The sequence below is a fragment of the Elgaria multicarinata genome, chromosome 3 (genome assembly GCF_023053635.1).
Source record: "Elgaria multicarinata webbii isolate HBS135686 ecotype San Diego chromosome 3, rElgMul1.1.pri, whole genome shotgun sequence".
NCBI classification, from domain to species: domain Eukaryota; kingdom Metazoa; phylum Chordata; class Lepidosauria; order Squamata; family Anguidae; genus Elgaria; species Elgaria multicarinata.
The window spans coordinates 5,995,891-6,098,598 of record NC_086173.1 but is presented as its reverse complement, the minus strand read 5'-3'; the positions used below and the strand labels follow the sequence as shown (position 1 = coordinate 6,098,598).

Here is a 102,708-nt window from a genome sequence, read left to right as displayed (position 1 = left end):
CAAGGGCAACGTTTATCCTGGAAGATGGTTGTAGTCCTGTCTGCTCTGTCTTTCATTTGGGGGAATCAAAGGCAGTCATCGACACCCTAGATAGTGGTAGGGGCCTTGAAGCCAGCTGCTTCAGCTAAGAGCACACCATATTCCACACTTCTCCTCTGGCAAATTCCACTCCACATTAGAAGAAAGAATCAACATCAGCTGCTGTACTCACTCCATTGTGTGAACACCAGAAGAAGGACTTTCAGACCAGGGGAGTCTAGGGGTGTGTGGGGAGCTCTGAAAACTCTCTACCGGAGATATTTCAAGAGGCAACAATAGGAAGTCATCAGCACAAACCCCCAAAAGTAAGAATAACCATGTTATAGATTTTGGAATCGGCATGTAGCTTTCACAATGGAAAAAAAAAATCACAATATATATGCTGTCCAGTACACCACCACAAGTTTAATCAACAAACTTTAAATATCCCACACAAGTCATTGGCTCTTCCATAGCAACCAAACTTTTGGGAAAGGGTATTCGGCGCTTACAGCATGATTTGTTCCTCACAAGGTATGGCTTTCTGAATACCCAGCCTGCGCTCAGGCAGGCCCAAACTCATGGGAGAGAAGAGACTGCAGAGTACAGGGTGGGGTGGGGGAGGGACACCACATTGCACTTAATTATCCTTCTATGGGAGGCATGAGTTGCAGGATTCTAAAGTATGGAGCAATGTTGCGAAGTTGCCTGTGCAGGACAGAAAGAAACACATCTCTATAAAAGCTTATAGCAAAGGTGGGCAGAAAGTACATCTCCACATGTTTCAGACTTCAACTCCCAGCATTCCTGACCATTGGCTATGCTGGCAGGGGCTTCTGGGAGCTGAAGTCCAAAACAACTGGAGATTTACCTTCTGCTCACACTTGGTTTATGGCTCTGTTTACATTAAATAGCCTGAGAACACAGAGCCATGGGACACTGATTATTTCACCCACTGATGAGGGCAATTATTCCCATATAGCCCACTTTTCTCCATTGACACTGCCCTCTTTCCCATTCCCACCCCCCCCAATATAGAACTAGTGATCTTAAGAGGATCCCAGAAGCACACACACCCCTTTTCTCAGAAATCATATCCCCACTTCTGAGCCCTGACTTTGGCAGAAGGCAGCTAAGCATCTACACAATATTACCTGGACTATCCTGCACTTGCAAGGGTTCTCATCCAAGGAAGTGATACTCTTTTTGAGTGAAATATGCCTATAATTTTAAAATCCACCGGTTATCAAGAGTTTAAGGAACACTGGGAATAGGGGGATTTAGCAAATTATTCAGGCCCAGGACTGGCTTGGGGAAAATTTGACCTCTTAGGAACCTGCCAGTAAATGCAAGTTTCCATCATAGTCGTAGGGAATGAAACTTTACTTTTGCTTTGATACTAAGGGATTTCTTGCGCCTGGGGTGGGTGGGACACATCTTGCCACTTTCACAGGCCTTTTCAATTCACATTGCTTACTGGAAGTATAAAATTACCACCACCTCTACACACGTGCACACTACTCTTGAAACTTCAGGGGGAAAAGACAGCTATTAGGAAACTGAATGGCGGGGATGCAAATCAAGATTTGGCTGAACATGCTATGAACCACTGTTGCTAGGAGCCCAACCAACAGCACTCTCAAACTGCAAGATATATTAAAGAATACGCTTAGTAAACTTTCAAGCCATTAATAAAATACATAAGATACACAGTGAAGACAGGGAACTAACTTCCTGATCCTTATACATGATACAAAAATCAATACATGTACTTGGATCTGTCTCACTACTAGACTTTATTTTAAAAAGAGATAAAAGAAGGGAGGGAAATATACTATGACACACATGTCTCCAGACACAGCAATACTAACTGGGCTTCCTTTCTATTGGCTTTGCTGGGCTCCTCTCCTTGTAGATAAAGGCTGGATCTATGCATGTGGCAGAATGAGGTGGTGCCATGATGTACCCCTTCAGACTACAGGTTCCTGCCTGCACATTCCAGAATTGGTTTATTACATAAAGAGGGGAATTAGCACAGCAAAGAAATAGCGGCTTCAGAACTTCTCCCCAAGGTGTTTAATTTTCTACTCCGACCATTCTCCACCTGGTAGGAAGTGACGCTGTCCACCACCAGCTCAGGAATCTACCACTTTGTTCTGTGGCAGGTGCAGACCTGGCCCAAGCAACAAGGGCGACCCAGCCTTTTTGAGAGAATTCTTCTCCTGCTACTTTGGCACCTCTGGTTGGGTGGTCAGGAGAAAGATGGAGAAGCGCCCTCGAATCCCTCCAGGAGCGGATTAGCTCAACAGGCTTGTTTGTTCAAATCCATCGTTTAAGCCCCTGAAAAGAATGGCTTACTTCCCAATAGAAAATGAAATGGCAGGACAGGCCTGGTGACTCAAGAGTGTAAAGCTAGAAGGAGAAACGGTGGGTCACTAAAATGCTTTGCTACGTATAATGAAACTAAATCAGCTGTTGTCCTCCCCACCCCCACCCCAAGCCTGTAAAGCAGCTCCAAATATCTGCTGCTGAAGGAGGAGGAGGAGGAGAGCAGGGCTGTCCCTTGAAGCCTCTCAGCCATCACAGATCATAGCCAAGATCTTCCAACCACCGCCATTGAAGAAAGGAAAGAAGGTAATTGCAGCAGACGGAGAATCTAAGGGAAACAACTGGCCAATGCCGGAGCAAGGAGGAGCCCATTGCCTGGGCGGTTACAGACAGACCTGCGAAATTGATTTCGGATCGCTGCTACGGTTAGTGCGAAGTGTCAGGGACAGAGCTGCACAGGAATCAGCCCGCCTGCACTATTAACAGAATCCTACAAAGCGTTCGCTGTCACTTGAGCAACACGTACTCTTTCAGAGACTCTGGCAAAGGCAGCTCCTTCACCGCATCGGGCAGGAACTGCACGCCCAGGCTGCGGCGCACGGCATAGCGCGACAGTGTCTTTAAGGTGCCGGGGGCAGAGCACAGCGTGGTCAGCTTTCCGCAGAGCTGCTGATCCCGCAGGACCTCGCGAGGCATGGCGCCGTTCTTCCGCAATTCAAAGTGTCCAACAGCTCTGTGGAGGAGATCAAAGCAGGCGTCTTCCCTCTCAGTGCCGAGTCCTCTGACCAGCAGAGCAACCAGCCTTGAGATTGGGGTCTGTCCTTTCAGGTTGACCACCCGGACCTCAGCCCCGTACTCCAGAAGGATGCTCACGCTCTCTAGGTTCCCCTTCATCGCCGCCCAGCTCAGAGGGGTGTCGTTGTTGTAATCCAGAGCGTTGACAAAGGCTCCGCTTTCCAAGAGCGTTCGGACGCATTCAGCATTGTTCTTAAAGGCGGCCCAGTGCAGGGGAGTGTCCTTGTTACCATCCAGCGCATTTGGATTTGCCCCGTATTCTAAGAGGATCTCCACGCAGGTCTCATCCTTTTCTGCTGCATAGTGAAGCGCTGTGCGGTTGTACCCGTCAAGGGCGTTGACCTGCAGAAACACAGAAGGGGCTCTGCTGTTTAAAAGGATCGGTCAAAGAAAACTGACCTGAAAGTTCAGCTGAAGAGGACTGGATGGTGGAATCCTTCCATCTCAAGCCTCTATCCGGACTCAGGGCAAAGCCCTTGTCTCAGGTGAATGGGATGAGGAGGATGAGGTTCACAGAATAATTTACTCTGGAACAGATCACAACAATCCTTAAAGAGAGCATGCTGCTGTCTTGCCTCCACATTTTTTTTATTTTTTTTATTTTATTTATTATTGCATTAATATCCCACCTTTTTTCCTCTTAAGGAACCCAAGGCAGCGTACATAATCCTCCTCCTCTCCATTTTATCCTCACAACAACCCTGTGAGGTAGGTTGGGCTGAGACTCTTGTGACTGGCCCAGTGGGTTTCCATGGCCGACTGGGGACTAGAACCCGGATCTCCCGACTCCCAGTCCAGCACTCTAGCTACTACACCACATGATTACAAGCAGAGTACCTCTAGCAGGGGCAAACAACAGGGGGTGGCCGCCTCCGTCTTGCTCTGGCCTGTGACCTTCCCGGAAGCAAGTGATGAACCATTGTTAAAGTTAGACTGGTAGAGCAGATGAATTCTTTTTAAAATCCAGCATAGTTAATTCTTACACTCTATGGGCCCCTACCTCTATAAGGGGACGGAAAACTGTGTGGTTTGACAGTCCCTTGAGAGGCTAAAACTTTAGTATCAGATCATTTCATTTTACAGGAAGCTCTGCCTTGCAGGAAGTCACCGTCTACGTGTGGAGGGCAGCAAAAAAAGTGACGGAAGGCGTGGGATGAGGGCATGTATTCCCAACTCCTCCTCCTCCATTTTACCTTGCAAGATTTAGTACACCTGAATGGGTCTTCAGAAAAATGTAGAATTTGAGCCATAGAGCAAAGTTCTTATCATCTAACCGTAACAATGGCCAGGATCCAGAGAATAGTGCAAGTTCGTCCACCATGCCCAAAGGGACTTGAGGTTCTTGAAACACCACACCTTCCCATTCCACCTCATCCCCTACAAAGGAAAGCCACTTTCGAAACTGAGGGGACTTTCAGAGCAAAACTACACATCATGAAAAGGTGTTTTTTCTCCCCAGATTTTCCATCTATGAGAATATGCCTCTACATAATAATGTAACTTTAATATGGCAATATGTAGTCAACTTTACTGTAGGAATTGTTTCTGTTAGTTTAGTTTATTATAAATTCCCGCTTTGTTCCATTTAAGTTTATTATGCAAGGAACGTCAAAAGTTATAAACAAAGATTTAAACACACGCAGGGTGCATAACTTTCGATGTTCCTTGCATAATAACGTCAAGTTTCCACTTCCCCCTTGATGACATGTAGTTCAAATTACTTTGTAAACTGATGCTCTTATGACAAGCCTTTCTCCTTTTCTGCAAACATGGAGCAGGAACAGTGTAAGGATGTGATGTCATGCAATGACATCAGAATGTAATGACATCAAGACGCAAGATAAAGTTGCACTACACATTATGGAGGTGGAAAAGGGAGATTGAAAGCAGGCTGCTTTCTTCAGCACGAGTGTGTTGTTATGTGTACAGTTCCACCCTCAAAAGCAATTTGTAACATATAATGGGGGCCTGCTGCCCCAAAGGAAAAGATAAACAAGAAACCCTACAGCAAAAGCTTTGGGCACATTTAAAGTAGTCCTTTGGATCTCTGCCATGATACAGAATTATGCCTCACTACAAACTCAAATTAAACACTGGAGACAAATTGGTTTTTTGGTGGTAGAATGGCTAAGGGGTTAGAGCTCTGAATGGCTTTCCTAAAGGCTGTGGGTGTGGGCCACACTTCGGATTATAATTTCCAGGCTCCCCGGATAAAGGTGCACCTGATCCAATGGAGAAGGGGAAGGCATATTCAGTCTGAGATGAAGGGTAGTTACCACTTTGGTACCTCAGCTATACAAAACTCCCAGGTGGGCAACTTGTGGCCGTCCAGATGCTTTGGCCTACAACTCCCATGAACGCTATCCAGCATAGTTAATGGTGAAGGCTGATGGGAGTTGTAGGCCAGAACATCTGGAGACACGTTGCCCGCCTCTGCACTAAGACAAGGAAACTAGATAACTTGAAACAGACACAATTTTTACAAGACAACCTTTCACACTGCAAAAAACAAAGTTCTTTCAGCCTTTGCCAGAGAGCTCACACAGCAGCTATGACAGCCTTCTCCAGCCTGGTTCCCTGCTAGATGTTGGAATATCATCTCCAACATCTAGCATATGTCCTCATCTCCATTGGCCATGCTGGCTGGGTGATGATGGGGGGGTATAGTCTAACAGAGGGAGCTAGAGTGGGGAAAGCTTGGCTGTGAGATAGAGCTGTGAACCCAGATCTCACCTCTGGCAAGAAAAGACTTGATGGCTTCTGAGAAGTCATTCACCCTCAGCCCACCTGCAATATGGGGTGGGGTGGGGATACCGTCCGGCCGTCCTGGGCTGTCGCAAGGATAATGAACATTCGAAGGTGGTCTACAAACCCTGTTGTGATTGCACACGTTGCATTTGGGCAAGTTACCTGGATCAGTTCTTAAATCGCATTCAAGCCCTTCTTACCTCAGCTCCTTTTTCCAACAGGAGCTCAATGCAATCGGCGTCGGCTACCATGCAGGCACAGTGCAGCGGCTTCAGGGTACCATGCATGCAGTTGACATCAGCACCCTGGAAGAACATAGAGGGAAATGAAGGAGATTCATCTATTCCTGACCATCACCAAATAAAACTGCTGTGCAACATACACCTGTCATTTTATAGCAAGAGACGTCAAATCAGGCTGCTCTTTATGATAAACTAAGGGAGACTTAAATGGCATTTTGAAAAGCTAGTTCCTCTCTGTCTCTTCATGTTTATGGCTCTTTATTTAGTCTCTTAACATTCCAGAAGTGGTTCAAAGAAAACAGTAGAGACAACTTGCATCCCATGAGATCTGCCCAGTTTAAGAAAGCTGGGAAAGGAAAGAACTGTTTGTCTTTAAACACTTCTGTGGAGCCCCCAGACAATAGACTTGAACAGAGATTTACGCATTAGGTCTGGGTTTTGGGGGGGGGGGGAAGTACTTCTACTAGCAAGCAGGAATGTTGTATAAGTGCCACTGAACATATGCAGAATGCATTTCCTGTTCCACCAAGCAAGTGCAGCCTCCCTCACCAGCAGAATTAAGGAGAAGGGCTAACATCATACCCTATTAACCTGAGTCCTTGCAGGTCTCTTTCTGAAAAATACACTTTTTTCCTCACTTCCTTCGGCAGGGGCTCACAGAGAAGGACCCCTGTGGATTATCTTAAAGTCCAGGCAGGCACATATGGGAGGAGGCGTTTCTTCAAATAACCTGGCCCCAAACCATTTAGGGCTTTAAATGTTAATACCAGCACTTTGAATCGGGCCTGGACCTGGACTGGCAGCCAATGAAGTTGTAGAAGGACTGGCGTGATATGATCTTAACGTCTTAAGCTCGTAAGAGATGCTCACACGTTATCTTGAAATGTCCTTGGTACCACTCCCATCAGTCCCAGCCAGCATAGCAATTGTTGGGGATTATGGGAGTTGTAGTCCCAAACCAACAGTGGGCATCACACATTGCCTAACCATGCCTCAGAGAGCCATTGGCAGTTGTAGAATAGATAATACCAGGTTAGATGGGGTAAATAGTCTTAAGCTGATACAAGGCAGCTTTTATTACTTGGCCGCCATGTGCGTTGCTTCCTTGTTCCCAGGTGTGCTTTGCGCCTGTAGCCCCTCCCCTATTGGTGATGTGGCTAGGGGGCAGTCCTAAGGACTTGGCTGAGTTTAACTGGTCAGTGTCATTTGAAACTGACCTGGTGTTAAGTTCACTTAAGGATGTTTACCTGAAGTTAGGTGGCGCTGAAGCTATGGGAGGGAAAACAGAGTGTGGAGCGGACAGGGGAGGAAATGGACACCCCAGATGAATTTACACAACACTTTGAGTCAACACATCTTGGGAAGCTCTGATCAGTTGGCTCTAGCTTTTGCCGGAGCTTTCCCCCCTCCCTCAAAGAGAAGTCTTCTGTACATTAAAATGCCTACTTTTTTCAAGACGACTTCCCTCCTCTTTTGCCTCTCCTTCCCTTATATTTCTAGTCTATTAGAGTGTAACAGTCACAGGCCCTATCCTCAGACTGTTAAGATGAAATGCACAGCACTGTGTCCTTGTAAGAACTCCAGGAAGACTATTACCATCTTATAAGATTTGAAAGTAGGGACAAGATGGAAAGTATAATGGATAACACCAAAGACTGTATCAGCTTTCATGGGTCGTTTGGCCACCAGAAGGATTTATCGTATATTTAATGGGTTCTGGCAGACCAAATACCTGGCAATTAATATAGCAAAGCAGCTGGCAGAATCAATCATGCCTAACGTGGAACCCCGTGTCTGTTAAAGAGCTGAGTAATTGGCAACTGAAGCAGTGGTAGCTTTGCCCTTTGCAGCTCAGGAACAGTATTCAAGAAACGTTGGGACTGCCTCCTCTGTAACTGGACTCAACTGCGCAGACTTCAGGCTTCTGGGATCTGCTTGGTTTGTTATTACCCTTCCCCATATAAACATCTCTAAAAATGGGGTGCGTCTTAGGGTTTTCGCCTCTGTTGGTGGCACTGAAATTAGTGTGTGTCTTACAATCGATAGCATCTTACAATCGAAGAAATATGGTAGAACCCAGAGTGCCGTTAACCAGAGCCAAGTGCAAAGCAATGGTGTGGGCAGCTATATGGTAAAAATTAAGCAACAGGGTGCTACTGGGGACATGCTCAGTCCAAGAATTTGTGATCACTACCAGAACCAAGCTCACAAGTCCTCTTACTTAAAAACACACACCCTGGTTTCCCCCAATCATTGTTTTTAAACAACCACATTTGGGGGGTGGGGGGTGGAGGGAACTTTTTCAGTTGTTGCTATTGTTAAGACAATTGGGAATCAAAAAACCTTGCCGATCTACTGCAAATCACACAGAGATCTACCAGTAGATCCTGATCTATCTCCTGCCCACTTCTAAACAACCTTCCTTTATCTCCTTTTTTGATATAGCCAAAATTCACACAGACCTGCTCTCTAAGCCAAATATCTTGTTAGAGAAAGTGGCTGGGGAAATGGTTTCAACGCTCCTCTCAACTTGCCTTTCTGACAAAACTGCTTTCTCCATGGTAAGCTGTCCTTGTTGCACCAACACTCTAGAACAGGGATGGGGAACGTGTGGCTCTCCGAGGTCATGGAGGCTAGGGTGGATGCGAGTTGGTCCAACAACATTTGGAGAGCCACATATTTTCCACACCTGCTCTAGAACCATGCAATTACTTAGATTTATGATTTGGAAGCATCAAGATAGACCAGCAGAGACACTCTGCAGCAAGACAGGAAAATCCCTAATACCCCCAAAATCTGGAGGGTGTATCCCTACATCCAGAATGGGATTACTGTAGAGACTAATACAGAGAAGTAAGGTCAGGGATATGTATGTATCATGCACACCACAGAGCAAAACCATGTTTATTTCATTTCTTACTACTGGTATCAGTATAGTCAGTACATCACATTTGTTTTGGCACGCTTGAGAAAAAACAACAATATACAAGTCAGTTACAAAGTCTCAGTTCAGGAGTTCACCCCTAAAGGCAGCCTAAAAATAAATTTAAATAAAAATAAATAAAATTATAGATGTTGCCTTCTCTCTCTGTGACTCAGAGCAAAACGGATCTAGAAGTGATTCCTTGATTCTCTCCTTTCTCCTCTGAAGGAGCACCAGGAACTATTTCCCAGGTCTGCCATTCCCAAGCACCACCGCGGTGCACTGACAACAGCAGGAGATGGCAATTGGGTGGGGCCGGGCGGGGGCAATGGGAGGAGAGTTAAGGAGAGGGACCGACCTCTGTGACAATTTTGCCTGCAGAAACTGCAGTGTCTTCCAGTTCTCAGCCAATCTTCCCCAGGAAAGCATCAAAACCTAGACCTCTTACATTACACAGCATGCAGAACCGATAGTACTGAGATTATTATCCCATCATATCCTGAAGGCTCAGGCAAGATTGCAATATAGACAAAGCCATTGCTAAATTACCCAGCAATTAAAAAACAAAACAAGATAATAATATCAGGTAAAGCCAGCCAGTTTTCAAAAACTACCTGTGACAGGCTTTACCTGATGCTGTCTCTCTCATCTAGTTGGTTCACACTCCCTATATAATATTCAATTCCACACGACCTATGCTTGCACCCCATTCTCTCACAATTATTATTATTATTATTATTATTTATTTATATAGCACCATCAATGTACATGGTGCTGTACAGAGTAAAACAATAAATAGCAAGACCCTGCCGCATAGGCTTACATTCTAATAAAATCATAATAAAACAATAAGGAGGGGAAGAGAATGCACCAAACAGGCAGTATAGTTGAGAGAACAAATGAACAATATAAAATACTGTAAAAATAAAATACACTTAAAATCTGCCATTTTCTCCTAGCTGATCATTTAACTGGGAACTGTAAAGTGGGAATTCAACCCTAATGGTTATTTTCAATGTCTAGTTATATCTTAAAATGAAAAGCAAGCTGTCCAGAGCTGTCTTCTGAAAAGGCTGAACTCTCCTCTCCTCCATGGAGACCATTAAGATAATATCTGTAACATCTTCAATATTACGCAGATGCAATTATAGCAGCAAAGTAAGATGGGTTGGCAGCCATCTCTGCCACAGAGCAAGTCCATCAATGGGCTTTTCTCAATGTTTGTCAGGTCTTCAGAGTCAATGACATTTGTATTCTGCACTGACACAAAGAAAGAAGAGCTGAAATTCCACCTTCCAGGATCTGGCAAGAAGGCAGAGAGGGAGCCTTACCCAGAGGAATCCCATTCCTTACCCAGAGAGGCCAGGATCCCACGATGCTCCTCCATGACTTCTTTGTGCAGAGTCCTCTGGCACAAGAGGATTATGCCCATGATTCACTTCCCCAATCTCTCCCACCATCAGCACAGGCCACATTAAATCATAGAATCATAGAACAGTAGAGTTGGAAGAGGCCTATAAGGCCATCGAGTCCAACCTCTTGCTCAATGCAGGAATCCACCTTAAAGTATACTTGACAGATGGCTGTCCAGCTGCCTCTTGAATGTCTCATCTACCAGCACACCCACCTTCAAAACCAAATCTAACATAGGCAACTGCAGACTTTGAATAGCAGTGGTGACCACCAAATTGCGTCTGCCTGATTGCTTATATTCTGAAAGATGCAAACATTTAAAGGTTTCTTCTCATTAGCATTAAATGCATTTAGTGGTGGAGGCAAAAGGTAGTCTCTGTGATTGCCTTGTACCAAGTCAAACTGATAGCAGCTCTCCTGGGGTGTTAGGCAGAGGTCTTTTCCTGTTATCCAAGATCTTAACTAGAGATATCCAGGACAGGACTGAACTCATGCAGAGCATGAGCTTCACTACTGAGCAATTGCCTCTTTGAGTTTTACCCTTCAGTTAAGCTGCTCTTGCTTTATAGCAGTCATGAGGATCTAATATGCTTGGTACAGATTAATGCTGGCAACATCAACATATACACAAATTACATCCAATTTCAGAGAGTTTTAACCGCTGGTGCACCCATTTGTGAGGGAGCACAAAATTCACAGAGATGTGAATTAAAAATCCCTAGTTTCCTGAAAGATACAAATTTCCTACGATCCTGGGGGATGAGAAGCAAGTCCACTCATATCACTTAAACTATATTAAAAGTGTCAGGTTAACATATTCTCAGCCTCATTTACCTGTATAAAAAGCCAATCCCAAACATTCTGTCACACTCTAGTAAGACCAAGAAGAGAACCCCCTGCTGCTTAGGGTTGCAGAAAATGCACATCACTCACAGAGCTCTATGAAATTCCAAAAGATAATTTTTCAGAACAAAGCTAAGATTTTTCTACTATCTTCTCACATACCCTCCTGATAAGGTCTTCAACATTGTCATGTGGGAAGGATCGGATGGCTGCTATAGTCCGGATCAGACGCTCCGACAAAGAATATTTACTCTGAATGCTCTGCATGATGTACCACATACTGGAACTCAGTTTCCTTGGGTTGATTCACATGCTCCACGTTGCCTGTAAAACACACACACAAGACTTAAAAGGTTTTAAAATTACAGATTCCCTCCCATAAAGTCCCAACAAGGTACACATAATTACAATTGTAAATAAAGAGACTTGGCAGTATGTTACATTTCACCAACACTAAGACAGAAAAGATGACTAGAAATAATTCAAGAAGGATATGATGAAATTTAAGGGCTGCCTCACCTATCACTGTAATATTGCAGCATCAAGTAATGACTCAAGAGAACCACCACAGATCAAACTCTCCTATCACTCCAAATACAATGCTTTCCAAATGAGCCTGTTCACATATTCAGCTGGGAGCCATCAAGTAATGATGAACCTGCTCCAAGCCTCATATGGAATGGTATTCAAATTAGCAAAAAGAAAAAAGTGCCATAAAAAGTTTATTCTGAGTAAATGACCTGGAACTGCCTTATATGTCTACTCTGGCTGGCAGCAGCTCTCAGGGAGAAGTTATTTCTCCAGGCCACTTACCAGAGACCCTTTTCTTGGAGATGCTGGAGACTGGACCTGAGATCTTCTGCCTGCGCTCCATGTGTTCCAGCACTGTGCTGTAGCCCCTCCCCAATGTAATGCCCAAGGCCTTTCAAGCTATCGCTATTCTTTAGGGGCAACATCTGATCTGATTCTTAGGCAGTTCTAAATTGTTCAGTACATTTTTAACCTATGTTCTTTCTTCTTGTTCTGTTCTTTTAGATTATTCCTGTGGACAGGGTCCTGCAGCTGCTCTCCTAGAGTGGCACTCGATCCTCTTGCCAGTCTTGCCAGGGAACTCTATAGCCAGTGGAAAAAGTCAACTCAATGCAACAGAAAACTCCACAGAGCCCTCCACACAACACGCAACAAGAACTCTCCTCTGCACACAACATGTTCTAACTCCACTGTTGTGTGACTGTGGGCTACTGTGAAGTTGAATAAAATCCATTGTGATGTTTGTTTGACAGTTCCTCTGCCCTCTCTCCTCCCCCAGTCCTCCCGATGGTATCTCAGCTGGTAGCAAACTCTTGTTGCAAGGAGCAACAAGAAAAAAGGGGGAAAGGAGAGAAAAATAAAAATAAATGGGTGTGTGTGTGTTAACAAGAGGAACACAACAGGAAAAAGACAAGGAAAGAAAAAGAAGATCCAGGTACAAAGCTATCTATGATAGAAAGGTCAGGGCTGTACCTTAAAGAGTACAGGCTGGAATTTAGGTAGTATTGATGAGAATTTGCACCGTCCCCAAAATATGGCAGTGAAGCTAACTCAAATAGTGACTTCTGGTCAGTTTCCATAACTATTTTTCTGATGCAAGAAAACCTTTAGCCAGTCGCATCACAACAGAGATCTGTTCAGAACTTATTCTAAGCTATAAGTTCGCGGAGCGCTTAATAGGTTGTCAATAAGGTCCAAATACAATGCTTTAAAAAAAAAGGCACACAAGTCATAAGGTAGCAGAGTATATTTTATATGGAGAACCCACTTGCATTACTGGTCCTTCAGAAGATAAAAACTGAGATCCAATTGCAGGATAAATCTATTTGCCCACAGTTAGTCTTTTATCACCACTTTTAAAAAGATATTTTGCTTCCCTTTCTATCATCCTTCTCTTAATCTCATTCTTATTTTTAAAAGCTTCCAAATTCTAAAATAAAACACCCACAATACCCTGCAAATTTTGAAACTAGAATGAAGTATGCAATTATGCAAGTTATGTAAGTCACCCTGATTTCAATTACCTGCTCCATTTGTGGGGGAGCGGTTATTACTAAATTAGGGTTTACAAATTGCCAGTTTACAAATGGCCCTTAAGGCTACAAAATTATAGTACCTGTGATGCAAGCATTATTTCATTTACACTCACAAAGGGCCTGCAGCAAGGTGACAGAAAGCAGACTTTTTGCAACCCAATGACATGTACAAAACTGTCGGAAGCATTTCTTCCTTTTTGCTCCAACAGGTCAAGTGTAGAATAGAACTACGAAGGATTATATACATAAGAAGGAGGAAACTCATTCAGATTCCTGGAAAGAAATGGCAGGGGAAAGAGTGAGTGAGTACAGTTATTATTACCACCGCCTTCTAATTAGAATGAGATGGAAAAAACTGATAACAGGCTAGTAATTTCCAAATTGTATGCTGTAAGAACTGCAAACAAGCCATTAAAAATTAATTAACAATAAATATGACAAAGTTAGCAGTCTAGTTCCAAAAGAGCTGAATTTCCTACATCTATTTACGTAGGGGCTCCAAAACATATTCCAAGTGAAGGGCACACACAATGCAAGATTGCTTCCCTTTTCTGTCACACATACAAGCACAATATGCATCACTAGTCATTTCATATTGAGGAAAAGAAGGAAAGGGTGTATTCCTCACTACAAGTCATCATTTTGAGTTTGTACTACACAAAATGAGTCTGAATAACCTTATCATAAGCAGACAGGTAGGTCTGTTGATACATCGGAATGTTGTTGTTTTAAAAGTAGGGAAATACTTTTTATTAAAGCTATCTAGAATACCAAAGAGTAATGAGCAAGCATTCAAGTTTTGCAGAATGTTTCTTCAGATTTAACATTCCAGCCTGAAGAACAGTTCTGAGGAATCTGAATGTTCATACTACTCTTTAATGCTTTAATAACATGTTTTTATCCCACTACATGAATGCCAGGATGTTTAAGTTACTAACACTGCTTTGTGAATGGTCACTGACTTACTTTACATACTTTTAAGCACTACTAACCCAGTTGTCACAGGTGACAAGGAATTCCAGGAAAGGAATTCCATAAAAGGGAGCAGACTGGTGGACAAGGATAGAACTCTCCATCCCTCTGCCAGCAGGCTAATAATGCTTTGCATGTGAGTCACTTCTGTGGGCTTATTTGCAAAGTTGCGTTTAAGCTTTAGCATAAAGGTCAGAGTTTTATTTTTATTTTGCATTTTGTTTCCTTCTGACCTCATTGCTTGCATTTCTCTTTCTCTCCAGTGTATAATATACCTGACCACTGAGGATTACACTTCAAGCATCATTAGTTGACGAAAGCTCAATTATGGTATAATTATGTTAGCTTTTAAGGTGCAGCAAGACTCTTGTTTTTAATAAGTGTTGCTCTTCTGTTATTTTTGGATTTTAACATAAACTTCAGGCTTGCTACACACATCCTCAAAGAAACCGATGTTCTACATAACTTTATATACGGGAACATACATTTGTATATCTATAAGCAACAACCTCTCTCTCTCAATAAAACAAAAAAGGATCTTAATGACAAACCAATTTATTCTGGCCTAAGTTTTCACAAACATGATCTGTTTCCTCATTTCTTATGATGTATGCACGTGATGCATCTGTTGAAGCAGACAGTGCCCACAAAAGCTAATGCCTGAATAAACTAGCTAGTCTTTTAAGTTGCCACGTTGTTTTTGCTGCAATAGACTAACACTACCAGCCCCTCTGGAAATCAACACAACAAGACCACAACAAGGCCAGGATTCGACCATTTTTGTCTGTCTCTTCTGCCAAGACTCTCGTTCACGCACTGGTTATCTCTCGGTTGGACTACTGCAACCTCCTTCTCTCTCGCCTCCCCTCATCTCACATCAGTCCGCTGGTCTCTGTCCACCACTCTGCCGCTAAGATCATCTTCCTGGCCCGCCGCTCTGACCATGTCACTCCGCTTCTGAAATCTCTTCATTGGCTTCCAATTCACTCCAGAATCCAATATAAACTTCTCCTGCTGACCTTCAAAGCTCTTCACGGTCTAGCTCCTGCCTATCTCTCCTCTCTCATCTCACACTATTGCCCCGCTCGTGCTCTCCGCTCCTCTGATGCCATGCTTCTCGCCTGCCCAAGGACCTCCACTTCCCTCACTCGGCTTCGTCCTTTTTCCTCTGCTGCCCCTCATGCCTGGAACGCTCTTCCAGAACACTTCAGAACTACCAACTCAATCACAGCTTTTAAAACTCAGCTAAAAACTTTTCTTTTCCCTATAGCTTTTAAACTTTTGAGTTTGTTCTGACTCTATACTGTTTAGCTTCACCCTACCCGGTGCCTGTTTACACTTCCCTGTGCCTGTTTGCATTCTCTTTCCCTCCTTATTGTTTACTACAACTTTATTAGATTGTAAGCCTATGCGGCAGGGTCTTGCTATTTACTGTGTGGTCTGTGCAGCACCATGTACATCGATGGTGCTATATAAATAAATAATAAAATAATAATAAGACTGTGGACGGCAGTTGTGTTGCAGCAAGCGCAAGTTTCGTGCATATGTTAATAAGCATGTCGTGGAAGAGAAAGTTAATCCAGGGACACCGACAAGAGGCGGCATCGCTAGCAGAGGTCATGAAGCAGAGCCTGAGCCAAGCGGGCTACCAAGAAGAAGGTGCCACCTTCGCCCTGTGACCTACGCATGCGCGCCCCCTCCCCAGCGACGCTGCCGCCGCCAGTGTGACAGGTTAGGGCGACCCCGCACTGACAGAGGTCACGGCCTGGCCCTTTACGTCACCACCCCGCTGCACTCACCGACCCAGCGCCCATACGACCCGCGAACCCTCCACCACCAGCGCCACCCGGAAGCTCAACCTCCGCCGGCCGGAAGCGAATGTACAGTCACGGAAGGCTAGAGCGGCCGGCTTCAACAAACAAAAACCAGACATGCGCGCGAAGCTTTCAGCTTCCCACCGCCCCTCCTCCTTCAGCTCACTAGGCCCCGCCCTTTTCACGAGTCTCCTCCAACCATTTCAGAAAATCATAGATAAAGCCCGCCCCTCACGCCTCCGCCTTCCAATCCTGTCGCAGCTCTACAAATAGGCCTGTTCCCCAAACACCTCCTTGGAGCCAAGAGGCTGCCCTATAGATCGGGTCTCTGTCAAAGTCTGGAATCTTAAACATCAGGGGGTGGGCAACTTGTATACCTCCGGGTGTTTTGGCCTACAACTCCCATCAGCCCTAGCCAGCATAGTCAATTATGAGGGATCATGGGAGTTGTAGGCCGAAATATTCTAGAAGGCGACAAGTTGCCCATCCCTGGTAAACATATTTACCAGGAAGAAACCCCCCAGTGGGATTCATTTCCGAGTTAACATTTTTAGGAATAGGAAGTCCAATCAGTCGTAATCTTACTCTTCCTGCGGAGTTCAGGATTGTTAAGAAGTGCATCTAGGGTGACCATATGGAAAGGAGGACAGGGCTCCTGTATCTTTAACAGTTGCAAAGAAAAGGGAATTTTAGCAGATGTTATTTGTATATATGGAGAACCTGGTGAAATTCCCTCTTCATTACAACAGTTAAAGTGCAGGAGCTATACTAGCGTGACCAGATTTAAAAGAGGGCAGGGCACCTGCGGCTTTAACAGTTGTGATGAAGAGCAAATTTCACCAGATTCCCCATATATACAAATGATACCTGCTGAAATTCTCTTTTCTATGCAACTGTTAAAGATACAGGAGCCCTGTCCTCCTTTTCATATGGTCACCCTAAGTGCATCCAGTTAGATGTCATGTAGCTCCTTAAGAGATCTATAAAACAGACATTTGTGTAGCACAATCTTAATTACGTTTATTTAGAAGTCAGACCCAGTGAGTTTATTGGGGCTTACTGTCTAATTAGGATTGCAGCCACAATCTCTAACAAATAATCACAACAAATACACTGGTGGGAACGTGTCATTTTCCTGGTCCTACACAGTCTTATTTTTTTATTTTATTTATTTATTTAAGTATTTTTATGCCGCCATTCAGCCAAAAAAGGCTCTCACGGCTGCTTACAAAAGTATTTCTTGACAGTCCCTGCCCACAGGCTTACAATCTAAAAGACATGACACAAAAGGAAAGGGGATTGGGAGGGAGGAGGAGGAGGGGGAAAAGGAAAGCAAACTCAGGCACTACAATCTTAGTTGCAAAGTTCAGCAGTTACAGGTGACAGCAGAAGGGAGGGGGCTCTCAGCTGGAGCTGGACCCAGGCACGGTGGAGAGGTGCCTGGCTGCTGCTTCCTCCCTCATGGTGGCCTCTGCAGTGACAGTTGGTAGCAGGAGGGAGGGGGCTCTCAGCTGGAGCTGGACCCAGGCACGGTGGAGAGGTGCCTGGCTGCTGCTTCCTCCCTCATGGTGGCCTCTGCAGTGACAGTTGGTAGCAGGAGGGAGGGGGCTCTCAGCTGGAGCTGGACCCAGGCACGGTGGAGAGGTGCCTGGCTGCTGCTTCCACCCTCACTGGTGGCCTCTGCAGAGACAGTTGGTAGCAGGAGGGAGGGGGCTCTCAGCTGGAGCTGGACCCAGGCACGGTGGAGAGGTGCCTGGCTTCTGCTTCCTCCCTCACTGGTGGCCTCTCCAGAGACAGTTGGTAGCAGGAGGGAGGGGGCTCTCAGCTGGAGCTGGACCCAGGCACGGTGGAGAGGTGCCTGGCTGCTGCTTCCTCCCTCACTGGTGGCCTCTGCAGAGACAGTTGGTAGCAGGAGGGAGGGGGCTCTCAGCTGGAGCTGGACCCAGGCACGGTGGAGAGGTGCCTGGCTTCTGCTTCCTCCCTCACTGGTGGCCTCTGCAGAGACAGTTGGTAGCAGGAGGGAGGGGGCTCTCAGCTGGAGCTGGACCCAGGCATGGTGGAGAGGTGCCTGGCTGCTGCTTCCTCCCTCACTGGTGGCCTCTGCAGAGCTTAGCCTCCATGCAGATGTATTTACATGCATGTACACTACTGTTAAATTCCATCCATTCTTTACTCAGAGATTTAACTTGGAGAGATTGGAGGGACACCAGCTCTCATGCAAATGTGTACAGTCTAACAATATTTTTAAAAGGCATAACCCAAAGGCAAAATCTGAGTGGTGATAGAACAGCAACATCTAGTAGAAATTGGGGCTGTTCTTAGATGGGCACGAGGTGAGACCTTTGGTTTTTAACTCACCCCCTGTGTTTATTTGTAACATGATTGATAATTCCCATGGAGATGGAGATGAAAGCTGGCATGCACATTCTGGACAGAATTCTATATGTTTCAAACCTGAACACCAAAGGACTACTCAGAAGTTATTTTGAATGCACATAGAGTGGAGAACAGGATTACATGCATTCAACATAAAGTCTGAGGGCTGCTTCTGAAGCAGCCTTCACACATACAAACTGTACGTACATGTATGCGGAATCAGGGCCACTGCCTACTCAAGGTACCCAGTTGTGTGAATAGAACCACAGCAGGTAGAGCAGGGTTAGAGGGTGGGATCTGCTCCCCTCTCCTGTTACATGTCTGCTTCCCTCTCCCCCTACATCTCAAACCCCATAGAATCATAGAATCATAGAATAGCAGAGTTGGAAGGGGCCTACAAGGCCATCGAGTCCAACCCCCTGCTCAATGCAGGAATCCACCCTAAAGCATCCCTGACAGATGGTTGTCCAGCTGCCTCTTGAATGCCTCTAGTGTGGGAGAGCCCACAACCTCCCTAGGTAGCTGATTCCACTGTCGCACTTCTCTAACAGTCAGGAAGTTTTTCCTGATGTCCAGCCGGAATCTGGCTTCCTTTAACTTGAGCCCGTTATTCCGTGTCCTGCACTCTGGGAGAATCGAGAAGAGATCCTGGCCCTCCTCTGTGTGACAACCTTTTAAGTATTTGAAGAGTGCTATCATGTCGCCCCTCAATCTTCTCTTCTCCAGGCTAAACATGCCCAGTTCTTTCAGTCTCTCTTCATAGGGCTTTGTTTCCAGACCCCTGATCATCCTGGTTGCCTCCTCTAAACACACTCCAGCTTGTCTGCGTCCTTCTTGAATTGTGGAGCCCAGAACTGGACGCAATACTCTAGATGAGGCCTAACCAGGGCCGAATAGAGAGGAACCAGTACCTCACGTGATTTGGAAGCTATACTTCCAAACTATACTTCTATTAATGCAGCCCAAAATAGCATTTGCCTTTCTTGCAGCCATGCCCAGTTTGAATCTCCTTTGAGTATTGAGTGGTCACAATGAAACTTGATATGTACTTTTATGGACCCATTCTCTATTTGAAGTTCAAACTTTAGCTCAATCCCCCTCAACACTTTTTCATGGTGGGGTGGGATTGGAAGGAGAAAAAAGGATGTATATTATAATACAATATCTGAGGCAAGGCAGCTTGCTTTCTAGTAAGAACATAAGGGCCCCTTTAGCCAGTGTCGTGTTTCCCACAGTGGCCAACCAGATGCCTTCCAGGAGGTCCAGAAGCAGGGCTTGAAGGCAATAGTGTTCTCCTGCTGCTGTTGTTTCCCCCCAAGAAATTTTATTTTGAAACAAAGCTTAAAAAAAAAGTCATAAAAAAAGAACATACCTCTAACAAGATCACAAAGAAATAAAGAAACTCATTAATTACAATTTTTACTCTTATCACAATACGCTTGTGAAACAGCTACAATAAAATAGACTAAGTAGATGTCCATTAATGAAAGAATGAAAGCGCAAGTTCCATTTAGCGGTCATAGTAAACTGGCACCATTGGAGCGGACAGAACAATGGGAGCAAGGCTCCACTAGGAAGATAAATCTTTATGCCTGGATGAGGGATACCTTGTGGAGCGGCATGTAAACAAAGCAAGCGCATCACAGAGGAAGATGTCACTGGCTGATTCCGATCTCTGAACAAAGGACAACCTTTCCCTTCAACCCGGGCCCGCTTCTCAAAACCAACTGGCGGTGAGCGGAGCCAGCCGCTCCAAAGGGTAGCGACAGGATGAAAGGAGCCGCGGACGCAGCCAGAGCCGTCGCCTCGTAGAGATTCCCAAACAATACAGCTGGGCTTGGGGTGGGATTGGACAGGAAAGGGGCCTTCCTGTTCCCGGCACCCCCTTAACGTTGGTGGCGCCGCTAAGCGAAACCTGGCTTTAGATTTCACCACCACCACCCCGCAATAGAGACACTCATCTCCCGGTGCAAGCAGCGCGCACATGAGATCCTGGCAGCCAAGCAGCGGTGAGTAGTGCAAGATGGGGAGGCGTGGAGTAGGAGGATTTGCTAGGGGGGAAGAGGACAAAAAGCAGATGAAAAGAAGCCCCCCCCCCCAGGTTCCGGACTTTGCCTGCTGCTAAAGAGGGATCCATCCTGGGCTTCATCACACCAGGGTTATACTGTGAAATCACTGCGAAGTGCGTGCAAAGGACTCCGAAGTTTTCCATTTTATTATCTGCTTTGACTGTGAAGTACTCCCATGCATCCTGCTTTTATTGTGATATAAAGCCAAAAGACCCTCCTATTTTGATACCCCTTTAAGAGCGTATCTCTCCGGTGCCACCACATCAAATCAACCAGGGATTCCTCTCCCGCTACTTCACGGTCCCGAAGAAGGATGACGGTCTTCGACCTATCATGGATCTAAGAAATCTAAACAACTATATCAGCCCCAAGAAATTCCGTATGACAACGGTTTCCTCGGTACTCCAACTCCTTTACGAAGGTCTTTGGTTCGCGGTGGTAGATTTGAGGGATGCTTACTTCCATATAGCGATCAGGAAGTCACACCAAACTTACCTACGATTTGCCATTGGAACTCAACAATTCCAATTCACCGTCCTGCCTTTCGGACTCTCGACGGCGCCGAGGGTCTTCACGAAGACGATGGCAGTCGTCTGCGCCCACCTACGACAAAGACAAATCTTCATCTACCCGTATCTAGACGACTGGCTGCTGGTAGCGGAGAGCAGTCCCACGTTACAAGACAACATATCCACGACCCTCAATTTATTGAGCTCGTTAGGCCTCTGGGTCAACAAGGAAAAATCCATCCTAACCCCCCCAAAGGAAAATAGACTTTATAGGGGTGACCTTATCGTCCCTGGATGGCAAAGCTTTCCTTCCCGTGGCCAGAGCAAAGACGCTTCACGACCTCATCGTCGATATCGAGAAGCGAGTAAGACACTCAGCCTGGACAATTCAAAGGCTACTGGGCTTGATGGCAGCCACTACGGCGGTCATCACGTTTGCGAGGCTTCGCATGAGAGTTTTACAAGGATGGTTCCTGAGAACGTTCGACCTTCGCCGCAACGCTCACAGAACCTTTCTTTCCATCCCGAGACAAGTACGAGCATCTCTGAAATGGTGGCGCTCGATGGGAAACTTGTTACAAGGCGTCCCATTTCAACGGCCGTCGCCCTCGGTAACGATCGCTACCGATGCCTCCATGGATGGGTGGGGAGCCCATTGCAACAACCTTACTGCACAAGGGCGATGGCCCCCCTCGTTGAAGGAAGAGCATATCAACCATCTGGAACTGTTGGCAGTGGAGAATGCGATAAAGGCTTTTGCCCAGATCATCGAGGGCCGAAATGTCCTAATTGCCACGGACAACACCACGGTAGTCTGTTACATCAACAGACAGGGTGGAACCAGGTCGTACCCGTTGACTCGATCTGCAACCAGAATATGGAATTGGTGTATAAAGAGGGATACTTACCTTGTGGCGGTTCATGTCGCAGGAAAGGACAATGTCATCGCAGACTCACTCAGCAGGTCCTTCCACACCGACCACGAGTGGGAGCTCGATGTCGATACCAGAGAACACCTCTTTCGATCCTGGGGATTTCCAGCCGTCGATGTCTTCGCCACCGAGGGAAACGCAGTCTGCTCCAGGTTCTGCAGCAGAGCTGGAAAAGGAGAAAACTCACTAGGAGACGCTTTCACAAGAACGTGGAAAGGAGATCCCCTATACATCTTTCCTCCATTCCCTCTCTTAACAAGAGTCCTAGCAAAGATCAGGATGGACAATTCAGACTGCATCCTGATAACGCCATGGTGGCCAAGACAGGACTGGTTTCCACATGCTCTTCAACTATCGGGACACAACTATGTCAGGCTTCCGTCGATACCGAAACTCTTGTCTCGACACCAGGGCAAGGTTCGGCATCCAGACTTATCGACACTGAAAATGACGGCGTGGAGGATAATTCCAACGCCTCCCTCGGTACCGTAAATATAACAGTTGATCCAATACTGTTGGCATCGAGGAAGCCATCGACAAGGAAATCTTATGCTAGGAAGTGGCAAAGATTCCTGACATTTGCTTCACAGAACAATCAAACAGCAAACTCATGCCCTATTTCTACAATACTGGAATACTTATTGTCACTTTACCGACAAGGTCTAAGACTGTCTTCGATCAGGGTTCACCTAGCTTCAATAGCAGCGTTTCATGACGGTGTCGAGGGATACTCGCCCTTCTCACACACCCTCTCGAAAACATTCTTAAAGGGGTTGAAGAATACGATACCGACCGTTAAAAACGTTGTACCATCATGGAGCTTATCTGTGGTCTTACAGTCTCTGACTGCTAAACCCTTTGAACCTATGGCTACAACTGACCTGAGGCAACTGACCTGTCTTTCAAGACAGTTTTCTTGATAGCCATCACTTCGGCGAGACGTGCAAGCGAGCTTAGAGCTCTCAGAATTGATCCACCTTTTACAGAGCTTCATAGGGACAAAGTCGTTTTGCGCACTGACCCTTCATTTCTACCTAAGGTGGTATCGAATTTTCATGTCTCCCAGGACATTATTCTCCCAGCGTTCTTCCCGAACCCAACGACGGCAATCGAGGCATTGCTTCATACACTCGATGTAAGGAGGGCTCTCGCCTTTTACAAAGCTAGGACTGAAAGTTTTAGGAAAACTAAGCAGTTATTTGTTTGCTACGGAGAGCCATCTAAAGGTTTGTCTGTCTCATGCCAGAGACTATCAAAGTGGATTGTAGAGACAATTAATCTTGCCTACTCCCTATCGAAATTAGAACGGCAACAGTCAGTTAAAGCTCACTCCACTAGAGCTGTAGCGACGTCTGTTGCATTCAGCAGAGGAGTCTCTCTGACAGATGTCTGCAAGGCCGCAACATGGTCTACTCCGTCCACGTTTATCAGGCACTACAGTGTGGACACTCGAAACCGTCAGGACTGCACCTTCGGGAGAGCTGTGCTCTCGGAAGTCCTGAGATGACAACTAACCTAAGGAGCTCTGAGGCGGGGACGTGATGCACCAACCCACCTCCAAGGTATGACAGCTTGCTACTCGCCCATATGTGTGATGCATAGAGACCACGATGAAGAAATGCAGGTTGCTTACCTGTAACTGTAGTTCTTCGAGTGGTCATCTATGCATTCACACAACCCACCCACCAACCCCGCTTGGTGGCATATGTTATTCTTTATTAAGAGCACTGTATATATGTGTTTGATTTATTACATTCATGTTTATGGGAGCACGATGTCGGACTCCTATGAACTGAGGTAAGGGCGGGAACCCACGGTACATGCGCAGTGGCGTGGGGGAGGGGTTCCCGCCCAAAGGCGTTTCGCTTAGCTATTGGAGGTTCCGATCTAGGTCTCAGCGCAGGCGCAGAGCCCATATGTGTGAATGCATAGATGACCACTCGAAGAACTACAGTTACAGGGTTTCAATCTCGTGTGCTTCTTCTTGCTGTTGCAGTTCCACCGTTCGGTCTAAGAACTCCTCGTCTTCTCTTATTCTTTGGAGGGTGGACACTCGCCGCTCAAGTCCTCTCACTTTTTCTTCCAAAAGTGCCACCAGCTTGCACTTGTTGCAGGCATACGCCGTGTTGAGCTCAGGCAGAAACACGAACATTGCACACCCTTTGCAGGTCACCACCTCTAGGGACTCCTTTCCATCCATATTGTCTATTTCTGCTTTGTTTTTTCCTTTCTAATTATAGTGGAATTGCCTTTGCTTTGTCCTCTCCTCTCTGAAGGTACACAACTATATGAGTATGTCTTAAGGGAAAATAAGATTTTTTGGGTGGGTTTGTGTGTGTGTGTGTGTGTGTGTGTGTGTGGTTTTGTGGGGGGGGGTTCTCTTTATGTTTTTCTTTTTCCCCCTTCTTTTTTTTCTTAGAGGCAGGGGAGGTCACCCCCTTGATCTCCCCTGCCGAACTCCCCGTCAAACTCCTGTTTGCTCTTCTTGTTCGCTCGCTCTCTGGGAACTGGCTAACTTTCCTAGCTTCTACTTGAGCTGGGCCAGCTGCTTTTCCCCGCTTCTGCTCAGCTCCAAGTCAGGAAACAGAATGTTTCTGTCTAAACATGCGTAGGATTGCACCCTTTCTATGTTTATGCTTGATTAGGGTTTATATTTTTTGAAAATGTTTGTAAATCACTTTGGTTGGCTTCAGAAAGGCAGTATAGGTATGCAATCAATGAATTAGTATAAAACTAATGCAAAGATGTACTTACTTATATTCTGCTTAGGGCCTTTTTGAATCAGTTTATATTGCAACAATTATTACTCATTTAATGTAGGGGCCTATTAAACTATCCTACAGCCTCTCAGATGCTGTCTAGGGGTAATAGGATCATGAGTGAATGAAAATTAATAGGCCATGAGTGAATGAAAAATAATTAAAGTGGAAAGTCTGAAAACCTTCGGAATGGTCTTCTGCTGTCTCATGAAAGCCCAAGCCCTCTTCTGTAGCCCCTTAGGAATAAGGGCAAATCCCAACAGAGCTACTCTTTCCATCCATAACAATGTTGGACACTTTCCTTTCTATTTCCTTGTCTTGCTCATAGCTAGACATTTCGTTGTAGGGCAGATGGTTACACTGGGCATGTGTGCGTATCACAAGTCAGTGTAAGACAGGTAAATAATCCACCCCCAAAACCTCTAAATACAAACAGTTGAACAGATTTCTATGAAAGCTATTTATTTATTAAATGACTTTACTAAAATAAGATGGCATTATGAAAAATACAAATACTGGAAGACAGGAGCAAGGTTGCTTATGGGTCACTCTGCTTATTGTCTGCATGTTTACCTGCACATCTCTGTAAGTAAAGCTGGGATGTCGGGAACATGTTGTTAGAAATATTGATGCTGCGTTATGCATAGTCTGATTCTAGATAGAGCAACATTCTACCAGTACGAAGTGAGAGGGGGATTTTTGCTCTATTCCATTGCGGTTGTAAAAAGGCAGTTAACTGAGCTTCTCTCTGTCATCTGTATTAAGAAAAGGACAGGCTGGTTTTTGTAGTCTCTCTTGTTATTTGGTGATGTATTCTTTACTACTTTCTTCAAGTTCATCATAAAGAAATAGTTTAATATACAACATCTGGTCAAGCATTCTGTTGCTACTAGCTTTCTCTCTACTAAATAAAAGTGATAAATCTCCCACAAAACGTGAAGAGATATGTCACATATAACTCCTAACAGAACTATTGTTTTTAAATGGATACTGCTGTTTTTATGTTTCTGATGGTTTTTAAATTTTGTATACTTTTTAACGTTTACTGTTTTTAATTTTTGTAAACCGCCCAGAGAGCTTTGGCTATGGGCGGTATATAAATGTGTGTGTGAGAGAGAGAGTGTTTCCAATAGTTGTGGCCCTCCAGATGTTGCACTGCAACTCCCATCATACCTCACCATTGGCTAGTTACAGTCCCTGGGCTAAAAGCTTATACTTTGTTAAAAAAATCCCCTTAAAAGAAAACCTGAAAATTCAAGGAGCCTGTGATACTTTGGGGATGCTAGGCCCTCAAAAGACTACCTGCCACATGGCTCCTGGCCTACAGCTTTTCCTTCTTCTTTCCTTCTCTGCCAGTGTACCATGTGTTTCTCACACCCAGTTTGGAATCTCCCCTTGCATTTTATAAATGTCAACTCCTTTGCCAGCGAGGTGCAAGGCAATGTCCCCTGCAGTCATGCAGCAAGCTACCCCACCCCACTGAGTTTTGGACATGCTGAATAAGTTCCGCATGACGGTACTAAGAGAGTCGTGGCTGGAAAAGATCACACCCAGTGCACTTAATTCTTTTTAAACAGTTCTCAAACTGCCTTAAGAGGAAGTTGGAAATCATATCCTGATGGGCTGCAGTGTGCGGCTCAAGGAATTTAACACTTTTTCCTGGCACTGGATTGATGCATGATGTGAGAGGCAAGATGAGGGTCTTGCAAGCAAGCGAGCAAAACAGAGAAGCTTGGAGCTAGGACTTGGAGGTCCTCTTTCTGGCTTTGGGAAGGAAGTGGGTTCAGGCGGGTTGACTGGAGGAAGCGACTGGACCCTTGTGTTCTGTCTGGAAGCTGGAGAGGCAAGAAGCAGCCAGGTAAGACCAGTAATATCTTTGATTGCATTGAGAAGATGCACATTTCCAAGCTACACAAAAGTCTTTATCAAGCAGTTTGGAATTCTCATATATGTATATTAAAGTTACTTACGAATGCAGATATTTTTATTCCACTTTCCTTCTGGTCAGCTGCAGCTTTTGTGTGCGAGACAGTGAGAGACAGACAGAGAGTGAGTGTATGTTAGGAATCCTGGATTCTATTCATACCTCTTGTGTGTTGGGGTGGGATGGGGGAGGAGTGGTACTCATAAATAATCACAAAGATGCAAGGGATTCAAAATATGTATTGATTTGTTGCATGTGTATCCCTCATATCTTTCCTTCAGGGAGCTCAAAGTCGTCTTTTTAGCTTTGCAACAGCCCTATGAAGTAGGTTAGGCTGAAAAAGTAAAACTGGACCAGTCTGCCTCATAGGGAAAGCCATGCAAACTGCTCAAATAATAGTGGCAGATGTATGTCCAACCTTTTACTAATTTCTGAGCTGTATCCGTTGCTCAGAAACTGGGATTCAGTGGATCCGAAGTAGAAAGTTCTCTTGTGGTTAAGCGAAAATAGATACCATTAGGAACCTAGGAAGCTGCCTTATACTGAGCCAGACCATGAGCCCATTTAGCCCAGTGTGCTTGACACTGACTGGTAGCAACTCTCCAGGGTTTCAAGCGGAATTCCTACCTGGAGATGCCAGCGATTGAACCTGGGACCTTTTCAATGCAAAACAGATGCTCTACCACTGAGCTACAGCCCCCTCCAGGGTTATAAAAAGTTATGAGGGTCAGCCTTCTTTGGTTATGTCTACGGTTGTTAATCAGTCAGTTTAGTTATATAATTGCATCAAAGGGAGCCGTTTGATGTATTTTCTGCTTTGTATATTATCTTGTCTAGGATGGTGTTTTGATCCACTTATTCTGGCTTTAAAAAAAAACAGAAGGTGGTTCACTTCTCAGAGGAACGCACTCTCCATATGGTCAGTGGCACTATAATGTGATCTTTATAATAAAAAAAGCTCTGTACATGCTCAGAAGTACTTTGAACAGGGTTCAAAATGTCTAAAAGCAAAAGTTGGCAATCTTATGGTGCAATCCTATGCATGTTTTCTCAGAAATAAATCCCATCAACCTGGTTCAGAAGACATGACAAGCTCACTTAATTTACCTGCGAGGAGCTGCCGTGTGTACCAGCTGCCATTATGAATATGCAAGCCCAGATTCTCCAGGAAAGAACAAGATATGACAAGAGAAGTTAACCAAAGATTGTTTGTCTTTTCTGAGTCAACCGTCTTCTTCACTGGATTCGGTGGTTGGCATATAATTTAGATGTTGATAATTTCAGTCTTCTAGTCACTGTCTCTTGTGGCTATGAGTTTGGAAGTCTGCAGGCAGCAATGGCAAAAGCCCTTGCTTTAAGGCTGGACAATATATTGACGTCTTTGTTCATAGAATCATAGAATAGTAGAATTGGAAGGGGCCTACAAGGCCATCGAGTCCAACCCCCTGCTCAGTGCAGGAATCCACCTTAAAGCATAACTGATAGATGGTTGTCCAGCTGCCTCTTGAATGCCTCTTGTGTTGGAGAGCCCTCTTGCTGTCCTCTTTGATTTGTAAACTATTATCTCAAGACTAAACTACATGAAGTTAAATGTGCCGTGCAAGAAGGGCTTTCTTTCTTTATGCTGATTGCATCAGTTGTGGGGGCTGGTAATTATTGGAATCAAAGAATGCAGGAATGGTGGTGAAATGTGATGTTTTTCCTCCTATACTGCAGTCCTGAGGAAAAAATCTCCCCCTGGTACTGAAATTGGGAAGAAATTCATCCAGCAATGGTAGATTTCTCATCAATGCAAATAACAGCTCAAAGCAAGGATTTTCCTCAGGACCAAAGCAAGGGAGGAAAGTATTAAATTCCCTCTCCATACCTTCTGCAATCCTGATCCTAATAATTAGTGGTCCTGTCCCCTCTAGCAGATGCTATGTGTATTTTTAAAAACTCTGGACCTTAAATCAAAAAGCATGTTTAACCACATGCCTACTTTGGCTCTTACAGTGCAATCCTGTATATGTTTACTCAGGCCTTAACTAGACCAGGTTTTATCACGGGACGAACCCTGGGATTGTCCCTGTGTGTCCACATGATGCACAGGGGATCCCGGGATCAGGGAGGGATGATCCCTCCCTTGCCCCGGGATAGAGCCCTCCACTTTGGGCCCGTTTTTTCCATGGTCTCGGGCTGAGCCTGAGACCGCAGAATGTGTGGCCCATTGCCGCGGTTTGACCCAGCTCTGCGCAATTACTCGTGCGAAGCCCATTGGGGGTAGGGTGGAGGGAGTGGGGAAATTAAGTTAATTTTTTTTAAAAAACACCCTACCTTCAGTGCACAAGCGTTCGTGCGCTCCGTCCTCTTTAAAAATAAAAAAATGGCGGGCGCGACACCTCTCTTCCTGAGGTTGTCGCGCCTCACGTGTAAACGGAGGAGGGATCTCGCGTTAATCGCAAAGTGAGATCTTCCCTACTCCGTCCTGGATTATCAGGTAGGTCTAGCTAAGGCCTCAGTAAGTCAATGTGGCTCATTCTCAGGTCAATGTGTATAGGATTGCGGTCGGTCCTAATGGCCTTGCAGCTGACATCTTGCAAGAATAATCTTGGAAAGAAGCTATGATCTTGCTATTCAGTTATCTTGGAAAATAAAAGGTTTATACTGGTTCTGGTAATGAGCCCCAATCCTTCTGTGATCTACAGAACAAGTTATATTTATACCTAAATGCTCAAGTTTCACTAAGTTTATGTTTGTTTGTTTATTTATTTATTTATTGCACTTCTTTACCGCCCAATAGCCGAAGCTCTCTGGGCGGTTTACAAATGTAAGACAATTCAAAACAAAACAATAGTATAAAACCATAATATAAAATACAATATAAAAGCACAACCAAGATAAAAACAGCAGCAATGCAAAAATACAAATTTAAAATACAAATTTAAAACAACAAAGTTAAAATTAATTTATAGACTGTTAAAATATTGGGAGAATAAAAAGGTCTTCACCTGGCGTCTAAAAGAATATAATGTAGGTGCCAAGCGAACCTCCCTAGGGAGCTCATTCCACAGCGGGGGTGCCACAGCAGAGAAGGCCCTCCTCCTGGTAGCCACCTGCCTTACTTCCTTTGGTAATTGTTGCAGGGGCAGCACCTGTTATTCAGAGGAATTTTGAGGTATCTTCCAACAAATAAATTAGAGGAGAGGACACTGAACCTTTTAAAAAGAGAATGCCATTCTGTATTTAGGAATATTAAGCCACCTCAGATAGGGCGTTCCACCTTTACATGGGAGGCCTGAAAGACCCAGTGCTTGAGGGGAACAAGATCCCGTAGCAGCTCCCTGGAGCTCCTGTATGTCTCGTAACTTCTGTTGACAATTCATTTCACATTTCCTAATTCCAAGGATAACAGAAATGATGGTGACAGACCTACAGAAGTAACTTTCTGTACCATGGCCTTCATTCATGGAGATTCAAAGCAGTCTGACATCATCTTGGGAACTAAAGATTTAGTAGTCGTCATAAAGCTGCAGCGAAGAAGGTCCAAGCCTGACAATTAAAGTTCAGGCCTAAGTTTATGTTAATTCATTTGCAGGGGATCTTAGGTCTTTCAAAGTGTTGGTTTTGAATTATCAGCTTTGGCTTTGTAAAGCTTATTTTTTAATAAGTACCAAGGATCCATTTGACTTGCAAAGCAATTTTTTTTTAATTCAGCAGGGAAGGGCCATAGCTTTGCATGCAGGTCTTAGGGTGATCCCCCATGTCCTCAGGCAGGGCTGGAAAAACTCATGCCTGAAACCCTGGAGAGCTGCTGCCAGCGGCTGTCTATACAGTTTAAAGCACTGTAGTGGCTGCGTGGTGGCACTGCGTTGATTATACAACATAGCAGCCACCTCACAGCCACTGTGGGGCTTTCCCACAAAGCTGATCCTTGGAAAAGTTGGGGACTTACTCTGACATTTTGTGCTGGAGCAAGGTCACTATGGATCTTCTTCCGTCTGGTGTTGCGCCATGGGCATTCCCGGATGGAAGGCAACCCCTGATTGGTTGCCAGAAGCTGGGCGAGGGGCAGAAGATGGGCGCAGCAAGCTGAATGGCCGCTGGAAAACCTGTGCTGCCTCCTCCAATGAGGATTACTCACTGCCACCCCACAGCAGCAATACCATGGGGTTTGGTGACAGCAGTGCCAACGCTCAGCCGTGAAGGCAGGTTTCCAGTCAGCGTTGACAATACTGGGCTAGAGGGACAAGGGCCATAGCCTGACAGGGTGATATCCCGGGGTGATATCCCGGGGCGATATCACATGACGCGCAGGGGATCCCGGGAGCATGGAGGAATCATCCCTCCCTTTCCCCGGGATATCACCCTACCCTTTCAGCCCACTTTTTCCACAGTCTCGGGATAATCACGAGACTGCAGAACATGTGGGTGGGCATCGCAGTTTGTCCCGGCTCCTCGCGGTTACTTGCGAGGAGCTGGGAACCGTGCATGAGGCGGGTGGGGAGAGCAGGGTTTTGTTTTGTTTTTAAAAAAAAGACATCTACCTTTTAGCGCACGAGCGCTCATGCGCTGCTTCTGTTTTCTTTTTTTAAAAAATTTAAAAATAAAATGGCGGGCATGACATCCTCTCCCTCCGAGGTCATTGCACGCTGCGTGTAAACAGAGGGGGGAGATCTCACGATAACAATATCGCGAGATCCGCACCTCTCCATCGCGCTAGGCCCAGTAGGTCTAGCTGAGGGCAAGGAGTATGACTTAGTAAAAGGCACGTTCCAGTGTTCCAATGATACTTCTGAGTAATCATGTAAAGCATTCAGTTAGCCTTGCTAGCGAGATAATTTCCCATCCTTCCTTGAACCAACTTGACTGAAAGAGACCATGTCTAAAGGAAGGAATTATTTTCATAATAGAGGCTCATCGCTGCCCTTTGCATTTGACTATTTTTATCTCCCTCACTCCTCCTGAGAACTGGCGTGAGAACAGGGTCAGAGGCTATGGGGGTTTAAAGGAGCAGCGATAAGCCCCATATGGTGCTGCGCAAGGGGCCTGGGAACGGATGCTGTGTTTATACAGGAACTAGGAGCCATCTGTACCATTTGCTCTCCTCAGTCCCCCTCCTCCAACAAGTCCCTGAAATACCCCCCTCAGTGTTTACTGAATTTGTCTTTTCTCACTCACGGAGCTCTTCATGGCACAGGCAGGAAGTGAGCGATGTCAGGGAAGTTTAGCATTTTCACATGTGAGGCTTATATCAGCTTTGTTTTCAGTCACTTCAAACACAAATGTATAACCTACACTGGCTGTAGCGTATGATCGATTTGTCTTCTGAATTCGCTCACGCATTAATGGCATTCATGCACGACCCTCTTACAAAAGCGCAAGGGAAGCCCAAAAGCAGTTGTTTGGGTTATTTGTGAAAACCTGGGCCTTTTAGAGGAAAACGTGTCATTGTACAGGGAACACTTAGCCATGTCTCAGGGTGAAGACAGAGGTAACATGTTAGAATGCTTCTGTTTGAACAATAGGTGTGGGAGACACCTATTGGCTAGTGTCCATGTTATCACCAATTCCCCCTCCTTCTATGGAGCAACGTTGCACCTGTTTATGTACATAATAATGCAAAAATACAATCATATATCCATCTCAATCTATAGATGCCCTTTTAATATTTATTTAAATAAGCCAATGGCTCATCTGAAACATGAGGGGAGGTGCATGAGTTGGATGGCTGAACCAACATTCATCATGCTTGCAAGGTATGTCTATGAGACAAGTTGTGAAGTCAGAATCACATCACATATGAAGGACACTGTCAAAATGTTGCATCTGGTGGATCCGTTGTGCCTCCCCACCCAATCCCTGCAGCTTGTGCATTGCTGGAGTTGTGAGAGGGAGGTTCAAGGTAGACTCGAATGTGTCAGAATTGAGTGAGTGTCAGTGAGAGAATCATCAGTGGAGCACAGTCTTTTCACTCTGGACAACTGAAGTGGTTAGGATTTCTGATTTCACATGGTGATTGTGGATTGACCCTTAGGAGGCTCTAGATACATAGAGAATTATATCCTGCAGAGTGGGGACTAGGGCATGGGGCAAGGATGTTGCTAGGGCCCATAGCACTAATCTGCGTAAATGTGCATGTGCTATTTGTATGTATATATGCAAATATAGAAATAATTCTGTGATTTGTTTTAATTTCACAGAAGGCAAAGCCAGACTATTACTTTGACATCCAAAGAATGTCAAAATAAATTCCTCAGTTATTTTGGGCCCTGCCTCAGATCATCCCAAACCAACGGAAAATGTTTTTCGCTAAGCTTCATTAACATGCAGGGAGAGATTGGGTGTGGGGGGAGGCATGCCAGCATGTGGGAAAGGGAGAGTTAACCCATCCCTCCCCAGCTGCAACCCCCTTGAGAATCACCCTGTGCAGGACTCAGGGCCCCAAGAAATACACCTAGAAGCCTAGGAAATAGATTGGGGGCCAGGACTCCATGGAACCAAGTCTAGATATGTCCCTGCCGTGGGGTATAGAAGAGGATCCCAGATGACATTCTGTGAATGCAAAGGATGAAGGGTAATTGAACCAACACAGCACCTATGGGTGCCATGATGCCCACATGCACCTCCAATGGCACCTGCACAGGTTTTCACTTCCTGCCCCCTTCCAAAAAATAAAAAACAAAAATAATGCATTTTTTAAAAAATGTTACACACCATGTTCTCTTTCCTGTTCCTGAACCTACTGCTGCTCCCAGGCCTAATCTACACTAAGCAGGATATTTCACTATGAAAGCGGTATATAAAAGGCAGGAGCCACACCAAGCAGGATGTAGCGGTATGAAAGCGGCATATGGTGTCAACGGGCCCCAACGGTTGTCAGTGCACTTCAATACCGCTATAAAGCAGTCGTGTGGCTCCTGCCTATTATAGACCGCTTCCATACCACTTTTATAGTGAAATATCCTGCTTGGTGTAGATTAGGCCTGGGAGTGGACAAAGAGAGAGCAAAGGGGAGAAAGGTCTGTGTGGGCAGAAGAAGACTGGTCCGGCCAGAATGCAACTCTTTCCATTTCTGCCTCCCTTCCAGCCTTGCTATTTCTCTCCCCTTCCTCACACCACCTCTTCACCAGCTAGGCCCCCACGGCAACTGTAATCTGGCTAGCTACATCCTTCATGGGAGCCATTATTATTATTATTATTATTATTATTATTATTATTATTATTATTATTATTTATTTATTTATATAGCACCATCAATGTACATGGTGCTGTACAGATAACACAGTAAATAGCAAGACCCTGCCACATAGGCTTACACAGCAGCTTGTCAAATTCCCAAACTTGCCCACGGGTCCAAAAAGGTTGGAAACCCTGTGCTCTTGGGAATAGGTAATAAATAACCACAAGGAAGGGAGGAGTCCTCTCAGGGTCATGAAAGGTAAAGCATTAAGGAGCTGAGAAGAGGGATTAGCCAAGTTCCCCAACCTGGTGCCCCCCGAATGTGTTGGACTCCAACTCTCCTCTTCCATGGGTATGACGGGAGTTGTAGTCAAACACATATGGAGGGTGGAAGGCTGGATTGCTGTGAGAAGTTAGACTTTCAACTCTCTCTTTTAAAACGGCCATCTGTCTCCTGCTGCAGTGTCTTGTGCTATAAATAATCGTAATAAAGAAATAAAGAAATAAAATATATCCAATCCCTGCTTTGGAATCCCAGCTCCATTAATGGGAACTGCAAGGCAGCAGCCCAGAAGCTGGGAGGATATAACCGTCTGTCTCAGTGGTGGGGACTTTAACGGTCTTTCATGAGCCAAATTGGATCCATTACCCAGCGCATATTGGCAGGAGCTGTTGGCACTTATGAGGCCTTCAAAGCCAGGCCTGTAAAGCTATAGCAACAACCCAGCCCATACATATTGAAACTCTGGATCTACTTCCTCGCCTGTATTTTTAGGTTGGGTGAGGGGAGGGTGACTGGGTGAAAATCTTGGCTTTCTCTTCCACATCACAGCTGGCAGTTTCCCTGCAACCCAAGAAGACCAACTCCCTTTTAAACATTTTGTTTTCTCCTCCGCTTCCCACTTTGCTATTTAGCTTGCCCCAGCCAGAGGGAAGAAGGTGGCAGCTGGCCTAGTTTTCACCCAGACACAATACTCTTGTGAAAAACAAGAAGTGGGGAGTAGGTGGTGACTCTAGGCCTGTGGTGCCATTCATTCCCCTCCTTGTTTACACAAGAATATTGTGTCTAGGACAAAGGAAGGCCTGCCATCTTCTTCCCTGTGGTTGGAGTAAGCTAAGCAGCAAACTGGGAGGAGATGGAGGAGAAAATGAAATGGTTTAGAGGGCCTTGGATTTTAGTGCAACCACCAGCTGGGATAGGGAAGGAAAGAGCCAGATTTCCTTGGGGGGGGGGGGCTTCCCAATTTTAATCCAGCTGGCCCTGCATTTAGGTAGAGTGAGTAGGGTGACCATATGAAAAGGAGGACAGGGCTCTTGTATCTTTAACAGTAATGTAGAAAAGGGAATTTCAGCAGGGGTCAATTGAAGAGGGTGAAATTCCCTCTTCATCACAACAGTTAAAGCTGCAGAAGCCCTGTCCTCTTTTGTATCTGGCCACTCTACTATAGCTAGTGTAGCTTTAACTGTTGTGATGAAGAGGGAATTTCACTCTCTTCAATTGACACCTGCTGAAATTCCCTTTTCTACATTACTGTTAAAGATACAGGAGCCCTGTCCTCCTTTTCATATGGTCACCCTAAGAGTGAGGTAACCAACATAGGCCACTGATTTTTGTGTATCATAGGGTGACCATATTTGGGAAACCAAAAAAGAGGACACCGTGTGTGTGAGTGGGGAAGCAGCTTTCTGAGTCCTGCAGAAAGTACGTTATTCCCCCGCCACCTTAAAGAACCCGATTGGAGTGGAGGAGGGGAAAGGATTTCATTCTGCACCACCACCATCCACTCCAATTGGGGCCTTTTCTATAATGTCCACGAATGACCCACTTTCCCTTTTAAGACCTCAATTGGAGCTCGGGGTGGGGGAATGATGTGCCTCAAGAAAGCATGTCACTCCCTCCTGCCATGCTAATGGCAGCCTTAAAGAGGAAGGTGTGTCATTCCAGGACATTATTGAAAATTATAGAAAATCCCCCCTGACACCATGGAAAGAACAAAAACCAGGACAAATCCGGGGAAATCCTGACAGTTGGTCACCCTAGTGTATCACAAAAGGGCAGCAAATTCGTTGTTTGTTTTTTATTATTGTAAAAAAAAATTACTGCAAGAGCTATACTAGAGTAACCAGATTTAAAAGAGGGCAGGGCACCTGCAGCTTTAACTGGTGTGATGAAGAGGAAATTGCACCAGGTTCTCCATATATACAAATGACACCTCCTGAAATTCCCTTTTCTATGCAACTGTTAAAGATACAGGAGCCCTGTCCTCCTTTTCATAGGGTCACCCTACCACCCGAGCCTGGGACAGTGAAGAACCACATTAATGTACACATTTTGGCAGACACAAAAACCAACATTGAATTAAAGCAAAACCCAGGTCAGACCTCTTGTCCTTCACATCCACAGTATCCATTTGCAGCTGGTGTAATACATTGGCCAGCCTTGGGTACTATACGCCTTGACTTGTAGGGGGAGATGCAATTCACAGTTCCATTTCAGACAGTAAAATGTCTTTGGCCAGCCCTGCTTAGGTTTGGAAAAGAAAAGTTAATAGATCCAGTTCATTCCACCAGGGCTTTGCGTAGGAGAACTTCCCAGTGGGTCGTGTCTCTGAGTGCTTCTATTCTGTCACCTCAGAACTTTACCACTTCATTCTGTTGCATGGGCAGAAAGTCCATGTTCCTTGTCAGATATCTCTTGCTGCCGCCTTCCTCAATCTCGATAATCTCCAGGTGTTCTGGACTGCAACTCCCAGCGCTCCTGACCATTGACCATGCAGACTGGGGCCAATGGGAATTTATTTATTTATTTGATCTCATTTAAAATATTTCTTGGCGGCCTTTCAGGGCAGAAGCCCTCCCAACATACAATCATAAGACACATAATAAAACTGATGTGGTATTAAAATTGGCAAAAACACAACAAAACTGTAAAAACACAATAAAAACAGCAGCAGCAGCAAACATTAAAAAAAGAAAGAAAAAAGGCAAACCACAGCATAAAATAAAGCTTACATCAGACAACTGCAGCCATAACCCCGTCTGATAAAACATAATCAGGGAAGGCCAGAGTTAAGTAGAATGTTTTCAAGACATGCTATACATGCTCTATTAACCCCATAGTGCTTATACAGTGGTGCTGCGTTTTTTATATGACGCAGCTGCCAACTTGTTGCCACATTGGGATTTCTCCCCTGAAACTGCGCATTTTCAAAGTGCTGATTTAGGGCAAACTTTGCTCTGGGTTATCCGAAAAAGCTCCAACAGGCGAGAAGCTGTCTTTTGCTGTTGTTGATGGGAAAGTGCAGGAACGCAGGGCCGGGGACAGGCTTTTCCACGTTCCCTCCTGCCCTTTTTAGCTTTATCGGTTTAGCATCGCATTAGCAATGCTGCGCCCTTCCAAGGCATCATAGAATCATAGAATCATAGAACAGCAGAGTTGGAAGGGGCCTACAAGGCCATCGAGTCCAACCCCCTGCTCAATGCAGGAATCCACCCTAAAGCATCCCTGACAGATGGTTGTCCAGCTGCCTCTTGAAGGCCTCTAGTGTGGGAGAGCCCACAACCTCCCTAGGTAACTGATTCCATTGTCGTACTGCTCTAACAGTCAGGAAGTTATCACTGTATGGATACCCCGCCCCCAAACACCTTTAGGGTACCAATTTGAGGGAGACTGTCGTGCCACGTAGCTAGGCTTATTCTCAGTAGGGTAAGCTTGGAGCTGAGCAGTGAAGATCATTAGCATATTTATTATAAGACCACATCTTTGACTTTTCTGGTGCTAAGGCAATGTTAGGGCTGAAGCTAATGTACTTCGTTGGTCCTCCAGGGAGAGATACAAGAGTCATTGTTTCTCACTCCTTCTCCCAATAGTATGGAGCCGCAGTACTTGGTGATGGCACTGCTGCTGAGCCATGCAAGGCCAGTGCTGCTGGGTCCTGAACCACTCACGGGGCCAAGATGCACCTATACCTTCATCCTGCCGCAACAGAAGTTCACGGGCGCTGTGTGCTGGAGCAGCGTGCGACCTCCCCCAGAGCCTCCGGGCCTCAATCGCAGCGAGGTGGAGGAGCTCCGCCACCAGCTGGGGCAGCAACAGGCCCAAATGGACGAGCTACGTCGACTGGTGGAGGTCGACGGGGCAGTGGTGAGCGAGGTCAAGGCACTGCGCAAGGAAAGCCGCAACGTCAACGCCCGCGTCACCCAGCTCTATACTCAGCTGCTTCACGAGATCCTCCAGCGACGAGAGTGGCCAGTACAGACCTCCCAGCTTGAAGGGCGCGTGGCCAACGCCTCTGCCGAGGCCTTGCGTGTGGCTGCCAGTTATCGCCAACTGGAGGGCAAGTACCTCGCCCTGGCTGCCCTGGTCAACAACCAGAGTGCCCTCATCAGCCGGCTAGAGAGGGAGTGCCAGCAAGGAACAAATGGCAAGATGCGCCCACAGGTACTGGTCAGAAGGGATCAGGGATGCTTTCGGAGGAGGGTTTTATCATGCAATTGCCCCCTGCCTCGTTTAGAGAATTCGACTGGCAGGGTGGGAGAGGGTGCCATCGCCTTAAATTTGTAAACCCCTCCTGTGTTTTCTCCCATCTTTTTGCTTTCCATCAAGAAAATTCCTTAAGGAAAGAAAGACAGAACAGCCATCTGCTTGGAAGCACTCGTGGCACATCTACACCAAGCAGGGGGGATTCCACACGTCGTACTGAGGGCGCTTCCATGCGTCCCCAGTGCGCACCCAAAGCTATCGTGTAGCTTGCCTGGAAGAGACGAGGAAGAGGCGTCCTTGCCACCGCCGCCGCCACCCACCTACTTCCTCGCCGGCCGGGTCGGAGAGCTCGGCGGAAGAAGGCGGGGTGGAGAGCACCGCCTTCTTCGGCCGAGCTCTCCGACCCGGCCGGCGAGGAGGTAGGTGGGTGGCAGCGGCAAGGACGCCTCTTCCTCGTCTCTTCGAACAGGCAAGCTACACGATCGCTTTGGGGGCGCACTGGGGGCGCATGGAAGCGTCCTCAGTACGACGTGTGGAATCCCGCCAGGATATAACACTATGAAAGTGGTATGAAAGCGGCATATGCTCTGTGTCAACGGGCCCCAGCAGTTGTCAGTGCACTTCAGTACCGCTATAAAGCAGTCGTGTGGCTCCTGCCTTTTGTATACCGCTTCCATACCACTTTCATAGTGCAATATCCTGCTTGGTGTAGATGAACCTACGGACTGGATAGGAGAAGAATAGGGTAGAAAAGGTCCGAGGAAAGGAATGTGGCTAGAGCAGCCTTCTCCAACCTGCTGCCCTCCAGATGTGTTAGATTACAACACCTAACCGGTTGGGGATGCTGGGAGCTGTAATCCAGCACATCTGAAAGGCACAAGGAGTTGGGGAAGGCTGGGCTACAGGGTTGTCAGGAGACGATGGTTGATTTGTTTAAAACCAAAGCTGGGGCTCAAGCCTTTCTGGGACAGCTATTCCCCCCTCCCTGCCCAAGAATAAAAAGGCCTCAAGAGGCCAAAAGGACATCCTCTAATTCTGGTGTTCCCCTTTCCCCTTGCGCTAAAGGGTGCAGACATATGAACCACCGCAGGTGGTGGTGGTGGTGGTGGTGTGAGATGGCTCTCCTCTCTCCACAGCCGCCTCTGGTGCCGGTAGTACCTCACAACCCGGCAAGTATCGCCAACGAGAGCAGGGCCCATTTCGATGCCATCAATGACATCCAGCGAGACCAGACTGCCCCTGCCCAGGACTGGCCACACAAGGCTTCCGATCCACCGGAAGGCACGATTCAGCCCCCTGCTGTTGTGCCCACCAAATCCACAGGTGAGAGAGGGTGTGGCTGCAAAGAAGCCACGCCCCAAAGAGGGCAGAGATTGAGTGGGACAATCTGCTACCACAACTGGATGTGGCTGGGGCTTAGTTAAACACGAAAACAAGTGTTGGGATAAAAACGGCGCCTGAAAATGCTGGATTAATGTTCTTTTGTATAAAAAGCTCCCAGAACATTCCTCTCTCTCTCTCTGGGGCTGTTCACATATCACATTAAGCCATGGTGGCTTTTAAGTGATGCACAGTTGCTTGTTTTGTAAATAGCCTACTATGCGCCCCTATTATCAGACAAATAAGCTAGGCAGCGTAGTTTATTCTAGGGATGTGCTCCGCTTCTCGAACCGGAGAAGCAGGAGCGGAGCGGGGAGCTTCGCCTACCCTTAAGGCAGAGGCGAAGAGGATTGGGGGGCCGGCGGAGCATTGCGAAGAGGATCGAGGTGAAGGCGGATCCTTCGCCTCGATCCGGAGCTCCGCCAGAAAGGTAAGTGGGGTATACCGGGCCCTGCCACTGTCGCTGTCGCCCATGCGGCGACAGCGGCAGGGCCCGGTAAACCCCCCCTCCCTCCTCTCCCTTACCTGCGTCCATCCGCGGTCCCTCGGCTTCTTCAATTGAGCCCGCGGCTCAACCAGGAAGTCTAGGCCGCACTTGCAGCCCAGACTTCCTGGTTGAGCTACGGGCTCAATTGAAGAAGCCGAGGGACCGGGGACGGACACAGGTAAGGCCCCCCTCCCCCTTGGTCTCTGCAAGTAAGGGAGAGGAGGGAGGGGGCCTTACCTGGCGCCACTCCTCTCCACTGCGGAGCTCTGATTCGGAGCCGGAGCTCCGCGGCGAAGAGGAGCGGACTATGGGCAGAGTGGCGCGGAGCGGAGAGGGCTGATCCGAAATTTTTGGATCGGCCCGCGGGGCGGATTGGGGGTCCGTGCACACCCCTAGTTTGTTCCACACACACCCACACACATACCTTGCCTCTCCTCTCTCTGTAGTCCTCCGTCTCGGACAGGCAAGTATCCCAGCATCCTTTGTGGATTTTCAGGTCTTTGCCAGGTCTTCTTTCTCTGCCTGTGAGCAACAAAAAGGGAGTCTCTAACTCATTGAAAGTTTCCAGAAATTGCACAAAATTGAATATACAGGTTACCCTTATGGGGAGTCACCCCATGCGCTACTGGATAAATGCGGGACTTTGGATTTTCATGGGAAAGTGAGGATTTATCCACATGTGAAACAGTTTGGGAACCCTGCAGGAGGGAACTTATTTGGAATAGGAGACATAGCCGAATGTGGCAGGAAAACAAGTTTGCTCAGAGATCACTCGAGCCGAGCAAAGTGCTGGCAATGCTTTTGACCGCTCTTACTGAGTGGCTCTGTAGCTGTTCTTTGTAAGCCATGCTGGGGTCTGCTCGGCTCGAGCGAGAGATGACACACTAACCATAGGTAAAATAACCCTTGCTGTAGACCATGGGTTCCCAGGATGGCTTATGTGGGGAAATGACCCACTGTGGGTGGGGAAATTGCTCACAGATGACACACTAAGTCATCATGGGTAAAATTAACTATTGTGGTTTATTTAACCCATCATGGGTTAATGTGTTGTCTGAACCCAATCTCTCTCTCTCTCTCCCCCCCCAAAATGTAAACTGCAAATGTTTCAAACTGCTTATTTATTTTATTTTATTTATTACATTTTTATACCGCCCAATAGCCGAAGCTCTCTGGGCGGTTCACAAAAATTAAAACCATCATAAAACAACCAACTGGTTAAAAACACAAACACAAAGTACAGTATTAAAAGCACAACCAGGATAAAACCACGCAGCAAAATTGATATAAGATTAAAATACAGAGTTAGAACTGTAAAATTTAAATTAAGTGTTAAAATAGAGAATAAAAAGGTCTTCAGCTGGCGACGAAAGGAGTACAGTGTAGGCACCAGGCGGACCTCTCTGGGGAGCTCATTCCATAGCCGGGGTGCCACAGCAGAGAAAGCCCTCCTCCTGGTAGCCACCTGCCTCACTTCCTTTGGCAGGGGCTCGCGGAGAAGGACCCCTGTAGATGATCTTAAGGTCCAGGCAGGTACATATGGGAGGAGGCGTTCCTTCAAATAAACTGGCCCCAAACTGTTTAGGGCTATGAATGTCAATACCAGCACTTTGAATCGGGCCCGGACCTGGACTGGCAGCCAATTAAGTTGTAAAAGGACTGGCGTGATGTGATCTCGCCGGCCAGCCCCTATTAGTAAACGGGCTGCCCTGTTTTGTACCAGCCGAAGTTTCCGGACCGTTTTCAAAGGCAGCCCCACGTATAATGCATTGCAGTAATCCAAATGAGAGGTTATCAGAGCATGGATCACTGTAGCTAGGCTATCTCTGTCCAGATAAGGGCGCAGTTGGTATATCAGCTTAGGCTGATAAAAGGTGCTCTTTGCCACTGAGTTCACCTGTGCCTCAAGTGACAGTTCTGGATCCAAGAGCACCCCCAAACTATGGACCCGATCCTTTAGGGAGAGTGCAACCCCGTCCAGGACAGGCCAAACATCACCTCGCCGGACAGATGAACCACCCGCTAACAGTACCTCTGTCTTGTCTGGATTGAGTCTCAGTTGATTAGCCCTCATCCAGTCCATTACCGTGCCCAGGCACTGGTTCAGAACAGCCACTGCCTCACCTGGGTTTGATGAAAAGGAAAGGTAGAGCTGGGTATCATCTGCATATTGATGACACCTTATCTGACCCTGACCCCACCAGCTGGTAGAGGTTACCAAACTCTGCCAACATTATACTCCAAAAGGTGAAGTGAGATTGCTCGCTACCAACACTACCTCCTTATCATTTTCTCTCACTGATTGAAGTGTAATTGATCATCCTAGACTGTTTGCTAGCTATCAGTTTAACTGTAAGCTATTAATGGATATTAGAAGGTTTTAAATCGCTGACAATACAAAACCAATGTACCTATTTTCCTTTGGCAAATGTGTGAGAGTAGACATACTTCCTACAATACAATGACCTTGTTATAATGTATCTTCCCTCTCCCCTGCTCTGATGTTCATCCATATTTGCCTTGGGGCCTCCTGCTTCTTCCCTGAAGCATCTGTAGCCCAGAGTCAAATAAAACTAGTACAGTCTATTCCACGCAAACAAAAGCAACCCGTCCCCCCGCTTCATTCTGTAGCAAGCAATCCCCACCTTCACCCCAACCTGGAGCTGAAGCTTGGCTGAACATCAAATAACAGTTGCTGGAGGAAAGCCAGTGATTTACTGACAGTCTTTTGTAGCTGACAAGTACCGTAAAGGAAAAATGCGGCCCTTCTCAAAATATGGGAGGCTCCTGGTGTGGAGGAGATGGTTCAGTCCCCCTTTCCTGAATTCCTCCCCTCCACGGAGGTAGCTGTGGGCTGAGCTCAGAGGCATCTCCATCAGGATGCAAAATACTACGCCAGGTGGTAATGGCCCCCCGAGCGGAGATGTTGTTTTCGAAAAAGAGCCCACTGTGCCCGTTCACCCCTAATGGCTCGCTTTTCTCTCCTTGGCACAGGGCCTTGGCATGACTGTAAAGCAGCTCAACAGGATGGGCAGACCAGTGGCATCACCATGCTGCAACCCACCGGGGCTCGGGGCATCTTCCAGGCCTGGTGTGATCAGGAGTATGACGGGGGCGGTTGGACCGTCATCCAGCGGCGGCAGGATGGCTCGGTCAACTTCTTTGTCACGTGGCAGCACTACAAGGTGCGAGCAGGTGACTGCGGTGGGTCATGCGAAGGGAAGAGCTATGAGGTGAAGGGGACTCAGTCTTGTGCGGGGGGAGGAAAAGCTATTTGGACTTCAGAGTCAGAGAGCTGAAGTCCTATGGTTGGGCTGGGAACCACCAGGCAAAGAATCACGTGTGGTGGTGCTAGAAGCCAGGACCAGAGAGACAACACTTCCATGGGAGTGCAGCCTTCAGTCCAGTTGTCACAAGTTGCAAAAGCAGCAAGAACAGGTGGCATGGCCCCAGGATGGGAACACCTTATCCAGGGAGCTGTCTTCACGGCACTGGGTTGGCACCACCTCCCTCCTCAACCCCACACTCTCCCTCTCCCAGGGCAGCATCGGGTAATCCCAATGCTGAAGAGGGGGCAGAGGGTTTCTGGGTGGCAATCTGGGTCCCCGGAGCTGCCAGCCCCCTCTTCCTGGTGGAAGGCGACCAATCGCTGGTCACCTTCCACCTGGCTTCGCCCCTGGGTTGGCCCCAGATCGGCTGCGGAGTGATGTTGCGTGCCAGAAGTGCCGTGTTGACGTCGCTCCCTTTGAAAACGTCAGGGTGAATCCCTGATTTTTTTTCATATCCCAGCATCTCAGGGAAGCCCCGTGGTGGCTGCGAACATGCACCTGCGTTGTCTAACTGACGGGGCACAGATCCACAGCCACCACGGGGCTTTCCCTGCGTGTAGACAGCTCCCAGGTATGCTGAGGCAAAGGTTTGTGGGTCTGGAAGCTGGAAGGACAGAAAGCTGGTTTTAAGGGTATGTCAAGGAGCAGTCTGTGAAACAAGAGTTATTCAGTGAAGGGTGTCACAAACTTGGAGCTTATTCCAGAGATATGGGTGGAATCTGGCTGTGAGAGAAAGAGATTACGTCGAGCCTGTGTGGCTGCTGATGTTGTGGTGTTGTGCATCTGTGTATGTTCTACTGAGTTCCCCTTGCAAAAGGGTTCCATAGATCTCTGCACTAACTTTCCTATACCCTGATTGCACACTCTTCTCCCCTATTTCTGTTCCCTTAGAGCAGGGTTGAGGAAGGTGTAGCCCTCCAGACATTGTTGAACCTCAACTCCTATCAGCCCCCAGCCAGCATGGCCAATAATCAGGAATGATGGGAGTTATAGGGTGCTTCCAGACAGAAGGTCCCCAGTGCCAAAAATCAAAGGCATTCTGCCGCTGCTCCACCTTTTCCCTCCTAATGGATTTTCTGCGTTAAAAAAAGAAAAGAAAAGCCGGAAGAAGCAGTAAGAAAACTCAGGAGGGTCACAAGTGGAAGATGACACAGTCTAACCCACCCAATAACAGGCTCAAGTTAAAGGAAGCCAGCTGGACATCAGGAAAAACTTCCTGACTGTTAGAGCAGTATGACAATGGAACCAGTTGCCTAGGGCGGTTGTGGGCTCTCCCACACTAGAGGCCTTCAAGAGGCAGCTGGACAACCATCTGTCAGGGATGCTTTAGGGTGGATTCCTGCATGGAGCAGGGGGTTGGACTCGATGGCCTTGTAGGCCCCTTCCAGCTCTGCTGTTCTATGATTCTATGATGAAGGCAAGGCGATGGCGCCATAAAAGCCTTATCTGGAAGCACCCCTAGTCCGACAACATCCGGAGAACCCCAGGTTGCCCACCCCTGCCTGAGAGCGGATGCCAGCCCTGCTAACATCTTGCCTGCGGTGTCTTCCTAGAATGGCTTTGGGAACCTGGAAGGTGAGCACTGGCTGGGCCTAGAGTCCGTCCACTGGCTGACCCGCCAGGGCTCGTACTCGCTGCGAGTGTGGATGGAAGACTGGAGCGGGCGGCAGGCTCATGCGGAATATGACACCTTTGCCCTGGAGCCTGAGAGCGATTCCTACCGGTTGCGGCTGGGGCGCTATCAAGGCAGTGCTGGTGACTCACTCTCCTGGCACAACGGCCGACAGTTCAGCACACTCGACCGGGATCACGATGCTTACTCAGGTAAGAGGGCATAAGGGTTGGAACTAGAGTGACGGCTACAAGAGAATACCCAGAGGAAGGGGCAGAAGGTGTTATTAGTTCTTGATAATCATTTGCTTCATCCAAGGAGCTGAAGTTGGTGCATGTGGTTCTTCCCCCATCTCCTCCCAAAACCATGGGAGGGAGGTCAAGTCATATAACAATTGGCTCAACGTCAACCAATGAGATTTGTGGTTAACGTGGGATGTTAATCCAGGTCTCTTGGACACTAGGTTCGCCATTCTACCACACTGGTATATGGAACATTCCACTGGGGGCTTTTCTATATGAGGCATTTGTCATGGGCTTGTTTATGGGTTTTTTAGACAATGTCTAGACAGTTTCACTTCTGTGAGTAGCCACCACTTTTGGCGAGTATTTTTAGAGCAGGGAAAATGTGGTATTTAAATGTGAAAGCAAAAGAAAGCATGATTTCCACTAGTGTGGTGATGCTATTCGCTATACCATAGTGCCACGTAGTGGTTTTGTAGCAGGAAGGGAAACACTCTTAACAGCCTTGTGTAGACTTGGCTCAGCAATACTACAAACGAGAAGGATCTTGGAATTGTTGTAGATCACAAGCTGATTATGAGCCAACAGTGCGATACGGCTGCAAGAAAGGCAAATGCTATTTTGGGCTGCATTAATAGAAGTATAGCTTCCAAATCACGTGAGGTACTGGTTCCTCTCTATTCGGCCCTGGTTAGGCCTCATCTAGAGTATTGTGTGGAGTTCTGGGCTCCACAATTCAAGAAGGATGCAGACAAGCTGGAGCGTGTTCAGAGGAGGGCAACCAGGATGATCAGGGGTCTGGAAACAAAGCCCTATGAAGAGAGACTGAAAGAACTGGACATGTTTAGCCTGGAGAAGAGAAGATTGAGGGGAGACATGAGAGCACTCTTCAAATACTTAAAAGGTTGTCACACAGAGGAGGGCCAGGATCTCTTCTCGGTCATCCCAGAGTGCAGGACACAGAATAACGGGCTCAAGTTACAGGAAGTCAGATTCTGTATGGACATCAGGGAAAACTTCCTGAGTGTTAGAGCAGTACGACAATGGAATCCGTTACCTAGGGAGGTTGTGGGCTCTCCCACACTAGAGGCCTTCAAGAGGCAGCTGGACAAGCATCTGTCGGGGATGTTTTAGGGTGGATTCCTGCATTGAGCAGGGGGTTGGACTCGATGGCCTTGTAGACCCCTTCCAACTCTGCTATTCTATGATAAGCTGTGGGTTGCTTTTACTCTACAATGAGAGACTGTGGGGATGGAATTTGGAGGCAGGAAGTCATACTCTTGGTTTTCCAGTCAAATCATGGACACGCAAGTAGTATCAACATTTATTTATTTATTTATTTAGAATATTTATATACCGCTCCCCATTGAAAAATTTCGGAGCGGTGTACAAGATAAAAATGAAAATAAAAACAGAATAAAACAGTTAAAACAAAATTTAAAAAGAAGCAAAAAACAACAACACAGAAATCCAAGGCTGCATGTTAAAGAAAGGCTTCTTGGAATAAAGATGTTTTCAGGAGGCGCCGAAAGGAGTACAAGGTTGGCGCCTGCCTGACCTCCAGAGGCAGGGAGTTCCACAGGAGGGGGGCCACCACGCTGAAGGCTCTTCCGCTGGTGGATTCCAATTGGAGGATGGATCTAGGTGGAACCACCAGGACCAGGCCCTCGGATGACCTCAGTGACCGGGCAGGTTGGTAGGGGAGAAGGCGCTCTCTCAGGTATCCTGGTCCCAAGTTGTTTAGGGCTTTGAACACAAGTACAAGAACCTTAAACCTGGCCCGGTAGCGAATAGGCAGCCAGTGCAGTTCCCTCAGCAGAGGAGTTACATGCTGGAAAGGGGCAGCTCCAGACAACAGCCAAGCTGCAGCATATACATGTCGTGGGTACTGAGGATTGGAGAATGGGGGTGGATATATGAGAAGAATGATAAAAAGTCTAAATTCTTGTTTTGCAAATGGCACAAACATTTATTTATTTATTTATTTATTTACATTTACCGTGTCTGTAGTTCAAATGTAAAACCAAAGTTGGGTAGTATACATGTTTGCTTTAAAAATGCCAAAATCTGTATTAGGGCAATACTTTCTCTGGCCATATCAACAGTCACAAACTAGTGTGCAAGTCTTTAAAACCTCTTTATCAGCCCAGACCTTTATCTCTCCCCACCCACCCCACCGAAGCTGACATGATGTTGAAGCTTTCTGTCCTTCATTAACAACATTCATAAGTGACATTTAGGTCCCCGACTAAACAAATTATCTTTTAAAAGTGTCTTCCAAAAGCAAATTATTTGAAGGGCTGAGAGAACAGGGTATGTTTTAAGTTTGGAGCGGGTCAGAAGCAAGTATGGTTCCTGGACAGTTATGAGGCCCTTCTAAAAGGGCTCCCAAAAGAAATGGAACTGTCCCAGAGACCACATCTGTGCTACACATTTCAGCCAATTGAAAAGGTTTTGACCTTAAAAAAAAGCCATATATAATGCTTGCGTACCACAAGGAGGCTTCTGCTTTCCACATGACCTGGGGATATTTGCTGCCTCAGCCAAAGCCTCCTTGCTTTTAAAAGATAATGCTAAACCTTTCTGTTTTGGAAAGCGAATGAAGAGTACTCAGAGTAAGAAAAAAAGATGGAAGAAGTGATAGTAAAGCACAGGAGGGTTAGAAAATGGAATACACTGTTGTCTGGACCCCCATAAAAAATCCACGAATGAGGCAGGGCAATTACTAAAAGCCTCATCTGGAAATGCCTTCAGAGACTAGAATATTGTTTTATGATTTAGTAGTTGATTTTTACTCTGGTATGTTTCATGTGGGTTGTTTCAGTGTTATTCATCGGTTTTATTTCTGACTTTTAAGATATTTTAGTGTCACTTGTTCCCCTTTTTCCTGAGCTGTAAGAAGGCCTGGAATACAATGTGTTTATTTTCAAAACACTCAAGAAGAGAAACTAATATTCTTACAGCAGGCTCCAATGCTGCATTAGAGAGCCCCTGCACCCAATAGGTTTCACTGGGGTGACCATATGAAAATGAGGACAGGGCTCCTGTATCTTTAACAGTTGCATAGAATTCCTCCCACATTAGAGGCCTTCAAGAGGCAGCTGGACAACCATCTGTCATAGAATCATAGAACAGCAGAGTTGGAAGGGGCCTACAAGGCCATCGAGTCCAACCCCCTGCTCAATGCAGGAATCCACCCTAAAGCATCCCTGACTGATGCTTGTCCAGCTGCCTCTTGAAGGCCTCTAGTGTGGGAGAGCCCACAACCTCCCTAGGGAACTGATTCCATTGTCGTACTGCTCTAACAGTCAGGAAATTTTTCCTGATGTCCAGCTGGAATCTGGCTTCCTTTAACTTGAGCCCGTTATTCCATGTCCTGCACTCTGGGAGGATCGAGAAGAGATCCTGGCCCTCCTCTGTGTGGCAACCTTTTAAGTATTTGAAGAGTGCTCTCACGTCTCCTCTCAATCTTCTCTTCTCCAGGCTAAACATGCCCAATTCTTTCAGTCTCTCTTCATAGGGCTTTGTTTCCAGACCCCTGATCATCCTGGTTGCCCTCCTCTGAACACGCTCCAGTTATGCTTTAGGGTGGATTCCTGCATTGAACCGGGGGTTGGACACAATGGCCTTATAGGCCCCTTCCAAACCTAGTATTCTATGATTCTATGAAAAGGGAATTTCAGCAGGTGTCATTTGTATATATGGAGAACCTGCTGAAATTCCCTTTTCATCACAACAGTTAAAGCTGAAGGAGCTATACTAGAGTGACCAGATTTAAAAGAGGGCAGGGCTCCTGCAACTTTAACTGTTGTGATGAAGAGGAAATTTCACCAGGTTCCCCATATATACAAATGACACCTGCTGAAATTCCCTTTTCAATACAACTGTTAAAGATACAGGAGCCCTGTCCTCCTTTTCATATGGTCACTTTAGTTTCACTTTCCACTAACTTGCTGGCTCCAAACTGTTTCTGTCCCCCCTCATACTATCTGGAGAGTGTCCCCTTCCCAAACTCAGATGGATTCTGCATTGCAAGGCTGAAGAGATTTCCAGGTATCAGGAGAACTTCTCCAGTCATTAGCTCCTATGTATTGATTAGGGTGACCATATGAAAAGGAGGACAGGGCTCCTGTATCTTTAACAGTTGCATAGGAAAGGGAATTTCAGCAGGTGTCATTTGTATATATGGAGAAATTCCCTCTTCATCACAACAGTTAAAGCTGCAGGCCTGTTGGCATTTTCTTCCCCTCCTTATTGTTTTACTATGATTTTATTAGATTGTAAGCCTATGCGGCAGGGCCTTGCTATTTACTGTTTTACTCTGTACAGCACCATGTACATTGATGGTGCTATATAAATAAATAAATAATAATAATAATAATAATAATAATAATAATAATAATAATAATAATGTGACCAGATTTAAAAGAGGGCAGGGCACCTGCAGCTTTAACTGTTGTGATGAAGAGGAAATTTCACCAGGTTCCCCATATATCGAAATGACACCTGCAGAAATTTCCTTTTCAATACAACTGTTAAAGATACAGGAGCCCTGTCCTCCTTTTCATAGGGTCACCCTAGGCATTGATGAAACATCAACTGATCATTCTGAAGTAATATTGCAGATGGCTGGCTAACAAAGGATGGTCATCCATAGCATTATTGCATGGAGTTTTTTAAGGTCTGTAACGCACCTTAAGCATTGTTGATTAGGCAGGACACACAGATAAATACATAAATGTTTTCGTTTCCTCCCAAGGAAACATTGGAAACAGGGGGTGTGAGGGTGATGAGGATCCTCTGTTCAAAATTCGCAGACATCCAATTCCAAAGGTTCCCTGGGAGTCTGTGGCAGACATACCCTAGGAGTGCTACTAAAAACAAACACTACCAAAGAGAAGTGTAGCTTGTCACCGCAGTTGCAGCCTTTGAATGTCCCTGTGATATCAAGCTTGAGTCTAATGGCATCTAATATCAGCGTTTGGTGATCAATTCTCTGGTCTACTCCCCTCTTCTTTGCCTTCAGGGAATTGTGCCCACTACCAGAAAGGCGGTTGGTGGTATAATATGTGTGCTCACTCTAATCTCAACGGCGTCTGGTACAAGGGAGGACACTATCGGAACCGCTACCAGGATGGCGTCTACTGGGCAGAGTTTCGTGGTGGTGCCTACTCGCTCCGTAAGGTGGCAGTGATGATCCGGCCCACAAAGAGCACCTAATTTCCACTCTTGGGGGTAAGAAAGGACATACATCAAGGGAGAGTCCAGACATATTTAAAAACTGGAGTCACTGAGCTGTGGAAACACACTTAACATGTTTTTGTCAGATGTGTTGCCTTCTCTCAAGGACTGACCTCAGGGGAAACTCCTTCTGCCAGTAATCAGCAGAAACTGCACTGTGCTGAATGGCTGGGGGGCCTGTGACATCACAAACATACTTACCCCCTTCCACCGTTCCTAGAGCAGTTTTTTAGCTTTAAAAATTGATTGTTTTTTATTAAAAATGTATTTAAGTACAAGCAGCACCTTAAACAATTACAAACAGGTATATAGCATGGGGAAGGAGTAAAACTAAACAGGACAGTGTGTCGTTTGCAGTGTGAAAGCTGGGCAGGGAAGAAGTGGATTCTCAATCACATTGGCTTGTGTTTTAAGTTACATGTTCACCCTTCACAATGTAGGCCCAGTTTAGATGCAACAAACCATGGTTTGTTGTGACGTGCATGATCCGGCACAAGCCTTGGGCATGTATGCTCCCCATCCCATTCACACATGAAGGAAAGAAATGTAATACTTACGTTCCTCATGAGGAACAAATCATGGTTTGTCCAAATTTTGCAAACCATGGTTTGTTCAAACCATGGTTTAACAAACCGGGATGGTCATGGTTTGCTGTTATATCTGAACCAGGCCATGTTCACACATACATATTATGTATGTGGATACTCCTGATGAGATTGAGACAGAGACACCCTCTGGACGGAGACACTTTGCAGCAGCTAACCAGACCGCAGTGATTCAAGGATCTTCACTTTAAGGATACCAGAAAATGCATCGTTAAGCACTGTTCTGGCACTGTAAGGAGGGGAATTCACTTCTTGAGCAGAACTGTGCTCCAGTTCACAGAGCACTGAGAGCAGCCTGTGACAAATTATTACTAGTGCTGAAATCATACAGGTGAAAGATTTGGAACCTGTTCCATGTATACTCTACAGACACACAGTTCCTGAAAAGGAATTCTAGTCTGAACTGGCGTAAGGAAAGGACCTCCCCTGCCCCACTTTTCGCAGAATGAAATCCAAGGCACAGCAGAGCAAAGCAGGTCTTTCTTTCGACGTTGGTCTTGGAAACAACTCCTATAACCAAGCAACCAAATGGAGGCTGTTTGGTGTGTGATCTGCCATAGTCACCTGTTGCCTTCTTTGTAAATACATTGCACCACCAAACACATGTTTAAGGTTGACTTTTGAGAGGGTGCTCATGTTAACAGGTATATACTCTGCTAGACCTCTGTAGTGGCTGAGGAGATTCACGTTCTGTATCTTCTCCTTTCCAAATAGAAATTCTGCTCCAAAGAAAATAAAACCCTGAACCCCAAATATACAAATCCCATAAATGAAGACAATTGTATTTATTTTGCATGAGCCTGTTTTGTTTGCTTGTTGTTCATGTTGTATGTTTTTTTCAATCACCAAGCAAGGAAACCCACATTCTGTTCTCAAAATAAAGTATGCAAATCTGTAAATCATCCGAATTTCCTCAGTATGCTTTTTCAAATTCTGAATTCCAGCAGAGTTCATCCCAATTCTGGATATCCTTTGACAAAGCACCCAAACCCTGCCTCCGGAATACCCTTCACCATTTAGATTTTCACCCACCCAGGGAAGGGCTGCTGTGTGAATCCTGGCAGCTGCAGTGTATCTCTTAAGGGCATGAGGGACCCATGTGCACAAACTGGGACTATGGACACGGTTCCTCCCCTGAGCCTGCTGCTGGTGTTACGCATATATAGCCCCAGCAGAGAACACCACTCGCAAAGTGTTGTGAATTCACTAGGTGACCTTGGGAGGTAAGCCATCCACTCAGCTCCCACCACCCAAGAACAAAATACCTACCTTACAATGTTCTATATGCTATATAAATGTTAAGTACTATTTAATCCAAGGGGGGGGGGAACTGGATTGGTCCCAGAGAATGGATTGCCTGCCTAACCCCCTTTGTGTTATGCCAGAGTTGGTTGATGGCTATGATAGATACTTTCTCATTTATACCTCCACAATGATGGAACATCATGGCCTCATTCCAGGTCAGACTATTTCTTCATCTAGCCTAGTGCTGTTTATTCTGCTCCTTCAGACGACGGGAGGAAATCGTGTTTCCTTACCATGGCTCTGCTTCCTGCTTCCCTTCCGCATTTGCAACGTGCTGAAATTACACGAGGAAGAAAGCAGTGGCCATGTGGCTTGTACAGGTCAATGCAGTCCAATGGGAACAGCACCCTCTAGTGGGCATTTTATAGCACAACTTCACCTGCACATGGCAGGAAATCCTGACAAATACCAATATATCTCAGAAGAGTCAGGTTTTCTGAGGTTTATTTTTTATTGCTACAACCGGGAAATGGAGCAGGAGACATGCAGGAGGCTGACGGCATCGTCAGAACAACTCACAAACATCTGTGAGTGGCCAGTCACAAGCGTGCTATAAAATGCTCATTTAAAGATACTCTTGAAAGTTGCTCTCCATTGCCTCCAGTTGAAGACTTCTCCATCTACTGTTGGCTGATTGTTCTCATTGCAAATGCCATGGATTGTACCTTTGAAGCGCAAAGCAGGTGCTCTGTTACTGACCTATGGCTCCCACCCCTAAAGAAGCAATAGCTGCTGCTACTACTGATTATATTTTCAGTTTAGAGGCTCAGGCAAGACCATGGGTGCTTCTAGACACCCTCCCAACTGTTTCTCCCCAGACAGATAAGTCGTTGGGTCAATTTGATACAGACTGCGGCTGGCCATTTGACCTGTAGAAACGAGACCACATTTCAATGGGAAAACCCATCATTTTAATTTGCATCTGTTTATTTTTTAATGCACCAGGGCAAGAAAGAACACCCTGTAATTCATCTTATCCATTCACACCTGGTAGAAAACACATCTCTACAAACAAGAAAGACAGAGCAACATAAATCTGAAAGTTTTCAACCTGAAGATCAGGGATTTAAGACATCACAGATGCTCACAAATGAATATATCATGGGCACTGATATGACTTCTCAATAGCAATGCTAGTATCACACAAAGCTTGCACGGGGTATTTTCTTGTTCATTTATATTAAAAAAAAACACTATACTGCCTTTCAGCTTTAAATCCCCAAAATGGTTTCCAGCAATAAAAATCTCACAACAATTTAAAATAAAACTGCCTTTCCTGCATGCTCATATGGAAGAAAGCTGGATTTTGCCTTTTAACAGAGCACTGGTAGTCATAACTCCCCTATCTGTGATTTTTGGGCCCAAGAGGCAAACGTGGAGGCTTGTAAGCCGAATACAGTGGTTGGATCCAGAATCCGCCTTCCATTAAAGGAAGGCACTTCCTGCAAGACAAACGGCTCTGCTCACTTAAGGGCCCTCTGCCTAATTTGGGAGGGGGGAATCCCCCCTTCTCCACATCATAGCACAACCCATTCAGCAGGGTGTCCTGACTTTCTGTGTAGCATTTTTGAGTGGCTGGAGAGGCTGGGAAGGAGGGGGCGGGGAAGTCCAGTTCCAGCAGCGCAGTTGGTCCAGCATAAACCTGGATCCAACCCAGTCTCTGTGGAAGACTCCCAATTGCTGCATCACTCCACCCCAGTGGTATGCTTTTCCTGTTGTCTAAAAGGAACCTTTTATGTCGAGCCAAACTAGCTTTAAGAGGGACAAGATGTTGCTAAAAACGTGCTAGCTGTACTGTTCACATTCTTCCTGCAAGTTCTCCAAGGAAAGGCGTCAGGCTAGTCTATGGCTTCCAGTCCCTAAAGCAGCAGCAACAACAAGTTAATAATGAAGGCCGGGGGGTGGGGGGAGCATCTTGGCTCCTCACCTTGTTGTCTTGCCAGCTTGCCTGGTTTTCAATGAGCTGAAATCACATACATCTTTCTTAACTGCGAGTCCATCTCGTGTGAACGTACAGTGTGCACCAGCCCAGCAGAAATTCGCCCTGGAGCACACGGTCCTCTCTTTCCAGCTGCATACAAACCTTCAGGGAGTCGCTAGAAGATCGTGATGAACAGCACGTAAACGTATCAGCTTTTTAAAGCCTTTTAATTCTTTTAAGGTGGATTTGACCACAAGTTAAGGCAATGTCAAGTTCCACAGTCAACTGGCCCCAGTAGGAAGGGTCAAGGCCTTGGCTGGACAGTAGGAGCAAAATTACACTACTAGCTTACGCTGGTTTTACATCAGTTAACTTCACCCAAAGGATCCTGGGAATTTTGTTGAGGGTGCTCAGAATTCTTCATGCAAAGAGTACTAGGCCTCCGACACCACACTGGCCATTTTTATTGTTCTCTCAGGAGAGAGAACGACTATTAAAACCAGTTTAAACCTGTTGTTTAGTTATGTCTGGAAGATGCACTCTCCAAAGCAGAAATCGATAGTAGGCAACAAAACCAAGGCCACACTTGAGAAGAAAAAGACAGAAAGAGGGCTAGAAACTATTATTACGTGGGCCCTGGCATGAGGAACTGTCATTCATGTACATTAGTACAATTGGCAGGCTTAGACCTTAGGAAATATGAAGGAGACTTGTAACCCGTCACCTGTCTCCTATGGGCTACTTGAGGCGTCCTGGGCTTAATTATTGCTCTCGGCATCTTCCTCTTCGTCTTGTTCCTTCAGATCCTCCAGGATGAGCTCATCGATGTCGCAGTCTGCCAAGCTGCCTTGGCTTAAGCAGGTGGCCACTGTGGAGCCGGTGCTGTCATGCTCTTCGCTGGGGTTGATCACTTTGGGCAAGTGGTTACGGACCCGGCTTCGTGGATGCACACAGTGGGTTCCTGGCACGTGACGCTCTGTAGGAGACAGCAGGACACAAGGCGATACTAGCAAACAGACGCATCATCCACAGAGCTGGGATGGAAGCGTTTTGTTCTAACAGCCCCATCCATCCATCAGCGCACTTTCCTACACCCCCTGCTTCCACTTTCTTTAGCTGGCAGTGTGGATGCCCTCCCACCCCACCCCACCCCACCCTTGGCAGTAATTCCTGCCCTCTTATCAAGTTACTGATGCTGGATCAGGGTTAGTGCCATGGCAGCAGTAAAGAGAAAAGTCCCGTTACGCTAGAGAAATAATAATCTGCACATCATCCTCGTTCTCTTCAACATGAAGTGCATTTCGTAAAGAGCCATTAGAACAGCCTTCCTCAACCTGGGGCGCTCCAGATGTGTTGGACTACAACTCCCAGAATGCCCCAGTATTTGAGGCAAATACACCGGAAGGTGCTTCTTACCCCAGCTGAAGAATGGGACAGGGCTTTTGCTACCATTTTTTTTAAAAAAAAACACACCACTCTACTCTCCTTTCTGCCAACAGTACTTGAGTGTCACACAGCATGGCGCCCAAAAAGACTGCACACATGCACACACAGCACACATGGAATCAGTTGCCTGGTGAGGTTGTGGGCTCTCCCACACTAGAGGCCTTCAAGAGGCAGCTGGACAACCATCTGTCAGGGATGCTGTAGGGTGGATTCCTGCATTGAGCAGGGGGTTGGACTAGATGGCCTTGTAGGCCCCTTCCAACTCTGCTATTCTGTGATTCTATGCATGGAGGGGACCCATGGGGATGCAGGTCCCATTCACGGCACCTTCCATCTTACCTCTTCGGTTGTAGCAGTCCTCTGCAAAGCAGGAATGCTGCTGTCGGGTTCGTGGGCCTGAGGTCTTGCATGGAGGTAAGATAGAGCTGGGAAAGGCTGGGCAATGGCAATTGTAGCAGGGAGATGGGGTCCCCATCTGGCCATATCCCCTGCGGAGAGCAGATGGAGGAGTTGCTTTATTTATATGTTTATTGGTTATTTTTTCTTCCACATTCTGATCTCCTATATTTAAATTTTTTATTACGTTTTTTTTTTACAGTTCTCTCAGGAAGAGCATTACAGTATAGACTAAATCACACAAAACAACTAGGAATCAATCTAGTTTATAATATCAATTACGCACTCCCCACTTCCTCTATCTGTGAGAAATTCCAGATCTGTGCTATTAGGTTTAGTTTCCTTTGGGTGAGAAAACACAAGAATGTATGGTGTCTTTGTAATATATTGTCTATTGACAAATATTCAGAGCCTACCTGAAGGGAGCAGACTCCCAAAATGGGCAAATTGTACAACACCTCCCACAAGGCTGTATCTCAGTTTCTACCTAACTCGAGCTAAAATCTCTCAGTGAACAGTCTTTCCAAACAGCAAACTACATTTTTTGCTCCCCTCATCTGGAAGGATGTTGGCTCTCCCACACTAGAGGCATTCAAGAGGCAGCTGGACAACCATCTGTCAGGAATGCTTTAGGGTGGATTCCTGCATTGAGCAAGGGGTTGGACTCGATGGCCTTGAAGGCCCCTTCCAACTCTGCTATTCTATGATTCCCCAAACTCTAATGGGTATCTCATTCCAAATACTCAAGAGAGATTCCCAGCTATCAGGAAACCATCTTCTGTCATTTGCTCCCATTGATGAAATAATAAATTATCCTGGGCTCTTTGCCATCAGACAGACTAACAAACATATGATCAGCCGTAACACCCTGTAAAATACATAGCAAGAAACTTCGATTCCGTAGATTTATCAAATACAATAATACCAGATTTTCAAGGCCCAGTTCCATGTGCTTTGGGATAAATGTAGGCACTAATGGCAACCTTTCCAGACACACGTTGTTCTTGCCTCTCACCTGAAGTTGCGTCCACACTCAGTACACTTGAACTCTGCTAGGCCCCACATTTTGTTGCAAGGCACTGAGTCATAGCGGGTCCCACACAGGCGGCAACGGGACACCTGCGGAGGCCATTGAAGGAGAAAATGAGCAGGCACCAAAACACAGTGGGGGCTGGGGGCTCCGATGTCAGTGGGGCAGTGAATCCACTCTGGGTTTCAGTCAGAACCAGTCAGAACTCGAAAGGAGCTATCCAAGGTGCAAAGGTACGACTGGTTCTGACTGAAACCTAGAGCAGATTCACTGCCCCACTGACGTTGGAGCCACCAGCTTCCACTGCCAAAGCCCTGGCAATGACCCACCCCACCTGGGCACAGTAACCACATGCAACAACCTGGGTCCTGCGGAACCTCTACAGCACGTTGTTGTTATGGAGTGCAGCCCTGAGATTCTTCTACTGACAGCAACATCACATCTACTTTTTTTTCCTGGTATGCACCCACAATTTTGACCTCCATTTCTTTAGCGCGGCAAGTGCTGGTCCCTTTCATGATCATTGCTATACTGGGGGACTCTCTTTTCACTTATTTGCTCTCCTGTTATTGTGCCCGCCCCACCCTGCCCCTTCTCCTTCCACCTCCAGTTCAATGGTTCTTGTCGGATGATGGACATGTGAGCCTCCCCCTCTCGCTCTGGCTTTGTTGTCTAGCATTTTACCAATTCAACGTTTAATCGGCTGGGCACCATTTCTGCAGGCAAGGAGGGTTGGAGCAGCAAAAGCCCTGTCGTTTGACACAGTGTGCTGGAGGAGGAGAACCGCCCCGCTCTCCTCTTTTGTCAGCAAGCACATGTTCAAAGCACACGTCCCCTCAAAAAGGACATAGCATGAGGACGTCAATACACTGGGGCGGAAGGGCGCTTTAATCCCGTATGGAGGAAATAAACCAGACTTTCCCCATTTTAGGAAAACATGAAAAATGGAGGGAAAGAGGTGGGGTAACTGCAAGGCAGGCACGACATCATGTGAGTACCGTGCTGCAAAACAGCAAACCAGGCATACTACGAGTATGATAAAACACTGGTGTGATGGACCTCTCAGAGAAAATATGGCTGGTTGGTGTGGTTATGAGATGAAGAGCGAAAAGCAGGGAGAGGGTTCACACAAACCCATGGCAGATTTTCATTCTTCCCCACCACACACACAAATACACACACGCACAAAATCCCCTCTGCTCTTTAGATGGTGTTGATAGCAGGCACTATTTTAACACAGGCCAGCTGCTATCACGTGTACTTGGTCCTAAGTGGGGGACAGGTAGCCCTCCAGGTGTTTTTTGACTGCAAGTCCCAGCAACCCTAGCCTGCATAGCCTATGGTGAGGAATTGTTGGGAAAGAGTTGCTACGGTAGTTGCTAACGAAATGTTGCAAAGTCGGAATATCTGGGCTGGAGCATTCCTAGATAACCAAAAATCAAGTTAATGTTCTCTTAAGGAACAGTGAGTACCTATCTCTTTGTGTTGATGCTTGCCAAAAGAACATGCCATGTATTCTCTTTTCCAGCTAGAAATCTCCTGTTAGATGGTGTCTACGTATGCAGCACCAAAGAAGATAGTGTATAAAACCTAGCTACCTCCCTTGCAGGGTAGGCACATGCTTCGCAGCAATTAGCTCCTTGTGTCTCTTATTCTGCAGAATAAACATTGCTAGACCCATACTTCATCTCCTCTCCTCCTTGTGTGCTGTTTTGGACTTAGTACACCAGGGAATGAGCTATTTTTGCAACAGAATGATAGGAGTTGCTGTCCATCAACACATGGAGGGCCACACACTCCCTGCTCCTGGCCTTGAGTTTTTCTTTTAGATTTAGACATGAGTGGGGAGAGAATGGAAGGAGGGAGGCAAATGGGAGAATCAAGAGGTAATATCCAGACGAGGCACCCCTCATTCTCAAAGCATCCCTCTCAAAGGGCCAACCTGTGATGTCATTCAACCCCTACTTTCCATTCATTGTTTTATTTCATTTATTATGTTTCTATACCGCCCCATAGCCAAAGTTCTCTGGGAGGTTCACATGAAAAACCATTAAAATACATTAAGCAAAGTACAAAAATCATGTACATATATAGACATACTAGTGAAAAAGCCTGACATACGACAGGTGTATTTATTTCGTTAGGACTTCTTTGAATGCAATGTTTTTGGTATACACGTTTCTAAGATTTTGAACCAATTATAACTGGTGAAGAGGTTAGCCTTCTGTCAAATTTACTCTCATGAGACAAATTAGTTACTGAGAGTGGGTTTTGGCCCATCTGCTAGGCCGGAAGGGCCCAGCAGTTATTTTTCTGGAACTTCCCTAGAAGGCCTCAGCTCTGAGAAACGTTGCTAGATGGCGCCAAAGGGCAAAACTATAACTACTGAGAAGGAGCAGTCTAGCATTTTATATAGGATAGAACGCACACATGTGCGCGCGCACACACAGACAGCGTATATGTCATGCCCTGCATAGAGATGGAGTCAGGAGATGAGGAGGAGGTGGCAGAGGCTGGACCTAGTACCGAGAAGCCCAGCTCAGGTAGTGAGGAGGCTGGACTGGCAGAGACTGTGGCAGAGCCTCAGGGAGAAGAGCCAAGGCCAGCTGGGACCTCTGCTAGCTCTGAGGGCCTGATGCCAGCAAAGACTACGGAGGAGCCGCAGAGGTCTGAGGAGGAGGCGGAGAAGCCTGGTTTCAGCCAGTTGCGGGCGGAGAAGGCAACCAGACGCTGGTCTCGCCGCCTCCACCAGAAACGCCAGGCAATTAGGGATCAGCTGAGAGACCATGACTCAGCACTCTGACTGAGCATAAAAGCGCAGCTGTGAGCCATGCAAAGTGGTCAGAGATTATCTGAGCATTCTGGCGGAAGCCTTTGCTCTTGGATCTTGTGACCTCGTGCCTTGTTCCTGAACGCCTGGATTCTGATTCCTGTCTTGATTCCCGGACCCCGTGACCACGTCTGCCTACTCTGGATTCCAACGTCTTGCCTGTTGTTGCCCCTGACTCTGGACTGTGTTACTGGTTTGTTGCTGACTGTTGGCTGTGTTTGAACTTGGACTGCATTATCGAATCTCCCCTTTGCCACGCTCCCTTGACTTTGGACTGGACATTGACTACTCTACAAGCCTGCTCCTTGAACTGTTCCTGTTCCTTGACTTTTGCAGTCAAACCCCCGTTTTCCCCTCCTTTCCCTGCACTGTTTAGCTTCTGTAAATAAACACCTTCGTTGCCTAGCTACCGGCTGGTCTTATCCTTCTTTGTCAAGCCATTTGGCGGCTTTCCCGGACAGTATATCTAACGTATTTTAGACATGCTCAGCGGTGAGCCTGTGCACATACCTACCTTTTTTCTCTCTGGGACTCGTCGCCACCACATACTGTCACAGGGCTGGCAGGCAAACTGTCTGTCAACAGGGGGGATGCAGTTGTTTTGGGCATTATTGAACATGCGAAGGTTCTTCTCTGTCAGACTCAAGCCCTTTAGCTGCCAAGCAACCTCCTGGGGGGGGGGGGAAACAGGACATGTGCAGATGTAATCTCAAGGGCTCCCTGTGTTTGTTTTAGGGTGACCATGTGGAGAAGAGGACAGGGCTCCTGTATCTTTAACAGTGGCACAGAAAAGGGAATTTCAGCAGGTGTCACTCGTATGCATGCAGCACCTGGTGAAATTCCCTCTTCATCACAACAGTTAAAGCTCTTCTGTATCTGGTCAAGAGGGCAGGGCTCCTGCAGCTTTAACTGTTGTGATGAAGAGGGAATTTCACCAGGTGCTGCATGCATACAAGCGATACCTGCTGAAATTCCCTTTTCTGTGCCACTGTTAAAGATACAGGAGCCCTGTCCTCCTTTCCATATGGTCACCCTACTCAGTTTCCCTCCAAAAGATGAAAAGGCGAGGAACTCCCTTCCACCGCCAGATTAAAATAATTTCCCTCGTGCCTTTCCAAGTTCTGCAAGTGGTAAATGAAGGGCGGGAGAATGAAAGAGCACAGCTTCTGTTACCGCATTCCTCCTGAACATGTACGATGGGCGTTGGCCCTTTTGCAGGGGAAACGAAGGTGGTTTGGGACTCACCACTGGAACTGCTCACGGGTGAGTAGGCACAACCATGAGGCTTGGGAGGTAAAATGAATCCTTTCCTAGAACTAATACCTTTGACCTGGATGCTCTGATGCTGGGTACTGCCATCTGAAATGGGTACTGTCTACCAGTTAATATGCCAGGAGGGCTCCCAATAACTGCAGCCGTGGCATAAGCAACGCTTTGTTTACTTAATACTGTTTCACTCCCACCCCTTGCACTTCACTTTTCTTAAACTCAATTAAATCTCCCTTTGTTTGACCACTAATTGTCTAGACACATTATGATCAAAGGGGGAGGGAATGGATGCCCTGCCCTGCACGCTTTGGTGTCAGTATTCCAATTTTAATTCTCAGGCACTCTAAAGGGCTCTTGGTTTGAGGAAGATGGTGCTCTGGTGCTCCATTTCTGCAGAGAGTAAAGGCTAGGCAGACAGAGGCCTACTGGAGCCGACTTGTGCCTCAGAGCAGCTGGGTGACAGTAGTTTGTAGCTCTCTTGTGGCGATCTGTGAAGCCACAAGGCTCATTTGGACTCAAGCAGCCAAAGGTGGATGTGACAGTTTGACTGGGTTCACACAACACGCTAACCCACGCTCAGTGGTGGTTGTTGAAATGTGGGTTGTTTGGTGAACTGCGTCTGAACCCAGGACGTTTTCTGCAGGGTGGCTTGTTAACCATTCAATGTGGCTTATTTTTCTCAAACAGGCCACCTCAAGGCCACATGGTTTGTTGTCTGGTTGTTCAGAATGATTAACAAGCCACCCTGCAGAAAATGCCCTGGGTTCAGACAACACACTAAGCCATGGTTCAACAGACCACCCATAGTTCAGCAACAACTCATACTCAACCACTGAGTGTGGGTTAGCATGTTGTGTGAACCCAGCCAGTGTCTGTACAAAACCAGCAGTAGGCCATAGGATCTGTTTCCAAAGCTGAAGAAAGCAAGCAAGAGTCTTCTGGCACCTTGAAGACAAACAGATCTATTATGGCATAGGCTTTCGCAGACTAGGGTCCGCTATATTAGATGTATGCAGTGTTATCTTAAGTTGGCAGGTCTATCTTTTATATATGGGTATATAAATGGGAAAAAAATATAAACAGCGAAATCAGAAGGTAATGAAGTGCCAAAAATACGGTATGTGACAATTACGTTAGCGCAGTAACCATTCACAAGACCAGTAACTGATGATAACAGAAACATCCTAGTGTTGCTAAGTCAATTGACATCTGTAGGTCACCAAAAATTTGTTATCTCAATTGATATATACCTGCCAATGTCATATGTATCATGAAGCTGACTCTAGTCCACAAAAGCTTATACCATAATACAGGCATTAATCTTGAACGAGCCACAAGGCTCCCTTGTTTTTTGCTGCAACAGATTAACACAGCAACCTCTCTAAAAATGCCCCTTCCAACTCTACTAGTCTATGAAATTACCGCATTTCCTCGATTGTAAGACGCACATTAATTTCAGTACCACCAACAGAAAAAAAAAGCTTTGATTCTAAGAATAATAATCGCACCCGTGATTCTAAGATGCACCCCGTTTTTAGAGATGTTTATATGGGGGGAAAAGTGCGTCTTAGAATCGAAGAAACACAGTATTCCAAAACTGGTTCAGCCACACATACTGCTTCTCATTTCCCAGAGAATTTAATTCAGTTCAGTTATCCCTTATCACTACCCAGTCATTCAGCCAAGGGAGCTAACATATGGCTGAAGTGTGTATCCATATCAGGGGTTGTGATTTCCTGTTCACATCCTTTCTGCTGGCCAGATGGGATATTGAATGTGATAGTGCCATGAGGAGACCAGGAGGCATTACTTCAGATTAATTAACATGGATTACAATATGGCGTAAACTTGTCAATACGGTGGCTTTTCATTTTCTCTCCCCCTTGTTCTCCCCCAACCCCATGGTGATGTCACAACCACAACTGCCCACCTATCTCACCTTGATTTTGTCATCATTCTTGTCCCTTGGGTTCTGCAAAGAGAAGAAATAAAGTTCAACTTCACCAGTGGGTGTTGCCGGGGCATGAAAGACTGTCTGAGCATATCTGCTCCAAATTCTCTGTTTATAACTCCTCAAAACTTTCATAGAATCATAGAAAAGTAGAGTTGGAAGGGGCCTACAAGGCCATCGAGTCCAACCCCCTGCTCAATGCAGGAATTCACCCTAAAGCATCTCTGACAGATGGTTGTCCAGCTGCCCTTGAAGGCCTCTAGTGTGGGAGAGCCCACAACCTCCCTAGGGAACTGATTCCATTGTCATACTGCTCTAACAGTCAGGAAGTGTTTCCTGATGTCCAGCTGGAATCTGGCTTCCTTTAACTTGAGCCCGTTATTCCGTGTCCTGCACTCTGAGATCCTAGCCCTCCTCTGTGTGACAACCTTTTCAGTATTTTAAGAGTGACTTCCCCCAAGTCATCCTATAGAACATCTTTTCCTAACCTGGTGCCCTCCAGATCTTTTGGACTACAACCCCCAGCATCCCTGACCACAGGCCTATGCTGGGTGGGGCTGATGGGAGTTGATGTCTAAAACCTCTGGAAGGCACCAATTTGGGGAAGAGTCAAGAGCAGAGCCAAGAACAGATTTTTAAAAGCACAAACATAAGGCTTATGCTGAAATTTTCTGCATGCACATAAACAACAACACACAAATATCTAAGCAAGTGACATCTACTGAAATTTTAAGCGGTTTATTCCTCCTTTGCATCTAGTCCACTTTCCCACCCATAACTCTCTTTTTCATCTCTCTTGTCTTCCTCCTTTAAAAAGATTTTTTTAAAAGAGTAAGAAAAGGGAAGTTGTGTTACTGGCATGAACCACCTTAGGTAGAGTCCACTTGGGGGTCCTGACCTAAAAACTGAATACCAATATAATATGGAATAAAGTCGTCATTGCTTTCTGTTTTAGGCATTTTGGATCTTCAGAGTGGTGACTGGTGAACAAAATGGGAATGTCTGAATGGCCCTATCTTGGCTTGATAAGCCAAGATGTGAATGAAGGAGCCTTTTGCCTCTGCTGTAGCCCTTCCACTTCTTCCTGCATGCAAACAAACCAGGAAGGCTTCAATTGACTCTAATTTCCCATTTGTCCACAGAGGGAAACGATGTTTAATGGCCTCAAAACAAGCCAGGATATTAAAAGAACTACAAATGGTTTTAATAGCCTGGCTTGTGCCAAAATTGTCAATCAGATCAAAGCTGAGATATGACCATCCAAATATGGTCAATATGGGACTGAGCTCCTGCTGTCATGGTCAAGTGCAGGACATGATGGTGCTTGAGGTGGAAAATTCAAATGGTGTCTTTCACTTCCCTGATTATTTATTTTATTTATTTATTTTATTACATTTATATACCGCCCCATAGCCGAAGCTCTCTGGGCGGTTCACAACAATTAAAAATAGTAAACATTAAAAGTATACAAAAATTTAAAAAAACATAAAAACAGTATAAAAACAACAGTATCCATTTAAAAAACAATTCTGGGGTCCATTAAAAACAAACCGTTGTTAAATGCTGTTAAAATGCCTGGGAGAAGAGAAAAGTCTTGACCTGGCGCCGAAAAGATAACAACGTTGGCGCCAGGCGAGCTTCATCGGGGAGATCATTTCAGTCGGGGGGCCACCACCGAAAAGGCCCTCTCCCTTGTTGCCATCCTCCGAGCTTCCCTCGGAGTAGGCACTCGGAGGAGGACCTTAGATGTTGAGCGCAGTGTACGGGTAGGTTCATGTTGGGAGAGGCGTTCCATCAGGTATTGCGGTCCCAAGCCGTGCAAGGCTTTATAGGTTAAGACCAGCACCTTGAATTGGGCTCGGAAACATATAGGCAGCCAATGCAAGCGGGCCAGAATCGGTGTTATATGCTCAAATCTCCCTTTTCCAGCTATCAATCTGGCCGCCGCATTTTGCACAAGCTGCAGTTTCCGGACCGTCTTCAAAGGCTGCCCCATGTAGAGGGCATTGCAGTAATTATCACGGGGCACAATCCTCCAAGAAGTTAGGTCTCCTGTACATGTCCCATTCATTTCAGTGGCACTTGCACAGAAAATGTCCTGATGGGATTGTGTCCCCAAGGTCAGATTTACCTGCCTCCCACATACTACATTTCATGGCAATTAGGGTGACCATATGGGAAGGAGGACAGGGCTCCTGTATCTTTAAAGGCTGTATTAAAAAGGGGCATTTCAGCAGGTGTCATTTGTATGCATGCAGCACCTGGTGAAATTTCCTCTTCATCAGCTTTTATATTGTATTTTATATTATGGTTTCATACTGTTGTTTTATACTTTGAATGGTTTTAATTTTTGTGAACCGCCCAGAGAGCTCCGGCTATTGGGCGGTATAGAAATGCAATAAATAAATAAATAAATAAATAAATCACAACTGTTAAAGCTGCAGGAGCTATACTAGAGTGACCAGATTTAAAAGAGGGCAGGGCTTCTGCAGCTTTAACTGTTGTGATGAAGAGGGAATTTCTGCAGGTGCTGCATGTGTACAAAGGACACCTGCTGAAATCCCCTTTTCTATGCAAGTGTTAGAGATACAGGAGCCCTGTCCTCCTTTCCATATGGTCACCCTATCTTACCACCATCCCCATCCCCATCCCCTCCCCTCACGTGGCTCTGGGGATAAGAAGCACTTTGGAGTTGCCTAGCAAACTACCTGACAACCTCTTCAAGGCAAAATGTTTGGAATGCAGCTACTGGTAATTAAGCAATTACTTTCCTGTTTCCCACCTAGAAGTGGCAAAGAGGTCATTTTAGGCTTGACCTATTTTGTTTTATTCAAAGTTAAAAAGCATTATTATTGACAAGTGCGACCAATCACAGTGGGTGATCTTAAAAACAAACATGAATGATTTGTCAGGAAATTAAGATCTACAAAGTGACCGTGCCCTGCACAATACTCACCTCCTCCCAATATCTGCCTCCTCCCCCAGTCACCTTTTTCTTCTGCTCTTCTTCTTGCTTTAGTTTATCTATCACTTTCTAAAAGAAGAGGAAAAGGGTTGGAAGTGGTTAGCGAACAGCAGAAGGATAGACAGTTGTAGCCATATTACAGCCATAGCAGTGGAGGCAGGTGGCTCTGATTTTGGTGGGGCTGTAAATCCATTCCGGTTTCAGCCAGAACCAGCCCGAATTCTAAAGGAGCTGTCCTGGGTTCAGCGCTTTGGATAGTACTTTTAGAGTTCCAGCTGGTTCTGATTGAAACCAAGAATGGATGCACAGCCCCGCTGAAATCAGAGCCACCAGCCTCCACTGATCCCTAGAATAAGATACACAATATAGATAAGGCGACATCTTTTACTGGATTAAATCCATATGAGAACACAGAGATAGATAGAGAGAGACTTTTGAGTTACAAAGAACTCTTCATAGGGAACACTGGAAAGGCAGCTAATATTTCAGTAACAAAACAATTCAATAACAAACAGACAGCATTTCTCAATGATGGGGACCTGAGCACCCCAGTGAGATGGGATCTTGTTCTTGTTTGCTTCTCAATTTCTTTACCCCCACTACCTTCCTTTGTGAGGTGCCAGGTCCCAAATTTATATGGCAGTTAAAGTCCTCAGCAAAGACGCCTACCAATGCTCTGGCTGAGTTTTGGGACACATCTAGTCTGGCCCGAAGTGGAAACAAGAATTTGGTCTTGAGAGCACAGAATTGATCCGAACACTACATGAGAAGCATTTCCATTCCTGGTACATAACCTCTAGGTGGCACTGTGGTATGGTGGAATACCATGAATACACAAGAGGAAACTGTGCTTTCTTTCACTTTCACAATTAAATGCCACATTTTCCCTGTTCTAAAAAAAAACTTGCTGAAAGTGTTGGTTAGACACAGACGTGAAACTGGAGGATCACGTTGTCATCTACAGAGTAGGGAATGCTGAGCAAACAATAAATGCCCTAAAAGTAGAAAAGCCCTAAAAGTCCAAGATATTGGGTCATGTAAGCTTACTCATAACATTATTCAACTAGGGAGACTCAGCAGGTGAGTTTTGTTTAATAAAGCTTTAGGGGGTTATTTGTTTATATTATAGCTTGCCTCATCCAGAATAATTAGGACAATATCAGTAACAATATCTTTTTTAAAAAACAAGCAGCAAAATAGATTAAAATGTAGATGAAATATCTGGTACCAGTAGCAACTGAATGCCTGCAATTTTGCACCACTGCTACAATTTATATCGTGCCATTATGTTATCTGATACAGTGAATGCCTGAAATTCAATAAAATGTCAACAAAATCCCAGACCACTCTCAAATTAAAAATTAACAGATGCATTGTGAAATTGCTGAACTGGACTATCAGTAAATATGATTCTATTTACTTAAGTCACAGGGGGACCACAGCTTTTTTCTTGTGTTGCAATTGTTAAATCAGCACAGCAAAGCTAAGGCAATTGTGCGGTCATGAATTACTACTGTTGTGAATGGTCATTATACTTATCTTGTATGGGTTTGAGCTTTACATAGAAACATTACTTTGTTGCTTGCATTTCATGTTTATTTATTTTATTTATTAATTAATTACATTTCTATACCGCCCAATAGCTGGAGCTCTCTGGGCAGTTCACAAAAATTAAAATCATTCAAAGTATAAAACAACAGTATAAAACCATAATATAAAATACAGTATAAAAGCTCAACCAGATAAAAACAGCAGCCATGCAAAATTACAAATTTAAAACACCAAGTTAAAATTTATTTATAGACTGTTAAAATGCTGGGAGAATAAAAAGGTCTTCACCTGGCGTCTAAAAGCATATAAAGTAGGTGCCAAGCAAACTTCCTTAGGGAGCTCGTTCCACAGCTGGGGTGCCACAGCAGAGAAGGCCCTGCTCCTGGTAGTCACCTGCCCCACTTCCTTTGCCTTTGTTCTTTTGGCCTCACTGTTTTAGTATTTGTGTTTCTCCAGACCCGTGTGTGTGTGTGTGTGTGTGTGTGTATAATATATGCCAAGTGAGGATAACACTTCATGTATCTGGTGATGTGGGTTCCAGTCCATGAAAGTTTCTGCCACAATTTAGACAGGAAAAAAACTCTTATAACTCCCAGCGTTCCCCAACCAGTAGTAAGGGTATAATCCTATATGTCTTTAGTCAGAAAAAAGTCCCATAACTCTCTGGGGGCATGCTAGTTGTAGGTTTTTTTTCTGTCTAAACATGCTTAGGATCGAGCCCTTAATCTTAAAGGTGCCACAAGACTTTTACCCCTCTAAAACCAGACTAACTTAGTAAACGTCCAAACATTCACAGGTTCACTGGCAAATGCTGACAATCATGAAATCATCGTAATTTACATTATGATTTTAATGCAATGTTGTTGTTGTTATTTATTTATTTATTTATTGCATTTTTATACCGCCCAATAGCCGAAGCTCCCTAGGCAGTCAACATGCCTATATTGAATGTTAACTCTGCTGTTCCTCTCTATATAAAACACTTCCGCAGAGATAACACTCAGCGTGAAATCAAGTAGTTCTTAAGATCTTGAATGAGGTCACCTAGAAATTATTATACAGAAACGGTCGTTTGTGACTGCATATTTCTCCTACCATGACCAGTGTGGCTTTCCCTCTCAGTCCTTGCCCTAACAGGAAAACTGTACAATACTATTCCTGTTCATAACCTTGCTGATTTTTTTAAAAGGTGGGGGGGGCTGGGATTTTAAAACTGACCACCACCTCTGGAGTTCAGCACAAGACTTTTTGCATGCTTTTGGCTGTGGATAATTCAATCGTTCATGTATGATGCAAACCTGCACTCCCGATCCACCAGCTGAGGCAGCAACAGGATTCAGTGGGAGGCTCGCTCTGCTACCGTAGCAGAACACCAGATACATTTCTGCCACAACGGAGAAGCTGGTGGAACACCTCAGGTACGCTAGCGGAACACACAAGCACGGGGAAGGTACAGCAACAAAATGGCTGAATGGCTCAGAATAGTGGGTTGGACATGGACAACAAGAGAAGCACATGTATGCCTTTTCCTAGCAGGGCTGAATCTCTTTCAGCTGAAGCCGAACTGCATTTCAGAGACACTGTAGGAGGGCTGTGGCTCAGTGTGGTACAGCGCCTGCTTTGCATGCAGATGGTCCCAGGTTTGATCCCCGACTTCTCCATGTAGGACTAAGAGAGAATCCTGCTTCAAACCCTGGAGAGCCAAATGGGCCCCAGAAGGGTCACTAAGTGGGCCTGTTCAGACAACGCACTTAAGCCACGGTTAAGCCACTAACGCTTTTGCAGCAAATGGTTAGTGAGCGTGTTTAAAATATGACTCTGTAGCCACCATGGTTAGGAATGGTTCACACGACACACTAAGTCATGGTTCACATGACACGTTAAGCCATAATGTTTAGTTCAAAATGCTTAACCACCGTGGCTTAGCGTGTCATCAGAACAGGGTCAGTATTGACAGTACTGAGCTTGAATGACCAATGGTGTGACTCAGTAAAAGGTAGCTACCAAGGTTCCTAAGCTCTCGGGGGGGGGGGACATCCCAGTGGTGGGCGTGGTGAAAAATGTCAGCCTATTTATCTTAAGATTCTTACTGCCAGTAACTGAGCCTCTGGAGAAGCATTTCAGCCTTTTAGAATGAGGAAAGACTGCATAAAGCTAGGAAATCACCAAACGATCTGAGATCAGGGGAAAAGGTTGTGGACATCTGGGGAACCCTGCAGAGTCAGATGGGCCCCAGTTGGGCCATATTTGGTCCCCAGGCCTGAGGTTCTGCACCCCTGCCTTATACAAAACCTTCTTCTCTCTGGCCTTCCTTCGTCTCACATCAGTCCGCTGGTCTCTGTCCACCACTCTGCCGCTAAGATCATCTTCTTGGCCCGCCGCTCTGACCATGTCACTCCACTTCTGAAATCTCTTCATTGGCTTCCAATTCACTCCAGAATCCAATATAAACTTCTCCTGCTGACCTTCAAAGCTCTTCACGGTCTAGCCCCTGCCTATCTCTCCTCTCTCATCTCACACTATCGCCCCGCTCGTGCTCTCCACTCCTCTGATGCCATGCTTCTCGCCTGCCCAAGGACCTCCACTTCCCTTACTCGGCTTCGTCCTTTTTCTTCTGCTGCCCCTTACGCCTGGAACGCTCTTCCAGAACACTTGAGAACTACAAACTCAATCACTGCTTTTAAAACTCAGCTAAAAACTTTTCTTTTCCCTACAGCCTTCAAATATTGAGTTTGTTCTGACTCTATACTGTTAGCTTCACCCTACACGGTGCCTCTTTACACTCCCTGTGCCTGTTTGCATTCTCCTTCCCTCTTTATTGTTTACTACAACTTATTAGATTGTAAGCCTATGCGGCAGGGTCTTGCTATTTACTGTGTTATCTGTACAGCACCATGTACATTGATGGTGCTATATAAATATATAATAATAATAATAATAATAATAATAATAATAATAATAATAATAATAATAATACATGGCACCACTTTACACTAGCTCCAGACCACGTGCAAATAATTTCCCTTTTTAAAAAATGTAAATTTTAAATTTTAAAATAGCCACCCCCACAATGACTGCCTCACCCCCATTGTCATATCAGCATCCAATCAGGGCACACCGCTACCAGCACATAAACCCACAGATATGTCTGTATCACAACTGATAATGCCCAGCTCTTGACAATGCCAGGACCTTGGACAGCATACCGCAGGAGATACTGGCTGGAGCACTCCAGTAAAAGGAGAGCTGTTGTCCCAGCAAAGGACTGCAGACAATTGAGGCATTAGGTAGAATGGCAGGGACAGGGCTGCTGAAGGCCACACTCCTAATGGATCCAGGTCTTTAAGAGTTCATGGTTTTATCTGTGGCCTCATGTTCCTGGTGGTGGTGGGGACTGAAGCACAAGTGAAGCTGAGGGGGAGTCATCCTCAGAGTCTGAGTTTCAGACAAGGCGTACATCCTCAGGACAGGAAGCCGGATAATGGGATACCAAGGGTTCTCCCCAAAATAGCATGATCAAGAGCTTGGAGCCCCTTGGGTGATGCTGAGTCTCCAAGCCTGGGGACAGGACATAAACCCCATGTAGGGGGGGATCAAACCTTAGATGAGAGGGCTGCTTGGGCCCTGTCCTTCCTGCTCCTGCCTTGAGAAAATCAGTTCCCAAGCTGCTTTTCCCCCACAGTGAGAAAAGCAACTTGAAGAGGGGGGTTTGACAGGGAAAAGAATCTCCTCAGTTGCCTCCAGTCCCTTGCAGGGACAATTGTTTAGGTATATGTGTGTCTCTATGTGTGGTGTCTGCTTATGTGTTTGTATTAGATTGTAAGCCTATGCGGCAGAGTCTTGCTATTTACTGTTTTACTCTGTACAGCACCATGTACATTGATGGTGCTATATAAATAAATAATAATAATAATAATAATAATAATAATAATAATATGTAAATTGTTTCTTATACTATGTATAATATATTTGTAAGTTTTAAAGCTTTGTAAATCACCCAGAGTGCTTCAGCTATTGGGTGATATAGAAATGTAATGAATGAATGAAAATGGGCAGTGGGGAAAGGATTTAGGGCCTCCTCCCTCCTAATTGCAGCATCCAATGGCTGTTTTTCTTTAAAATACAACAATAACAGCCTCTGCCTAAGACAAACAGAGAGAGCATTACCAAAGCCACGGGGTCATCATTGAGGTTAACTTGATCTTCTGGGTCCATATCTAAAGAACAACACATGGTTAGAACAGGTTGAAAGCGCATTATCAAAACGAAGAAGGTCTTCAATATTAAAACCGAGAATCTAAATTTAGCGACCAGGAAATGAAAACAACCTGTGACTGAGTGTGTGTGTGTGGCGGGATGCCGTCTGGGGAGTATGTCCAAAACAACACAGTCTAATGTGTTGTTCTGTCGCACAGTCTAAACAGTGCGATACAGCTGCAAGAAAGGCCAATGCTATTTTGGGCTGCATTAATAGAAGTATAGCTTCCAAATCACGTGAGGTACTGGTTCCTCTCTATTCAGCCCTGGTTAGGCCTCATCTAGAGTATTGCGTCCAGTTCTGGGCTCCACAATTCAAGAAGGACGCAGACAAGCTGGAGCGTGTTCAGAAGAGGGCAACCAGGATGATCAGAGGTGTAGAAACAAAGCCCTATGAAGAGAGACTGAAAGAACTGGGCATGTTTAGCCTGGAGAAGAGAAGATTGAGGGGAGACATGATAGCACTCTTCAAATACTTAAAAGGTTGTCACACAGAGGAGGGCCAGGATCTCTTCTCGATCCTCCCAGAGTGCAGGACACGGAATAACGGGCTCAAGTTAAAGGAAGCCAGATTCCGGCTGGACATCAGGAAGAACTTCCTGACTGTTAGAGCAGTACGACAATGGAATCAGTTACCTAGGGAGGTTGTGGGCTCTCCCACCCTAGAAGCCTTCAAGAGGCAGCTGGACAACCATCTGTCAGGGCTGCTTTAGGGTGGATTCCTGCATTGAGCAGGGGGTTGGACTCGATGGCCTTGTTTGAATCTTCTAAAGATTGAATCTTCTAAAGCACAGCAACGCCAAGTTTGAATCTTCTAAAGCAGGGGTTGGCAATGTGCAGCCCAGGGGTCACATGTGCCCTCCCACCGCCTCCCAGTGCACCCTTCCCACTACCCCCACAATTAAAAAAAAATACCTAAAAACCAAAGGCATTCATAGCGGCTACACAGCACCCAAAGGACCAAATTTAGCTTCTTTGCAACCTGCATTTGGCCCTTTTGGTGCCCTGTAGCTGCTACAATGTGTCCAAAAGGTTTCATTTAGCTTGGAAATAAGTTACATTTAACCTCTGTAGCACTCTGTAGCACTAGTCGACGCAGAATTTTGGTGGCAAACCTGCAATTTCAGCCCTTTTGGGGAGGGCCCCCTGCAAACTGGCTGACGGAGGGGGCAAAAATGGCCCTGTACCTCTGAAAGTTGCTTGCCCCTGCTCTGAAGTGACACGTACATTCTTGAGCTTCTTGTTTCTGTTTGCAGCCATCTGCATCACCTACCTCTTCACCGTCTTGTGGCCCTGGCTGTCTACTCACAGAGCGCTGGGGCCTCCCCACGCCCCCATCTCTCACTCAGCCCTATGCACTTGACTATACGCCAATGCCCAACTCACCTGCCATCTCGTTTTTGCAAAGGATGATGTACTTGCAGACAAGATCATGATTCTTGCTGAACCTTCGCATCAGCTTCACAGCATCTGAGATGCTCACCTTCCCATAGAATTTTTCCCGTAGTCGGCGGACGCTTTTCTCCAGCTGTACCAGAAGTGTGAAGGTCACCGTCAAGAATACAGAAGCTCTCGTAACTTAACCAGGGTCGTTCATATTTCCCCCTAAAGTCTACTCTTCTTAGGGCCAAACTAGGTGTGATGTTAAATGCATCTTTTGCAATCACATTGTGGTTTTTAAAAATATACATAATAGCAGGCATGAGGAGGGGAAAGGTCTTAGATTGTAAGCCTATGCGGCAGAGTCTTGCTATTTACTGTTTTACTCTGTACAGCACCATGTACATTGATGGTGCTATATAAATAAATTAATAATAATAATAATAATAATAATAATAATAATACCTCTCCTGCTGCAGTCCTGACAAAAATCTCTCCCCACAACCCCATGAATTCTATTAGTATGAATGAGAGCTTCCCATCTGGGGCTCATAGCAGATTGCCAGGGGCCAGGGGGTGGGGGGCGGATTTTCTAGATCACACCAGGGTGTGACAGGATTACTGCCACACACATAGCTATTTTTTTGAAAGCCCCATTGCTAAATATGCATTTAGCATCATGCCTTGTTTGGGCCTTACTGAACAACTGCATAGAATGCTGCCCGTTTTTCTTTATATTTCCGTAAGTAAAATAATTAGAAAATGCTTTGTATGTGTTTTATTAGGGGGGCAGGAATTAAAACTAAACATTCTGGAAAAGGAAGGGGTGAGGGAGGTGCCTGAAGTTCCCTGCCCCCTTGGTGCATGCTAAACCCCTCTCCTCTGGAAGCTGCTTAAGGCCACTCCGGAAATTCATGGCCTGGGTAGGATTTGAACTAGGAACTGTTCCACTTGCAACTCTAAACCAGGGATGGATAGAACATAGACTCTTAGGGTGACCATATGGAAAGGAGGACAGGGCTCCTGCAGCTTTAACTACTGTATTTTCTGGCGTATAAGACTACTTTTTAACCCAGGAAAATCTTCTCAAAAGTTGGGGGGTGTCTTATACGCCCAGTATAAGATGACTTTTTAACCCAGGAAGATCTTCTCAAAAGTTGGGGGTCGTCTTATACGCCCAGTTGTCTTATACGCCGGAAAATATGATATTTTGATGAAGAGGGAATTTCACCAGGTACTGCATGCATACAAATGACACCTGCTGAAATTCAATACACCTACTAATGATACAGGAGCCCTGTCCTCCTTTCCATATGGTCACCCTAATGACATAGACCATAGTTCACCAGTAGGACACTGGCTAATTTCTATTGGACCTCCTAGTGCTTACTGGCTAGCGGCTTACTGGCAAAGAATCGAAACTAGACGGATGTTGGTCTGATTTGGCATGCAGAGACTGTGCAATATGGGAATGGTCAATCAGTGTCTTTTTTCCATCCCGATACAAACACCTCGAATGCAATCTCTTCCAAAGATATACAAGAAGCAGTAGCTAATTTTAGATATCATACCAAACCATAGTTAGGGAAGTTTAACTAGAGTTTGATGTGAAGTGTAAACTGACAAGCTGTTATAGTTCTAAACCCTCCCAGCAAAATGTGAGACATCAAAGAGATCCGCTGTGCAATCCACATAGTCTTTATTCAGTAAAGAGAGAGAGAGAGAGAGAGCTCTTCACACCTGGAATAATTGTGAAGGCTAGGAACTATCCTCTAAGCTCAATTAGCCCAACAAAGCAAGGCAGTTGCCTCTATGGACGGTTTTCCCCGCTATGCTCAATCAACCTTTACCAGAATCCTCCTTCAGGGTGGGCCCTCTTGACCTAACTTCTGAGATCCTAGTGATATAGGGCGGGATACAAATGTCTAAAATAAATAAATAAATGTGCAGCTAGTCTGGCAGACTGCCTCCCACCTCCTCTCAATTCTGCCCACTTGACTCCGCAGCAGACTTTGGGATCTGTCAATTCTGATGCTCCCTCCGACAAAGAATGGGGGAGTGGGGGGAAGCCGATCTCTGAACCTAGGTCTCCTGATTGATATGGACTACCATCTGTCGGGGATGCTTTAGGGTGGATTCCTGCATTGAGCGGGGGGTTGGACTCGATGGCCTTGTGGGCCCCTTCCAACTCTGCTATTCTATGATTCTATGTACTTGGGAAGATTCCTCCCAGACTCCTGTAGAGTTTTGGGGACTTTCTTCCCCTGCTCCCTGTCTTAGCTGAGCTTCTTCTAGTTCTGCCTCCGAGTCTGACTCAGCATCTGAAACCAAACCAGGGAGTTTGAGCTCCATCCTAACACAAGCCATGGTTTACAGTCAGCAAGCCAGAATCAGAAACTGTGGCTCGGTTCAGACAACATGTTAGTCAACAATGGTTTTAGAACGCCGTGGTGACGTTTTTACACCACCGTTAAAAAATGTGTCGTCTGGAAGGAAAACTCCATGCAATGGTGTGTGTGTGTTTTATAAAAACACACACTTCACGCAGAGTATCAACGCTGTGCAGAGGAGAGTTCCTGCACAACCGTTGTGTTGTGTGTCGTGTGGTGGGCTCTGTGGAGTTTTTCTCATATCTACAGAGTTGCCAGGCAAGAGTGGCAGAAACTCCGGCTGCTCTAGGCATGGGAAGGAACTCTGTTGCGGAATGTGCTTGGGGAGCTCCAGCCATGCTGTCCCTGGATGGGGCGCCACAGTCCGGGAGGAATCTTCCCGTGTTCCCAGGGACATGCACGTCCCTTTGCCCTCTCACCCCCGACCCATGATCCATGTGGCTATCAGCTTGAGGGGATAGAAAGAGCTTACTTGATGCTCTCAGGGGAGAACCTGAGCTCGTTCCATCCTCTCGTGCAGGGCAGGAGGTGAACAATGTCTCCCACAACTTGGATCCCTGCATTGAGCAGGGGGTTGGACTCGATGGCCTTGTAGGCCCCTTCAAACTCTGCTATTCTATGATTCTATGACTTGACGTGGTTTGTCAAACCACAAGAGTTATCCTTCCTCCTTTCAGCGCAGCTACAGCAATCTGCAGTGGGGTGTCCTTACTGAGTCCATCCCGCTACAGATTGTTTTAGCTGTGCTGAAAGGAGGAAGGGGCGGATAGATTGCTTTTCCTCTGAGGACCGATCCACCCGCCACCCCTCTCTGAAAAATGGATCCACCCGCCAAGGCCGTCACCTTCTTCCTTTGGCAGATGGATACATTTTCCAGAGAGGTGTGCCACCGCCACTTGTTGCTAAGGCGACAAGGCGCATCACGTCTTCCGACTCTCTCCCTCGCTCTACCCTTCTCCACGTAATGGCAGTGCCCCGATGCAGTAAGCAGGAACCAGCACCGCCATTCAGTGGGGCGGGCGGGGTGGGAGGAGAGAAGACTACCCCACGTAGTGGGTGAACTCCACCCCATGGACAACTTTTACCATGACACTTTAAAGCAACATGCTAGAAGCCCACACCACTCAGACCGAAGTGTCGTCTGAACGCAGCCTGTGTCTTCAAACAGTTTGTGCTAGCTACAGCTTGGTGTGATGTCTGCTCTTACAAGCCATCATTACCATTACTGCTCCACCTCCAGAGTTTTCTGTAGCAGAGAAATATCTAGGTACTGAGAGGACAGAACATAGAAATATAACTTATTTTATTTATTGTTATATTTATATTGTGCCTTTTTCTCTTGCAAGGAGCCGAAGGTGGCTTATATGGCCCTGCTCTCTATTTTTAACCTCACAACAACCCTGTGAGGTAGGTCAGGCTGAGAGTCAGGGACTGGTGCATAGCCACCCAATGAGCCTCATGGCTGAGTGGGGACTAGAACCTGGTTCTCCTAAGTCCTAGCCCAGCACTCTAACCACTACACCACACTGGCTCTCAACTTGGATCTCAAGCCTTTCCAAACGTGCTTTCCAGTGACAGCAGACACCTGAAAGAAGCCTGATAATTACAGGTAGATTAGATACGAATAAAGAAACCCAAATGGTTTGTGACTCGTGATGTGTCCTCATCACGGGCCACCTGGCCTCGCTGGCAAGTGAGGACAATTTCCCGGTGTTCTGGATTGCATCAGAATTGCACAAGGGACTGTCCCCATACCTCCCCCCCCCCCACTGCCCTGGCTCTACAGTTTGCTCAAGATAAACATGAGCCTGAGTGTCTCTATTATATCACCCACACACAGCAGCAGAGGAAAATTCTTAGCAGTTTCCTGAAGCTCTTAGGTACGAAACACGCAGCAGACCATGTAAGGTGGGGGCGGGCAGGCGCTGGGGACCTATTCCTCTTTTCTGCAGATTTCTCAGTGCTTGAATGACTGCTATGTCAATGGCTCTTTCACCTATGCCAGATGTCCCCTCCACACACACACGCTCTTTGCCACCCTTAATGAAACCAGAACGCAAAGCACAGGGCCAATTATTTGCACCTGATAAATAATATGGACCTGCGAAAATGCATAGATGCCTTCAGACTGCGATCAGCACTGGCCCAACTGCCCAAGTGGCTGCTAGCTGCAGAGAACTATCTAAGCGCACCACCTGAAGGAGTGTAGCTCAGTGATAGAGGACATGTTTTACATGCAGAAAGTCCTAGGTTCAATTCCTGGCATCTCAAGGTAGGGTTAGGAAAAAATCCTGCATGAAACCATGGAGAGCCTCAGTGAAGGGTGACAATACTAAATTAGAAGAACCAAGGGCTCCCTCACACTTAAGCCACAGCTAGACCTAAGGTTTATCCTGGGATCATCCAGGGTTCGCCCCTGCCTGAGCACTGGATCCCCTGTGTGTCACCTAGATGAACAGGTTTGACCCCTGGACGATCCAGGGATAAACCTTAGGTCTAGCTATGGGCACAGTCTCTTTCACGGGTGTTCACGCTTGTTTGCTCTTCCACCTCACTCCACCCCTTCTCCTTCCTCCTCCAGTTCATTGGTTGTGGTACTCTGAAGCACACACACACCCCCTCTGGCTTTGTTATCTAGCAATTTAAGGTTTCATCTGGGCTCCATTTCTGCAGGCAATTTGGGGGGGGGGCAGCGGTGTGGTTGGAGCACTAAAAAATCCATACAATGATGACCATGCTGGAGGAGAACAGCCCCGCACACCCCTTTCATCAACAAGACTCCATTAGCACATGCCCCCCTACAAAGGAAAAAACAATGGGGGAAATAATCCAGACTCTCCCCACACCAAAATAAAACACAACAAGGGAGGGAAGGGGCAAAATGAGTGCAGGACAGGGACTTCGTGCGAGTTCCGCACTGCAAATCCACATACCAGGAATGGCGAGTGTGCGATAAATCGCTGGTGTGATGGAGCTGTAAGTATAAGTCAGCTTCTTGTGCATCTAGATTTATTTCACTTAATACTATCAATTCTCCACGTCTTATTATCTGGTTTCCTTTCCTTGGGGATCCCAGCAAGCGAAACTGGGCCTTTTTTATGCAAAGCAAATGTTCCACCATCGAAGTGTCGTACATGTTATTTCCATTTGTAAACACGGAAGAGTTTGTCTGCAATACGCAAACATTGTTGCTTTCTTGTAAGAAGGAAACAGAAGCACTGCCTGCAAGAAAGAATGTGAGACCTACTGGCCCATGGTTTCTCTTTCTCCAGGTTCCCACCATGGCCTTGTGTGATTTTCTTCTGTATGGTATAATGCACTTTGGACTCTCCTCTCTGCTCCTTTAATACAAGCTTCTGCAAGATTCAGTGTGGGATAGTGGTTAATTAGAGTGTCAAACTAGGGCTGGGGAGATTTTTTTTTTCATATGGTCTTTATAAGAACAGGTCTTCTATTATCCAGTGTATCAAAGATATGGAGTTTCAAAATTCACTCAAAATAAGACCTGCTTGCCTTTGATATTTGGCATTTACCTGAATTCTGTTAATTTTTAAGCCAAGTAAATATTTCGAAGTATAGGAAGGCATTCACTCTTCTACATCGCCATGTGATACCCACAGCTCTCTTGGATGGGAGATTTAGGGAGATATCTTTTTTTTGTCAATACGTTTGGGCCCGTTCAGGTAATCACTGAGGGTTAAACAAGCCACCGTAGCCCACCAGCAGATAAAGGTCTACCTTATGCCCATTCTCATTCCATGCTGGGCATTTAAGAGTTCTTCACCCAAAGCATATCCACCCCTTGTTCTGCTCCTGAAACCTCTCTTCACATTTTAATCTGAGCCAAGGCTGAACCTGTCATCTGTGCCAGGGCTCAGCCATGTCAACATGTACAGCAACCTGCTTCAAACTGGTGCCCTCCAGATGTGTTGGATGGACTACAATCCCCATTGCTCCCAGACAACTGGACTAAGGACTACACCGTAGGATGATGGGATTTGTAGTCCTGCAGGGTGCCAAGTTGGAGGAGGCTGATGTAATTAGGAGCGCCTTTGAGCATAAGCAGAGTGCCTGCCTCTCACAATATGATAAACAATATGATCTCAAATGCCAGGAATTTGAGGGAGCTGGGCTGATCCAGGAGCTCCAGCAGTTCCTACTTTGAAAATTAAGGTGCTTCTCTCTCCCTCTGCTAGCAGCTCCCACCAACTTTTAGATGGTTTAAAAAAAGGGGGGGGGGAGTGTCTATTAACAACTATTAACTGCAGAACCTCCTAGTGCAAAGGCAACATACCTCTGGGGTAGGGAGTCAATAGAGGGGCAATGTTACCTTCATGCTGTTTGTGGACTTCTCACTGTTGGAAACAGGATACTGGGCTAGAAGTATCTTAAGAACATAAGACCCTGCTGGGTCAGACCGAGGGTCCATCTAGTCCAATATTCTGTTCACACAGTGTCCAACCAGCTTCCCATAGGAAACCCAACAGCAACGTCATACCCATCTTCCCCAGCAACTGCTGTACATAGGCGTACTGCCTGCAATACTCGTGGTAGCATAGGACTAGCAGCCATTGATGGCTACATTTTTGATCTGATCCCGGAAAGGGAGATCATGTTGTTATTATTATTGCCCCTGGAGACATTTGCAATAATGTATTTGCCGCTGCTCACTAGCACTATCCAGACCAGCCTTCTCCAAGCAGGCGCCCTCCAGGTGTGTGGGACTGCAATTCCATCTGGCTGGCTGCGAATGATGGGAACTGCAGTCCCACACACCTGGAGGGCACCAAGTTGGAGGAAGCTGGTCCACAGCGTATTCCCTCCCATCCCCTTCTAAAAAAATCTCTTGCTGCTCGGGATGCAAGGAAGGGCGGCGCCTACCTCCACCTCATCCTGCCTGTCCCGGAGCATGGCGCTGGACGCGAGGGGAGCAGCTGAGTCCGCCGCAACAGCGTCTCCGAGGCGGAGGTCGGCGCTTGGTCCAAGCCGGGCAGGGGTGGGGCCGGGAGGGATGGCGCAGGAAGCCTCGCCCCGCCAAGCCAGCCTCGCGCGGGTGGCTTTCGGTTTCGGTTTCACCAGAACTGCGAGCGGCGCAGGCGAGTCCCCAGGACTGCTTCCCTTTGCAGCAGACGGCCTGAGGAAGGGGAGAAAGAGGGGCGAGGGCGCAGCCCAGTTTGGGGGACACCCACCCACGCACCCTGCCTAGGGTGACCATATGAAAAGGAGGACAGGGCTCCTGTATCTTTAAGAGTTGTATAGCCAAGGGAATTTCAGCAGGTGTCATTTGTATATATGGGGAACCTGGTGAAATTCCCTCTTCATCACACCAGTTAAAGCTGCAGGAGCTATACTAGAGTGACCAGATTTAAAAGAGGGCAGGGCACCTGCAGCTTTAACTGTTGCGATGAAGAGGAAATTTCAACAGGTTCCCCATATATACAAATGACACCTGCTGAAATTCCTTTTTCAATACAACTTTTAAAGATACAGGAGCCCTGTCCTCCTTTTCATATGGTCACCCTAACCCCGCCGCCTGGTTATTTGAAAGGAAGGCGCGTCTCGCACACCTCCACGAAAGGCGCTTCACATAAAGGCACACACCTCGCACAGAAAGAGGCGCCAATGAAGCCGACATTCAAGGGGTGCAGTTTTCCCCGCTCCCAAAACTGCACCCGTTGGATTTTGTCCGTCGTTTACCTCCTGCGGCTCTTGACGGCGCGCGAGACTTTCCGCTCGCTTATGCAGAGTTTGAGGATGTGTTTCCCAGTCGTTGACGCGTTTCATCTCCGCAGCCCTAGATCTACACCAGTGGTTCTCAACCTTCCTAATACCGCGACCCTTTAATACAGTTCCTCATGTTGTGGTGACCCCCAACCATAAAATTATTTTCGTTGCTACTTCATAACTGTAATTTTGCTACTGGTATGAATCGTAATGTAAATATCTGATACGCAGGATGTATTTTCATTGTTACAAATTGAATGTAATTAAAGCATAGTGATTAAGCACAAAAGCAATATGTAATTATATATTGTGAAATATTTATTTCTAATTACAAATAAATCATCACGGCGGGCACTCGTGTTTTCCGATGGTCTTAGGCGACCCCTGTGAAAGGGTCGTTCGACCCCCAAAGGGGTCGCAACCCACAGGTTGAGAACCGCTGATCTACACTAAGCAGGATATAACACTTTGAAAATGTTTTGAAGACTGTATAGGGAGCGTGTCCTGGGCCTCAATAGTTGTCACTACTGTTATAAACCGTTTTAAAGCAGTAGTGTAGATCTGCGAACACGCCTTATCAGTTCTCATCTCGTTTATTTTGTTTGCAATTGTAACAGCATTAAAAATATATATGATCTTACTCTGAGGATCTCAGGACAGGGTTCTCTCTCTCTCTCTCCCATCCTTCCCCATTTTACCTTCCCATCAGCCCGGCAGTGGCGGCACCAAGGGATGGGGGAAATGCTCCCCCCCCAAAAAAACAAGGACCTTGCCCCACCCACCCCAGTTGCTGGTCTCCTGTAATTGCTTGAAGGAAAGACACTTTTTCATATATACCTATACAGGGCCGGTGCCAGACTATTTTGCACCCTAGGCAAGGTGAGCTACTTTCACACACACACCCTAAAATGCCAACTTTGATTTTTAAGAACATATGTTTCCTGGAAAAAATAAGAAGCACAAAACTTGAAACTGCTAAAAATTATTTTAAAGTGCAAGAAATACGTCATGCCAATTATAGCAAACAAATTGGAAAGGAACGTCTATGGGTCTAAAATGCATTATTGAATAGGAATATCACCTCCAAATCATCCCCCCCCCAACTCACACGCGCGTGCATGCACACACTCCGCATCACTCACTCCAAACAAACACACGCATGAACACATGCATTCGCTCAAAGACCCCATGCACCCATATATTCTCTCTCTCTCTCTCTCTCTTCTGGGCGCATTCTGAAGTCCGAACGTGGAGCTGCCCCACCCTCACCCCAGCGTCCCTGGCTTCGCTTCGGCTGGGAGGGTGCGGGGTGCCATCTCGCCCGCCCAGGCCCAGTTGAATCCTTGGGCCGGGCCAGCTCACAGCCAATGCGCATGAGTGCTGCACTGTGCCCGGCACCCCTCTTAGCTTGGGGCTCTAGGCGGCCGCCTGAGTGGCCTCTATGGTAGCACCAGCCCTGTATATATAGCACTTCAACAGTTCTGCTGCAGCCCTTGACTGAGCCAACACAAAGGTCTCTCTTTAGGATGCCAATAGACCAGTGGCCATCCACGAGGGGGAAAGAGGGAGCACATGACATGCAGGAGAGAGAAGTAACTCAGGAGAGGTGGACAGCTGCATTGCTGGGGTGGGCTAGAACCTCTGCCTGATGTTTTTTCTCAACCAGTCAGGCTGGGAATTGCTTGCTGCTGTTTTAATGCAGTCATAGCCCCTCCTTCAATCGCCTGGCTGAACGAGTGGGATAAATCCTTTAACCTCCTTCCCCCAAGCCAAACCCTGCATCCTTCCTCTCTTTGACTATCACATCTGTGCATATCATTCCCAGATTCCCTCCTTTCTAGAACTCTTGCAGTGGCCATGAGGCGCCAGCCAGCAAGCCACGCCTTAGCAGCAGGCAGCAGCAACCTTACCTTTTAATTTATTTTATGTGTGTGTGTGTGTGTGAGAGAGAGAGAGAGAGAGAGAAGAAGGGAAAGGGAGAAAGGAGGATTCCCCTTCCCCCCATTTTTTGTTTTTATTTTCTTTTTTATCTGCATGGAAGTGAGGCAGCACAGGACAGGGAATAACAACTTTCCTTCATTGTGGAGGTAAAGTGGGGAGACCCTTTCTTTCTTGTTCATCTCTTTTATTTTAAAATTTAGTGTGCGGGGTGAGAAGTGGCCAGTTAATTCATACAGGCAGCAAGCATAGGGTGACCATATGGAAAGGAGGACAGGGCTCCTGTATCTTTAACAGTGGCATAGAAAAGGGAATTTCAGCAGGTGTCATTTGTATGCATGTCACACCTGGAGAAATTTCCTCTTCATCACAACAGTTAAAGCTGCAGGAGCTATACTGCAGCTATACTGTGACCAGATTTAAAAGAGGGCAGGGCACCTGCAGCTTTAACTGTTGTGATGAAGAGGAAATTTCACCAGGTTCTCCATATATACAAATGACAACTGCAGAAATTCCCTTTTCAATACAACTGTTAAAGATACAGGAGCCCTGTCCTCCTTTTCATAAGGTCACCCTAAGCAAGCATAGGGTGACCATATTTTGGAAACCAAAAAGGAGGACAACATGGTCGCCCCCAAGGGGGCGTGTCCAGCACCAAGGGGGCGTGCCCACCCGAACATAGCCTTGGTCACATGTCTGATTTTACAGCACACATTTAAGACAAATCTGTTCTACATAACATCTTAATGTTAAAATCACTGAAATAAAGAACAAGTGAGAGATTCAATGTATCTGAAATTAACTTCACTCACTCCTACTTTTTGTAGGTTTTGCTGTACTTTGAAGCTTTCGCTATACTCTGTGTGTTACATTCTCCCCTTCCCTCAAATATCTTTTCTGACTGTATCTTCACTCATTGCAAGCTGCTGTTGTTGTTAACAGGGTTTGATACAGGCCCCAGATCTGTTTCAAATTTGGTATGGCTAAAGCCCTACCTAAAAGCTATCATGGGGCCAACTTTCAGCTCTTTATCTTTAAAAATGACAGTTTTAAAAATAATAATTTTAAAACCTCAATTTTTTAAAAAATCATAAAAAATCAATGGATGAACGGATCTGTTTCAAATTTGGTGTGGCTAAAGCGCTACCTAAATCCTATCATGTTACAAAGTTTCATCTCTTTAACTTTAAAAATGACGATTTTAAAAATAATAATTTTAAAACCTCAATTTTTAAAAAATTCCTTAAAAATCAATGGATGAACGGATCTGTTTCAAATTTGGTGGGGCTAAAGCTCTACCTAAATCCTTTCATGCTGCAAAGTTTCATCTCTTTATCTTTAAAAATGACAATTTAAAAAATAATAATTTTAAAACCTCAATTTTTAAAAAAAATCCTAAAAAATCAATGGATGAACAGATCTGTTTCAAATTTGGTGTGACAAAAGCCCTTCCTAAGAGCTACCATTGTGCCAAGTTTCATGACTTTATCTTTAAAAATGACGGAGTTATAAGCATCTTTGTTAATTCCCATTAGAACTGCTCTTTGAAAAAAATCCGGATTTCCCCTCCCAGATTTGCCATCGAAAACCGGGAAGATCCGGGCAAATCCGGTCATATGGTCACCCAAGCACGACCTTCTCTTGGTTGTCCAGTGGGCCTTTGGAGTACTAAGAGAAAGAGGGTGCCTGTTTGCATGGGGGAAGCTTCCCTTCCTTCGTGGCCTGGCCTTGCTTAAGGCTTTTTTCTAAGTAAGGAGAAGAGGCTGGGGGACTGGAGGGAACAGGGCCATGACTCAGGTGCTCCAAGCATGTGAGTTCCAAGCACAAGGAGGAGTTTGGTAATCTTGGCTGGTTGCGGTAAGCGCTGGGCCCCACTGGGTTGTTTGTGGGGGCTCGCCGCTCTGACCATGTTACTCCGCTTCTGAAATCTCTTCATTGGCTTCCAATTCACTTCGGAATCCAATATAAACGTCTCCTGTTAACCTTCAAAGCTTTTCACGGTCTAGCTCCTTCCTATCTCTCCTCTCTCATCTCACACTATTGCCCCGCTCGTGCTCTTCGCTCCTCTGATGCCATGTTTCTCGCCTGCCCAAGGGCCTCTACTTCCCTTGCTCGGCTTCGTCCATTCTCTTCCGCTGCCCCTTACGCCTGGAACGCTCTTCCAGAACATTTGAGAACTACAAGTTCAATCGCAGCTTTTAAAGCTCAACTAAAAACTTTTCTTTTTCCTAAAGCTTTTAAAACTTGATTTTGTTCTGACTTTATACTGTTAGTTTTACCCTACCCAGTGCCTGCTTACCCTACCCTGTGCCTGTTGGCATTCTCTTCCCCTCCTTATTGTTTTACTATGATTTTATTAGATTGTAAGCCTATGCGGCAGGGCCTTGCTATTTACTGTTTTACTCTGTACAGCACCATGTACATTGATGGTGCTATATAAATAAATAAATAAATAATAATAATAATAATAATAATAAGAAGAAGAAGAAGAAGAAGAAGAAGAAGAAGAAGAAAGAGTTTTTTGGGGTGTATGAGGGAGGGAGTGAGGGGAGGAAGGAAAGGAAGCACAAAAACAAACTTTCAATTTTAACTGAATAAAATAGTTGTTACGAAGTACCTCTCCTGTGAGTGAGCAGTACAGACTCCATTTTGAGGCAGCCAACAGTCAAGGTGTCTTCACCCCTCCATCTCCAACAGAGATGAGGAAAAAAAAAAAAAACAGGAATGGGGCTGAGAGCAATCACAAAGCTAGGTCAAGCAATTCATTTAGATAAGAATCGCCTTACTTAGCCACAGACGCTCTATGACGAATGTCTAAAGATTCCTTACCAGTGTGTGTGAGAGAGTCTCATTAGAACGTGTGCAAGTTGTACACAGGTCTAATGAGAGCATATCACGTAACACAGTAAAGGAGATTTTTATTTGGATTTTAGAAAATATAACCTCATTGTTTTCATTTTTGGGCTTCTTTAATAAAAACACACACACACACACACACACAAAACACACCAGAATGTCTTAGCTATAGCCTTTAGACCTGAGCTTTAGCAGGTTAGGGTTCTAAAAAGCTGCGTGCTTGCAGTCGATGTAGGAAATATATAGAAAATTTATTTCCTATATCAATATATAATTAAAGGAGCCGGAGGTGCCATGAATAAAGGAGTCAGAGGTTTTATGTGCCGATTCCACAGCCCTTGTACCCTCAACTAAAAACTTTTCTTTTTCCTAAAGCTTTTAAAACTTGATGTTGTGCAGACTTCTACTGTTACTTTCTACTGTTAGTTTTACCCTACCCTGTGCCTGCTTACCCTACCCTGTACCTGTTTGCATTCTCTTCCCCTCCTTATTGTTTTACTATGATTTTATTAGATTGTAAGCCTATACGGCAGGGTCTTGCTATTTACTGCTTTACTCTGTACAGCACCATGTACATTGATGGTGCTATATAAATAAATAAATAAATAAATAATAATAATAATAATAATAATAATAATGGGCAAAGCTGCTTCAGAAGGGAGGCAACAACATTTGGGCCTAATCTCTCACAATTCTTAGCTTGTGGCAAGTGCCTGTGACAACTTCCCATGAAGAGACCCAGAGGGAGGGTGGGAGCAATCTTATGTAGGTCTACTCAGCAGTAAGTCCCACTGAGATCAATAGAACTTACTCTGAGGTAAATGTTCAAAGGATTGCAGCCTGAAAGGCAATGCAGTACTACAATAGCAGGGATATCAATATGTAAAGACTGTACTAATAAGTACAGTAATGATAGAGTGCCTTTCCTGCAGTAATGCATAACTGGATTTCAGTCCCAGTCAAATGATCACAACACTGAACCAGCCAGGTTTTCCATAAGAAAACTCTGTACGTGGTCACAGATGATTATTTTTAAATTTAATTTTTTTAAAAAAAAATCTTTTTTCTATAACAAAAACAGTGCTTACTCTGAAGTAAGAGTGTTCAGCATTAGGGCAACAGAAGGAAATCCTATTTCATTCTGGTACTCATGCTAGAATGAAAAGATAAGTTAAAGGCATAGTTCCAGGCATGCTTAGACCGATATAAGTCCTACAACTCCTAATTGTTTATAGAGAGTAGGAATAAATGGTCAATTCTCCTGATGGAGGGAAGTAAATAGCAGGGTCCCACAGGGATCAATGTACTGGGACCAATTCTTTTCAATTTATTCATAAATGATCTGGAATTAGGAGTGATGAACGCTTACAGTCTACCGTCCTGGTTCTGCTTGCACTGGTTCAAAAGTAACTCTTTTCTAGAGAAAGTGTTCTGTCTGTCAAGAAAAATGTTTGTGTGGTGACCCTTGTTTGAAAGTGTAATTTGAATTTGGCTAATACATGCTATATTAAAAAAATACCCGAATTAATCAATATATGATTTTTCAGAATATATGGTTAGGGTGGCAGTTTTAGTGGGAGATATACAATTATTTTTTTTTTAGAGATCCTAACATGTGAGATACAGCCTGCCCACATAGAAATATACTTTGCCCCTTCTGTGCCCGCACTGATTTTTTTTTCTGGTGTCACCACTGCAGGCAAGGCTGGGAGAAAGCAACTGGTCAGGGTGAGCTTAATGGTAATGTAAGGATTTGAATCCAGGCAGCCTCATTCTGTTCATAACCCTTATTTTATTTTAAGCTTATTTTATTTTAAGCTCACTCTGATTCAAGGCCAACCTGGAATGAAGTACCTTGGGGCAGGGGGCAGAGGAATTTGCTTGGTTCTATTGAAATTCCAAGATACTTCTCTCTGTGTGTGTGTTTCACAGGAAGCCTGAGAAGACTGTTTTGGTGAGCTTGTATTTGCCTAGTGAGGATCACCTTGTCTTGGGGGGATTCTACACACCGTACTGAGGGTGCTTCCATGCGCCCCCAGTGCGGCCCCAAAGCGATCGTGTAACTTGCCTGGAGAAGCGACGAGGAAGAGGCATCCTTGCCGCCGCCGCCGCCACCCACCTACTTCCTCGCCGGCCGGGACGGAGAGCTCGGTGGAAGAAGGTGGGGTGGAGAGCTTCTTCCGCTCTCCACCCCGCCTTCTTCCGCCGAGCTCCCCGACCCAGCTGGGTTGGAGGTAGGTGGGTGGCGGCGGCGGCGGCAAGGACGCCTCTTCCTCGTCGCTTCTCCAGGCAAGCTACACGATCGCTTTGGGGCCGCACTGGGGGCGCATGCAAGCGCCCTCAGTACGGCGTGTAGAATCCCCCCTGGCTAAAGATTTCTGGGTATAAAACCAGGGGGGCTACAGCTGCCCATTGCCTTTGTCTGGTTTCCTTTGGCCCTTTCCCTTGTCTCTGTGGGACTAATGCTTTCTGAGGTCCTGTTCTATTGAGGACCTGTGCCTTGGTACGTATAGACAGATCTAGTTAGCTTGGTTGTTTTGCCTTACAAGTAGTTTCCAAAGATTGCTCTGTTTCCTTGTATATTATTCCCTTTCCCCTTTTTGTAAACAAACTTGCCACCTATCATACTTGGAAGTGGGTGTTTTATTCCAATTAAGCCTTGGTACGGAGTCTAGAGCTTTCCTCTTGGTTATTGCTACTGTTTAAGGTTTCAGGCTTAGGGCCTTGCAAAAGAGGGTGCCAGCTTGGGCTCTTGTTTCATAAGTCTTACGGGTGTCCTGTAAGGTCTGAGAGTCCCCTGGCTCAGGCTGAGTTGGACGTAAGGGGTGGTGGCAGCCTGCCATGCTGGTTATTCTTCAATCCATGCGACCTTCTGTCCCTGCCTATGCTGCTGAGAATTTGGGCATCCAGCCACCCTTTCCTCCCCTCACACATAGTTTTACTTTTCTAATGTGATGGATATGCCTGCATTTGCAAGCAATGTTCTGTGAAGTCAAGTGTAATATTTCTTAGCTTTAGGCTCAGGTCAAGGTCAGCATTTAACCTGCTTCTGTATTTGGACTTGAAGGCAGCAAGTGAAGAAAATCGCATCTCCCACAAGGACATGGCCTGGTCAAAACAGCCTCAATCTCAGTAATAACATCAGAAGTGCCCTGATGCTGGATCAGACCAAGGGTCCATCTAGTCCAGCACTCTGTTCACACAGTGGCCAACCAGCTGTTGGCCAGGGATCAGCAAAGCAGGACATGGTGCAACAGCACCCTCACACCCATGTTCCCCAGCAACTGGTGCACACAGGCTTACAGCCTCAGATACTGGAGGCAGCACATAACCATCAGGGCTAGTAGCCATGGATAGCTTCTCCAACAGGAATTTATCCAACCTCCTTTTAAAGCCATCCAAATTGGTGGCTGTGAAGAACGGCCAAGATGGCTGCGGTCTTGCTCAGACTTGTTCAGACCTCCCAACAGGGAGGGACAGGGGAGGTTATGAGAACAGCTCTCAAGGTCCATCTCTGAAAAAGCAGCTTGTTAAGCTGAACACTCTCCCCCCCGTGACAGCACCTGGGAAGTTATCAGCCTGGCTCAAGGTCTTGCTGATTCGCTTTAGCTGTGGGGAAAATGACCTGGTGGGGACGGGCCGCATTCGCAAAGGAGGGGGAGCCGGAGGCCTGAGTGAGTCTTGGGATTGGTTAGAACAAGTCATGGCCCTGTCAGGCCGAAGAGGGATAAAGGAGTAGGCAACCCAGGGCCAGCCATCATCCCTGGAACTACACACGTGTGGAACGCGAGATCCCCAGCAAGCTGGCTTACAGCTAGGTTTTTGAAAGGTTTTTCGTTTTAAGTGTCTGGACTCTCCAGGGAGGACTTGTCACCTTTGTGACGTGATTTATGGTGGGCTAATGTTTTAAGTGTTTGGTGTTCGATTGCTGCTAAAATCTATCTCAATCCTCTTCCCCCATTCCCCCTTCTCTCCCTTCCCTTTACATTCCTTTGCTTGTGCTTCTGACTGGAGCCTTATGGGTTAGATTTAGTGTGTGTGAATAAAACTGCTTCAGTCCTTAGCCTGTGGTGTGTGTGGTTATTCTCCAAAGGGCTGGCTAATACCATCTCGGTACAGGGTATGGGAGGTGAGGATCTGGGTTACCGGATCCAGAGCCTACCTTGCAGGGAGGTTGGGTGGAACCCAGCCTTCCTTCACAGTGGCCATCACTACATCTTGTGGTAGTGAATTCCATAATTTAACTACGTGCTGTGTCAAGAAGTACTTCCTTTTATCTGTCCTGAACCGCCCACCAATCAGCTTCGTGGGATGACCCCAGGTTCTAGTATTGTGAAAGAGGAAGAAAAATGTCTTCCTATCCACATTCTCCACACCATGGATAATTTTGTACACCTCTATCATCTCCCGTTTTCCAAGCTAAACAATCCCAGCTGGTGTAGCCTTCCCTCATAGGGGAGATGCTTCAGCCCCTTAATCATTTTAGTTGCCCGTTTCTGCACCTTTTCCAGCTCCGTAATATCTTTTTTTAGGTGTGGTGACCAGAACTATACACAGTATTCTAAGCGTGGTCGCACCATAGATTTGTATAAAGGCAGTACGATACTGGCAGTTTTATTTTCAATTCCTTTTCTTATAACACCTAACATGGAGTTTGCCTTCTTTACAGCGGTTGCACACTGGGTTATTTTCATCGAGCTGTACACCACAACCCCAAGGTCTTTTTCTTGTTCAGTCACCACCAGCTCAGATCCCATCAGATTATTCTTGAAGTTGGTTTTTTTTTTGCTTACATTGAACCGCATCTGCCATTTGGATGCCCACTCTCCCAACTTGGAGAGATCCCTTTGGAGCTCTTCACAATCCCTTTGTGTTTTAATAACCTTAAATAATTTGGTGTCATTGGCAAACTTGGCCACTTCACTGCTCATTCCTAATTCCAGATCATTTATGAACAAGTTGGTCATCCCCTTGGTCGCCCTATGGGATGACCTCTGTTGGGAGAGAGACAGGGGGAGTGCAACCCTGTTGGTTCTCCTGGACCTTTCAGCGGCCTTCAATACCATCGTCCATGGTATCCTTCTGGATAGGTTGTCTGAGCTGGGAGTTGGAGGTACTGCGTTGCAGTGGTTCCGCTCCTACTTGGATGGCCGATTCCAGAAGGTGGTGCTGGGGGATTATTGCTCTGTGCCATGGCTCCTAAGCCATGGGGTTCCACAGGGCTCTATTTTATCCCCTATGCTGTTTAACATATACATGAAGCCGCTGGGGGAGGTTATCCGGAGATGTGGACTGAGGTTTCATCAATATGCAGATGATACCCAGCTCTACCTTTCCTTTTCATCAAACCCAGGTGAGGCAGTGACTGTTCTGAACCAGTGCCTGGGCACGGTAATGGACTGGATGAGGGCTAACAAACTGAGACTCAATCCAGACAAGATGGAGGTACTGTTAGCGGGTGGTTCATCTGTCCGGTGAGGTGATGTTTGCCCTGTCCTGGACGGGGTTGCACTCTCCCTAAAGGATCGGGTCCATAGTTTGGGGGTGCTCTTGGATCCAGGACTGTCACTTGAGGCACAGGTGAACTCAGTGGCAAAGAGCACCTTTTATCAGCTTAGGTTGATATACCAACTACGCCCTTATCTGGACAGAGATAGCCTAGCTACAGTTATCCATGCTCTGATAACCTCTCCCTTGGATTACTGCAATGCGTTATACATGGGGCTGCCTTTGAAAACGGTCCGGAAGCTTCAGCTGGTACAAAATAGGGCAGCCCGTTTACTAACAGGGACTGGCCGGCGAGATCACATTACGCCAGTCCTTTTCCAGCTTCATTGGCTGCCAGTCCAGGTCCGGGCCCGATTCAAAGTGCTGGTATTGACATTTAAAGCCCTAAACGGTTTGGGGCCAGGTTATTTGAAGGAACGCCTCCTCCCATATGTACCTGCCTGGACCTTAAGATCATCTACAGGAGCCCTTCTCCGTGAGCCCCTGCCAAAGGAAGTGAGGCAGGTGGCTACCAGGAGGAGGGCTTTCTCCGCTGTGGCACCTCAGTTGTGGAATGAGCTCACCAGAGAGGTCCGCCAGGCGCCTACACTGTACTGCTTTCGTCGCCAGCTGAAGACCTTTTTATTCTCTCAGTATTTTAACAATTTTAACTTAAATTTAAATTTTATTGTTCTCTGTATTTTAATCTTATATCAATTTCTGCTGTGTTGTTTTATCCTGGTTGTGCTTTTTATACTGTATTTTGTAATTGTGTTTTTAACCTGTTGGTTGTTTTATTGTGGTTTTAATTTTTGTGAACCGCCCAGAGAGCTTCGGCTATTGGGTGGTATAAAAATGTAATAAATAAATAAATAAATAAAATAAGTTGAAAAGTATTGGTCCCAATACCAATCCCTGTGGGACCCCACTATTTACTTCCCTCAATCAGGAGAATTGACCATTTGTTTCAACTCTCAGCTTTCTGTTCTTTAGCCAGTTACTGATCCATAAGATGACCTCTCCTCTTATTCCATGACTGCTATGTTTGCTCAGGAGTCTTTGATGAGGAACTTTATCAAAAGCCTTTTGAAAGTCCAAGTAAACAATGTCCACTGGATCACCTTGTCTACATGTTTGTTGACACTCTCAAAAAATTCTAGAAGATTAGTGAGACAGGACTTGCCTTTGCAGAAGCTGTGTTGACTCTTCTTTAGCAGGACATGCCCTTCTATATGCTTACTAATTTTGTCTTTAATAATGTTTTCAACCAATTTACTAGGAATGAATGTCAAGCTAGCCATCCTGTAATTTCCCAGATCCCTTTTAAAAATTGGATCTTTCAGTCCTCTGGTACAGAGGCTGAGCTTAGGGACATGTTGCATACTTTTGTGAGAAGGTCCACAATTTCATATTTGAGTTCTTTGAGAACTCTAGGATGGATACCATCTGGGACTGGTGATTTATTTGCTTTCATTTTGTCAATAAGGTTGATAACTTCACCTTTTGTCATCACTATTTGCCTCTGTTCCTCAGATTCCCTTCCTGAAAACATCAGTTCAGACACAGGCATCTGTCATGTTTCTTCTGCAGTGAACACTGATGCAAAGAATTCATTCAGCTTCTCTGTAATCTCCCTATCCTCCTTAATACTCCCTTAACTCCGTTGTCATCCAGCAATCTAACTGCTTCCCTAGCTGGCTTCCTGCTTCTGCTATATTTAAAGAATTCTGAATTGTTGGCCTTCATATTACCGATGTGCTTATCAAAATGCTTTTTTGCATCTCTTATTGTTTGTTTGCATCACCTTTGTTCAAACTTGTGCTCCCTTTTATTTTCCTCACTTGGGCAAGACTTCCATTTTTTGAAGGAAGCCCTCTTTTCTACAATAGCTTCCTTGACACTGCTTGTTAACCATGCTGGTGACCTCTTGGACTTGGTCTACTTTTCCTAACCTGTGGAATACATTTTAGTTGAGCTTCTGTTATTGTGCTTTTGAGCAAGCTCCATGCATTTTGCAAAGATTTAACCCTCTTGATTCGCCCTTTCAACTCTCTTTTCACCAGTTCCCTCATTTTAGAGAAATTTCCTCTTTTGAAGTCAAATGTGACTGTGTTGGACTTCCTGGGTAGTTTCCTACTTTATATATTGAATCTGATAGCACTGTGGTCACTGTTACCAATTGGTTCAACAATATTTACATCTTGTATTAGGTCCACAGCAACACCATTTAGGATTAAGTCAAGGCTTGTCTCCCCTTGGTCAGTTCCACGACCAACTGTTCTAGGGTACAGTCATTTAGGACATCAAGAAATTTAACCTGTCATGACTAGAATATATATATTTATCCAGGCAATATGAAGATAATTGAACTCATTATTTGTTCTATTGCCCTATCTATTCTCAAATTCGTTCTAAATATTTAGATTGTTGTTTTTTTGAGAATAAGTCCAGCTGGTCCGATTCAGAAAGAATATACTTTTTGTTTACATGCAATAACAAGGCTGTCATATTCACATTGGCCAACTTCGCTCTTACAGCCCAAATGTATAGAGCAAAATTTCTGACTTTGCATGTATATTTTGTTTTAGCATTGTTTTTATTATGCTTGTTGTAACCATTGGTTGAAACAATAAAGCTTTATTACTACCACATGTCTCTCCTTACTTGCCTTTTACTTGGAAGTACAAGTAAACAATGTCTATTGACCCTCAAAAAGAATAAAAGGTTAATGAGGCAGGACTTACCTTTGCAGAAGCCACGTTGATTCTTCTTTAACAGGGCTTGTCCTTCTATATGCTTAGTAATTTTGTCTTTAATAATGCTTTTAATCAATTTACCCAGAAAAGACATTAACAGGCCTGTAATGTCCTGAAAACATCAATTCAGGTACAGATACCTCTCCTATACCTTTTGCAGTGACGACAGATGAAAAGAATTCATTCATCTTCTCCTTATGTTCTTTTAGTATTTCTTTAATTCCATTGCCATCCAGTGGTTCAACTGCCTCCCTAGCTGATTTCCTGCTTCAAATATATTTAAAGAATTCTTTATTGTTGGCCTTGATGTTGTAAGTGATATGCTCAAAATATTTGTTTGCATTTCTTATTGTCTGCTTGCATCTCCTTTGGGCAAACTTGTGCTCCCTTTTGTTTTCCTCGTTTGGACAAACTTCCATTTTCTGAAGGAATCTTTCTTTTCTTTAATACTTTCCTTGACATTGCTCATTAACCATGCCTGAGCTAACAGAAGGACACCATTTCAGAACAAATCATGGAAGAAAAAGCAATGACTTTCCTGAATAAAAACATGTTCAGAGTGCACTTAAATGCATAGAATCTTGCTGGCTTTCCCCAGGGAGGCAATTCTGTAATTTAAGTGCCACTCCAAAAAAGCTGCTGCCACATTGGTACTCACCAAACATGTTTGATTGGGCAGAGCCTGAAATGAATATCTTGAATATTGGATTAGGTTCATGGGGGCAAAGTCAGACCTTTAGATAACTGGGTTCTTGCAGGACTGGGCAACTTATAGCTCTCCAGATGTATTGGCATGCACCTCCAGCTTAGCCAATGGTGAGGTTGATGGGAGTTGTGGCTCTCCAGATGTTTTCGCCTACATGTTGCCCATCTTAATTAGGGCTTTAAAGGTAAATCTTAAAACCAGCATAACTCCTACCAGCATCTTGAGGGTCAATAAGCCTCTGAGCAAATTGGTATCTGAGTTTCATCTGCCATCTTGGAAACATACTTCAATATTCTATACTGAAAACATTACATAGTTTAGGTTGAAATCCTGTATTCATCAATCTGTGAGAAAGCCCTATTGAACTCAATGGGATGTTTGAGTAGACAGACATAGGACTGCGCTATTATTATTATTATATTATTAATAATATTTCCCACCTTTCCCCCAGTACTGGGACTCAAGGCAGTTAGCATTATTGTAATAGAAGTCAATATATTTTGCAGTCTTTTTAATGCCCATTTTTATCTCCCATCTGTGTTCTACAGGGTAGGTGCCTCAACTGCCCTGGCCTTAGTTACACCAGTGCCATACTGCCTGGTCTAGATTCTTAGATTGTAAGCCTGAGAGTTACACCATCCAGTTATATAGGTGTTTAAGAAACAATTTTCTGATCCACATTCATTCCTTCATTCACATTTCTATATTGCCCAATAGCCAAAGCTTTTTGGCTCGTTCACAAGAATTTATGAATGGAAAATGTCTGAACTGCCAATGTGGTTAGCAGTGTGCTGCCCGGTGAATAAAAGTACTGCTCGTAGATGGGAAATTAAGTGGGTTTCGTTATGGGAGCTTTCAGAAAGCTAACTTGTTAATTTAAGGCTTGCGAAGAAGAAATAAAACATGCCTGAAATAAATGCAAAATAAGCAGAGACTACTCTTTCCTTCCCAGGGAAGGTTTAGGGTGCTGTCACAGTGCTTTTATTGTATAATCGTCCTGCTTCAAACATAGAATTTTACAAGAGTCCAGATAGTGTCACCTTCATGTTGTACCCTGCCCATGTTTTTCCACTGCCATTTGTCCTTTTTCTTTACACCCCCCCCCATTAAGGAGGAAACACAGAATAGCTGCAGAATGCATTTTGATGGGTTGCACAAGGAGCTCTCCGCCTGCAAGCACTCATAGTGGCAGCAATTACATAGTTAAAATAAAAAAGGACTTTGACTTCTGCGCCACATCAGCAGTACAACTGTCAATTATTTTTAACCTAGTTTAATGCTGACTGGTCCACCGAAAGGCTGATAGTAAATACTTTTCTGTAATGCTGGTCCTCCAACAGTTACCAGGATTCCTGGTTAGGGAAACCGTGGTAGTTTTAGGGCACAACCCCTATGCATGTTGAGACAGAAAACGTCCTACAACTAGCATTTCACAGCCAGCTGGGAGTTGTAAGACTTTTTCCCTTCTAAAAAGAATTGCACCCTGTTAGAAATATGGCAGGTTCTTGTCCCTGACCTTAGGTACGAAAGACGAGCGTAGAAAACACTGCAGAGGACACCACGTATCAGTATACTGAGGTGCGACTCGAACAGGGTCAGACCCCGATCGGAGCTTGCACACCACTTTTATCCACATGAGGTCAGCTGACAACAAACAGAAAAGGGGGTGGGATAAAGGGGGTGGGATACATTTACACAATCTGTGTACGAGAGGAGTGGAATACATTTCTAAACAGGATACCTTTACCTAGTCCCATCCCCCTTCCCTGCCATTCCACATCTCTCTGGAATGTGTGAGTCAGCTACTTCCTCTTGCAGGGTCTACAGAAAGCACAAAGGGCATCTTAAAACTCAATTAACCCTTTCATTTCCTACACACCCTGAATGTTGATAATGTAGAAAACATGCCATTTGGCTTCTTCTATTCTCAGATGCGTGGATGAAATCTATCACCAGGATTTTTGTTTTCCGCATCTGATAACAGGATAAGAACTAACAGGGAAAACTAGTCAGATTCACTGGAAATGCTTGTCCTTTCCAAGTTGTATTTGTGCTGCTTTGTCTGCAGCAGACTCTGAGAGCAAGGCTAACATAGAAGCAATGCAATGAAGCCAGCAAACGTTCAGGCATACATATTTCTATCCAGTGAGAGGTTCAGGCTAAGGCAGGAATGGTCCAAATAACAGGCAGAGATGAAAACACAGGCATGGAGTCAGATACGTTATGCAGGCGAGAGGCGGAATCAATAAGAAATCCAAAGGTCAGTAACACAAAGCAACAATCGCAGGGCAAGTTCTAGGAGGCAATGTACACAGTATGGGAGCTGGAAGAACTATGCTGTTCCAACACTGGTTAGGTCTACAGTGAAGGCTTTTAATCCCAAAGCTTGCTGAGCCCCACCCACAGCTCAGCTGCAGTAACCAGAGCTCCCTGTTCAGAGCCCTATTCCTGAGGAATCTTTCTTTGCAAGCAAGCACCCCTCCTCTCAGGATTCCTGCATTGAGCAGGGAGTTGGACTCAATGGCCTTTTAGGCCCCTTCCAACTCTACTATTCAATGTTTCCTACTGGCCTGTAACTTGAGGTGATGACACTGCGGGACAAGGGGCTGTTCAGCCTCAGAGGCAGAGTCCCCTCCTCCTGACAGGGATGGATCTGCAACCATCATCCCCTAGGGCCCAGGCTCCTGCTGGTCTAACAGCAATATGTGATCTGGAGTGCCCTGGGTCTCTGGAGCTCCAGCTCCCACTCTAGGGAGGACTCCTCCGGTGGGGCCATGACAACATTTGACTTATAGTTTTTAATGCATGTTGTGGAGGCCTGTGACTTCAATCAGGGTGGAAGCCCTCTGCATGCAATCAATCAATGAGAAGAGAGCTGTCTCCAAGCCTGTTGAGACCTTGAGGCTTGAAGAGGATAAGAACTGCCCCGCCACGAGGCTGGGAAGACTTCAGGGCTGGTGAGAGAAGAGAACTGGGGGAGAGGACTGCTCTACCATCAACAGCAGCCTGCTGCTTGTGCCACTGCCCTGCCCACCTCCCAGTTCCATTGATTGCTGAGTGGAGCCAAGGTTCTCTCCAGCCAATTGGCAGAAGAGTGCTGTCTCCAAGCCTGTTGAGACCTTGAGGCTTGAAGACCATAAGAACTGCCCTGCCACGAGGTGGCGGGCCGCCCCGGTCAGGGTGACCCCAAAGGGGGGGGGCGCCCCTTTGGTTTGCCCCTTCGGGATGCTGTGAGGGTGATTCTGTGTTTCTCTCTCTTCCCTGGGCTGTCAACTTTTTGTGAACCGCCCAGAGAGCTTCAGCTATTGGGCGGTATAAAAATGTAATAAATAAATAAATAAATAAACTTGCTGCTTCTTTAAACCATTACCTTGGTTGTGTGAGAAGAGTTTCCCTGAGGGAGAGCAGGGATCTCATGGGAAATGATATAATTACTTCTTGTGTCCTCCCCACCCTGAGTGAGAGGCAGAGGTTGGGGGCTTCACCTATTATAGCTGCTTCATCTGCCCAGAGTGAGAGGCTGTGGTACTTGAAGCAGGAGGCTCCCCTGTGTGAGAGCCAGGGGGAGGAGTGTGGCCACACATCAGGTAGTAGTAGAATTAGCAGTTACTAAGGGTGGGAGATTGGGGGGGGGGGGAAGCAGTTTATCGCTTAGTTGGTAGTAGCCTGATGTCCATCTGTGACCAGTGGCTGGTTACCACAAGTGAGAAATGTGACTGTGTTGTTTGTATGACTGAGTGTGGGTTTGAATGGTGAGTGAGTGCATAGGTGGTGTGGGTAAAGATGTTTTTGGGAAGCCGTGATGCAGGGACACATGGAGGGGGAGCCACTATTCCAGTGATTTGGGGCAGAAGGAGATATGGCAGGAGGAAGGGGTTGCAACATCAGCGTAGAAGGTTTCAGGTGTCTTCACACTGTTGCCCTTCTACCCTCCTCTTCTAGTTCTCGTGTACCTGGTAGCTCATCCACTGAGCCCTCCTTCCTTGTGGTGCTACTCTTTAATGCCAGGTCAGTCCGCAATAAGACCTCTCTTATTCATGATTTAATCCTGGATGAGAGGGCTGACCTGGCGTGCATTCCTGAGACTTGGGTGGGTGAGCTGGGTGGGGTTGATCTGACTCAGCTCTGCCCACCTGGGTATTCGGTGCAGCACCAACATAGATTGGAGGGACGGGGTGGGGGAGTCGCCGTGATTCATAGATCTTCCATCTCTATCACCAGGAAACCACTCCACCTTGGAGCGGGCCTTGAAGGTTTGCACCTGGTGTTGGGCTAGAGAGACAGATTGGGGATGCTGCTGGTATACCGCCCACCCTGCTGCCTGGCATCCTCCCTGACTGAGCCGGCGGAGGCAGTCTCGAATGTGGTGTTGGAGGAACCCAGGACGGTGGTTCTGGGCGACTTCAACTTTCATGCTGAGGCTGTCTCTGGGGCTCCGTCTCGGGACTTTATGGCCTCCATGACAACCATAGGGCTGTCTCAGTTTGTCATTGGCCCAACACATGAAGCAGGGCATACCCTTGATTTGGTTTTTGCTCCAAGCTGTGAGATGGGTAGTCTGAAGATTGGGGGAGTCCAAGTAACCCCATTGTCATGGTTGGACCATTTCCTGGTGAGATTTGAACTCACGGCGTTACTACCCTCCTGCAAGGGTGAGGGACTCATTCGGATGGTCCGCCCCAGGAGACTGATGGAATCCAATGGATTTCTGAATGCTCTTGGGGATTTTCCAGTGGAGAGAGCTGGTGATCCAGCTGAGGCCCTAGCCTCACTGTGGAACGGTGAGATACGGAGGGCCATCGACTTGATCGCACCTGAGTGTCCTCTCTGGTCCTGTAGAGCCCACTCTGCTCCTTGGTATACTAAGGAGTTGCGGTCAATGAAACAGGCTGGACGTTGGCTAGAGCGCAAATGGCGCAAGACTCGAAGCGAAGATGACTAAGCACACTGTAGAGCACCTAATCGTGCCTATTGCGTGGCAGTGAGGGCAGCAAAGAAGGCTTATTTTGCTGCCTCCATTGCGTCCTCGAGTAGCCGTCTTCCGGGTGGTCCAGGGGCTGCAAATGGGACCCGCTGTGACCTTTTTGCATCACACTTTGAGGACAAGACCGCTTCTCTCCGCAGTGAGCTTGACGTTGTTTTTAGTGCAGCTCCAGTTGAGGTGTCCGATGCCACCATCTGCCCAATTTTGTGGGATCAGTTCCAGTTATTGTGGCCTGATGATGTGGACAAGGTGCTTGCAGCAGTGCGACCGACCACTTGCCCTCTCAATCCCTGTCCCTCCTGGCTTATAAAAGCAAGCCGAGGGGGTCTGACTGGGTGGGTCCAGGGGGTGATAAATGCTTCTCTCCGGGAAGGGGTGGTCCCTGCTGTCCTTAAGGAGGCAGTAGTGCGACCACTCCTGAAGAAGCCCACCCTGGACCCGATGGTATTAGGCAACTACCGCCCAGTTGCTAACACTCCTTTTTTAGGGAAGGTACTTGAGACGGAAGCCCTGTGGGTGAGTGGTTCCCGAGTCCGGGAGACAGGCTCATTGCCTGTTCTGGATGGGGTTGCTCTGCCTCTGAAAGAACAGGTTCATAGTTGGGGGTACTCTTAGACCCATTTCTGTCGTTGGAGGCTCAAGTAGCCGCCACGGCTCGGAGTGCCTTTTACCATCTTCAGTTGGTTCGCCAACTACGGCCTCTCCTGTACAGGGATAGCTTGACCACGGTGGTACAGGCATTGGTAACCTCAAGATTGGATTACTGCAACATGCTCTATGTGGGGCTGCCCTTGAAGCTGCTCCGGAAGCTGGAGCTAGTGCAGAATGCTGCAGCTCGGCTGTTGTCTGGACCTGCCCCTTTCCAGCATGTAACTCCTCTGCTGAGGGAACTGCACTGGCTGCCTATTCGCTACCGGGCCAGGTTGAAGGTTCTTGTACTTGTGTACAAGGCCCTAAACAACTTGGGACCAGGATACCTGAGAGAGCACCTTCTCCCTTACCAACCTGCCCGGTCACGGAGGTCATCCGAGGGCCTGCTCCTGGTGGTTCCACCTTGATCCATCCTCCGATTGGAATCCACCAGCGGAAGAGCCTTCAGCGTGGTGGCGCCCCTCCTGTGGAACTCCCTGCCTCTGGAAGTCAGGCAGGCGCCAACCTTGTACTCCTTTCGGCGCCTCCTGAATACATCTTTATTCCAAGAAGCCTTTCTTTAACATGCAGCCTTGGATTACTGTTATTGCTTCTTTTAAATTTTGTTTTAACTGTTTTTATTCTTTTTTTTTTTTTCATTTTACCTTGTACACCGCTCCGAAATTTTTCAATGGGGAGCGGTATATAAATATTCTAAATAAACAAATAAATAAATCAGACCTCTGACAAGAAGAACCTGCATGAGAAGAAAGAGGGAGAGAGAAAAGGAGTGAACCACTCTGGCTGTGTTCCCTGCTGGCTTTGGCCCTGCTCACTGCTGAAATGCAGTCCCCAATAGATTTATTATTAACATCTATATATATTGCTCTTTTTTTAGCCAATAGACAGTGCACAGCAATTTAAAACAATAAAACTGTAAAACAATAAAAAACAAGAACATTAAAAACAGTAAAACTGAAACATCAGAACTACTATGACTGTTGTTGTTGTAGTTGTTTTTAAATGGATACTGTTGTTTTTATACTGTTTTTATGTTTTTTAAAATTTTTGTATACTTTTAATGTTTACTATTTTTAATTGTTGTGAACCGCCCAGAGAGCTTCGGCTGTGGGGCGGTATATAAATGTAATAAAATAAATAAATAAATAAATACTACATAATTTAAAAGGACTAGATTAAAAGGATGCATTATCACATCCTTACTTAAAACTGGGAACATTAAGATTACCTGTGAGAGGAAAAAAGGGTTGCCCATCCTAGTTTAAGTCACCTATTTGGCGTTTTGTAAGTAGCCTTGCATGTGTAACAGGATTAATTCTGTTGAATATCAGAAGGAAATCTAGTAGCCTGGCGCCTACACTGTACTCCTTTTGTTGCCAGCTGAAGACCTTTTTATTCTCTCATTATTTTAACATTTAATTTTTTTTTTGTTCTAATTCTGTATTTTAATCTTATATCATTTTTTTTTGCTGCGTGGTTTTATCCTGGTTGTGCTTTTTATACTGTATTTTGTATTTTTAAACTGTTGGTTGTTTTATTATGGTTTTAATTTATTTATTTATTTATTTTATTTTATTGCATTTATATACCGCGCCCATAGCCAGGGCTCTCTGGGCGGTTTACAGAAATTCTAGAATTAAGATA

The 102,708-nt window shown here is 45.8% G+C and overlaps 3 protein-coding genes across 5 annotated transcripts; 1 reads left to right on the top strand and 2 right to left on the bottom strand.

The window, feature by feature from the left end:
* Window positions 1–443: 443 nt before the first annotated feature.
* On the bottom strand, window positions 444–16,215 carry ASB8 (ankyrin repeat and SOCS box containing 8). Of its 2 annotated transcripts, none has more exons than XM_063119183.1 (4): window positions 16,148–16,215; window positions 11,473–11,634; window positions 6,090–6,194; window positions 444–3,483 (listed from the first exon to the last, which is right to left on the bottom strand). In XM_063119183.1, exons 2-4 carry the CDS (start codon window positions 11,587–11,589, stop codon window positions 2,854–2,856), a joined length of 852 nt encoding a protein of 283 aa, XP_062975253.1. In that variant the 5' UTR covers window positions 11,590–11,634; window positions 16,148–16,215; the 3' UTR covers window positions 444–2,853. The 2 variants fall into 2 exon arrangements, with proteins under 2 accessions (XP_062975253.1, XP_062975252.1); XM_063119182.1 differs by having other exon boundaries at window positions 11,473–11,655; window positions 16,168–16,186.
* A 10,226-nt stretch (window positions 16,216–26,441) lies between these two features.
* Window positions 26,442–52,124, top strand: LOC134394059 (angiopoietin-related protein 2-like). Of its 2 annotated transcripts, none has more exons than XM_063119186.1 (6): window positions 26,442–26,665; window positions 37,763–38,333; window positions 39,512–39,698; window positions 43,237–43,427; window positions 45,125–45,395; window positions 50,452–52,124. In XM_063119186.1, exons 2-6 carry the CDS (start codon window positions 37,764–37,766, stop codon window positions 50,643–50,645), a joined length of 1,413 nt encoding a protein of 470 aa, XP_062975256.1. In that variant the 5' UTR covers window positions 26,442–26,665; window position 37,763; the 3' UTR covers window positions 50,646–52,124. The 2 variants fall into 2 exon arrangements, with proteins under 2 accessions (XP_062975256.1, XP_062975258.1); XM_063119188.1 differs by lacking the exon at window positions 26,442–26,665 and adding an exon at window positions 27,573–27,650.
* A 1,361-nt stretch (window positions 52,125–53,485) lies between these two features.
* LOC134394054 (shiftless antiviral inhibitor of ribosomal frameshifting protein homolog) lies at window positions 53,486–80,925 on the bottom strand. The gene is made up of 9 exons (XM_063119181.1): window positions 80,844–80,925; window positions 73,579–73,720; window positions 72,103–72,152; window positions 66,375–66,453; window positions 63,408–63,442; window positions 60,714–60,869; window positions 57,355–57,458; window positions 56,283–56,431; window positions 53,486–55,473 (listed from the first exon to the last, which is right to left on the bottom strand). The coding sequence occupies exons 1-9, from the start codon at window positions 80,871–80,873 to the stop codon at window positions 55,256–55,258; spliced, it is 963 nt and encodes a 320-aa protein (XP_062975251.1). The 5' UTR covers window positions 80,874–80,925; the 3' UTR covers window positions 53,486–55,255.
* Between the last annotated feature and the right edge of the window lie 21,783 nt (window positions 80,926–102,708).

Bases quoted from the DNA above. Each gene is read 5' to 3' on its own strand.
- ASB8 (XM_063119183.1), bottom strand. From the start codon at position 11,589: ATGTGGTACATCATGCAGAGCATTCAGAGTAAATATTCTTTGTCGGAG. The intron at 6,195-11,472 runs GTATGTGAGAAG...ATGTTCTTCCAG, and splicing joins TTGAAGACCTTATCAGGAGG to GGTGCTGATGTCAACTGCAT. The intron at 3,484-6,089 runs GTAAGAAGGGCT...GTGTTTCTGCAG, and splicing joins TGTTGGAAAAAGGAGCTGAG to GTCAACGCCCTTGACGGGTA.
- LOC134394059 (XM_063119186.1), top strand. From the start codon at position 37,764: ATGGAGCCGCAGTACTTGGTGATGGCACTGCTGCTGAGCCATGCAAGG. The intron at 38,334-39,511 runs GTACTGGTCAGA...CTCTCTCCACAG, and splicing joins ATGGCAAGATGCGCCCACAG to CCGCCTCTGGTGCCGGTAGT. The intron at 45,396-50,451 runs GTAAGAGGGCAT...CTTTGCCTTCAG, and splicing joins GGATCACGATGCTTACTCAG to GGAATTGTGCCCACTACCAG.
- LOC134394054 (XM_063119181.1), bottom strand. From the start codon at position 80,873: ATGCTCCGGGACAGGCAGGATGAGGTGGAG. The intron at 72,153-73,578 runs GTGAGTTGGGCA...GTTGTTCTTTAG, and splicing joins TTGCAAAAACGAGATGGCAG to ATATGGACCCAGAAGATCAA. The intron at 57,459-60,713 runs GTAGGTATGTGC...TGGCCTCCGCAG, and splicing joins GAGTCCCAGAGAGAAAAAAG to GTGTCCCGTTGCCGCCTGTG.